The 137,190-nt window shown below is 54.5% G+C and overlaps 7 protein-coding genes and 1 pseudogene across 32 annotated transcripts in view; 3 read left to right on the top strand and 5 right to left on the bottom strand.

The window, feature by feature from the left end:
* Nucleotides 1–21,694: 21,694 nt before the first annotated feature.
* On the bottom strand, nt 21,695–50,468 carry CDC42 (cell division cycle 42). 2 transcript variants are annotated; one of them, XM_054222238.1, is made up of 6 exons: nt 50,386–50,468; nt 36,972–37,113; nt 32,035–32,107; nt 29,343–29,452; nt 29,037–29,234; nt 21,695–23,131 (listed from the first exon to the last, which is right to left on the bottom strand). In XM_054222238.1, the coding sequence occupies exons 2-6, from the start codon at nt 37,074–37,076 to the stop codon at nt 23,042–23,044; spliced, it is 576 nt and encodes a 191-aa protein (XP_054078213.1). In that variant the 5' UTR covers nt 37,077–37,113; nt 50,386–50,468; the 3' UTR covers nt 21,695–23,041. The 2 variants fall into 2 exon arrangements, with proteins under 2 accessions (XP_054078213.1, XP_054078212.1); XM_054222237.1 differs by lacking the exon at nt 50,386–50,468 and adding an exon at nt 38,271–38,292.
* Nucleotides 50,469–55,345: 4,877 nt separating this feature from the next.
* On the bottom strand, nt 55,346–59,081 carry C16H1orf50 (chromosome 16 C1orf50 homolog). Its single transcript, XM_054222728.1, has 4 exons — nt 58,939–59,081; nt 57,799–57,885; nt 56,573–56,704; nt 55,346–55,858 (listed from the first exon to the last, which is right to left on the bottom strand). Exons 1-4 carry the CDS (start codon nt 59,071–59,073, stop codon nt 55,676–55,678), a joined length of 537 nt encoding a protein of 178 aa, XP_054078703.1. The 5' UTR covers nt 59,074–59,081; the 3' UTR covers nt 55,346–55,675.
* Nucleotides 59,082–59,242: 161 nt separating this feature from the next.
* Nucleotides 59,243–67,078, top strand: P3H1 (prolyl 3-hydroxylase 1). The gene is made up of 15 exons (XM_054222669.1): nt 59,243–59,764; nt 60,248–60,400; nt 60,627–60,816; nt 61,302–61,433; nt 62,966–63,105; nt 63,810–63,899; nt 64,014–64,066; nt 64,418–64,539; nt 64,706–64,833; nt 64,940–65,035; nt 65,169–65,319; nt 65,827–65,944; nt 66,137–66,212; nt 66,378–66,518; nt 66,606–67,078. Exons 1-15 carry the CDS (start codon nt 59,279–59,281, stop codon nt 66,723–66,725), a joined length of 2,196 nt encoding a protein of 731 aa, XP_054078644.1. The 5' UTR covers nt 59,243–59,278; the 3' UTR covers nt 66,726–67,078.
* Nucleotides 67,079–69,463: 2,385 nt separating this feature from the next.
* CLDN19 (claudin 19) lies at nt 69,464–73,930 on the top strand. The gene is made up of 5 exons (XM_054222460.1): nt 69,464–69,686; nt 71,150–71,314; nt 71,544–71,631; nt 72,110–72,256; nt 73,767–73,930. The coding sequence occupies exons 1-5, from the start codon at nt 69,464–69,466 to the stop codon at nt 73,816–73,818; spliced, it is 675 nt and encodes a 224-aa protein (XP_054078435.1). The 3' UTR covers nt 73,819–73,930.
* Nucleotides 73,931–80,425: 6,495 nt separating this feature from the next.
* Nucleotides 80,426–83,332, top strand: LOC128918329 (claudin-16-like; annotated as a pseudogene).
* Nucleotides 83,333–85,498: 2,166 nt separating this feature from the next.
* YBX1 (Y-box binding protein 1) lies at nt 85,499–96,176 on the bottom strand. 3 transcript variants are annotated; one of them, XM_054222472.1, is made up of 8 exons: nt 95,856–96,176; nt 95,452–95,515; nt 91,364–91,397; nt 88,987–89,076; nt 88,462–88,764; nt 87,973–88,055; nt 87,601–87,878; nt 85,499–85,873 (listed from the first exon to the last, which is right to left on the bottom strand). In XM_054222472.1, the coding sequence occupies exons 1-7, from the start codon at nt 96,010–96,012 to the stop codon at nt 87,632–87,634; spliced, it is 978 nt and encodes a 325-aa protein (XP_054078447.1). In that variant the 5' UTR covers nt 96,013–96,176; the 3' UTR covers nt 85,499–85,873; nt 87,601–87,631. The 3 variants fall into 3 exon arrangements, with proteins under 3 accessions (XP_054078447.1, XP_054078446.1, XP_054078448.1); XM_054222471.1 differs by having other exon boundaries at nt 85,499–85,878; nt 95,856–96,175; XM_054222473.1 differs by having other exon boundaries at nt 85,499–85,878; nt 87,601–87,866; nt 95,856–96,173.
* Nucleotides 96,177–98,298: 2,122 nt separating this feature from the next.
* On the bottom strand, nt 98,299–111,873 carry PPIH (peptidylprolyl isomerase H). Of its 7 annotated transcripts, none has more exons than XM_054222494.1 (10): nt 111,749–111,873; nt 110,227–110,291; nt 109,606–109,629; nt 109,055–109,099; nt 108,545–108,587; nt 106,410–106,502; nt 104,795–104,882; nt 103,604–103,644; nt 102,228–102,314; nt 98,299–99,383 (listed from the first exon to the last, which is right to left on the bottom strand). In XM_054222494.1, the coding sequence occupies exons 1-9, from the start codon at nt 111,812–111,814 to the stop codon at nt 102,246–102,248; spliced, it is 534 nt and encodes a 177-aa protein (XP_054078469.1). In that variant the 5' UTR covers nt 111,815–111,873; the 3' UTR covers nt 98,299–99,383; nt 102,228–102,245. The 7 variants fall into 7 exon arrangements, 4 of the variants coding, with proteins under 4 accessions (XP_054078469.1, XP_054078466.1, XP_054078467.1 ...); XM_054222491.1 differs by lacking the exon at nt 98,299–99,383 and adding an exon at nt 100,395–100,590 and having other exon boundaries at nt 111,749–111,872; XM_054222492.1 differs by lacking the exon at nt 98,299–99,383 and adding an exon at nt 100,597–101,399.
* Nucleotides 111,874–122,326: 10,453 nt separating this feature from the next.
* The window catches only part of CCDC30 (coiled-coil domain containing 30), a 47,060-nt gene continuing 32,196 nt past the window's right edge, over nt 122,327–137,190 (bottom strand). For 14 of the 17 annotated variants that reach the window (XM_054222782.1, XM_054222784.1, XM_054222790.1 and 11 more), the window contains 12 exons: nt 136,181–136,338; nt 134,912–135,158; nt 132,541–132,714; nt 131,159–131,368; nt 130,337–130,494; nt 128,547–128,694; nt 126,882–127,003; nt 125,628–125,769; nt 124,969–125,105; nt 124,560–124,674; nt 123,578–123,645; nt 122,327–122,866 (listed from right to left, as the gene is read on the bottom strand). In XM_054222782.1, coding sequence (XP_054078757.1) covers nt 122,653–122,866; nt 123,578–123,645; nt 124,560–124,674; nt 124,969–125,105; nt 125,628–125,769; nt 126,882–127,003; nt 128,547–128,694; nt 130,337–130,494; nt 131,159–131,368; nt 132,541–132,714; nt 134,912–135,158; nt 136,181–136,338 — 1,893 coding nt within the window. In that variant the 3' untranslated portion in view covers nt 122,327–122,652. Of the gene's footprint in view, nt 122,867–123,577; nt 123,646–124,559; nt 124,675–124,968; nt 125,503–125,627; nt 125,770–126,881; nt 127,004–128,546; nt 128,695–130,336; nt 130,495–131,125; nt 131,369–132,540; nt 132,715–134,911; nt 135,159–136,180; nt 136,339–137,190 lie in introns of those variants that run through there. The other 3 variants (XM_054222786.1, XM_054222788.1, XM_054222801.1) reach the window with 3 other exon arrangements.

Here is a 137,190-nt window from a genome sequence, read left to right as displayed (position 1 = left end):
TGGGCTCCCCGGTTCCAGAAGGACGGGGAACTGCTGGAGAGGGGACAGCAAAGGGCTGCCAAGGTGCTGAGGGGACTGGAACCCCTCTCTGATGAAGAAAGGCTGAGGGATTTGGGTCTCTCCGGTCTGGAAAAAAGACGGCTGAGGGGGGACCTTATCAACGCTGATAAATACTGAAAGGGGGGTGTCAGGAGGATGGGGCCAGGCTCTTCTCAGTGGTGCCCGGCGACAGGACAAGGGGTAACGGGCACAAACGTGACCATGGGAAGTTCCACCTAAACATGAGGAGGAACTTCTTTGCTGTGAGGGTGGCAGAGCCCTGGCACAGGCTGCCCAGAGAGGTGGGGGAGTCTCCGTCTCTGGAGACATCCCAACTCCGCCTGGACGTGTTCCTGTGCCACCTGCTCTGGGTGACCCTGCTCTGGCAGGGGGCTGGACTGAGTGATCTCCAGAGGTCCCTTCCAACCCTACCATTCTGTGATTCCGTGAAGGCTCAGGGCAGAGCAGCGGTGGAGGTGCTGTGACTTCCCCAAGCCTTCTCTGTGTTTCTCAGCCAGTATGAGCTGGAAACTTCCCAGAACTGGGCAAACAGCCCAGGAGAAGCCGAGCTCTGGACTAGTGAGGATGGTGCCTGGAGAGCAGCTGAAGCCGAGGTCGTAAAAGCCAGCTAAGAGTGAGGGCAGTGGGACCAATCTACCTGAAATCTTCCTGCACGGCTGTGCCACAGATTTAAGAGCCGCCCTTTGGAGGTGCCCAAGCCCCCTTAGCACAGCAGTTTCCCAGCTGCATCCTTGCATCTTCCCATGGTGCCAAGACCCACCTGCCTGTGTGCTTCCCCATGAAGAAGGCACCTCAACGCTACGGAGGAAGAGCGGGAGAAGGTTCTCGGTTGGGCAGGCGGAGAACAGTTGTTTTGTCGCGGCCATAGAAAGCGCTCGGCCCATCGGAGATTTGGGGGAACCCAATTCTGCCGTGGGGCTGAGCACCCGCAGCCCAGCGTGCCCAAGGAGGAAGGGAAGGATCCCAGCCCTGGGTCAGGGATGGCACTGGGTGTTTCGCAGGTCATCCGAGCACAAGGGCCATTTCCAGGGGTGTTCCCGGGCACAGTAACAGACTCTGCACGTGTTTGTCCAGCCAAACCCAGCTCGGGAGGGTCCGTTCCGCGTCCCAACAGAGCAGAGGCCCTGAGCTTAATTCCGAAAGTCCAATAAAAATCCCCTCTAATAAACAAATTCACAATGCTTTTCATAATGCCAACCCCTTTTTTCCCCTCTATAGCAACCAATGGGGAGGCCACCTCAAGCTGTTTTTTCCCCATCCTATTTCTGTCTCCATCTCCCATTTCTTTCTATCCAATATTACCTTCCAAATTCCAGCTCTGATCCTGGGATAATTCGAACATATTGCATTGCTTTACAAACTGTGTTATTTTATCCCTTTCACCTGCCACTTTTCTTTTAGATAAACACTCGTAACTCCCAACGTATCACTTTAACTCTTTGACTGTCACTGGAAATTGAACGAGCCAAGGCTTTCACAGGGGCAATTCCTTCCTCTCCTTTTCTTCTCTCTTTTGTGCGGTAAGCCAAGCAAAATCTCACCTGCCTTAGCACTGTCTTCAGATCATTCGACTTAAGCTCTACCTAATAATTTCACCAACTTCTAGGGTTATTGTACCTGGCCAGGCCGGACTTGGGGTGTAAAGCTGTCTTAACCACAGCTCCTTGTTCAGGGCTACTTATTTCCTGCCCCAGCCGTCACCTCTCAGGGTCTGAAGACCCCGAGCTGGGCAGAGGATACCAGATTTAGATACAAACATGATGCCCCCAACCAAGCTGGGAGCTGAGACGTCTCACACCCATTTCCCACCCCAAGGCCATGGACGTGGACATGAGCAGGAGCCGAGCAAAACGCTCCCGAATGAGGATTATTTTCCTGGTGCTCCTTCCGTATCACCGCCACCACGCAAAGTCCAGCCCTGCCTCGTCCTTGCTGAGCTCAGAGTTGCTCCAGCATCACCTCTTGTACGTCAGCAGCCTCCTGGCGAGCCAGAAACAAGCCACGGTGGAGCTGGGGGGACAACAAAAACATAGGGCAGAGGGGAAAAGTTGCAAGCTAGAAAACTCTTTTTCCCCCTACGAGCAAAAATCAGGAGCACTTCACTCATCACTCGCATCCCGCAGCTCCTCGGGCTTAGCTGTGCCTGCCCTCCTCAGGACGCAGATCCTCCTGTAATCATGGCATCGGCTAAATCTCCATCCCTCCAAACGTCTGAGCCCCTCAACCTTCCCAACTTTAACTGCCTTAAAATCTGTTGGCCTTCCCCAAACTTCCTCCTTCAGGACACTGGACCAAAGCGGGTTTTGGGGGGAGTTTGGGAAGGCAGAGCTTTCGCAGGGCAGCCACCGTGCCCACGGTCTCGGCACAGGTCAGAGCCCACGGCAGCCGCCCAGGTGTGCTAGGAAGGAGACCAGCACCGAACATCTCCCTCTTCGCCTGCGACAGATGGACCCACGCTGAGTCCTGCTGAAAATCCCAGCTTGGCCAAGTGCTCCCCACCGCTGGGCCACGGTGGCCGGCAGCCTCTTTGGCCTCCCGTGTGCCTCGCCACCACCGCGTCCTCAGTTTGGGTGTCACCCCAGTCCAGAAGCTACTTGGGGCACAACTTTCTTGCTCCTACACGAAAGCATCTCCTGGTATTCACCAGTGGATGCAGCTCTTACTGTCACCTCCAGGCCTCCTCCAGGGCCACCTTCACCATCCTTCAGACATCGTTTTGGGGGAAAACAGCCAAAACACAAGGGTCTTCGGGGGTCCCTCGCTAATGCAGACTGACCTCCTGGCCTCAGTGCTCCACCGGGGAGCCGACACATTGCATCCCCTTCCCCCCAGCACCACGCAAAACCAGAACTCAGGAGCCACCAGATGGACTACAGCTCTGATGTTGGAAACACCTCACAGTTCAGGGGGGATCCCGCAGCCCTCCGAAAACTGCTGCTGCCTCCCCTTGCCACGAGCCTCAGAAGGCTGCTGGGAGGTGCCTGGGTTAACAGGGCTGCTCCACAGAGATCCACCCGCTCAGCCCGGGGTCACAGCTGATCTGTGTCGAAATGTGCCTCTGAGTCATCCCAGGGTTTCCTCCCAGTCGCTGAAAATGGCCTCAAAGTTTGCACAGATGGTGCTTAATCCCGGTTTGGACAATGGGCGCTTGGGCTTTTACAGGACAATTACTAAATGAAAGCAGGGGGGAGGGAGGGGAGGCGCGAGGGGTGGGAGAGGGCACAGGCAGGGCCGCAGGATGGAGGCCAGCGGTGCGGCGAGTGGGGCAGTGCTCAGCATCCAGCGGGGATGCAGGCGCTGGACGGGCGGCCTGGTTTTAGCCCGCGGAGGCTCAGAGCAACAGTCAGTGCTAAATCTCAGAGGGACGAGGAGTGGGGGACCATGTCCCCTCGGTAAGGACCAGTGGACCATGTCCACCCCGGGGACCTTAGCCTGCCTGGGGCTGTCTGTCCTTGACCCGGCCTAGAGCCCCCTCCCTGCACATCGTCCTGGGGGTGCCATGGGTCAACAGCATGGTCATGGCTGCATGACAGACGGTGGTAGGGTTGGCGGCCTCTTCCCAAGGCCAGGACAGCATCTGGCAGCCTCTCCTCCTGCCCTAGATCCCACCCAGCTCTGGGAAGGGACATCTCCCCATCCCACCACGGATGGACAGCTGACGCCACAGGGAACAGGGGAGAGTTTAACCAACTCGGAGGGGAACGATGCTGAATGATGCTGCAAAGGGAAAGGCTCAGCACCCCATCACCTGCACCCAGGGTTTCGGCGCTGGCATGGCTGGAGGTCCCAGAAACGCTCTGTACAACACACAGGGTGGTGCTTTCAAGGCCTCTCCTCACCTGCCTGCCCGCGGCTGGACTCTCATCGAGGTGAGGGAACTGGACCTTTGCACCAGCACCCCCAGCCCCAAAGCTACGGCCGGACCAGGTACAGCGAAGGGACAGGGATGGAGGGGGTCGGCCCATGCTTCAGCCAGGGGGAAGCCCTTCTGTAGGGCAAAATCCTCCTTTCCAGCCACCCGTCCCACCAACCGGGCTGGAGACAGGGCAGGGAGAGCCAGCAGGGCTCAGCACGGGGATTCGGGGCAGGGAAAGACTCTTCCCTACCAATGTCCCCTTCTCCAGCCCAGGAGAGACGACGTGGGGCAGGGAAGAGGGTTGCTCTTTCTCCGCTAAAAGCAGAGCGTCGCATCTCAGTCCCAGGGCTCCCGAGCAACTGGGTCGCAGCCGAAAATCCTCCGCTCCCCGCAGGTTAAATGGGCCTGATACAGCCAGGAGAGGGGAGACAGCGAGGTCTCCAGAGCCTTGGGAGTAGCACGGGGCCGGTTTTTCCTCCCCGGCTGTGCTCGCCGTCCCCGTCACGCGTTCGCGTCCGTTTGACAGAGCCCCGCACTTCAGAAGCAATTAGCAGCCGAGTTGAACTAATTCCCCGCGTGGCGGGTCCAACACAAACAGGGCGCGCTGGCCCGCGCCCCACACCTCCGCGCGCATTCACCTCCGTTTCGGAGGGCCAGGGCGTCCCTGCCAAGAGCAACACAAATAACCCGCCGCTTCTCCAGGTTAAGAGGCGGCCCTGGAGGGCTGGAGCTTGGTGGCCGGGGCTGTGCGCGCTGCCGCCGGCTCCGCAGCCGGCAGAAAAGCGGCCTCTGTTAACAGCTCGGGTCAGGACGGAGGCAGGCAACAAGGATTCGTGTATGTGGAGCTTGTCCCAGGGGGAACGGGGACGGGGCAGGGGGAGAGGTGCGAGGTCTGGGGGTGGGCGGCGAGGGAGTCCCGAGCCGGGGGTTTTTCGGGGAGAAGGTACTTGCAAACAGCACCTGCGGGGTGTTTGTCAGCCCCGCCGAGGCTCCAGCAGCTGAAATAACAACTTGGGGAAGGGGCAGGGGGGGGGAAAATGCTGCCGGGCCCCCTCGCCCCAGCACCGGTCCCTGCTGCTCAGCTCGGGCACCGCTGGGATGCAGGTCACCGCAGGGATCGCTCAGTCCCTTCTGGAGCCAGGGATGTTCCCGGGCTTAGTGACAGCCCCCTGGCAGCGTTTTGGGACTCACCTAAGGACTCCTGCTCCCGTTCGAACTCCACGATGCTGCAGCGCAAGCAGGGTTGCCAAGGCTTTTCTGAGGGGTGCTGTGATTTTGGGCGCAACGGGTTTGCGGAGTTAAAAATCAGGCCCCATCTCTCCAAGGAGAGAATGCAGGACACGTTTCGTGACAACGAAGGGACCCCGGCTGCTCTCCAGGAGACAAACCCACTGTCGGCGGAAGACAGGAGGGGACATGGCAGCAAATCCTGCCCCTGGGCGCGCCAGCTTTGCTCAGAGCCCTTTGGCACAGGGCACCAGGCTGCCGTTGCCAGGCCAGGATGCCACCCACGCAGCCCCGAGCAGGTCAGGGCTGCCCGCCTTGTGCAAGCACGCCGAGACAGCCCCGGGGCAGCAGCCGAGCAGCCGTGGGAGCCAGCACGCAGGGAAACGTGTCGGGAGTGGTGTGGGAGAGCAGCCGGCGGGGTTACGGCAGCGCTGAGCACCGTGTCTCGCCTGGGATCAGCATGTACCGGCGATGCCAGGTGGCATCAGAGGCTGTGACCCCGGTGTGGCAGCTCCTCCTCAACGTTCACCGCTCCTGTAGTTGGGGCTGTATTTACCCCACCCATCATCCCTGCCAGGACACGGCCGGGATCATGCTGGGGGACACCTGCGAGAGGAGACGAGAGCTGCCTCACCAAGCTTCAGCCCCACATCCATCCCACACCCCACAGGACAAGCCCTGCCTCCGCGGGGTCCCTTCCAGTACACTCGGACAGGCAGGGGCTTGGTTGCCCACCCTGCCCGTACTCCCCAGCCAGCCCCGTGACCCAGCGCATCCCCCTGCGGGAGTCAGGCTGGCATGGGGGGACCCCCATCTCCGAGAGCCACGGGGCGCACACCAGCCTTTGCCCCGCGGGTGCCGGGTTCTCTGCTGCGAGCAGACATTTGTCCAGCCCCTGGTGCGTCCAGCCCCCCGCGCAACGCGTGGCCGGAGATCCACCCCGGCGGAGCCATGCCTGGCTCTGGACACGTTCCCACACGCGCTGCAAAATCACAGCCGCTGCCCCAAGCGGGCGATGGAGAGGTCCCGGGGTCAAGCTATTAAGCCTCCTATCTGTTTAAACCCTTAAGCTGTCCTGTGATCTCGGCCAGGCATCCTGGGGCCGGAGCCCACGGCAGGGCGGGAGAGGGGCGTTCAGCGAGCGATGCCTCGTGCAAGCGCCCCAAGGAAGCCAAGGGCCTGGGGGCTGCCAGGAGTCGGGGGGGGAGCGGCAGGAGGCGGAGGGCCTGGGGGGCTGCCAGCGGGCCGGGGAGGCCCCGCGGCACAAAGCAGCCCCTTTTCCACCTCTGCCCAGCCCTTGGGCTCCTTTCCACCACGCCTGCGTGTGCCTAGCAGCTTCCAGTCCCTGAATGGATCCGCAAAGCCCGAGGAGAGGAAAACGCGAGGGGGCCGGGGCGGAGGCTGGCGGATGGATGGGGTGGAGGGACGCGCGTTTTGGCAGGGCGGCAGAGCAGCCGGCGGTACCTGCCAGGGCCAGGCTGTTCTTGGGCGCTTACCCCAAGGCAGTAGGGCTTGGCCCGCTGCTCCGCGTCTCCGCAGCGTATCCCACTGCTCCGGTGTACCCAGCGGCTGGGCTGCTGCCACGTCCCCAGGGTTTCATCCCCAGAGCGGGCAGGGAGGAGGAAAGAAGCCACGAAACGTGAAGCATGCCCTGAGACAGGCTATACGGACGCCACGTCGGTGCCGTCTCAGTTCGGGAATGTCGTGGAGGCAGGAAAACTCCTAGGACATCTACCCACCAGATCTCCACTCTACCTACGCAAGGTCTGCAGGGACAAGAGCCAGGGCCACGGGGGAACCAACCTCCAAAAGCCAGGAATGAAGAGGCTGCCCCACAAACTCCAGCCCAGCGGCGCCGCCGCGCAGACAGCCGCCACAGCCGCACGGAGGACACACGACACGTATTGCCACCCCCTGACGTCCCTTGAAACCAGGGACCCGCTGCAACCACTGCCAAGGCTCAGGAGAGCTTGGATAAACCAATGCTTCCATTTTGTCTTGGCTCCCCAGCTGCCAGCAGCTCCCCAAACCAGGAGACCTTCCCATCCAGCCCTTCCGAGATGCCGATGCGCAGCCATCCAGCCGACGCGCAGCCAGGTCTCACCCTCTGGTCTTGGCTGCGGCGTGGGTCTCTGGTCCTTCAAGCTCCGACAGCACCCGGGATGACCAAAATGATCCTTTTTGTCACCGCAGAGCCATCACAACAGATGTCAGTGCTCCTTCTGCCCATGTCTGTGCCTTCCAACCACCCTCCGGGAGGGAAGCGGGCAAGGAGCCAGAGCTGGCAAGCAAAGCTAGCAGGTTCAGGGGCTTTTTGGACGGGACAGTGTCAAAAGACTGACAGACCCAGCTGCATATCAGAGCCCTGGTTCTCTGAGCTGCTCCCAGAAACGAAAATATAGTGACGCAGACCTTCCTAAAGCAGGGGCCCGCTCCCCAGAGGCTCCCATGGGTCAAGAGAACCAGCAGAAGCTCCTCCAGCGTGGTTTGTTTCCGTGTTCCCCCTTTACTCATCCTTATTCTCCAAGACTCCAGGTCCCAGTGTTGGTCTTTGGATACAGACACCACCCATGGAAAGCTGTGGGATTGCTCGGGTACCCAGGAAGGAGCCTTGGTCCCCCCAAGCTTTCCTGGGGTGCTCTGGGGGTAAGGCACTCGGAGAGAAGAGGGTCTGGCGAGGAACACGCAGCAGATGGAGCCTCCCCTACAACTCCAGCCCCGACAGGACCCACAGGGTGCACTCTGCTCCCTCCGGCCTGACATTCTGCTAACTCCACCCAAGGCAGTAATAAAACGCATCTGGCGCAGACGGGGAATAACACGGCTGCAGCTCTTGGGCTTCGTTATCTGCACGCGATTAGATCTCACCCCTCGAAGGCAGGGGGCAGGCGAGGAAGGGAAACCTGGCTTCGCTCACGCCGCCTGCGCGGAGCAAGCCCGGAGCAAGTCTTGGGCTGCAATTCCTGCTGGGCAAGGCAAGGCGGGAGCCAGGCTCACCTGCGCCTCCAACGGGCCTGGGTACCGCAGGATTTCAGCCGCTCGGAGCACCGCCACGGCGGCAACACGCCTCCACGCTTCCACGGTGGGGAAGGACGCACAAGCCCTTCCCCAGACGGAGAGCTGGGAACGGGTGCCGAGCATCACCTCCGGCCACCGCCATGGCATCGCTGGGGGGCTCAAAAGCGATTTCAGAGACCGCCGTCGCCTTGGAGCTCCCCGGGGCAGAGATGGAGGGTGCTCCATCCCCCCTCCCATCCCACCACCGTCTTTGAGGTGGTGCCCGAGGCTCCGCGCCTTAGCAAGGGTGGCCAAAGCCCAAGCTAAGCCGCCAGCAGCCCAGCCACACGGCGAGGATGTCCATCGCCACGTCCCCTGCTCCCTCTAGGCAGGCCAGGAGCAGCAGGTGGAGCGAGCAGCACGCTCATTTCGCAGTGCGCCGTGCTAATTTTTAAACACCACGACAGTCAATTGAACCTTTTGCCGAGCTGGAGCCTACCACGTCAACTCAGTTATCTTTAGCAACCAAAACCTGCAATCTCCCCAGAGAATGAAATCAGGTCTGTTAGACCAGGACTATTGTTTTCCAACCCAAATTGCCCGTCGGGTGGCAGGAGGAGAGAGGAGGCAGAGATCTGAGATTGCTCATTGTCTGGGTGGGTTTGTTAAAAACAGTTTTGACAGATTAACCCACGCCGGAGCCAGGCCAGAGCCGAGCCAGAATGAAAGCAGAAGGGAGCAGAGCAAGGGGCAGACACTTAAAATGCGGGAAGCGGAGTCAGGAATCAGACTCCGGTTGCTTCTCCCTGACCAGGCAAATCCTGCACCACGCACCGGGGCCGGGACCCCGCCGCAGGGGTCCGAGGAAGGAGCAGAGCAAAAAGCAGATGCCCACAGCACCACACTACAGGTTCTCCTGCATTCACAGCCAAGTTCAGCGCCGAAGGGCAATGCAGGCACACCGGGCAGGTCCCGCTGTGGGCACATCGCAGGGCCCAGCCCCTTCCCCGTTCCTCCCAGGGTTAGGAGTGCAGCTGAACGCCCACCTCGGGCAGACCAGGCAGCCCCAGGGCGAATCATCCCACGGTGTCTCCAGACAGGGCTGGGGAACGGGACTGGCTTGATCGGGGCACGGGGCCAAAGCTCACATTTCCAAAAGCCCCCTCGAGCAACACAGTCCCGTCTTCAAAAGCGATCCTGCTTTCTAGGCACCGCGGCCGAGCTCTGGCCAGACGCCATGGCCAGATTTTCAAAGGTGTTTCAGCCCCTCACGACACAGGTGAAAGTCTGGAGGGATTTTCAGAGGCAGCTCTTTGGGCACCCCCGTACCTGCATGCATCGAGCGCCTGAATTCCTCGGGCATCTCGAAAAAGCCTCCTGCTCTGCTGCAAGGGCAGCCACGTCCCCAGTTCCCTGGGCAACATTTGGAGCTGGTAGAAGCTCTTCCATGAGACACGGGACGCGTCAGCCCGGCAGATTCCAGTTTCCTCGCTCTCAAGAGACAGAAGATGCTCCCACTGTTTCGCCGAACCCTCAAAAGCAAAGCCCCAGCCCGCAAACCTGAGGAGCATTTTCCCGTTATGACAGAACATGAAAAGCTCCAGAAGCCAAAGCTGGGGAGAGGCATCAGTCTGGTGGCAGTGTCCTCCCTGGGACAGGTTCGTCCCATCCACCTTTGCAATGTCGTTCACCAAAGAGGCCAAACCACCCCAGGTCCACCAGGGCTGAGACACCAGGGGACAGAAGGGACATCTGCAAAGAGGGATGGGGCAGCGTTGCAGCTGGTAGAGGCTCCTACAAGCCCAGATCAGGGTACGCGCAAGGGGCTCAGCGCTTTGTGCGCTGAGAGGAGAGTCCTGTCCCCACGCAGAAACTCCCCCACAGGGACACAGCTCCGGATGAGCTCGCTCCAAAGCCAGGGAGACGGCAGGGCAACCCAGGCTGCTGAGCACAGCCCGGCAGTGGAAACAAACTCCCCCACGAAACCCCCTCGGCCTCTCTCCTCTTCCTCCTGATCCTCTCTAAACCAGGGCCGGGTTCATCCGGAGGAAGCCAAAACCAACAGAGCCTGGGCTGCTCTCCGCAGTCCGGCAGCCGTCGGAGCCCAGCTGGACGCTGCGAATTCGGCCGCGCTCTGTTGATGGCGGAGCCCCGGCGCAGCTGTAAACAGCTCAGCAGTTTGTACACTCTCCAGTATTGATGTTATACAAAGGAGCTGGAAATGTAAATGATTGCACTAGACCTACAGCCGGTGGCTGCTGGTGCAGACGGCCCCCGGCGAAAAGAGAAAAAAAATAAAAAAATAATAATAATAATAATATCTCCATCCCACTCCTTGGCACTGCAAACAGGGCCTGACTCCGGCCAGGAGCGGAGCAGCAAAGCTTTTACGTGTTTGCCATCTAGTGGGCTTGGGAAAGCCTGCAGGGAGCTGCTGCCCCGCAGCGCAAAGCCCTGCCAGGTCCCAGGACAGGGACAAAATCTGGGTGATTTGGGCAAAAAAGGGCCGGCTGGTAAGCGTCCGTCCCGCCCGCTGCTGCTCTGCAATGGAGTCAAGGCAGGAGGGTGGACCGGGACCTTGCAAAGCATCCTGCTGATGAGTCCCCAGCTCCGGACGCAACATCCATCAGGGACAACACCCATCGGGGACAAGACAACACCCATCGGGGCACGGGTCTGTTCCTACACGGTAGGAGCCAGAATATCCACCCCAGGACGGCTAAGGTGGCCACCTCTCAGGAAAGCGAGGATGCCGCCTGCGTTACATCTGCTTCGCCCGTTCGCAGAAGCGGCTAACCAGTATTTTTAGGAATAATATTTTCGTTTTTTAAAATCAGCGGTTTCAAGGGAAAGGGGCTTAACATTTCCACCGTGCTCCCAGCCAACTTGGCTGCTAGCTCAATTAAAAATCTTTTGGGCTGCACGGACCCACGTAGTCCTGCTGCCCCATAGCCCACTGGAGCGTCTTTAGGATCATAAAGAAAAGGGGACATAAAACAGAAAGAAAGAAAAACACATGATCCTATGTAATGGCACTAACAAGTAAACTGTTTTAATTTTCACCCGAATAATAAATCCTAAGGAGGAAAAACAAAGTTTGTTCAGCTGTAGTTAAGGTTGAGCAAACATAACGCTAATCACTTTTGCTTCGCCTCTTGGAAAAGGCTCTACGAGAGTGTCGCGTTTTGTAAAAACCCACACAACAGGCCCAGCTCTTGGCCCCCCGGAAAGCTCTGAAGAGCTGGTGCCGCTTCCCCCCCACCAAAAGCGGGATTTCCAAGCCTCGCCGTACGGCAGAGACAGCAGCTGCCTCTCCCCACGCTGCCCGGGAGCTGCAGCGAGCCCAGCCCAGCTTCGGCAGCACGTTTCCACCCTCCCGACGGCTTCAACGATGCGTGACACCCCCCCAAGGAACCAAGTACCCAACTGCTGGCATCCCATGGCACGCCGAGATGCCCTCGAGGAGGCTTGAGCCCACGGGATCTGCTGCCCGGCCCATCTCCTGACGTGACCTGCCAGCATCTCTCCAGGCTGCTCCATAAACAGGTTCCCCCTCGGGGGACGCGGGGACCGAAGGAGAGGCAGCTTCAAAGGACAGAAGGCAAAATGGGGGGCGTGGGGGAGAAGAGAGAAGGAAGGTGCGGAGGGAGGGAGAGATGCAAAGGGAGCAATTGCAGAGGATATGAGACAGGTGGAAGGGGTTAGAGGCACAACCGAGAAGAGGAACAGGGTCAGAGGATACTGAGAAGACACGCGGGGAGCAAGGCATGGGAGACTGCCAGCGGGAGAAGGAAAGGCAGAGGCAAATCAGCAGAAGCTTTCCAGCTTTCCCTCCTCTCCTCCAGCCCCCAGCGCAGGGCTCACTTGGGATTAACTGGAGCAGTGACACCCGCTTTGGAAACACCGGGCTGCTCCTAAACTGCTCCTTTCAGGTCCCCGAAGGTTTGCCAACCAAGGAGCAGGCGATAAGCACCCAACAGAGGAGAAGGGGGGACCTCGTCCACCCCTGCAGCCCCGTAACGAACCCAGATACAACACCCCCGGGGTCTATCCCCGCAGGATCCACTCGTGCCAGAGGCCAGGCCTGTACCACCTCCCTCGACTCCGCTGCCCCGAGTCCCCTCCAGCTTCACCCACAGCTCCGGCGACAGCGCCGCAGCCGCCCTGCACGCGACAGGAACACCAGCAAGCGGGAAAACGGAGAACCTCCATCCCAGACGCTGGATTTGATCCCAGGGAAGGCCACCAGGAACACAGCAGAAGGGGACAGCGCGGTGGTTGATGGGGACACCCCGGCGAGGTCAGCCGCTCGGGCCGTAACGACCCACGCGCCGAGCAGCAGTGAGAAATTCCAGATTATTTCTTGCAGCCGACTCCGTCCCTGTGCGCTCCCCCACTGCACGTAGGTGACAAATCACCGTCTTTGTTATTCGAGCACATACCAAATCAGGGTGATCAGTATTTGTCAAGTAAGGGAAGAAAAATATATTGCGCAAAACATTTCAAAGTTTATTTTAACAGGGCTTTAAAGATCAGTCAGTGCCAGGTTCATAAGCACCTCTTGGGACAGCTGGCCCTGGTTTGTCATAAGAGACTTATTTTTCTCCGTTTTTTCCCCCCCCCCCCCCTTTTTCTTTTCATGAATTCAAAGGAAATAAAAAAAAAAAACCACCCCATACCCTGCTGCTTCCAGGGGCAGCAATAAGGATGCCCATCTGTCAGGGGACAAACGCGTGAGCCCGACAAGGGGGCAAAGGCTGGATCCCTGCCCGCGCAGGGAAGGCAACGCTTCCCAGTCCCCAGGCAACAACAGGCCTGGCCTTGCCTCACCCCGCGCCGGCGGGGCAGAGCTCCCAAGAGGCGTCAGTTTGCCCCATAGATGCTCTCTGTGCCCAGCAAAAGCCACGCGCTGCTGGGAAATCTCACCCCCCATCTCCCACCAGCGTCAGGAACGCTCACAGCTTTCACCGAGCTTGGGTACCACCGGCAGAGCCAGCGCAGCAGCCCGGCTTTACCCGCCCAACATAAACGTGCAGCTGGCCATCCTCAGAAGAGGCTGGTGGGCTCATTTCTTTGCCCTCAGGTCAAAAATCACCATGGGTGCCCCCCAGCCCTTGTAAAGACCTCGTCTGCAGCAAATGATCCCTGCCTGGTTTACCCCGGAGCCCCGCTCCTGACACGGAAAACGAGCGGAGAAAGGCAGCGTCACAGAAAAGGCTTTTTCCTGTGCTTCAGAGCCTGACCTTTGGGTGCTGGAAAGCTGCGGTTGCTGCTACGTGCTCTGGTGAGTTAGACTGCATGGAGGCAACGCAACACAGGACAAGCTTCAGAGCTACCCACAGCCAAATCCCACCAGCGAGCAGAGCCTGCAACGCCCCGTGGGTTATGCCCACGGTATCGCCGATTTACTGCAACGTCCCATGGGTTATGCCCACGGTATCGCCGATTCACTGCGACGTCCCATGGGTTATGCCCACGGTATCGCTGATTTACTCTACGGGAGCCACCGAGTGTCCGGCCCACGTGGCAGAGCGATGCAGGTGCACTGGAGAGCTGGGCAGAGGCCGTCCTCCACCAGGATCGGACCCAAGGCCAGGACAAATTCCTACCGGGATCAATACTCGTTAGCTCACCCCTCGCGGGCACAGCTGCCTCCAGCTCCCAAGCAGGGCTGAACGCCTCCAGGGATATGCCACAGCCACCTCCTGGGCGCTGCCAAGTATCCCCTGCTGCCGGTGGCAACCTCAACAGCCCCCTGCGCACTGCCACCGCTTGGGAAGACGATGGGGTGGGCCAGCCAACACCTCTTAAAACCAAACTTTGGATAAAAAACACAGAGCAGTAACCACGCAGGTGTACGGCAGCCCCCCCTCCCGTCTGCCAGCCCTTCCGCCTCCTCCCGCTTCTGCTTTTCAGAAAGCGGAGCGGCTTTTCTGCTGCAGCCGCGCTGCTTGGACCCCGCCGGATCTTCCCCTCCCGCGCAGAAGCGCACCGGAGAGCCGGCCCTTGCGTCTCGGCCCTCCCATCTCCTCCCAGGAAACCAGCAACAGCCTCTTGGCTGCCGGGACGATGCATCAGCAGTTTCTAAAAACGGTGCCCAAGTCAGACGCAGGAGGAAAAAAGAAGCCAGAGCGTATTTACAGGGTAAGGCTCCCACACGCTGCCGGCTCCCACGTACGTTCAAGCATCCCCTCTACGCCCAGCACCGCCGCTGCACGCGCAGAGCCCACGCAGGGCAGGCTGATGGAAGGATGAAACGCTCCTCGAGGAGCAAAGCAGTCACTTACCTCGCTTGGAAGACATCGCTTCTCAACTCATGCACGAAGGCGCTCATTGCGAGCTTCGCTTCCAACCACCATTTGGTGCTCCTGGTTTTGCCGGCGTTAGTCCTGCTTTGGGCCCCTGCTTGCATCTAGAAGGAATTGCTTCTCGCCCTACACCAACCCCTGGATGTAAGGAAGGTAACAGCCCAGAATTGGGAGAGGCAAGTGAAAGACAGCTAGGAAAACAGCTCGGAAACCATCAAGAAGCAGCAGACCAGCCTGCCGAGAGCTCCGGGAAGCACGCAGCACCGTGCTGGCACCTCAGCTTCCCCTTGGATGCCAAATTGTGAGAGATGGGAGGGAGGAGATTTGCGAAACGAATGACCCAAACCAGAACCAGCCGCGGAGCAGGGGCGCAGGACTTTTTGAAGGCTCCCACTTGATGGGAAGGGGAAGAGAAACTCCTTCAAACCAGCAGAGCACCATGAAGGAAGAGGGGCAAGATACCTACCTGCTCCACTGCTGCTACAGCTCTTGGCAAGGGAACCTCCTCGCCTATCCGATGGTCCCAAATCATTCAGGAGAGGCGAAGAGCTGAGTTTCCCCTGGGTAAGCTCCCTCTGCATAACCACGTCACTGGGAGCACAGGGAGGTCGCATCCACGCGAGGGAGAGCACCCTAGGCCCTACAGCCCATGCTAAATTCGAGGAAGACACAAGCAGCGCTCTGCTTACTATCCATCCGCCTTTCCAGGGCTGCGTGTCGGATAACACAACCCTTCCCTCTGTGCGAGCGGGAAGAATCCTCTCCCCTGCCCATGCAATCGCAGGCACGCTTTGGTGAGCATCAGCACCCCCAAAGTAAGAGACGATGATGTCCTCTCTCATGTTGAGCGCTGGCAGGTCATCGGCGTGCCGGACTCGTGCAGAAACCACGTTTACTCAGGGAAGAGAGGAGCTGGACTTCTCAGCAGCAGCGTTTGCCGAGACGTCAGCAGGGTACCTGCAGGTGGCCTGAGTTTTCATACAGCTCACTGCCGCCAGGGAAATACGAGCCCATCAAACACCAGGCAGACGTATCTGGGGTCAGCCCGGCAAGAATGAGCCACACAAACCTGCACCGACTCCCAGCGGTGGCCCCAGTGACTGTACAGAGGGGACCAGAATGGCCCTTGTGCTGTGGGGTTTAGGCTTTTTGCTCGCACACAACCGCATCTTTCACACAGACACTTCTCTGGCCTGAGAAGCGCCGTTAAGTAGAGGCGCGGGAGGAACAAGCACATCCCGCATGTGCTACGCACCCCTCAGCAGGGTCCCGATTTCTTCAAAACCAAGGCAAAGCGGGAAATTTGAAGCTAACAGAAGGAAGTATTTTCACACATGCATAAAGCCTAAAAGTCAGGACCTTGAGACATAAAACGAACTAGATATTTACTGTTCATACAGTTTATCCCAGCACAAATACCAATGGCAAGGGATTAAAGGTGATTGTAAACCTGTGCTTCAGAGCTCGAGCCCATCTTTCATCAGAGAGCCTGTGAAGAAGCTGCTGTAATGCCTTTAGCTGGCGTTCTCCTGCTTCAGACACCCGAAACCTCAGCCTGAAGCATCCAGTCACCTCCCATGCGATACCAAGCTGCGTGACCCTCACAGCCGATTCATTTAGTGCCTCCTCAGGCTTTATTAGCAGCAGACACGACCCAGGCACCGCCGCAGGCCATCCAGGAGGCCCGGAGAGCTGCTGGAGTCCAGCCCCCGTGTCCCACCCTGCCGGCTCCCGCCCCAAGCGTTGCCCAGCTCCGGAAGCTCCTGGGGTGTGGTGGGGAGAGCACTCGGTCCAATTTGCTGTGGAGGCTCTTACGAGCAGCTGACGTCAATAACGCAGATGGATTTTTCATCTCAGTCCTTCTGTGTGAAACCACCAGAGGGCAGCTTGAAACGTAACCATTTATGGGCTTGGCCACGTTAAATATTCCATTTCCGAGCACCGAGACCTGCTTGCCCGGCTACCGCCCCACAGTAACTCAGGAGACACCCCACCACAAACTCTCTGCTCTTCTAGATGGGCTTCAGGTGTGACGAGATGAGCGTTAATGACTCAGAGAATCCCTCTTCCTGTGGCAAAGCAGTCCCAGGGGTGCCAGCACACATCACAGAGGGTCTGTGCTGACTCAGGCCTCAGTAGTGACGCTGACTTTGACAATTCAGGCCCAAGAGATCCTTGGGGTAAGGAAAATACTTTGCTAGCTTCCAGGGACCACTAGATCAGGGGGTGATCGAGTACACCACCTTTGTTACTCGCTCTCAACCTCCAACAAAGTGAGAGGCAGACAGAGGGCAGCAGCATCCGGCTCCGTCTAAAAAAAAAAAAAAAATATAAAATCTATACCCAAGAGAGTCCTCAAAAGCAGAGAGGAGCCCTGCTGCAGCATCGGGAGTTTCATTCCCTTGCCCCTCATTCAGGCCTCTCTGCCTGGGCTAAAGCCAATGTCTTTTTTTATCCAGGCTTTTCATCCTGGTCTAAGCCCACGATAAATGATATTTTTTCACCTCACTATAGAGGAGTTGGGCGGTTGGCACCAGCTTACGAGGGAAGAAGAGGGAGGAGGTCCTGGACTTGCCTGTGCGTTTCTGACGGGGCAGCAGCATCTCCAGCCGAGATAACCTCGCGCTCAGCTCAAGCCCGTGCCCGGCTGCTGGTCTCTTGCACAATCCTGGACAAGACCTTTAGGGCAGAAGTTCACAGGAGAGTCCCAGCCAACCAACAGCTCCCTGCTCCTGGTTTCTTTTTTCCGAGGCTGGGTTTCAGGAACTGATTCAGCTCGTGAAAGGAACAGATCACCACTGGGACTAAGGTAACAAAACCAGCAGAAACACACTGCCAGGAGCGGGGGCCTAGAATTAATTTATTCTTAGCGATTACTTTAGGATTCTTCTTTACAGTTTTGAAGCAGTACTTTCCACTTTCACGTGTGATCTTCTCCATTTGTCTTACTGCTCACTAGCAGGAAGGTCTCCAGGCAGCCAAACGGTGACTCGCAGTCCTTGGACAGGAGACCAGGGCTTGAGGAGAGCAACTGCGAGGAACGTTTCTCAGAGGAAGCAGAGGATGGGCAGGCAGGGGAAGCCAAGCAGCAGCACCTCCCCAGCACAGGACCCCAGAAGCACCCCACATAAAAATGGCTGCGCAGGGAGAGCAGTTGGTGTAAGTTAAGGCAACAGGAAGGCCGGGTCGGGGACAGTGCTGACACAACAGCTCTCGCAAATCCCCCTCCAAGTCTGTTTTTAAAAGGAGGCAGCTGCTACCAGCTGCAAAATAAGACCTAGATGGTGGCCAAGTAACAGAGGACACTGCTGCCTCTTGGGGAAAGGCCAAAATCATCAGTCCGTTTTTAGCTGTGTCTACTGCAGCAAACGGCAGAGACGGCAGGAGCAGACCTGCCAAGTGAAACCATACCCAACAGCAACACAGCCCGCTTGCCAGGGGCCCTGCAAGCTCACTCCAGCCGGGTCCCAGAGACCCCAGCTGCTCGCAGGACAATATCCCATTTAAGTTTTACCTAATACAAATCCAGCTAGCACGCTCCAAAACCACTCTGGGCTGCGGAATGGAGCACGTCGAGTACAGGTAACGTGGAGAGTTGCCCATCAGTCTGACCTAACAAGAAAGTAGCTGCACCTCGGCAAATCGCCCTTCTGGGAGCCCCCTAAGAAAGGAAGAGCAGACAGACATAACCCAAGCAGAGGCAGCAGAGAATGGAGAGGACCATCCCGGGTCGGATGAGACAGCGCGCTGCTCCAAAAGCCTTTCGGGCAAGGGGCAGCGTCTGCCCGGTGGCGTACCACAGTTTGGGCAATACCGCGGAACAAACGGCGAAGGAGCCTGGGTGACTCGGTGGTGCTGGTGAAGATGCAGTTGCTCGAAAAAGCTCTTCTCTCAGAGGCCTTATCAGATGTGCTCATCTTTCCTTACAAGATACCCTACCCTCGTTTTAATAAGGGCCACACCTACACAAGCATGATGCGCAGCGCTGACGGCAAGAACTAGCCCATTACTGGGAAGGAGAGGGGTAAAGAATACGGCTGAGCAAACGCACTCCCTCCTGGGCAAGCTGCAGAGCTCAGCCTGTCTCGCTCAGCAACCAAGTGCTTAGGAAAAGACGACCGTGTTGTTCAGCAGCACCATTTCTCCCGACACAGGGAAGCAGGCAAGGGAGAGCAAGGAAAAGCTCACGTCCTCCAAGGTGCTCCTGATGGCACAGCACAGAGAAGCTCGAGGAGAAAAAAAACAGCCACCGGGTTAACATAACCTCAGCACCAGTCTGAGTTACAGCGGCCACGCGGAGACCATGCCTGCACCAGGAGCTACACGAACAGCAGCGTTACTCAGGTCAGTTTATACACAGGGGGAAGTTTCCACCTCTTAAATAAACCAGTAAAGGAGGGACCGAGCACAAGGGTGTGGGAAAGCAACTGCTGCCCTGGAGCGCTCTTCCCACCAGTTATCAACCCTGGAGTCCAACCTCTGGTTTTGCATTTCTGATGCAAGTATGGCCCTTCCAAGGAAGGCAGCGCTTTTCTCCACATTAAGTACTTGCCTATTTAGCTGATAGTCCTCCATTTCCATATTTCAACTCTGTTGACAACAAGCACAGTGGGAAAACAAACTGATTCATGCTATTTGTCACCACGGCATGCAGGCATTTACCCAATACAGCCGAACTGGTCAGACTGTGTGCATGCTCCCACCTCCTCCCTAACCCTCTACACCAGATCTGCTCTCCTACCTCCTCCCTTACAGTCATTTTGGCATCGGCTTGACCACGAAAAACAGGCAGCAGAGTCCACTAGTTCAGCAGGAAAGTATCCTGCAAGATGTTACACTTCCGTGCAATTAGTGAATGTAATCGTCTCCTTGTGTAGCTTAACGGAGCTAATGCGAAAGATGGCGTGGGAACACGCAGCTGAGGCAGGGAAAGGGGACGGTCACTGCTTCGGAGACATCAAGAAGGTGATAAAGACACAGAGGCACTTGTTTGGAGTAGCCAAGAGAAGCAAGAGCTCCACTCACTACCTACCTTTAAGCAAAACCGACTTAGTACTAGGAACCAGAGGTTCACATGAGACCCAACTGAAAACCAGACGTCACTAACCTAGCGCTCGTGCAGAAGTTTGACAGAAGAGTTACGTGAATAACCAAAAGATCTCATTGAGAGTCCTGTGTGTCCCAGCTACTAAAACAGGAAACTGTTCTTCGGTGTCCATGCAGCCTTCGGTCCTTGGAGCAATTTTACTAGGATTCTCAGATGCCTTCCCACCAGAGATTGCTGGCCCTTTACAAGAGACATGACGAGCACACGTAGCACAGTTGGTCGAGCAGCCAGCCCAGACCTCACGCACTGTTTGCGATAGTGAGCTGCTACACCTCAAGAATCCTCGCAGGTGAGAAGGAAGACAACACCGAGCTGCTGGGGCACCTTCAGAAAGGCGAGTAAAAAATTGTAAAAACGGTAACATGAAGCAATCCCAGCTCAGTGTTCTGGAGACATTCCAAACCCGCCTGGACGCGTTCCTGCGTAACCTGCTCTGGGTGACCCTGCTCTGGCAGGGGGTTGGACGGGGTGATCTCCAGAGGGCCCTTCCAACCCTATGATTCTATGATTCATGCGGCATACTACCTTGCCACACTAGTGCCAAGGGAAGTGCCAAGTATTCCCACCTGCCTCCAAGACCTTCGCTTTCAAACCTGCTAGCTGAAAGCCGCAGTCCCAGAAGGCGAAGAAAGAGCTGGGTTTGCCTGCTTTTGCCCCTTTCTGCCATGCCTTAGCACAGGGAGGGAAGAGAGTCACCAAGGGGCTCTTACGAGACGCTCGTATAACCTGGCAGCGCAGAGCACATCTCACACAGGCAGCTCGAGAGAGACGCCGCTGCTGAGCTCCAGAGGAAAAAAGGCAAGGCCTGAAAAAGCCCCTGAGCTCAGCTGTTTGAGCTTGTTCAACCAACTCCAGCATCTCGTCCCCTCTCTGGACTGGGACAGCTATGTCCTAGCAGAGTCACGCAGCGATCAGATGGACTTTCGCAAAGCAACACAGAGAGGAAGGAAGCGGCGCTGCTCTCTGAAAAGGATGTTTTTCCATCATCCAGCTCCTGCGGGATCCCCTCCGGAGCCAAATTTAACTTCATGGCATCAATGTAACAGAACAGACTTTATTGCCTAGCCAAACGGACCTGCATAAAAGGACTGGCAGAGGTCACTGCCAGAAAACGTACGCAGAGGGACCAGATAGCTATAGGTAACCCCCATGTAAGGATGCATCCAGGACAGAAAAAGCTCGACTGGGTAACCCTGCTACGTGAAGCACAAGCTCTAAGGGCTTCTCCCTCCACTTCCGAGGCCGTTTCCTGCCTGATTTCACACACACAATCCCTTGGTCACCAGTCTTGCTGCTAGCTTTGGACACAGGAATTGGCTTTAGCTATTAGGAGGTGCAGAAGCCCGTGTCAGTCCGCCGTACGCGCACAGAGTGGCCACCAATGCCCAGCTGGCACCCAGCACCAGGCATACCAGCCATACTTGCAACCGGGAGCCTCAGACCTACAGCCCAGCCTCCCCACAGAAGACGGCAATGAAAAACTGAACCGCAAAGTTGAGCGGCAGCACTGATCGCTACGAAAACACGCACATTCTCTACCAGGCTTTTGGATTACAGCACCCCCAAGTCAGCTTCTGGAAATAAAAGTGACCTTTAATGAGGCTCTTGAAGTGTGCTTTAATAATTAATACAAATTATGCATCCACAGTGTAAGACTTCACGGCTTCTTTGGAGAATTAACAAAAAGGTGTAGTACGTCCTGTGCGTTTTGGGGAGGGAGATAGGTACGATGTCATTTGTCCCCTCCGAGTTTTTGCTATCTGCCCACGAACAGGGAACAACAGGAGACTTCCCCAAAGACAGAAGAGGTGCAAGAGTCCAATAAGCCCCAAAAGCCAACTGTTAACGTTCGGGAACATGCACAACCAGCAGTATTGCCTTCGTTAAGGACCACCGCGCCCTCTCTTCAGAGCTGGGTATGACAGCAAAGACTCTGCATCAAAGATGGGAGCAGCCTTGACAGAGCCGAGGCCAGCAGCAGAGATGAGGGAAGACACGAACTGACAGGATTAAGCGTTAAGGAAAGACCCGAACTAACTTGCAAGGAGGAGAGCGGGGCTCGCAAGGGATAAAAGCTGTGTTTTACAAGTTCTTCACGCTCAAGAGAAAGGCAAGAGAAATAACTACCCTCAGGCAGGCTTGTGAAGATACTTTATGTTTAATACATCTGAAAAGAATGCATATACAAAGAACTTAGACATGAAAAAGCATCCGTTCAACACTAATGAGTCTACAAGAAATTGGAATTTTGGAAGATGGAGAAGATTCCCTAAGTCTTAAAAAAAAAAAATCCACTTTGAATTTGCAAGCCAAAATATATTTTTGGTAAAAACCCTCCAACGCTGCAGTCAGTCCATGTAAAGACCCTGCACACAATCCTCAGCATGCTGGAGCCCATCTTACGGTTCAAGATTACTTACGGCAAAATGCAGAAAAAGGGGATTCCCTCGACTGGTCCCTACATGGTGCCAAACTAAACGCTAGAACCCCCTCCCTGCAGTTCCTTCCTACTGACACAGGTCTGTCTTTCCGCCCCTCCCTGACGGATGCCAAGCCAGCCAGGAAGAGATGCACCACCAGGGCCAGCTCCAAAACTCGTCTTAACATAGGCCAGGTCCTTTCAGAGCGTCCAAACAGCAGCGTGCGCGCTGGTCATCCTAAGTGTTTCTCTAATAATTAAGGATTGGCAGAAGATGGATTTGTTAAAAGCCAACTGAATCAGCTGGGCATGCTTTAAAAGGTGCAGTTATTTCTTCATCACGTGACAAAAGCTTATCATGTCAAATATTAAGGACGAGACCGGCAAGCTAGTTTCAAGTCTGATGGTGCATCCAGAGGGGATTCTCCTATTCCTAAGGCTTCATAACTTAGAGGACGGGGTAGAAAATTATGACCTGCACAGTGGAAAGCCAGGGGAAGAGATACAAGGCAACTTCAGAGGAGATGCAGATACATTTTCTACACTCCTCCTTAGAGGAGCACCAGCTTGGGACATTTTACTTTCCTGTATTTGTCTTTAGAACTAAAGTCTGCTCACACCCAGGCTGCTGGCTGGCTGCAGAACAGCCCCAGAAGTTCTCGAAACCAGAACCAAGTCTCGCCAGACTGGCGTAAGGGACAAGGCTTCAGTAAAACAGCCTAGAATTAGTCTGTTACAGAAAAAGTCATCACAAGCATGCCTGGATTTTAAACAACAAAAAAAAAATTAGAAATAGTAAACAAAATAAAAAACTAGTACTGATCAGTGTTTTCTGATAATACATAATTACTCAAAATTAACTAGTTTAACTGAATTGAGGGGGCACTGGGGAATAAACACTAACATTCTCATCTCACACAGGGATCGTGTGGGGGAGATGGGAGTGCAGGGCATTTGTCATTATTGCGAAAACAAATTTTAAAATTTGTATCTTTAGTTTGATTTAAACATTGCTTTTTAGTATGACATCAAACACCAGCTTTGCAGAAGGGGCTCTGGAGGGACGTTCATAGCAGCACACACCTGCGAGTCTTCTTCGGCTCCGGAGGCTCCAGGGCAGCCAATATCGCTTCGTCAAATACATTCTTTAGGCCTTTCTGAAAAGGGGCAAAGAGAGAAAGGGGCAGTCTCATTTTTGAGTTTTCACACAAACAAAACCACAGAAAGCCACGTGGCAGACAAACCCCTCTAACGACGAACGGAGGTTTGTCTCTACGACTCCCAGAGTCTCCTTTTGCTCAGGTCCAAGCTGCGGTGCCGCGGTTCGCAGTTCCTTAGCACAGCATCGGATTTTCTGAACAGGAACGCGAATCCTTTGAGACTAGACCAGTATACTTCACAAGAAGCAACACGCACGTACCAAAGTCGTTTCCTTAAGGCAATTTTTACGATTAGTTGGCTACTCACACGGTTCACATGCTAATGACAAAGCAGAAAGTGCCGCATTCAAATGGAAGAGCTCGATCTGGAGCGCGCAGTGCAGACACCCGTGTGGCAGGAGGAGGGGAGACAAGCCAAGCATGCAACGATACACGGGTCCGGTACACACTCTGGTCAGGCTGCCGGCCCCGACCACCCGAGGGTTAGAAGCAGCCAGGTAGAGCCCAGAAGCTGTGCATGGGAGCAGAGAAGTCAAGATGGGAGGAGTACGAAGCGGGGACTGTACGTTGCGTTAAGTGTTAAACTGAAGCCAGGAGGTGCAAATCGGAATAAAGCTTCATCAGTCATTTATACAAACAACCGCAATTTTTAATTCCAAAATTTAAAGACAAGCTACAATTGATGTTTTCTCCTTAAAACAATGAAAATCAGAAGCATGAGAGTAAGAAGCAGCTTTACATCTTACAGTAACAGGCTTTAAGGATCTATTATTGAAATGAAGAGGTCTACCACGTTAGTGAAAGCAAGAATTTTAACAGTTCATAGAGCAGTAGCAAGTACATTGATATTTCCTTCCCCCCAAGGACCGACGAATACTCCACTACAGCACAGACAGCCAAAGCAACGGCAACAGAAAAACATCTCACTGCACAAAGGAGAACCAGAAAACCCTTCACATTACAGCGTAACTTGCAGATCACCGTTTCATGTACTTTTGTCATGCAAATACAGTTAACAAGAGTCACAAGGAGAAATTGGAAAAAAAAAAAACACAAAACACCACGTATCATTTCTTCCAGTTGGATTCAGGAAGATCAAACATCACATCTCATTCTTTTGATCTTTCTTTAAATAATGATGTAGCCAAATCCTTTCCCCCAACGGCCTGAATTATAAAGCTACCCACATCTGGCAACCCAAGCAGCAGAGAGTTAAGCGAGTCCAGTTCATGTTCCACGGTCACAACGTTTTACTAAAGACCTTAAGTATCGTTTTCAGTCCAAGAGCTAATACAGAGGTTGCTCTGAGATGGTAAGCAGACGCAACAGCTTTCAATCAAGGTGGTTTTATTCGGTTTTGTTTGTTTTGTTTTGTTTTTTAACCAGGTTTCTACAGTAGTGGGACAGAGGAAGCAGCAGCAAGAGGGGAAGGAGAAAGTTTAGAATATACAGCACTTCCTTTTGGGCTGAGTTTCCGGAGGCTCGAGGGCAGCTAGGATAGCCTCATCAAACACATTCTTCAGACCTCTCTACAAGACAGAGGGGAGGAGAAAAAACAGCAGCCAGGTTAGAGGATTAGAGAAAAACAAGCAGATACAAAGAGCATTCAGGATAGACCAGGCTGAATTCACAGAGGCAGTAAACAGATTTACTTTGCAAAAAAAACAAAGTAGATCCCAGGAGGAAATCTCTTTCAGATGACCCGGAAGTCAATGCCACAGACAGACAGAACGTGGGACAGACCAAGTTAGACAAAATGAACGCCCAGAAGGGCGGCGGCACACACAGAGCGGCAAGTGGCAGGAACGTGGGGGTTGGAGCGGCCACACAAAAGATGGTGGTTTCTGAATATACACTTAGGGAGTTTACAGGGGAATAAACACAGCAGAGAGCAGCTTGCCCCACCACAGGGATGCCAAAGGGCAGGTAAACCTTTTTTAGTCACCCACTGTGGATTGGCAAGCACGTCGGGTGCACGGACTCACTGCTCCCAGCTAGCCCGGCGGCAGCCAGTGCAGAGCAAAGGCTTCAAACCACTCCTCCGCTTCGTGAATTCAGCCCCTGAATAACTGAACATCTCCAGACGGCGGGGAAAACAGCTCTGGGATGGAAGCAGGACCTCCCTGATAAGCCACCGTCATCTTCAGACATCAGCTATCGGTCTTTTAAGAAGCGATGCAATACCTTACCAGTGCTGCTATTTGCACATCGAGAGCCAGCACGGAAACGGTGATTTCAGTTATTCAGTTCAGTTCCCAAAGCAAGTATAACCACTCACGTCACGGGAGGACAGAAACAGCGCTAGGATTGGAATAACTGCGATCCAACACCGGAGGAGCAGTCAGGGAGCTGCAAGGAGCCTGCGGGGGTGAGAGCAGGGCAGGAAGCATGCGCTGCGCTGGCTGCGGGCACGGCAGGACACTGAGGGTGTCACCACTCCCGCGCCAGGCGGCCGAGCTCCACAGGGCCACCAGCGCTGAAACCTGGCTCGGTTTGTGCTAACTGGACTCGCCTAAATCTACTGTCGTGAGCATGACCTTCAGAAATTCAGAACTGCTTTATCCCAGCCACAGACAGAGGAAGAAAAAAAGCTTAAATTACTTCCTGTAAACAATTAGTAGTCCTTGCAAAATTAAGGTTTTTATTTTTATTTTTAAATCATTCAAATGTAACTCGTTTCGCCCTCACGGGTCAGACTGGATATATCCCCTTTAGAAGGTCTTTAATCTTTGTTTTACCGAAGCACACACGTGAGAGAACTCGAAGGCAATTCCATCTGGAAGCATTTAAGTCCATCATGTTACATGCAAGATTATACTCGAAAGCACAGAAGTTAAGGAAATTACCATGTAAAAATCATTCTGTACATTTATTATTTTTTTTTTTTTTGTAATGAGTTGCAACCCAGGCTGACAAAAGAGCTACAGGCTTCAGATAAATAATGCCTATGCGAAGTCTGAGCACTAATTAGGTTTTCTTTCTCTGCAAGAACAAGACTGTAGTGTAAACTCAATTACGTACTGTTAGATAGATTAAGAACCCAGGCAGGGCAAGAGTCAAGAAAACACGCTTCCTTAATTCTCCTGCTCCGGGACTCCTCTTTTGTTTTCCCATTGCACAGGAGAAATTAATTTAAGAGAACAGAATTTGAGATTCTTTTTGAAGGACTTAGCAAAAAAGAAAATTGGGATAAGGGAAGAGGGGAAAAAAAAAATGGACAGGGACAAAATTGTTGTGAAAATGGCACTGGGGTTAAGAGCCTGGATGGTACAAGAGTAACCACAGGAAGGGAACGGTGTTCGATGCCACCTCCACGCTCCGGTTAAAGTAACGTGGCTCCTGTGCTGCACTGGGGAGCGGGTTGAGCTCAGGCTCCCTTTACCCCCTCCATTCACGGACACTTTAAGACACTTCATAAATCAGTGTCAAAACTGTCAACCCAATATCAGAGGGAGAGGAACAGAATTCCAAGTTCCCCCCGGGTCGGGTACTAGCACTGAGCTTCAGAAAAGCTGCTCAGACATTTAACTCCTAAATGTAGAAGAAGCAACAACCACTTTAGTTGTAATCTGTTTGTCCGTCACCTTTTCCCAACAGAAAAGTGTCACCTACTTTTTTTACAGTGCTATTAGGTACTATTTCGAAGAGAAAAGTTGAAGAGAGACATCAAAAGTGCCTTCATCACACAAACAGATTCCACAACCTGAAGAACGGGGGGATGGAACCGACTCCTCAGTCCTGCAGAGCCATCCCAACTCGGGGAGAAGGAGATATTCTGGCTTTGCAGAAAAGATTCAGAAACTCAGCCTCTTACGGCTCACCCGAGTACTTTCAGAACATCGATTCTTCCACACAGACAAGCAAATTCTTCCTCCCAAGACAAAAAAAAAAAAAAAAAAAAAAAAACACAACATACTCTGGCTCCATGATTTTATGATTACTTGCTACTGTGGTGCCAAAGTCATTTGTAAATTAGTTGGGAAGGGAAAAAAAAACCCAGGCTGGACTGCTGAAGTGAACTGCGCAGACCGAAGCCAAGGTAAAGAGAGCCTGAACTACCCCAGCTGCGTCTAGCTTCAGTTGAAACCAGCTAGTACAACACCGCCTTGCGGGCAGGAAAACCACCCTCCTGGCCAGGAAAGGCAGCCGACCTCCGCGTTTAGCAGCCAGATCACTGCTGGGAGCTTCACACAACCCTTCAGAGAGATCTACACTTCTGCTTGGCAGCTGTTACTGACTGAGGAAGAGGTGTTTTGTGGGTCCGACAATAAATGAAGAACAGAGCAGATGCAAACCGACTAGTCTTCCAGGCGAGGAGGCTTCTGAACCTTCCTCCCACGTTTACTCTTGATTCCTGACACCATCAACGGGTGCAACAAGCACTAATGCTCTGCAAGAAATTCAGGCTGAGCCTCCAAGTGCATAAAGCTGTTCTCTGCAACAGACACAGTTTAGTCTATCTGGAAATAAAAAGAATGGATAAACACTAGAATTTTTTAATCATATCAACTCTTACCCTGGTAATTCTAAGTGCTTCCATGCAATTTGAGCAGACTAAGCAAGGCGAGTTTAAAGCTACAGAGGAAAGGGTCTCGGTGAGCAATACAGGACAAAAAGTCCCGGTATGTATTTATCCAGCTAGCAGGTTCTACAGCTCAGGTAGCAGCAGAATTCAGGATGGGCCAGACACCATCGTAAGTGGTATTTCAGGACTGAATGGATCTAAGAATTAGCTCAAGCACAAATAACCCTGAGCTTGCACGTGGGCAGTAAGGAAGCACAGCCAAGAGCACCTTTTGATCAGGGATTCCCAGGCTGAACTGCCGTGTGCCTCGCCACCACACCACTGGCGCCCGGCACAGTTTCAAAAGCTTCTTCCTTCTCAGCAAACACTCAGGCAAAGCTTTGTTACAAAAAAAAAAAAAAAAAAAAGTCTCAGGATCCCAAATGGAAGAGTCAACATGCAATCTGGGCAAAAGGTGCAAGTAAGCAGAACGTCAGGCTTCGTGAAGTTTAGCAATAAAGTTTTGTGCTCAAGACAGAGATGAATGCGCAACAAAACTGAAGAGAGCGAGGGACTTGATACTGTGCACCCCTCGTTCCATGCACATCAGACAGGGACAAATTCTTTAGAGTAGCATTAAGGAAATTGCTGAAGAGTTGTAGTGAATTCTGCAAGAGCAGGCACGCAAAATTACGTTCCCAGGGCATACAAAGTCAAGGCAACAAGCCAGCTAGCCAGCCGATGGCTCCCATCCACCCCACCCTAGCATTCCTAATTTAAAGGGAAAGGATAATCAGGTTTGCTGACCTCAAATCAGCTATTTGAGTTGGCTTTTAACTCCTGTTCGCAAGTTAAGTCGCACAACATCACCACGTTTATGTCTTAACAACTCCACTGTTATTTTCTGTTTCAACAGAACTTCCATCTCAAGGCGGACACAGGAAACGTAGCTCACCACCGACGGCACAGGAAGAGAAAGCAGCTCTCCAAGTATGAAGGCTCCTAGTCTTACAAGTACCAGAACTGATTTTTTCCAAGCAATTTTTTTTTTTTCTTTGCCTGCTCTCTTCAGTAGTGAGCTGCATGCTGCGTCCTAACCCGTTTACTGCCCGTAACACACCTTTCAGTCTTCAGTAGCTGTTTTCCTCCAGCACAAAAGCAAACACAGCGAGCGCATCCTCCTCCATCACCCCTCTACACTACGCCTAATCTTCACAGGCTGATTTTCTTTGTACCACTGCCAACTCCTTGCACTTTAGAACAACAGGACGAAGCCGCTGGGGCAACAGCAGAAACAGAACTTAAACCCTTTCACATCCATACGGAGCTGGTTTTCCCCATAACTGGAAAAAAGTCTGGAATATAAGCAAGCAAAAATGGTCAAAGACCAACTCTCACCTGCGTAAGCGCAGAGCATTCCACATATTTGACAGCCTTCAGGTCCCGGGCCAGTTTTTCAGCCGTCTCTGGAGTTATGGGCTTCTGCTTGTTCTTGGCAAGTTTCTCAATTGTTGAGGGATCATCTCTTAGATCAATCTGGGTCCCAACAAGCAGGAAAGGAGTCTTTGGACAGTGGTGAGTAATTTCAGGTACCCACTGAAGACAGAGAAGACACAATATTTGTTACTTAACCAGCCAAGATAATTCCTGACCTATTTCCAAAATCACTGCGGCAGCCCCCTTTTCAAGCAGAGTTCGACCAACCTTTTCTTTCACATTTTCAAATGAAGAAGGAGACACCACTGAAAAACAGACCAGAAATACATCTGTCTGTGGATAGCTGAGGGGTCGTAATCTATCATAGTCTTCCTGACCTAGAAGAGGAGCAAATTAACGCAGTATTAGAACCAGATAATGAAACACCGCCCTTCACAGGGAGTTCGAATGCATGCTCCAGCACAACAGCATGATTGTGATTAATCCTAACTCCTCAGCAAATACACGTGCCCTGAACCCAAACATTTGAAGTTTGAAACTTCATTTGACATTTGAAACCCAAACAATTTGAAGTTGCAGACCACAGATCTGGTTATAGAGGAGATCTTCTGCACCTAGTCCATTCATTACAAGTATTATGCCATCAAATTTCTTTACTCTGCAAAAACACTGCAGTTTGGAGAGAAAAAAAACCAGAACGGTTTTGTTCACTAGACCGTTCTGACCTGTGCTTGCAAACACTTGGTGAAGCGTCCTCCAAGCAGCGAGAGGAGAAGGCTGCCGGTACAGGTCAATGTGTTGAGGCCTTCCAGCAACATTCCCCTAAAAACGCACCAAAGCCCCGGCACGGGCCGTGCTTCAGAGGAAGCAAGGCTCTTCCCTTTGGGTCCGCAGGAGAACAGGCAGTCCCTGCAGGCCACCATCAGCACTGACCCCCCAGCCCCACACTCTGCCTCAGCTCATTCTTGAGCCTCCTCCTGCTCCATTCAGTTGCGCTCGGTTTTTAGAAAGCAAACCTGGCACTAGAGGAGCTGCTGTACTTGCTGGCAACCAGAGCAGGAACACTTGTTCCAAATGCCTCGGATTTCAACTGATGCTCTCTCGCCATTCATACAGGACACAGACCTTTGAGATCTTGAAGGCGATGACTCAACACCTGGGAGATCTTAGTAGAAGAACATCTGTTTGAAGACGGAGGTCTAAACAGCTTGTTACAGCCATCATGCTTGGCTGGACACAGAGGAGCTAAGCACTGACCACAATACCTTGTGACTGTAACAGACCTACTCTAAAAAGCTTTATCTTCATAGTACAAGTTCAAAACAAAGACTTTTTTTTTAATTTTACTGTAATATGTGTTTTATCCATCGTTAAGTTCTGCAGCTTGTGCTGGCTCCTTAAATCGTAATGCGCTCAACGCAAAAACGCACCGCTCAACGCAAAAACGCACCGCTCAACGCAAAAACGCACCGCTCAACGCAAAAACGCACCGCTCAACGCAAAAACGCACCGCTCAACGCAAAAACGCACCGCTCAACGCAAAAACGCACCGCTCAACGCAAAAACGCACCGCTCAACGCAAAAACGCACCGCTCAACGCAAAAACGCAGGTGACCTTTAAAGAAGAAAAGCCTCCCACTTCAGCAGCCCAGCTCTGAAAGGAAAGTCTTTATATCCACAAGTGCGTAAAGTCACCACCGTGCAATAAAGCCGCTTGGTAAGTTTTCAGAATTCCTGGCTGGATTAGCGCACTCCTGTTGACAGACAGTACGTGGATGCGCGGATCTAGAGGTGCAACAGTTCACGGAGGCCTGAACCCAAAGGAAACCGGGCAGAGAAGGACCTCACACAGTTTCTGCCCGTGCGGGGCCCAGGAGGCTACAGCTGACACCCAGCTAAGCACCGGTCCCACAGCAGCCTACGCAACCCTCGGGAAGGGGCCTCTTTGCCCAGCTCCTTACCCATGAACTAGGGAGTCTGCAATAACTAACACCCAAATCACACTGAGGTGAAGAATGGGAAGAGCTAATTGAAGCTACAGGGTTTAATTGGAAGTGCAAGATCATTTCATTAATCAAGTAAGCCGCTAATGACGCATCTGTAAGAATACATCTGGAAACAGTCAGATTAAGTTCCAGCAAGACAATTTTAGGCAACAGCTCACCACCTAAGCTCTCTGGAAGGACTCTCCTGAAGGAGAGTTCACCACACCTGGTGCTGCCGCACCACTTTGGCACTAGCACAAGTTGGGGACTGGGTAACGAGCAGTTGAACCAGCTTCTACCCTTTCTTGCTAAATATTCGCGTGTGCAAAGCCATGTGTGTAGCTGTTTAATCACTGTACATTTCTCCAGCCAGAACCTGAGATAACACTCTAATAACCTTAAACAAAAGAAGCCCGCAGATATATTTTTTTATTTAAAAAAAAACACAGGTGTGGAGTTTCATAAACTCTCTCAAACATCCTGATTTCAGCCACGTTAAGAACAAGGCACATGCCACACGCACATCTCAGATGTTCTAATGTTAGTCATTCTGTCTTGAGGTTTGGTCAAAAAATAGGCTATTTACTAAACAAAAACCACACACAATCCACATATTTTATTCAACACAATTTTCTCCTTTAATTTTGCTTAAAAACACAGAACCCCCTTATCTTTCAGGTATCCCCTAGACTAGAGGTGAAAGTGTGAAACTTGTCATCTGGTGTCACAAAATAAAAGAGCTCTAAAGGAAGTGTAAGGTTTTCTTGGTTTGGTTTGGTTTTGGGGTGGGTTTGTTTTTAAATAAACTCCATTTAGTGACCCAAAGGTCAGGAAAGAAGAAAGAAGGGTCAAGAAAGCTTTTTCTCTTTCATAAAAGAGAAAAAAAAAAAAGAACCAACTGCATGTCTTCGTGTTCAATATCACCCCAACTAAATCTCGGGCGGTTACGATGACACAAGCACTTGATTTCTCACCTGCAGTATCAAAGAGGCCTAGGGTGTAAGGCTCTCCTCCAATCATCACCGTTACAGCATAGTTATCAAAAACCTGGTAAAGAAAAAAAAAAAAGAAAAAAAGAGAAGCACATTTAAGAGGATGTGAATAAGCCATCTTTAAATCATGTCCGACTCACCTTGCCAGACCACCCCTGATGATTTGTACCAGAGTCATCCGCACAGGATAAGAGAAGCCATTAGGCTTACAATGCTATTACCGTTAAGGCTGTTAACGGGACAATTCAATTTGGAACAGGGATGCAAGAGCTGTTTCCATGAGGTCTCTCAAGCACAGGCACACCGGGTACACTGCTGCACAGAAGAGGGTAAAAGCCACTGAGCAAAACACCTGCAACAGCTCTTGCCTGTAACTGCAGAGGTTTCCCCCATCGCCACAGAAATGTCAACCTTCACACTTGGCCTGACACAGTAAACACGGTCCCACAAAGAGAGAACTGATAAACTTTGGCCCTGCCCTTCGAGGCACAGAACTACGGGGCTTCTTCTCCCAGGACCAAGTTCGCTGAAGTTCATCTTTCTGATCACCTACGGAATTCAATCCAGAGTCCATCCCTTCAACAGGAACTTTTCCTCCACCTTTGGAGGAAGCAATAGAGTTCGTCGAAATCACTCTGCCAAATTCACTCGCAATCTCAATGGAAAACCCAGCCCCAGAAGACCCAAGTTATATTGCCTCTGAACAGCACCTGGCACAACAGTCCTGGCCTCAAGGGCAGACCTGCCACATGGCGCAGCCAACACTACCAAAAACGCTTCCCCCACTAACTTGTTTACAACACAGCTGAGCCCGAGGACCTACCCAAAGCCTCCTCCTTCAACACCCACACACTCAGCATTAAGGAATATACTGTCTGAGGTCAGTATCCTTAATTTCAATAACCACTTTATCTTCAGAACCGCAACAGGCAGTATTTCAGAAAGTGCCTTTGGCAAAGAATCCCTTCCACTGAAAAAAGCCCAACAACCTGTCCCTGCACCCTGTGCTGCAGGGTTACTCGGAGACGGTCGAGGTCTCGCCTAGGAATAGGGATGCTTCAACACAAAACTGAAGTCTGAGCAGCTCCCACAGCTGAAGTAAACCACAGCATTAAGGAGGCCAGCAGTCATCTCAAAAGCTTTCCGTGGAGGTGAGGAGGGAGGGACATGGAGAAATAAGCAGTCACATGCATCTGTTAACAGGGTTTTAGTAAGAGCTTAGGTCCTTGAGAAAATCCCACTAAAAACTGAGATAAGGTTGGGTAGGTTTAGGCTGGACATTAGGAAAAAAATTCTTCCCAGAAAGAGTGGTCAGACACTGGAACAGGCTGCCCAGGGAGGTGGTGGAGTCACCATCCCTGAATGTGTTTACGAGTCGTTTAGATGTGGCATTGGGGGATATGGTGTAGGGGAGAACTTTGCAGAGTGGAGTTGATGGTTGAACTCGATGAGCCCAAGGGTCTTTTCCAACCTAAATGACTCTACGATAAGACCAGCACAACAGCACCTCAAAGCTGAACTCCCAAGAGTTCAGCTCCTTCTCCTTTCCACCCAACTGCCCTGGTTAAAGCAATACCTGACACCACACTAACTTTTTCCACTTTTCACAACTCAACAGTGACTGAGAAAGCAGCTATGGTCACAGCATGCTGCACAGCCCCAGAAATATCAGCTAGAAGAAGTCACCCCTCATGCTATTTTGGATTAGCATTCAAGATTTTGAAGTACTGCAAGAGATTTCAACACTCATCTCCATTACCTGCAGCCCAGTCCTTTACACACTGCACTCGGTTTGCCTTACCGACCACCTCAGAAAGCAGCCAGCCACAAACGAGAGCTTCAGGCTGGAGAAGGACGGAAAGCATTTCACAGAGCATGTTCCAATATGCCACAGCTTCAAGACTCCAAAGGACCGGTCAGGATGAAAACTCATCTGGTTGCTAGGTACAGAACGAGACACTGCAAAGCTCTACGCTGAAGGTCAGAGCATTTGCTCCTTCAGATGTCAGAAGATGGTTGGCAGCTTAATCCCCCAAAGACACCCCCTCCTTTTTGCCCAACGAACAGCAAGTCAATAATACTACTTGTGGCTGCCCTTTAGGGGGAGATTAGCAACCATTTTCCCTCACTGTTTTTTTTTTTTGTGGGCTTAAGCTCTGTATCTGCAAAATGGGGTCTTTACTTTTTTTTTTTTTTTTACAGCCACTATCGAAAAAGTCCTGGGTTCAGCTCTAAGGAGCCTTCAGGCAAACCTGGCAACTACTGTCTCATAGCATAATCCACAGACGATGACATCCTCAGTTGTGCCAAACAGGCTAAAACCAGAGCAACAGTTAGCCCAACCAGAAGTTTCAATTCCTGCCAGTGCCGCACAGCCCATCACCGCGGCCTGATGAGCTCCTGATCTGCCGCTCCAGATGCTGCCAGCGCCTCCTCCACGGACAGGCCCCTCGCCGCCTTTTTTGAGAATGGCAATGACATCAAAAACACACAGGTGACAAACCAGGTGCAATACCAGGATGATCCTCTCACTATGGACCAGCAGGGAAGAAGTAGCTTTTGAAACTGAGTTTTACCCTTCTCAAGTTTGAGAGCGGTGTTAAGCGTCCCGGTGCGATGCTCCGCGGTAGCTGCTGCAGCTGGATTCTTGGTGTTTGTCACTACACTGGCCTGGAGCTAACACCAGGATCTACCCGGTTCTCATATGTCAGAAAGTCATCTCCAGGTTGTTTTTTTTCCTGCTTAAACATTTTTATTAAGCAGTTTGAGCCCTACCCACCTTACCTTAGGGTCCTTAGTCAGACACAAACACTCTGGGAACATTAAAGCTTGTCGACTCTCAAGACAGGCTGCTTTCATTTTGGGAACGGTGCCCTCTATTATATTTCTTTGCCCATTTATTACTCGAAGCATTAGCCGAAATATCAGGGGTTACTTACCAGTTTGCAGAGTATGAAATATGCCTCCAGGCCATCCACAGAACTAGGAATAGGCCTGTGATATCCCCAGAACAGCGAGTTCCTCCAGCCATGAGGTTCAGAGGTAAATACTATTCCAGAAACACGGGACAGTTTTAAAAGGCACTATAAATAAGCCTCAGCACACCTTAAGCACACTTCACTGGCAAGTAACTTGTTTCTTTGAGTAGTTTTTCCCCACATTGCTTGTTAGCAGGGATTTATAGACAGTACTACCATCTGCAGGACAGCAGACAAACCTGCAAGCTTTCCAAATAAACATTTTCAGATTATAACCTCTTTCAACATAATTAAGGGTCATTTCACTAGGGATAAGTATAGAAGCGCTCGCTGCCTGAACTCCCCGACCTCTCTCATTTCCTCTTGACCATAAAGAATAGCTTAAATAGGGCAAGCAGGCTCGCACAGATCCACCACGGGATGTGGTTGTCCTACAAGCATCCCGGCAGGATACTTAACACCACTCTCAAAAACTCGAGAGTGGCAAACGCCGTTTCAAACGCTGCTTCTTCCCTCACAGTCCATAATGAGAGGATGTCCGCGAGATGAACTTAGGTCTCCACGTCTCCAGCACAACCCTCAGGTTCCTAACAGCGGTCACTGCATCCACCCTGAATGCTCTCAGGTTTGGGAATTCCCTTCATCTTTAGTTACAGATCTATAACTAAACACAAACATTTTTGTCCTGTGGGAGTCTGTCCTACTCTTAACAAACCCCAAATTTGGTAAGCTGAAGATCTTTGGATAGCGTACAAAACCAATACCTCAAAAAGAGGCAATGAAGTTCACTGCAACTTCTTTTTCACAAAGAGCGGACGTTTTTGTAAAAAAGTAACTGTTCTGAAACAGGCAGGAGCTACCCTGCATCTCAGAGGAGCCGGCTCTTCTTATAACTCGCTTCATCATAACAGAAAAGATCATTGACCCTTCCACCACAGGCATTCAACCTCTTGGCAATGCATTTCCAGATTCAAATTTGCTTGGGGTATCTGGCTAAACTCTTCCATTTCTACCTGTGTAGATGGCCTTTTGAGGTCCACAACAGAGAAAACTGATCAAAAGAGCATCCAGATGTCAAAGGCTCTTGCAGCAACCTCCCTAAAAAACCGAACCACCTCAGTGTCAGCAAACTCATCTTCATATGCAACATTAACAAGAAAAAAAAAAACTTTTCTATTAAAAAGATAACGCGCATGTGGCTTGTAGGCAAACTGCTCCCCACTTGATCTTTAGATAAGCCAAGGGATTCAGTATCTCAGAAAACTGAGCCTGTAAGACTCCAACAGGTTACTTAGAAGTAATCAAGGACTACACACAAAGGTGGCAAGTGTTTGGAAGTACAAATGAACGAGACTGGGCAGTCTAGATTCAAAGACGGCTTCAGCTAAGCACGCGAGAAATAACTAGCCACACTCCATAGTTCACCGCACAACCTCGGGGTGCTTCAGAGCTGCAAAGCAGAAAGGAGCATCAGAAAGCGTTCGGTGTAGTCACTGACTGCTCTAGCAACATAAAATACTGCTTTCCCTAAAAATGAAGACGTGGCAAGAACTGAGAGCACAAGCTGGAAAGCGGGTCTTCCTGCTCCTTGCTCTCCACTTCGCAATCCTAACAACTGCAAATAATCTTGTTCACAGAATTCTGCCGGTGGCCATCAGCAACCAGAAGCTTAGATTCTGCAAAGCAGTCAAGCAGCGGGAACTGCCCCGAGACAGGAAAGGCACCCCAGCGCCACCAGGTAACGTGAGAGACGGGTAGCAGTAGTGTCCCGAACACACCGATCATTCCTTTTCTGGGCTGTACTAGTTAGTCTCCAACAGGAAAGCAGGCTGGAAGAACAAGTATTAAGGCGTGCACTCCACAAAGGTTAGTTAGGAAGGAAACTCATGCTGCCCTACCCCACCATGCCCAAAGGACAACTGGAGCCCTTCTCGCACTTACCGTTGGTACATATTCCGATGGGAATTTATTTGTTGTGTAAGAAATTAGGAGACAGGTTTTACCAACAGCACCATCACCCACAACTACACACTTGATCGTCTGCATAGCTGAAGTCTACTAGGATATCAACTCCAACGAGAACCTAGAAGAAAAAAAAAAAAAAAGAGAGATACATATTTTTAGATGTTTCTCATTCTCACTAGATAGCAGTCCATGTCACTGATGAGCTTCGACTGGAGCCCAAACCACTAACAGCACATATGGGATCTGGAAATAGACATTCCTAGATCAGGCGGTGGATCCATTCTCTCCATCACACCCACAAAATAGGAAGCTGCTTATTTTCATAAATGCAAATACCTCCTCCCTACAGCCAGGCCCCTCCTCCCACCGCATACAACTGCCAACACCACCTACGACATGGTCACTTTTCTATATTTTTTTTCCTAGTAACCTAGAAGTGAGAAATAAAAAAAGGTCTTAAGGTCTTCCCAGGTTGTTTTTAATGCAAGGACACATCCAGCCTTAGAAAGCCAAAAGCATAAGCTTGGGTCTTGCTGACTGCTAAGTAACATACGTGCCTCCCAAGAGATCCTCTCCCTCTGGAGAGACTTCACTAAAGGCAGCTCAGCAGGAAACACAGCAGCACGAGCTTTGAAACTAGTTTACGGGATACGAGTTAGCCAGTACAGACAGAAGCAAACATGATTAATTCCTTCTCCCCGCCATTTTTTTTTGTTCTGTTGTGGGGTTTTTTTGGTTTTGGTTGTTTTTTTTTTTTTTAAAGCCCAAGTACAGTTCTACAGTCTTTCGGTTAAAGTCACTACTTAACGTGCACCTTTATCCCCACATTGAAGGCTGACAGCAGGGAGCAGCTCAACGGGGCATCGGGTTCCCAAGGAATCGTATTACTCTCCGGGCATTACAAAACCACGATGCACCCAGCTACTTCAACGCCATCCCAGCACAGACTTTAGCACACAAACTAAATCAATATTTGCCATCAATACCTCTTCCAAACATTATTTAGCTACCTCCAGTGCCAGACACAGATGCCCTTCATTAATATATTACTTTAATTAGAAAAGTACCAGGCCTCTGGCCATTCATTCACATACAGGTGTGAAATCCTGACACCAGCAAGCCCAGCAGCAGAGCTCCCACTGACTTCCACCATTTCCATGTTATTGGAAGTACTTTTATTTATAGCGACAAAGACTCGCAAACCGAGTTACCCCCTGCCGGGGGGGCGGGCAGGGAGCAGAGCACAAGGAGAGACATCCACGGCAGCAAATTTACCCTCAGAACGGTGGCAATGCTTTAGCCAAGCAAGGATGTTGCCAGGGCTCTCAGTTCTGGGTAACTGCATTAAAAAAAAAAAAATTTGAATTGATCCCTACTGAACCATGCATTTGAGCGCCTCCTGGGGATTTCACTTCTCAGAGCCATCTGGAAGAAATACGACGCAGTTCCAGGTTTTTGAGTGTTCTGGTCACAGCTAACAACACGATTTGATACTGCACATCCCATTGTTACGCTTGCAAGGAAAGCTACTTGCTAGGAACTCAAAACAAGCCTTACACCACTGTCTCTTCTTCGGATGCTGCAGGAACGCTCAACTATTTAGACGGAGCCAGTTAACTTCATAACAAACACCCTCAAAAGGTCCTAAAACCGGTACTTGTCGGGGAATACTAATCGCCACCATTCCCGCAAGCCACAGAGAGACCCACAGCAGGCAATTTTAGGAAACGGCAGCAAAGCCTCAGAGCAGGACATCAGCCGGCATCTGGTGCGTCAGGCACTCACAACACTGCTACCTGTACATCTGCGTTCAACATACGCAGGATTCGCATAGGCATCAGGCGTTATCACCAGGCCTCTACTTGGTGCCATGTTTCAACATCAAAATAGTAAAAGTCTGTTGATTTGTGCAGCACGCTTCAGTTTCAGACAGGATGATCAGCAGCATCCACAGCGAAGCCGTACCAACAGGCCCTTCATTAATACCATAAAAAGTTCTGAAACTTGGCCCTGAAGCAAATGCACATTTACTCAGAAGGACGAAGCAATCGTTTGCATTTCAAAAGACATTTTCTGTGTTCAGATCAGCTCATCCGTTTGTTGAGATATTGTGTCAACTGCTAAAGGTGCTCACGTAGTTCTGCCCTGCCATGCTGGTGGCACTGATCAGAGAAAAAAAAGCCGCATTTTAGAATAAAAAAAAAAAGTCACCAGAAAGAAAGCAGTCAATGGAACTGAGCAGCTCAGTCCCAAATTAAGAAAGCCTTCATGTTTACAACAAAGGTGGAAAGGGATGAGTCCCTTGTTAAGTAGATTCTAAGAGGAAAACACATCAAAACAGGTATCAGACCTGGCTCACCAACTCAGGCACACCCCAACTAAAACCAGCCTAACTTTCCAGCACGCCTCGCTAGCGTGCCAGCCTCCTCCACGCCATAAGGCACCATCACCAGCCTTTTGGTTTGGGATTTCCCCAAACACAGCCACCCAGCTGTGTGCCTGCACAGCACAGGTAGCAGCCTTCACGAATTCCTTTCAGAGTTCATCGATTTCGTACAAAACATTGGGCTTCCGAGCTTTTTCAATGGCAGGCGGAATTCAGGAGATCTCTGCTACAGCTGCCCTTGCTCACCCCACGCGGTATCACAAGAGGAGGAGCACACCCACCTCCAGCTCCACAGCACTGGGGCCACCCCTTTGAGAAACCCAGTCTCCCTTCCACCCTGCCCTCCCCCTGCCGCCCACCTCCTCCTCCTCCATTCTCTGTTCCTCCTCTCCCTTCCTGCTCTACCTCCTCTTCTACCCTCTTGCCCCAATTATTCGTATTTCCTTGTTTACTCATAATTTGCAGGTTACATATCTGCTTCAAGACAGCCTTTCCAGAACCCAGAAAGCACAGGAGAGGAAAAATCCAGGCTCTGAAGTGCTTCCTATGCTTTTTTGCAGCATACCAATCCATGATCAACTATAAACCTTAAAATTCTGTATATTCACTCGTACAAGAAAAGCTCGCATATGCCTTTAAAAAAAAAAAAGGAGACGTGTTTAGTGTTACTCTTCAAAACTCATTACTCCAGCGAGCATCAAGCAAGCAACAAAAGGAAAGCCCAGTACGAGAAAGCCCATCCGTGCAGTACGCGAGTCACTGCAAACCTCCGCTTCTTCCCCGTCCTCAGACCCAGCCGAGCCCCGCACGAGCTCTGGGACGGGCTCAGAGACAGAGCACAGGCTGGCCACACACGCCTCGCACGCAGGCAGCGTTACTGCCACAACACTCACTTCTGAGTCTCGCGGTGCACAGCGGAGAACACCAGCAGTTCAAGTTAAGAGTATTTCCCATAAAAGCACTGCTTACTCTCAGCCTGCACCTCAAATTCACTTGAATTCCCAGGGCTGGTATGGTCCACATCACCGATCCAAACGCGCACCACCCTACGCTGGATGGGGGCGGGAGGGAAAGGCTCTGAACTCACCCCACACACCGCCTTTTCCCACCGGCTGACCCGAGCCTTCAAGCTTTCGGGCAAGCGGAATAAAACAGAGTGCAAATAACCCGACGCCTCACTCTGAAGCATAAAGCAGAACCTGAACGGCACAACAGGTGACCTGGAAAAGCCTGAGCAGGGCTGGGTGTTGGTTAGGAAAAAAAAAAAAAAAACAAAACCAAAAGGAAGACATTAACAAAATATACCATGGAAAACACTGAACTGGCCCCCCCAGACATTGTCTATGTACCAAGTGACTACCATTTCTCTCACACAGTTGTTTAACTGCCACCCCCCAGCCCATGAGACGCTTCGGGATTACATCTTCACAGGACCAAACTGCATTCCAGCACATTTTTAGGTAAAGGGATCCCCTCACCATTTTTTTTTTCCCCTTAATGGATATGTAACTTTATCTTTAAATACTGACATAAGAAAGCCTAAGTTTTAAACAGATTTAGAGTCTTAAGCATAGGTCTCAAAAGTCTTACCAGTGGGAAAGTGTTGGTGAATAAATTATTTTACTTGGATTATCGGGCTTTCTAGATTAGCAGGATGAGCTACCTTCTGGTTTCCATTTCTAAGAAGTCCAGAGAACACAGCGGAAAACAAGCTCATTTTTAGGGAGCTCCCATGCACCATCCTGGGACCTACTCTTCCGTAGGGAAAGCTTTAAAGACAGATACCTTATTGACTCATGGTTTCAAAGTGATCTAGTCCAATAGGAGATACAGCTAGGGAATAACTCATCCCTACTGCACAGCGCCAAAGGAGGGAGAAGCAAAGAAGTTACAAGGGGTTTGGGGCTGCTCCCCAAAAAAAGTAGCCTAATAAAAGGAAGCCTACACACACACCACCCAGCAGGACTAGGAAACACTCTGAGTAGTTTTAAATATCTGAGGGAATTAAAACAGACTGGAAAGCGCTGAAGTCATCCCAGTTTGAGTGCAGTGAGTGAGTTTTGAGGCATGTAATCGTGAGCCACCCGGCCAAGCCCAGACAGGGGAGCTGATAAAGACTAGGAATGTAATGCAAGTCACTTCTGTTCAACAAGATCTAAAGACATCTTAAAAAAAAAAAACCAACAACACTGAATTGATTTAATTTCTCAAACCTCTCTGTATTGTAACAAAAAACTCCAGTGCTTCAGCAAAGTACATGTTAAACTGATCATATTTCTAATATTTGTTGGATTTTAACCTGTTCAGCATGTGATCACACCCGCAGGCTTTCACAGAGCTCAACATTATCCTGGCAACTGTGGATTACAAAGCCTCGTAAACTTTGTCAAATTCATCAGACAACCCTATTCCAGACTCAACAGGTCCATTTTACAGAATCTTCCTTTAAAGCCCAGTTACATTTTTATGACAGACAGCTGATCTGCATTGAGGATTAATCCCAAAAAAGTGGTAACAGAGATGCAAGTGCTGCAATGAAAAGTTAAATTAAAGTCTCCAGCGGGACGCTGTGTAGATAGGTTAATCCTCCCTAGTGCAAAGGCAAGTTTGGAATTAGGCACTTTCTTCGTACAGGCCTGTGCATGCTCCAAAAGACCCTGAGAGATCACAAAAGGCCAAAGAAATCCACGGTGCCTATGGCAAGTTCCCCCTTACATAGCACAAGTTGCAAGAAACGCTGTCCCAAACGCACCCTGACACTGCGGCCCCTCTTGTACAAGCCTACTTTTCCCAGTTTAATGGCAAGCACATGAAACGTGGTGTTACTATGGGAGCCCCTTAGTTTTAATGCACAGTAGTTGCAATATATTCTAGCAGCAACGGGAACTACGGACTGTGAAGAATTAAGTGAAATTTTGTGGCTCTTTGTACACAATCAGCGTTCTCTCCTAAACCAAGAGGTAAGAATGTGCATGATCTTGCCTTCAGTCTCCACAAGCAATTCGATGCAGAAACCACAAGCCTCCAAGCTTGCTAAGATTCCTTTTATTTTTAAGCTGCTGAAGTCTGTTTTCAGGTCAGAACGCGTACGTTCTCCTCGCCAAAGGAAACCGAGCTGTCAAATCTGTCCACACATCCTGCACCGGTTTCCTGCCGAGCCTCAGCAGCACCGCGGCTTCCTCTTTCAGGCAGGACTGAAACTGCTGCCATTTCATCACAGGTACCGGCTGGAGGCAGCTCCCTGCGAGCAGCCGCCGCCTGATGACCAAGAACCATTTCATGATGCTCTTTAGCGCACACACCATTAACTCACCAGTCGCAGCTTAACCAGCTCCTCGCAGCTCCCAGATCCTGTTTGGAAGCCTGCTACATGTTACAAGAAAACAGAGCTATTTCTGAAGACTAAGACCATTAATTATTTTTTTTTCCCCTCCCGAACAATGCAATTGTACAGTAAAAAGGTTATTCATCTAACTCCTGTGAGCTCAAAGCACTCGGGAGTCCACAATGAAAGGAAGACACTTAGGCATGCTGATGTCTGTTAACCACTTTTACCCTTCCACACTACTTCCATTTTTTACCTTATAAAAAACCCCACGTTTCTAAATAAAGTATTTGTTTGTATTTGATAATTTGTTCCTAGACTAATCACAGTCATTTCAAGGCACCCTCGCCCTACCGTTTCAAGGTACTTGCCCTCTGCCACGTCCTCCAGCCCTACTATAAACTAACACTTTTGCTTTTCAAATTGGCAAGTCTCCCAAACCAGGGGCACCAGAGAGAGACAATCAGCTACTACAACCCAAGCCACCCTGTTTCCCCACCAGATGCCTACCAGTATTATATGGGGAAAGCACTAATTGAACACTTGCGGTACAGACCTGGCACGGCGAACCCTTCATCGCAAAGATCACTGCGCGCAACGCACCGGTTCTCTGTGAAGATCACAAACCACTAACAAAGAGACCGCACGGGTTCAGCTGTCAACAGCAGAGCTAAAAGACCTTGGACCTCTTGCTACACTGGTGTTGTCGCAGACCTGTGATGCAAACCACCAACAGGAGCTGCTCTCTGATTAAGAGCTGAACCCCAGGAAGACTCCCTGGCACAGAGGGCAAAACTGGTTTCAAGAGCGGCGTTACCGCGGCCAGTGTTCTCCTCTGCAGGTGTACAGCAGCCATTTACGGATGTTACCTAAATCCCCCAGCCCAAAACCCCCCTTTCAGCCTGCTAGGAATCTTCCTCGGGGAGATCTCACCCCAGAACTACACACGTGCCACTTCTATACTAGTAACGCAGTAAAAGAAATTCAAAGTACGTATCACGCTCTAAACCACCTGGTGCCCAAGCTCACCTGCCTGCCCTGCCCGCAGCTCAGACTGCTGCGGGCACACAAGCGAGAAACAGAAATGCATGTGCTCCCGAAGCTTCCAAACTGAGCTTAAGGCCCAGGTATTTAACTTCTTAAACAGAGCTTAAAAAAAAAAAAAAAGCTGTCAAGCTATAAACCAGCACAGGCGTTGCACTCCCTCAGAAGAAGGGAAATCATGAAGTCCAAGGCAAAGCTTGCAAAAAGCAGAAGAAACCGCTGAAGAAACAGTCTTGTATCGTAATCAGTTCAGGGTCTTGAAAAAGATATCCTTCTTTTTAAGCACTGGTTGTTTGGGGGTTTGGGGTTTGTGTTGGGGTTTTTTTTTTGGTTTTTTTTTAACTTCTGCTAACAAGTCAGGCAACCCTTTAAATCCCATCTCAGAATTTGCACTCCACAAGGGAGAACTATCTCCAAAAAACAGCATTGCTATTTGGTTTATATGGAAGGCGTCTAATTAGCAGACATATGGCCAAAAAAAAAAAAAAACAACCCTCAGTTACGCTACAAGTTGGTGTCAAGAGGAACACAAGAATTCCGGGTACAGATCCAGATCTGCGGCAGGTCTCAATGTGAAGCTGAAGAGACCCACAACAGCAGAGCACACTCCGGCTCGTACGCCTGCCCGCACCCACAGTCTCACCCTGGTACTGGACACAAGAATGGGCAACATTTAGGCCCACAAAAGCCAGATACAGGATCACCATCACCGACGGAGCTGGACCAGCACCATGACAGACCTAACTGAGCTCTCAGGCTGATGTTGTTCTTGAAACCCACTGAATTTGCTACCGTTATGGGAACGCCTGTTTGAGGTAAGTATGCGTCTGGGGTCTTGGAGCATCCCGAGGTCTGCCCCGCAGCACAGCTTGCGTATCCCAATGCCTCTGTGGTTTTGAAGCACCCGTTTCTAGCCAAGTTACTAGGAATTACCAAGGAAGAACCAAGAGATCTCTTCTCAAAACGCAGTTTTCTGAGATCAACTGGTATTTTCTACACTTAACATAACTTTCTTTTTCTGATGATGTAAGTAAGGATTGACAGCCACTTTGTACATCTTCGTAAAGGCTCCTCACAACAAACTGGTGAAGCAGAGACATGCACAAGATAGGAAGTGAAGGCACTGGGTGGGGGAATTTTAAAAGCCTGAACCTAAACTACCAATGTGCTTCAAGTTCTGTAACTTCAAAAAAAAGAAGGGGAAAGCCATGTCATCCCATTTTAGTCTGAAGTTCAAAACAAGAAAGCTGCCCATGCAGCCTGCCCAGACAGAGAGTGACCCAGTGGGCTCTCTGCTGCCACGCCAGCTCCAGCGTGGTGCAGCCGTGCCTACATGTGCCCACCCGCCGTAGCACTGGCACTGACCATCTCGGCAATGGCATGGCTCAAAACTGCCACCTTAACTTCACCAAACTCGACAGGAAAGAGCAAAAGCGTCGTTTTCTCTGTTATCACTCTGGTTAAGATTACACTGTCAAAACCAGCCCTCAGCACCGGGAAAACCTGCCTCAGATCAAACACTGGGAAGTATGTGGGCTTACATTAAGTCCTTTTTGGTCAAAGGCATTTTAATCTTACATTATTACTCTTCACTTTCATATTCTACAGGAAGCTGGTTTACCCTACCGTGTAACAAAATCCTGTTCAGTATTTTAATACCACATTAAAAAAAAAATCTTTATTAGCTTAGTTTCATACTGTTAATATGTAAAAATACGAGCTGTACCTATACTCCTGTTCTTGCACACTAACAAATCATGGTGCGCACTAGCCTCGCTGTTTCTCTCCCCATACCAACGGCCAGCTACGTTCTAAAACAGGCACTGGCAGAAGTTCCTCTATTTTGAGGCACATTTTTGCATAATGGGAAGCACCCTGCACGCGCATCAGTTGCGGCAGATCTCTCCTCATTCCTGTTACGCGCAGGGAAGGGGACAGTTGCGGGTGCTCCGTGCACACAGCCTTGAGGATGCAGCGTGTTCGGGGGACATAGCTCAGGCCGAGCAGCAACATGCCGTCTGAGGACTAAAGAGATAAAGCTTTGTTAAAAAAAAAAAAAAAAAAAAAAACATTGCAAGAGCAACTTTCAACTTTTCCAAGCCACTGAGCCACCTTGCCATTTCTTTTAAAACTAAGGAAGTAGCTGGGAAGTTCAGAAAATAACTGAAGTGGGAGAGGTGGCCCCACACTCACCTAAGCGGAGGAAGCGACCAGAGCAGCTGGAGCCCCCCTCCCTCGCGCGGCAGAGGACAGGCCACCCGCAACACCTGGGCCGAGGCAGCAGGACCCAGTGCCTGTTGGGCAACTGGCAGTTTCTCAGCAGTAGGTAAATGCAGAAGATGCTCAAGAAAAAGTAACAGCCCCCACCGCAGGACATGGAAGAGGAGGATCCTTCTGAGCGGAACCAAGCCTTTAGCTCGGCAACACAAGCACTAAAAACAAAAATAAGTCACTAAACTCAAGTTAACTGTTCAAACGCATCGAGGTGAACCACAACCAGAGCATGGCCACCGTCACATCCAAGCCCAGGACACAGCCTTCCCACAACAAGCCCTTTGGCATTCAGCTGTTTGCCAGCCACAGCTGGCCCAAGGCAAACAGCTACACCAGTTGATGGAGGGGCAGATGCCCTCTTTCCTTACACCCAAAGCTGCAGGAACATTTTTGTCATTCCCCCCCACTCCTCCCCCAAACAGAACACTCATCATTGGCCAAAAACACAGCACAGCATCTTTCAACTTGAGAAGAGCTGAGCAATTCAAAACAGCTTGTTACAAACCAAGACAATTCTGGCAGCCGTAGCTATGGCTGTGAGTCTGGCACCGCCAGTGACAGCAATCCTGTCCCGCTGTAGTCTGCCTCCGGGCCTCGACTAGTCCCCACTCCTCTGCTCAGCCTAAGGTTTGCTCCGACACTGTATTCACTTGGTAAAAACCTTCACCCTGACATAGTTTGGTCTACGCTTCGAAAATACACACTGATACCACACCATCGGACCACAGGCACGGAAGTCTGAGCGCAGATGAGGGCGGTATCTGCACAGCACCGCCAGGCAGAAAGGCTCAGAGGAAGCCCCTCCATTGCTGTATTCAAAAAGGTTTTGTTTCGGTTTTTCAAGAGACAAGAGAACAGCGCATGGAACAACTCTCCTGCTGGGAATTATGCCGTAACATTCAAAAGTAATGGGGTGAATTAGCAGCGCAAGAGCTTAAAATAGAACTACGGTTTTTAAAAGCTTTTGCAAAACTAACCCTTTGTTTTCTCTTTGTAAAATGTCCCTTGTTTAGAAGAAAAGTCGATACATCAAGAAAAGGACAACTCCTTCACCGATGAGAAAATAGGCCAAACAGTATTTTGAAGTTTTAAAACTCTTTTAAAACAGAAGTCACTAACTGAAACTCAAAGGGAAGACTGCAAAGATCAATTTCATGCCAGCAGCATTGAAACTCTGCTTCTCATATTCATTATTTTCAGTTTACTGCACACACAGGACTGGATAAACAAAGCCAGTTCTTCCACCCAACAACAATCCACCCCCAGAAGCTGGGAATATCTCGCCTTAATGCCATTTTTGTCGTTTATCTCAGGCATTTACCTGCAGACCACCATAAAGACGCAGCAGGGGCTGCAAGAGGCAGCTAACCACTGCATATGGAAGGCCATACGGAGAATTTTGTGCCCGAGGAGACACTCTGGTGAAAGGGTTTTACCTGCCACTTCCAGGGGTAATCCTTTCCGATGGATACCCTTATGGTATGCATGTGTATGCAGTACGGTGTAAGCTATTTTAAATAGGGCTTGAAGGAAGCCACGTAACTAAGTGATGATAGGCTCCAGAAACGTAAAGATGCTTCAAATTTCTTTAAAGCTTCAGCATAAAAACTTAGCTAGTCACTACGTTGCTTTATTTGTCACGTATTAACTACTAAAATTAGTGGGCTTTTTCAGCTGCATTCAGCATAATGGGGTGACAGGAGCCAAGGCAGAACTCTGCAACACACTAAGTGTAAGTGGTTAAAGGGACCTTCTTGTGCTACTCAGAGTACCAGAAACCGATTTCACTTCCATTCAATTTGACAGCACCTTCACCTTCTATGAAAAAAAAGGTGGTGTTCTTTCCTCGGGAACTGGAGCCTCAAGAGTGAGGATAATGACATCCCCCTACAATTCCTCCTTACAGACTATTACTCTAGAACTCAGATCACTGAAATTCATACGATCGAGGCTAATGACAGCATGAAAGCTCATCTGACCACAAAAAGGCAGGCAGAGGAAGGAGAGGGCTAAAATGCACAAGCCCATAGATGATTTTTAAAAGCTGTGAGCACTCACATTAGCGTAAAGCAGATTACATACACCTCAGCTGCAATGATGCACATTCATATATTCTACAAGTTCTCGAGTTGGAAGCCAGCTGTATCAATATGCTGTATTGACTGTGAAGCTCACAGGGCAACAGATAGCTGTTGAAAAGATTTTAATTAAGATGTCCAGCTGTCTGTGCTCATACGACTTGGAAATTTATTTCAGTACCAAAGCAGCATTTTAACCAGAAGGAACTTTTACATCAGGATTAGCAGTCAACTTCAGGCTGCTCTTCACATCAGCCCTTCACAGGCTTTGCAGGAAAGCAAGGAAAGCACAGCTGCACACTCATCAGGGAAATCCCTTGGAGTTTCAGATGTTTCTGTTTACTATTGTTCTTTTAGTAGAAGCTCTACGGATTCCATTTTAGATACTCCAGACACTCCAGGACTTCCAGAACATTTCTATTTAACAATGAAAACCCAATAAGCTTCACAAAACAGGCATCAGTTCCAGGCAAACAAATAACCCCAAGCAGGACATGTAATGAGCTGCGAGCACCAGTTGCAGGTCATGAATAACCAAGTTCAAAGTATGCAAATCTAATGATTAAAATTTCTGCCTAGAACACGTTACCAAACTGCAAACATGTTTTATCTTGCATCACAGTAGTTTTTATTCCTTGCCAAGATTTAAAAATGCTTTTCCTCATTGTTACCGAGGCATACGAGTGAACAGTTTAAACACAGAATCATTTCTACAGTTAGCAATATACTGATGCCAGCCTTACGTGTGCCCTAAGACCTGTTTCAGAAATACATTTGCCTATACCGCCTTCCCCATAATCCTACACTAACAAGAAGGAACAGTTCCCAAAGCAGAACAACGGATTCTCCACGTATAGCTAGCTGAATACAAAGGCTTTCTATCTAAAGTTGGTTTTGCATAAGACCCTTTTGCTAACTGAAAGGGAAAGCTTGAAGAGCTTTACTGAGTTATTGCAATTAGCAGTATGAGGAGCTTGATCCAGGTTTTAAATACCCCAAAAAAAAAAAAAAAAAAAGGATGTTTGGGGCACTTTGAATAAAGACAGCTAGCACCTCCCTTCCTAGAAGAAACACAGATGAACACGAGACAAAGACAATCACAGATGGCCAGACCGAACTACTTCTGCCTGCTCAGTTGTCATCTAACATGGCCTCCTTGCTAAGGCCCTGTCAGAGGAGGGTAGCGAAGCCGCTCTGGCTCCACCGGTTGCAGTACCCATACCGACAGGGCAGCAGGAATTCTGACCATTTTGCAATTCTTCATTAAGCACAGGTTTCACAATGCCAGTTGTTATGCTCGCAGCTACCCGGCCATACGAGCGTCTCCTATTGTCGCCATCAGCTGCAAGCTCTACCCGCTTATAGGAAAAAACACTAATGAAGTCCAGACCACTAAAACAAACCTTTAAAACACAGCTAGGCGACACGCTGCTGCAGTATATGCACCCTGATAAAGTTTAAAAGGAGAAACATATGTCAACACCAAGCCTCGAGGTAGCCCTGGCTCCTACCCCAGCCAAAACCAGCGCTGTCGTTGGCACTGGTAAGGACGGCCTTCGAGGGAGCAGAGACCTGCACCTTGGCAGGCGAAGCCAAGCCGCACCCCCCAACCCCTTCTCGTGTGGGAGATGGCTTCTTGCAGCGCATACAGCTCCGGCCAAGCCTTCCACAGCGCCCGCGGCGGCGCAGAGCGGCCACGGTGCCCCGGCCGGGCAGCGACAGCGAGCCCAGCCCGCAGCCCCCCACACACCCCTCACCCCGCCGCGGGTGACCGCCCGCCGCCCCCCAGCGCAGCCAGGCCGCTCCGCGGGGCGGGGAGCCAGGTCAGGCCCAGCCAGCCCCGGCGGGGAGCGAGGCCCGGGCCCCCGCCGCGGCCGACGCCCCCAGCCCGGCAGCGGAGCGCTTCCTGCCGCCGCTCCGAGGGTCCGGCCCCCGCCCGCCGCGCCAGGAAGCGGGGGAGGGGAGGAGGCGGCGGCCCGGCACCGCCGCCCCCGGCAGACCCGTCCCCGCGAAGGCCGAGCCCCCCCCTCCCCCAACAACTGGCAGCGGGGAGGGGGCTCCGCGCCAGTCCGCACCCCCCACCCCCGCGCCCCGCAGCGCCGGGAAGGGCCCCGCCGCACCCCGCCGGCGGCCGCCCGGGGAGGCCCCGCACACGCACCGCGGGCCCCGGGAGAGCGGCTGCGGCGCGGCAAGGCCGGTGGGGGGGGGGGCGGCGGCGTGCGGGGAGAAGGGCGCGGGTGGTCGCGGCGGCGGTTCCGTGCCCGCCCCGGCGCGGCCGCTCACCTCAGAGTCTCCGCCGGGCGTTGGCAGCGGCTGCGGGGTCTCCTCGGCTCGGGCACAGGGGCACGCCGCCGCTGACGTCACCGCGCAGCGGACGCTGGGCGGGGCGGTGCCGAGGGGCGGGGCGGGGCGGGGCCGGCAGGGGGCGCGCGCCACCGCCTGCAGGGCGGAGCCCGGCACCGGGAGCGGGGGGTGGAACACCGAGGGAGGGGGCGAAGCCCCGGGAGCCCCGAGCGGCCGGGGGGAGCCCCGGGGCCGTGCCCGCCGCAGCCCCCGTGACAAGCGGGCACCGCACCCGGCGGCGGGACCCCGCACCGGCACCGCCCTGCCTGCACCGGGGGAGGCGGGCCCCCGCACTGGCACACCCTTGCCTGGAGCGGGGGCGGCAGAACCCCCACCCCGCACTTACACCCCGTGGGGTGCGGGACCCTCTACCCTTTACCGACACCGCCCTACCTGCACCGGGGGCGGCAGGACCCCGCACCGGCACCGCCCTGCCTGCGCCCCGCGGGCTGCGGGACCCCCACCCCGCACCGCCCTGCCTGCGCCGGGGGCGGTGAGACCCCCCCCACCCCGGGGGATGCGGGACCCTGCACCCCCCTGCCTGCACCCCGGGGGCTGCAGGGGCACGGGGGGGGGCACAACGTCTCCCCCCCCAGGGTGCGCATATATCCCTGCGTCGCTGTTTCCAAATTCCCTCCGTTTTTTCCTTTTTTATTTCTTTCTTTTTTCCTCCCTGCCTGCAGCTGAAATATAAGGGGCCAAAGAGCCGTGGCTGCTCTTGTTGGGAGATTCCTGGCTGGGAGACCCCCCCGCGGGGGGGGGCTACACCCAAACCCCCCAAATAAAATCAAAACTGCCCTTCGGGAAAAAGAGCAGAGGCGGAAAATCTCCCGGGCGCTGCCAGTTTGAAAAGCAGGAGCCAAAATCTGGCCTGGAAGAGAAAACTTGTTTAGAGTTAATTCGATTTTTAAAAGGCAGGGAGACCCACCGGCCCCCGGGCCAGCAGCCCCAGCAGTGGGCAAACATCAGCCCTGGGAGCACCCGGAGCGGGTCAGACGTTGAGAGCATCTTTCTGCCGGCCCTTTGGAACAAGCCCCGGGTTATCTGCACGTCCAAAGAGGGAGCAAGAACCACTCTGCCCAACACCGCTGGCCTCAGAACCACAGCTCTGTCTTCTCCTGCAAATATTGGGGGGGGATTTTGGAGCGAGCCGTTACCATCAGACCAGATTCACTGCCGCCCTGAGCGCTCACAAAAGGGAGAGGAGTATTCTCAAAAACAGGATGCCCATGAGCCAGCGATGGGCCCTTGTGGCCAAGAAGGCCAATGGCATCCTGGGGGGCATCAAGAAGAGCGTGGCCAGCAGGTGGAGGGAGGTCATCCTCCCCCTCTGCTCTGCCCTGGGGAGGCCACAGCTGGGGCGCTGGGTCCAGTTCTGGGCTCCCCGGTTCCAGAAGGACGGGGAACTGCTGGAGAGGGGACAGCAAAGGTCTACCAAGGTGCTGAGGGGACTGGAACCCCTCTCTGATGAAGAAAGGCCGAGGGATTTGGGTCTCTTCAGTCTGGAAAAAAGATGGCTGAGGGGGGACCTTATCAACGCTGATAAATACTGAAAGGGGGGGTGTCAGGAGGATGGGGCCAGGCTCTTCTCAGTGGTGCCCGGGGACAGGACAAGGGGTAACGGGCACAAACGTGACCATGGGAAGTTCCACCTAAACATGAGGAGGAACTTCTTTGCTGTGAGGGTGGCAGAGCCCTGGCACAGGCTGCCCAGAGAGGTGGGGGAGTCTCCGTCTCTGGAGACATCCCAACCCCGCCTGGAGGCGTTCCTGTGCCACCTGCTCTGGGTGACCCTGCTCTGGCAGGGGGTGGGACGGGGTGATCTCCAGAGGTCCCTTCCCACCCTGCCAGTCTGGGATTCTGTGAATGGAAACGAAGTCTTGCAGGAGACGGCTCATTTTTATTCAGGAAACGCGTTACCTACCGCACCTGGAGCAGTATGTAATTCTGCCTCCTTCCCTCCGTGGTAGTTCCTCTAAGCAAAGCAGAGGAAACCTAAAGGAAAGGCTTGGAAAAGATGTAGGAGCGAGACATGGTCCATACCTCATCTGCGGACAACCTCTGCCCTCCAGCACCGCGTCCTGCTGGCTCTTCCCAGCTGATTTTTGGATGATGGCTCAGTAGAGGCTGAGCTGAGCGGATGAGATCATGACCCTCAAGGGACTCGGGGAATCCTCCACCAAGCCCCATCTCCTCTGTTCTCCAGAAACTCATCCCAGCTGCAAGCGCAGCAGGAGGCTCCAGCTCGTCTTCCTCCCACCGGCTCCATCCTTGCCCGTTTCCCACGGGATGAGTTGCTCGGCTCCGCAGCAGCACCTTCCAGTATTTCTGACGTCACCTCAGCTCTTTGAGTTTAATTAGATCCAAAACCAGCTGAGACGGCAACGCTGGGCAAGCTGGTCTGGGGGAACGGTACCCCCTTCCCAGCACCACCTCCCCGCACATCCCCGCTTCCTGCAGCACAGAGAGCAGCGAGCGTGAGCCCGCCATCTCCATGTCTTGCCTCTTGGTACCTTCTGTGGATTTTCGTACAAAGTTAGGGCCGTAGTGGTTTTGCTTTTTTGTGGCGAATCCAAGAAAAAGACGGGCCAGCCCCCAGAGGAACGCAAGGACACTGGGGAGTTACAGGGTACAGAGGGTCAGGGTGGAGACGTAGGAAAGCTCGTCTGAAACCCCACCAAAGGCCAGCGCATGAAATCACAAGCTTCAAAGCCCTACGGACGTCACCCCGATCCCCTCCGCGTGTCGTTGTACTGATTTTAATGATGGGAAACAGAGATAAAACTGGGGCAGGAATCCCCTCTTCCCAGAGGAGGATAAATCAACGCATGTGAAGATTGCTGATGTCTCTGTAATTAGCACCATGGCAAAGCCCATGCAGTAATTAACTTTCTCCCTTCGAAGTTAAGATTTAATAACAGGCAGTAAAATAAGACCTGGGGCGATGAAACAAGCAGGGGAAAAAAACCATCAAATTAGACACTTGTGACTCGATAAGGAATTAATTATACCCTGGTCTAATAATAATAATAATAATAATACATTGCTTTTAATCTGCCCTTGTGCTCCAAGTGAGGGAGCTGGGAAAAGGTGCTTGGAATGTCCCACGTTGACTCCAAGGATGGGGCTTCTGCCAACCAGAGGCTCAACCATGCCGGGACGGGGCTGAGCTGGGAGAAGAAAATCCAGGACAAAACGACCCTGGGCTGCTGGGGAGCTGCCTCAAACCTCCCACCCCTCTGCGATCCTAGCAGGGAACGGCTCTTCCCACGGGGAATCGGTGCCGCCAGCAGCCCCGAGCACCTCTCAAGGCAACTCCCAGGGTTGTGCTGGGTGTGTGGGGACCAGAAGACTGGGGACAGGAGGCTGGAGGAGACGCCGTGCCCTGCCAAAGGGGGAATAAACTGCAGCGATGGCCAGCCCCAGTGGTGGCGCTGGTCCCCACGGGTCTCTTGGGGGTGCAAAGAGGTTGTCCCTCCCCTTGGCAGAGTCACTGCAGCACCTCACCTGAAGCAGCAGGTTCAGACATCGAGATGGAGATGCATAAGTCAAGGGTGACGTGGGAGAGCACAGTGCTGCAGCATCCTCCTTTACAGGACACTGGTGGGGCATCCAAACCCCTCCAGCTTCAGGGGGGGACCGGGAGGAGCAGGACACTCTGGGCACTCGGTGTAAGATGAACAAATCAATGCTAGAAAGGGAACAAGGAAATTTAGAGGAGGTAAAGAGATTATTTTGGGAGCGTATGCATGAACCGATGCAAGCCTGATGCATAGACTTAGCCCCAAATTGAGTTGGGCATCACCCAGCGGAGCTGAAGGCAGCGGTGTCTTCCTCAGCAGTGGTTAAGGAGAGATGGGGCAACGCCTGGGAAGGTCACTTGGTGCCAAGGACACCACTCTTGCACCACCACCACCTCAGAAGTGAGGAGAACCCAACTGCAATGTGGGTGGAGCTGGTGCTTCTCGGCAGAGCGCAACCGCAAGTGCACCTGGGGTTGGGGCTCCACCAAGAAGCACCAGCTCCAGCCTTGGGGGGCCCAGACCCCAGGGTCAGAATGCCCCTTCCACAAATGGTCCCCAACCTTCACACGCCGCCAGCGAAGGAGGAAGAGGAGACTGAGGCCAGCGTGGACGTGCAACGCCGTGAGCAGCACATAAAGTCACTACCTCATCATCCTGGGGGGGTGAACAAGTCATGGGAGGATCCAATCAGATCTAACGTTACATGCCGGGATCCAACCTGGACATCTCCTTCTCCAGCAGTACATTCCCACCTCAGCTCCTGGCAGAGCAGGCGAGCTCCTGGAGGAGCCCTGGGCGGCTGGGCAGAGGGAGGACAACTCCTCAGCAGTTCTGATCTTTGCCTTTCCCCAGCTCTTGGTGGAAAAAGAGAGGCTGGAGATGTCCTACCAGTCCCACACGCCACCCAGTCTCCCTGGTAAAGCCAAAGGGATCCTTGCCATGCAGACAGGACACAGGGCCTGTCTCGGAGGTGCATTTGAGACCAAGATTGATTTATTTTCTCCACTGCCCCGGCACAGAAGCATTCAGCATCCCTGCATGTTCCTGTCTCACCCCAGCAGCTCAACCCACTTGAAGCCACGGGGAACACACGAGGACTGTGAAACACCCAACCTTTTGAAGAGCACCTGAAGCCTGCATGGCACTGCTGAGGATGCTCCTCACAGAGAAGAGAGCTCCGGGTCACCCCGTGTGACAGATTCATGGGTTCAGACCAGTGGGGACAGAGACTCCGGTCACAAAAGACCCTTCTGCGCGGGGTTTCCACCACTCCTCCCAGGCCACAGAGCTTCCTAAACACGGGCATTTTAACGAGCAGCAAAATCCAGCCCTGAAATCATCACCTGCTGCAGGTAGTCACAATGAGGTACACCAGAGCCGGACAGGTAGGACATGTTTTATAGCATTATCACATCTGCCCCAAGCATTTTTGCTTTTTGCCCCAAGCTCTCTTGGAATTGATTCCACCTGGTATTATCTGCCCCTCGCTACAGCTTGGCATAAGTCAAAGAAATAAATTACTCAATTACTAGAAAATCCAGTAAGACTGAATGGAGAATTAGTCTCATTAAAGCACAGAGCAAGTACTGGCGGCATCAGCATTTTTAGGTTTTGGTCTCTTTCCTTGCCCTGCCCTTTGGCAACACGCAGGCACTGTGTGTCCTCATGCAGGACTCTGCGCAGGGGGTCCCGTCCGGTCACTCGTGTCACTTGGTCAGGCCCTGGAAGTTGGGCTCGGTACACGGTGGCAGCGCTGCCTGCCGGCTCAGCAGCTTATCCAGGATGTTTATTTCAGCATCTCGTCTCTCAATGTCCTCAAACGGAGTCCAGGACATGTCGTGCTGGAGCTTATAGGCACCAAGAAATTCGTGGGGACAGGTCCCCCATTCCTGGAGGAGAAAGGAGAGAATCCTATCACCGCTCCGTTTCCCTCGGAGCTGGGCTGTGCTGTCCCCCAGCCCAACCTCTGTCCATCCTGGATGACTGACCACCTTTGAAGGAGTCCCAGCTACGTGACCATCCCATTTTCTAACCTAAAAATAGGCTCAACTACCCCAAGTCTAAGACCAGGTCAAGCTACGGTGGTGCTGACACAGGGAGGTTTGGGGATTTAAGCTCTCCCGGACCCGCACAGAGCTCCTCTACCTGCTGGATGTTTTGCTCTGAAGCCCTCACCCTGCACGTAAGAAAATGGGTGGCCTGGAAGGAGGAGCCTCCAAGGCCACCCCTACCAAGCTGCAGACAATCTCACTCCCCGGACTGAAGCCCCTGAGAAGACCGTACTGCCAGACAGCCACACCGCACAGGGAAGGCCCAGGGCATGTTTGCAGTTCCAGAGAAAGAACTGCAGGGACCAAAAGGCAGAATTCAGGTCCATGCGCCGAAGGTCTTCTTGTCCACCACCCACCAAGGTCCAAGAGAACTTCATAATTTGTCTCTTACACCAGCAGGGTAACCCCGACCAAGGACAAACGCCAATTGAGCAAGGGCCTACAAATGTCCCCATCAAGGTGGTACTTTTCTCTGAGGTCTAGAAGTGCCCAAGCACCAGAAACTTGGATTTTTTTTCCCTCCCTGCTTCTTCAGGGGCCGTCACCACCCACCTTAGGAGAGAGGATAGAGAAGTATCGCTGTCCGCTCTCCCGCCTATACATGTAGTAAATGTTTCCTGGCTTCTTCACAAGGTTGCAGGCCACGTGGTGCAGATCAGCATCTCTGTTAGCTTCATCCAAGACCTGAAAATCAAATTTAAAATATCCACGCTTGAAATAAAATGACAGCACGGTCTTGCCTCTCAGCCAGAGGCCAAGATACCTGGACACATCGCTCGCGAGGCCTCATCCCCCTCAGGCTTCACGTGGCAGTCCTTTACTTGCCCAGGAAGGAGATGTTTTCCAAGGAGATAAAGTTTTTTCCAAGTTTCCCCTGTTAGATGGACCTCAGAGCTCCTGCACCCCTCCACGGAGCTGGAGATACCTCCAAGAATCTAGGACCTCTTCACCACAGCCCCAGGTTCCCCTCTGTTCCTGACCCCACCACACGCTGGACTCGTTCCTTGCCTCCATACACAGATGTTGAACCCTGGGGGCTTCCCTGCTGCAGTCCCTCGGGGAAGGGACAGCAGACAAAGGGGAATTCATCACCCTGGCTCCACCAGCTGACTGCTCCACAGCTCCGGCTCCACCAGTTAACGATTATGTGACGTAGTGGTCTTGATGGCAGCGGGCCAGTCGCAGTGACTGGCAGATCCTTTCCCACTCCGGCTCTGAGATTTCACCCCCAAGGGTGAAGTCTGAATTGAAGAGGACAGCTGAGTCCCACTGGGCTTGCTGCTGGGGCCACCTGCTCTAGCAAATGAACTGGGACAAACTGGAAAGCCAAGCCCGTCGTTAGGTAACAGCTCATCTTCTCCCAGGGGCTCAGATCCACGTCATCACCCCACTGCACCGAGCCCTCCCGGGAGCACAATGCACACGCTACGACGACAGGAGTTGTCTGTCCCAAAACCAGAGTCATCTCTCTGTCCTTCCTGACACCCAAGCTGGTTTTGACTGGCCGCCCTCGCTCCTCTGCCTTAACAGAAGTCCTCCCTGGTGTGCAGAGGACTGAAAGCACTGAAAGCATTCCCCCACCCCCGTCCCCAGCTGATACCAGACAATAAACCCTCGTTATCTTCCCACTGAATCTTCTCTACTTGGCGCCTGGCCATGATTCACATCCAGGCCACAGCTCTTCCCCATCGTCTGGCAGTTAAGACAGACCCCGATCTCCCTCCCCTCGCAAGCGCAAGGCAACCAGCCTCCTGCCCAGCCCGCGGACGTGGCCTCACCTTCCGAGCCTGCTCCTGCAAGTACCGGATCTGCTCAGCGATGACGGTCAATTTATTGCAGGCATTCGCTCGGATGAAGTCGTCCGCCTGCGAGGAAGAACGGGGTTTGGTCAGGACGGGGACGAGCCGCAGCCCTTTGGACCTTGCCGTGTTGCTCGTGGCCTCGCTCGAGGCTTCAGCAGGGCTGTGGGTGGTGCAGGAGCTGCCCCATGTGCGGCTGGAGGGCAACCATGCCACCCCCGGCAATGGGATGACAGCTGTGGAGCAGGGACCTGGCACTGGCGGCTGCCTGGCCATGCTGGGTGGCAGTGGAAGGGAGCAGTAGGATATACTGGGAGGCACTGGGGGGGACTGAGAGGTAGGGGGATGCACTGGGAGGAGGCAGTAGGACTTACAGGGAGACACTTAGGTGGACTGAGAAGCTCTGGGGGACATACTGGGCTAGGACTTAGCACTGGAAGGTAGTAGGAGGCACCGGGGGGGATAGCTGAATATTGGGGGAGGCAGTGGGGTGGGCTGAGAGTGACTGGGATGGGCAGTAGGACATATCGGGAGGAACTGGGGTCATCTGAGAGGGACTGGGATGGACTGCGATTCACTGAAGGGGCAAACAGGACATATCGGGAGGTGCTGGGATGGACTGGGAAAGGGGGTGGCAGGACACACCTGGACACACGGGGGTGGACTAAAGGCGGTGGGACATACTGGGAGGTAGTAGGGCATACTGCGATGAATTGGGAGTTTGGTGGGATGTTCTGGGAGTCACTGGGGGGCAGCAAGGCACAGCGGGTAGCACCGAGGTGCAATGGGAGGTACTGGAGGCACAGTGTGGCCCACTGGGGAACACGGAAAGGTACTGGAAAGCCCTGGGAAGCACACGGGCATACTGGAGAATACTTTGGCATACTGGGAGGGGGCAGTGGGGTATGGTGGGAGGCAGCGCGGTCCACGGAGCACACTGGGAAGCCGCCGGGGACACCGGAAAGCAGCGGGACGTGCCGGGAAGCACCAGGGCGGCCGCCGGCTGAGGAGGCCCTGGAGGCGGCCGGGAGGCAGCGGGAACTGGGTACCCGCAGGGCCCTGGGCCTGGCTCCGCTCGGCCTGGCCTCCGCGGTCCCGCCGCCGGGGCCCGGCCCTCACCTGCTGCACCTGCCGGGCCAGGGCCACCAGGTCCCCGGGGTCCCCGACGCGGGCGGCGCGGCCTACACTGCCCTCCACCAGGGCCAGGTCCGCGCCACCGCCGCCGCCAGGCTCCGCGCCACCCGCCGCCGCCATCACCGCCCCGCCGCGCCCCGCCCCTTCCGCCCACGGGGCGGAGCTTCCGCCGAAGGAGGAGCGCGGCGGCTGGCGCTGATTGGCCGGCGGGGCGGGGCGAGGCGGAAGGGGCGGGGCGAGGCGGAAGGGGGCGGGGCGTGATGAGCCCCGGTGCCCGGTTGGGGGCGGGGCCTCGGCGGGGCGCGCGCGGCCCCGGGGCTCGGCCATGGCGCTGCCCGCGCTGCTGCCGCTGCTGCTGCTGGCGGCCACGGCACCGGGACCGGGAATGGGAACGGGAATGGCACCGGAACCGGGGCCGGAACCGGGGCCGGTACCGGCCGACCCCCCGCTGCCGGCCCAGCCCCCGGACGCTCTGTTCGCCGCCGGCGCCGAGGCGTACTCGCGGGGCGACTGGCCCGCCGTGGTGCTGCAGATGGAGCGGGCGCTACGGGCCCGGGCGGCCGTGCGTTCCCGGTTGGTGCGGTGCCGCCTGCGCTGCGCCAACGCCACGGCGGGACCAGCGGAAGGCACCGAGCCCCAGACCGAACCGGTGCTCCGCGACCTGCTCTTTTTCCGGGGGCTCCTCCGCCGCGCCGCCTGCCTGCGCGGCTGCGGGCCCGCCGCGCCCTCCCGGTACCGGCTGGGCGACGAGCTGGACCGCGAGTTCAGCAAGCGCAGCCCCTACAACTACCTCCAGGTCGCCTATTTCAAGGTGCGGGACCGGCGGCGGGACCGGCGGGAGGTGGGGGGGGGGGGAGTGGGGGTGTCCGGGGCCGGCGGGACCGGCAGCGACCCCGGGAAGGGACGGGGGATGTCCCGGTGCCGGGGGGATGCGGGATGCCCGGAGGGATCCCGGGAGCTGAGTGTGGGACGGGACCGAGAGAACCGGGCGGGGGCGATCCCGGAGCGGGGGGGGGGGGGGTGTCCCGGGACCGGGGAGGGGCCCGGCTGCCCGCCCCGGCGGGGTGGGGGGTGCCGGCCGGCGGCCCCGGGCCCTGCCCGTCCCTCCCTGCCCCCCCCCAGCAGTGCCACGTCGGAGCCGGCCGGGGCCGCCCCCGTCACCGCCCTCCGTCCCGGCTGCGGGACCCCCCGGTCACCCTGATGTCCCGGGGACCAGGGTCCCCTCCGCGCCCCCGGGGGGAGTCCGCGCCGCGGGGCGGGCGCTGTCTCACCCCGTCCCTCCCGTCCCGCTCAGATGAACCGGCCGGCGCAGGCGGCGGCGGCAGCGCACACCTTCTTCGTGGCCAACCCCGGGCACCAGGAGATGAGGCAGAACCTGGAGTACTACCAAGCCATGGCGGGCGTCCGCGAGGACGACTTCACCGACCTGGAGGCCAAACCCCACCTGGTGAGACCCCCCCCACCCCTACCCCGCCTTGGGCAGCCCCTCCCAAAACATCCCCCCCGCTGGGAGGTGACACCACGGCTGTTGGCTCGGCAAGCTCATGAGATGCCACCTTGGTGCTGGAGATCCATCTCCATCCCGTGGGGATCCATCCCCCTGTGGGGACAAGGCGCCCCGGGTGCTCTGTCACAGCGACAGACCCCCCCCATCATTTCTCATCCCTCTATAGACCGAGTTCCGTCTCGGTGTCCGGTTTTACTCGGAGGAGCAGCCGGCCGCCGCCATCCTGCACCTGGAGAAGGCGCTGGAGGAGTATTTTGTGGCGGATGCCGAGTGCCGCGCGCTCTGCGAGGGACCCTACGACTATGAGGGCTACAACTACCTGGAGTACAATGCGGACCTTTTCCAGGCCATCACAGGTGGGAGCCACGTGTGCTGCGTCCCGTCTCAAGAGCTGGGGACAATCCTGGGGGGGTGGTGGTCCCCAAAGAGGTCCCCAAAGAGCCGGGGGGTGGTGGGTTCCCAAAGAGGGCAAACCTTATCCTAAGTTTCGCTAGGAGAAGTGTGGCCAGTAAGTGGCAGGAGGTGTTTGCCCGTGCTTAGCACTGGGGGTGATGCCCAGGAATCCCCCAAATTCCAGAGGGATGTGGAGAAACAGGAGAGGGACCATCAGAGGGGCACCAGGACGCAAGGGTGGGACGCTAAGGGTGGCCATCCTGAGTGTGGCAACAGCCCCACCACCAATCATGCAGAGGTGGGCGACCACCATCCTTGAGGGTTTCCACCACTGAAAAGCTGTCAACAGCCCTTCTGCGAGCGGGAGGTCGGAGTGGAGACCCCTGAAGGTCCTGTCCGCCACCCCTTGGCTGACCGTGTGCGGTGACACGGGGTTTTTCTCCACCAGATCACTACATGCAGGTGCTGAGCTGCAAGCAGGGCTGCGTTACGGAGCTGGCCTCGCAGCCTGGCCGGGAGAAGCCCGTGGAGGATTTCCTGCCCTCGCACTTCAACTACCTGCAGTTTGCCTACTACAACAGTGAGTAGCTCAATGCCTTGTCCTCCATTGGCCAGCGGCGCTGGACATGGCGCTCTTCGTGGGTAGAAATCGTAGACTCACAGAATAGGTTGGGTTGGGAAGGGACCTTCAAAGACCAGCTAGTCCAACCCAAGACGCAGGGACATCTTGCACAAGATGAGGTCGCTCAAAGCCCGGTCCAACCTGACCTTGAACGCTTCCGATGATGGGGCATCCACAGCTTCTTTAGGTCACCTGTTCCAGTGTCTCACCACCCTCATCAGAAAAAATTTCCTCCTTACGGACAACCTAAACCTCCCCTCTTTCAGTTTAAAACTGTTGCCCCTTGTCCTGTCACTACGAGCCTTGGTAAAAAAGTTGTTCCCGTCTTTCTTATAACCCCCTTTACGTATGGAAAGGCTGCAAGAAGTTCTCCCTGGGGCCTTCTTGTCTCCAGGCTCAACAACCCCAACTCTTTCAGCCCTGCTTCATAGAGGTGTTCCATCCCTCTGACCATTTTTGTGGCCTCTTCTGGACCCGCTCTAACAGGTCCACGTTCTTCTTGTGCTGTGGACCCCAGAGCTGGCCGCAGTGCTCCGGGTGGGATCCTATGAGAGAAGAGGAAGCACCACCTCCATCGGCCTGCCGGCCACGCTTCTTGCAATGCAGCCCAGGATACTCTTGGCTTGCTAGGCTGCGAGCGCACGTTGCCTGCTCACGTCCAGTTTTTCATCCACCAGTATCTCCAAGTCCTTCTGCCCAGGGATGCTCTAAACCCACCCGTTCCCCAGTCTTTACTGATACTGGTGGAGGACATTCCACTTGATCTTCATGAAGTTCACGCAGCCCGGCTCCTCCAGCCTGAAATGCAGAACAGAAGAGCTGGGTCTCGCTGTGCCGGGTTGCAAGAGCCCATCATGTCACTTTAGATGCTCAGTTCCCGGGCAGCTTCCCTTTCCAAGTGAAATAACGGCCTCGAGAAGCATTGTTTTTGTCTCTGGCCACGTGGCCACCTCTTGCTCCAAACCACAGAGGCACCCTCCCCCTCCAGAACAGTTAGTTACAACCCAGGCAAATCAACCCCATTTTATTTAGTTTTTTATTCACCTCCTTAGAAAAATCTAAACTGTTTCTATGCAAATCTCTCCAAAAGGAGGGGGGGAAAAAAAACCAGACCGAAGTCCAAGAAGACTGAAAGGCTGCAAACCCGTAGATGAAAGTGGGTCAGGGTGCTTCAGAAAATTGTAGGTCAGCCTGGAAATGGTTGGGTCCTGCTGTCTGGAAATAGGCTTTGAGATGTTTTCCAAGCGAGAAAACTACCCGAGCAACGGCCCGGATTTCTGGGGAGATGATTTCTGGAGGCAGGAGAGCGCCTCGGACTCTTAATTTTGCCTTTGTGGCAGGAGCAATCTTTGCTCCAGGGTATCTGCCCTACTTGGGAGACCCTTTGGAGAACAACAATGACTTTCTCTCTTGTTCCTCCTCCACACCGGTGTTTGCTCTGTCTCTGATGCTCTCGGACGTGCCGGTAGCAGCCCCGTTTCTCTTTGCAGATGGGAATTACGAAAAAGCCATCGAATGCACCAAAACCTATTTGCTCTTCTTCCCAAACGATGAGGTGATGAACCAGAATTTGGCCTATTACACCGCCGTCCTGGGGGAAAACCTGGCAGGACCCATCCAACCCCGAGAGGTGAGCAGAGACGTCTTCTCCCCTCCTTGGGGACCTTTGCAGAGGTTTTGAGGTCTGCTCTGGATGGGTCTGCTCTGGTCCAGCCACCCTTTGGTGGCAAGGTGGAGAGGAGTGGATGGATGCGAGACCCAACAAGCTGGAAAATAGCTGAGAGAGTGAAAACCATCGCTGGGAAAATATCTTTGGCCAAGTGAGGGCTTGATGGCTTGCACAAATGGCCCGGCTCTTGTGGGAGAGGTCTGCGAGAGGCAGATGGACAGACTTTTTGGTAGGACCTGAGCCCGCCTCTGCCACGCAGTTCCACAACCGAAGCGCAATTGCTTTAAAAGGAGAGAATTTGGCTTGAAAAGAGCTGGATCCAGATGCTCGGGAGGTGGTGGGCAGGGCTGGATGTCTCTGCCCCACATCAGCTGGAGCAGGGAAAGGAATCTGCTCTGAAAGAGCTTCCTGCAGGAGGGACACGCGTGTGCCTCTGTCTCCCCTGTCCTCTCCCCAGGCCTCGTCCACATGGGACAGGGAAGTTCATGCAGGATGGGGAAAGCCACTTGCTTCCCGGCTGCCAGAGGGACCGGGAAACCAGGGCTGTGGGTCTGGAGCAAGGACTGCAGGAATGATGTAAAGCCTGCACCCTCCTGCCCTCGCTCAGTGTCTTCCCAGAGCCGTCGTGCCATGCCCTCACCCCGTCCCTCTGCCCCTCGCCACAGGAGATCCAGGCGTACCGCCAGCGAAGCCTGATGGAGAAGGAGCTGCTCTTCTTCAGCTACGACGTCTTCGGCATCCCCTTCGTGGATCCGGTGAGTGGTGCTGGACCAGGCTGGACATGGTGGCCAGATGGAAAGGGGATGTGGGGTCTGCATCCCGGACAGATCGTCATCCAGCTCCTGATGTTGTTGTTCTTCTGGCTGCAGGACACATGGACACCCGAAGAGGTGATACCAAAAAGACTGCGAGAGAAACAAAAGTGAGTTCTCTCCCAGGCTGATGGCCAAGCCTACCCACCGGGGGGGACCAACGGGACGTACCCCTCTTCCTCCATGAGGTTTGGGCCAAAGGCCATGGCCATGGAGGTGCTGTCAGGGAGGGTTTTAGTGTTGAGGCTGGAAGAGCCTGCTGGAGGGCAGCTGCTTGGGGTGATGGGGATGGGTTGGTCATCTTGAGCAGCTCGGGGTGAGGGCTGCGTTGAGGTGACTGTCTCCAGTCTTGGCTTTGTCACTGGCCCCTGGAGGCAACATGTCCTGCCCTTGTCCTGGTGCCCCTTGTTCCCGACACGGGGACAGCGGGGCGGTGGAGCTGATGGCTGCCACGCGCCCAGGGTGGAGCGGGAGACAGCAGCACGCATCTCAGAGGAGATCGGCAACCTCATGAAGGAGATCGAGACGCTGGTGGAGGAGAAGGCTAAGGAGTCTGCCGATATGAGCAAGTTCATCCGAGAAGGTGCGGAGGGCCGGGAGGGGAGGTGGGATGGGGACCTCCATGTCCCCCGCTGCCAGCTCACAATCCCTCCGTGTGGATGGTGGCAGGACCACAGCTTCCCCCAGCCCTGTCCCCCAGGGTCGGTGGCACCCACCCCTGTGTCCTCCTGAGCCCGTTTGTGCCACAGGTGGCCCCTTGGTGTACGAAGGAGCCAGTGTCACCATGAACTCCAAGGCTCTGAATGGCTCCCAGCGCGTCGTGGTGGATGGGGTCCTTTCCGCCGAGGAGTGCCGGGAGCTGCAGAGACTGACCAACGTGAGCGCGGGGACGGGAGGAGCGGGCAGGGACGGGGCAGGGGATGCTGAAGGGTCCCGTCCTGCGGCTCAGGAGTCAGGCTGGTAACGCCAGTTGTGTTTTGCAGGCGGCTGCCTCAGCCGGGGATGGCTATCGTGGGAAGACATCTCCTCACACCCCCAGCGAGACCTTCTACGGCGTGACCGTCCTCAAGGCCCTCAAGGTTAGGGTGGCTGCGGGGAGGGGGGAGAAACAGGCTGTGGAGACCAGGGAGGGGGACAGTTTGAAGGCAGGCAGCTGCCTGTGCTTGCCCAACCTGCCCAGGGCTGAGCCCGTGTCCCATCCGTCCCCCACAGCTGGGCCAGGAGGGCAAGGTGCCCCTGCAGAGCGCCTACCTCTACTACAACGTGACGGAGAAGGTGCGGCACATGATGGAGTCGTACTTCCGCCTGGAGGTCCCGCTCCACTTCTCCTACTCCCACCTGGTGTGCCGCACAGCCATCGATGGTGAGCATGGCCTCGGAGGAGCACAACCCGAGCAGAAGCGAGTCTCCTTCAGCCTCTTGTCCTGTCTGGGTCCTCTCCAACAGCTGGGGTGGTCTGGTCTTGGACCTTTCCTTTGAGACCTTCTTGCTGCTCCCTAACCTCCTCCTTTTCCCAAAGGGAAGGTGTGGGGAGCTTGTCCCTCAGCCCGATTTGGGAAGATGAGCAGCTCTGTTCGTTGCCTCCAATGGGGCAGGTGGCTTCATGCCATAACGGATTTCAGCACCCGGAGGGATTTGGGATTGGGTGCTGGGAGAGGCTGTGTCTGGAGGACCATGGAGGTGCAATGGGACCAGTCAACGGAGGCTTTTGCCATCCAAATGGCCTCTCATGGTCCACACTCCAGCGAGTGGAAGGGCTTTAGGCTACAGGTGACTTTCTTGTCACCTCCAAGCACATGGTGCTTGGGGACAGACACCGGTCCTGCAGGGATGAAAGGGTCATGACATGCCAGGTCTTTCTCCACCCTAGAGAAGCAAGAAGGCCGGAGTGATAACAGCCATGAGGTGCATGTGGACAACTGCATCCTCAATGCGGAGGCTCTCGTGTGCGTGAAGGAACCTCCAGCCTACACCTTCCGGGATTACAGGTACCAGTGGTGTCTTATCAGCCAGAGCTTCCCCACCTGAGGGCACCATGGCTTGGTGCAGGGTAGGAGGACAAACCCAGCCTGGGCTCTCCTGCCTCTGGCTCCTGCCATGGTGTTGGGGGAGCTCCCAGTTGCTGGAGCTGTGGCCTGGGGTGATGGTCATCACCTCCACTTGTCCCATGCTTCCTTTAGTGCCATCCTCTACCTTAACGGAGACTTCGAAGGAGGAGCGTTCTACTTCACTGAGCTGGATGCCAAGACCGAGACCGTAAGTAGCTCAGCTCCTTGAGGATCCATGCGCAGCACCAAACCCAGCTCCTGCCGCTGGCCCCATCCCCTGTCCCACCACAAGGAATGGGCTTGGGTTGGGAGGGACCAACTAACCCTGTCACCCACCAAGCGCATCCTGACTGGGGTCTGCCGTCCCTCGCAGGCGGAGGTTCAGCCGCAGTGTGGTCGTGCCGTGGGCTTCTCCTCCGGCTCGGAGAACCCCCACGGGGTGAAAGCCGTGACCAAGGGCCAGCGCTGCGCCATCGCCCTCTGGTTCACCCTGGACCCTCGACACAGCGAGCGGGTGAGCTCCCTCCCCAGCAGCGGGTGGGTATTTTGGCGGGGGGAGAGGGACAATGGCCACGCTTATCCCCGTGGGTCTGCCCCACAGGAGCGTGTGCAGGCGGATGATCTGGTGAAGATGCTTTTTGGCACGGAAGAGGGGGATTTGCTGCGGGAGATGGAGCAGGAGCCACCAGCTGCCGTCGCGGTGGGGAAGGACGAGCTCTGATGTGCCATGGGGATCAGGACGTCCCTGCTGGGACCAGTGACACCGACGTTGTGGCTTCAGCTGTGGGGCTGCCGGAGGGGACCCCCCCTCTGCCCCCAGCCGACGTGAGATGGGGGATTGGGGGATGTTCTGCACCACCCCTGCGGCACCCCGCACCCCCCTGCAGAGCTGACCTGGGGGTATCACAGAGACTCTTGGGAGGGTGACACAGGGGACAAGGGAGGGATGCTCTGTGAGGGGCGAGGACCCCGTGCCACGGGAGCAGCCACGTGCCTTTCCGCTCGGCTGAACCCGCGGCTATTTAAGTGCCTTCTGCAGAAAATGGGTGAATAAATGTGGGGGTTTTTTTCTAAGCTGTCGCTTGCCGAGTGGGGGTTGGAGGCTGCCGTCTGTGTCCCCCCCCGCCGCCGCCTTGGCTGTTGTCCAGCGTTGGGACACTTCCCTCCCTCCTTGCAGCCATGCCACCCCCATTTTTGGGGGGACAAGGGGGACTTCTGGGGTGGAGGGAGGTGCCACGGGCGCTGGAGGATTTTTGGCAGGGGCGATGCAACTCCCGCCTCGGCTCCGGAGCATCCCCTGGACCCCACTCCTGCAGCGTGGGCAGGGACCACGATTTTGGGGAGGAGGGAACCGTCCTTGAACAAGAAGGACATTGAGCACCGTGGCAGACCCGAACAGGACATCAAATTGTTCCCGCGGGTGTCCAGCCCCGGCCATTTCCATAACCATCCGGGGAATGTGAGTAAATAAATCCTGCCCCCCGCCACCGGAGCCGGGCACCCCCATAATATTTGGAGGGGGCGTAGGGCAGGTCCCGTTCCGCATCGGGGTGGGAGCGGGGGGTCCCAGGGGATGGTTTCTCCGGGAGGAATGGATGGTCCCACTGGTGGTTGCCCACCATCCCAGCATCCGACCCCGGCCGGCCGCGCGCGTGAGCAGACTGCTGATGAGGCCGGGGCGGTTAACGATTGCCAGGTCCCGGGGCTGCCACTTTCTTGGTGTCACCAGGGCGGTGGCACGCGTCCCCTCCCACACACCCTGCGGGGTGGGGGGGGACGCTGCCGTCAATGGTGGTTCTTGTTGGTGCCGCGGCGGCGTGCCTGGATTGCCCCGCGGGGAGGCGAGGGTCAGGCCTGGCGGCGGCGGCGGGGGGGGGGCCACGACCCCGTTCCCCGCACCCATGCCGAATTCCTGGAGCCACCCCCGGGACCTCTGCGGCTGGAGACGGGGGGGAGGTCCTGGCCCCCGGCAGGGGTGCAAGGGGTCACGGATGGGGTGGGGGCTCACCTCCCCCAGTCCTGCCTCTCTTGGGGACCCCCATTTTCCCCATCTCCCTCCACTCTTGGGGGTTCTCCATCTCCCCCAAGACCCGGATACCCCCTAGTGCCCCAAAGCTCCCCCCACCAAGACCCAAATCTCTCTCCCTCCGGCCCAAATCCCCCTCTTTCCCTCCCCTGACCCAAGTCTCCCTCCCAGATCCTAAATCTATCCCCAAGACCCAAATCTCCCCCCCGGGCCCCAAATCTCCACTGCCCTCCAACACAAATCTCCCCCAAGGCCTCAAATCTCCCCCCCCCGCCCCGATGCAGCCCTCCTCCTCAGGCCCCAAATCCCCCCACCCCAGGATCCCAATTTCCACACCCAGTATCCAAATTCCCCCCCCCCAAACCCCAACCAAATCTTCCACTTGGGACCCAAATCTCCCCCCCACCTCCCCCCAGAATCCCAATCCCCCTCCCTCTGGCCCCAAATTCCCCCCCTCCCCGGCCCAAAATCTCCCACTCAGGACCCCAATCATCCTCCCTCCAGCCCCAAATCTCCCCTCCTGGCCCCAAATCCATGCCCACGGTCCCAAATCTCCCACTCAGGACTCCAATCCCCTCCCTCCAGCCCAAAATCGCCCCCTCCTGGCCCAAATTTCCCCCACCCCCGGGCCCAAATCTCCCACTCAGGACCCCAGTCCCCTCCCTCCGGCCCCATAGCCCCCCTCCCCTCGCCCCAAATCTCCCACTCAGGACCCCAATCCCCTCCCTCTGGCCCCATATCCCCCCCTCCCCTCGCCCCAGATCTCCCACTCGGGACCCCAATCCCCTCCCTCCCTCCAGCCCCATATCCCCCCCTCCCCTAGCCCCATATCTCCCACTCAGGACTCCAATCCCCCCCCCTCCCCAAATCTCCCACTCAGGACCCCAATCCCCTCCCTCCAGCCCCATATCCCCCCCCTCCCCTCGCCCCAAATCTCCCACTCGGGACCCCAATCCCCCCCCCCCCGGCCTCAAATCCCCCCCCCCAGATCTCCCACTCGGGACCCCAATCCCCTCCCTCCAGCCCCATATCCCCCCTCCCCTCACCCCAAATCTCCCACTCGGGACCCCAATCCCCCCCCCCGGCCTCAAATCCCCCCCCCCAGATCTTCCACTCAGGACCCCAATCCCCCCCCCCCGGCCTCAAATCCCCCACTCGGGACCCCAATCCCCTCCCTCTGGCCCCATATCCCCCCCTCCCCTCGCCCCAAATCTTCCCCCACCCCAGGACCCTCACACCCCCCTCCGCATCCCCCACAGCCCCCTCCCCGTTCCCCCTCAGGACCCCCCCCCCCCCCCCCCATGGCCTTTTCCCTCCTCCCAGAGCACCCCCCCCACCCAAGGGGCGGGGCGGGGCCGGGGCGGGGCCGGGGCGGGGCCGGTCGGGGGCGCGGCGGGGGCGGGTGTGGCCGGTTCGGCGGCGGCGGCGCGGCGATGGGCGGCGGGGCTCGGGAGCTGGCCGGGTACCTGGCGGCCTTGGGCGGGTGGGTGGCGGCGCTGGCGGCCGCCGTGCTGCCGCAGTGGAGGCAGAGCTCGTACGCCGGGGACGCCATCATCACGGCCGTGGGGCTCCACGAAGGGCTGTGGATGAGCTGCGCCGCCCAGAGCACCGGGCAGGTCCAGTGCCGCCTCCACGACTCGCTCCTCTCCCTCGACGGTGGGTACCGGGGGTTGTGGGGGGGGGAGTCCGGCTTCCTTCCCTGGGATGGAGCCCCCTCTCCGTGGGGCTGAGCTCCCCCTGGGCTGCTCTTGCCGCCTTCCCCCCCCGCAGGTCTGAGCCCCTCTGTTGGTTTGACCCCTCCATGTGGGTCTCACTCTTCCGTGTGGGTCCAAGCCCCTTTAGGGGTTTGACACCCTCCGCCCCACCGTCTGAGCCCCTTTGTGGGTTTTAACCCCCCCATATGGGTCTGAGCCCCTCTGTGGGTTTGACCCCTCCATGTGGGTCCAAGCCCCTTTAGGGGTTTGACACCCTCCTCCCCCCCCCCGTATGAATCTGAGCCCCGCTGTGGGTTTCACCCCCCCCCAATATGGGTCTGAGCCCCTCTTTGGATTTCACCCCACTCCATATGGGTCTGAGCCCCTCTGTGGGTTTGACCCCCCCCATATGGGTCTGAGCCCCTCTGTGGGTTTGACCCCTCCGTGTGGGTCCAAGCCCCTTTAGGGGTTTGACACCCTCCTCCCCCCCCGGTATGAATCTGGGCCCCTCCGTGGGTTTCATCCCCCCCCATATGGGTCTGAGCCCCTTGGTGGATTTTAACCCCCCCGTATGGGTCTGAGCCCCTTTAGGGGGTTAACAACCCCCCCTCCCCCATATGAATCTGAGCCCCGCCATGGGTTTCACCCCCCCCCCCCCCATATGGGTCTGAGTCCCTTTGTGGGTTTCACCCCCCCCCCCAATATGGGTCTGAGCCCCTCTGTGGATTTCACCCCACTCCTTATGGGTCTGAGCCCCTCTGTGGGCTTGACCCCCCCCCATATGGGTCTGAGCCCCTCTGTGGGTTTGACCCCCGCAAGCTGAGCCCCTCTAATGCTCCTGAGTCCCCCTCGAAAGGCTCTGAGCCCTCTTTGTCCCCCCACTGGTCTGAGCCACCCTGTGGGTCTAACACACCCCTCCCTTCCTCCCCCCCCCCGAGTCTGGCCCCATCTTGTCCTCATGGGCTCGAGCCTGTTTGTGGGTCTGAGACCCCCCTCCCAGGACCCCGGGGGTTTGATGTCCAGGGAGGAGATGTCCCCGTGGTCCCCCATCACGTTTGGGGACCGACAGTGCCCCATGGGGACATCGCAACCCCCGGGGCTGTGAATCGCCCCCCCTGGGGCACCTGGGGACTGCGGTGCTGCCGTGGGCGAGGCGTTTCCCAGCCCAGGAAATCACGGCGAGGATGAGTGTGGCAGGGAGGAAGGTCGGGGAAGGCACGGGGAGCGGTGCCCGGAGTTGAGTTGACATCACCCCCCCCGGGCCGTGCAGGGGAGGGGGGGGGACATGGGGCCACGCAGCGAGGGCAGGGTTAAGGGACAGGTTCATCCCCAGCGTGGGCCGGGGTGACCTTGCTCTCCCAGCGACCGACCGGCTCTGGCCGAAAGCACGCGCTGGCGAGCGGCTCTCCTTCCCCCGCCTTGCAGTTCACATCCAGACCTCCCGGGCTCTCATGGTCATTTCTCTCCTCCTGGGCTTTTTCGGCATCATCGTGAGCGTGGTGGGCATGAAATGCACCAAAGTCGGTGAAGAGGATCCCGTGACCAAGAGCCGCATCGCTGTTGCCGGTGGTGTCCTCTTCATCCTCTCCGGTAAGGCAGCTCCAGCCCTCGCACCTCTCTCATGTAGGCGACCTCGAACACCTTTTAAAAGCTGTTTGATGGAAGAAGGGGTGAGGAGCTGGTGTGGTGAGGGCCTGGGTGTTGCCGATGTTCAACCATTGGTGTCTAGTTGAAGCTATCCCCGCTCATAGCGGGAGGGTTGGACCAGATGACCTAAAGGTCCCTTCCAACCCCAACCATTCTATGATTCCGCGCCCAGGTCTGTGCACGTTGGCCGCCGTGTCCTTGTACGCAACGCAGGTGACCTACGAGTTCTTCAGAGAGAGCACCGTCCCCGTCAACGCCAGGTAAGAGCCCGCCTCAGGGGATGCTCTTCATCCGAATCCCAGCTTGTCCCTGCACTTCCCACAGAACCTTCCCTGGCCGGTTTTGGCAACGCGTGGGGCCGTAGGCAGATGGGCCGTCCCACAGGGGATGGGACCTGGGCCACCCCGCAGCCGCCCAGTTGCAGAAGGTCGCCCCGATGCTGAAGTTTTAGCCGGTGCCACCGCTGACTTTGTGCTGGGACAGAGTGAGAGCTCTCCTGGAGTTCCAGCCCAAGGCGGGATTAAAGCACAGGGAAAATTCGTAGCTGGGTCTGGCCGACGTGAAAGAGGGGGATTCCCAAAGAGGAGAAGAACCAACATCTGCCTCGACGTTGCCCGTCGCCTCGTCGGGGCTTCGAGCCTCCTTGTGCCCTTGGGGTGCTCACCTCGGGGTGCGCCTCCGCCCTCTCTGCCCCCCCCTTCCCTGATGCTCCCCCCCCCACCCTGTCTGTCACTGCAGGTACGAATTCGGCTCGGCTCTCTTCATCGGCTGGGGGGCCGCCAGCCTCACCGTGCTGGGGGGATCCCTCCTGTGCTGCTCCTGCCCCCCCAAGGAGCGGCGAGGACAGCAGTACTACCGGCAGTCGCAGCCTTCCACGGCTCGGGAGTACGTCTGACCCCTATCCCTGCCCTCCCGCCGCCCAGCGCCGCCCCCCCACCCCCAAAAAACCGGGTGAGACCCCGGCGCTCCCACCCCGCCTGGTCCCTGGATGCCCCGTGAGATCTTTCTCCTCGTCATCTTCCAGGTTTCAGCGCCATTTGCAGCACCGTCCTCTAAAATAACGGGGTTTTTTGGGGTCATAGCTCCCTTACCCATCACTGCCAGCTCTCCCCCCCTGGCCAGGCACGTTGGCCCCCCCCTGGGGTGGCCGGGGCCGTGGGTGGCCGGACCATCACGCGGATGCTGCGGAGCGACGGGGCGATGCCAGTGCCGCGGGGGTGTGCTGCACAGAGGCGCTTTGTGCTGTGACCCCCCCCGTCCGTGCCCCCCCTCCTGGCCTCTGCATCCCGCATCCCGGTGCTCGGGAGCGAAGGCAGAGCTCGATTTCCCGGGATGAAGCCGGGAGAGCCAGGAAAAACCTCCGGCAGAGCCAAGGCTGGAGCATCCCTGCGCCCGGCTTTGGGCAGAGGGACGCTTTCGGGGTGCGGGCATCCCCCCCCCGCCTCATTGCTACCCAAAAGCACCATTTATTTTTAATTTTTTTTTTTTTTTTTTTAATTATTATTCGTTCTCCATTGGAGCCCGGCTGCTGGTGCTCCAGCTGAGCTCCGCCAGCTCAAATCCGCCCTTGGCCTTATTACCCACCAGGCGCAAGTATGCGGCCTCGTTAAGCCGAAGAATAAATGGCGTTGGGCAAATCAAACCGGGCAAAAAGGGGGTTTGGAACACAAAGCCCGGGTTTGTTTTGGTTTCTGGGGCCCAGCGCAGCTATTTCGGGGAGCCAGTGGACAGACCCGTGAATTTTGGTGCCGCCCCGCTGTGTCCAAATCCCTCTCCCCCCTCCGCCGCCCCCCCCCCCAACAGCATCCCCCCCGCAGCGGGCGGTGAAGCCTTCGACCGCCGACGCTCTAATTGCCTCCACCGCCTCGAACCTCGGCCCGGCCGCCACTAACCACTCCGCAAACGCCGCAGCGCCCATTTCACCCGTAAATCCCCCCCAAAACCCACCCCCTACCTCCGTCCGTCCGTCCGTCCGTCTCGCGTGTGCTGTGCCAGCTAACCTGCAGGAAACGATCCAAAGAGCTTGGTTATGTATGTTTTTATTAATCATTTTCATTTTTGTTTTTAATCCCGATTAGCTGAAGTAGCTGATTTCTTTTTTAAATTTTATTTTGCTCTATTTTGGTTTTTTTTTTACTCTATTTTTTTTCCCCTCTCTTTTATTTCATTTCCCTCGATCTTATTTCATTTCCCTCGGTCTTACTTCATTCCCCTCTACTTTCTTTCATTTCCTTCCATTTTATTTTATTTTACGCCCCCGCGCCGCTTTGGGCCCTGGTCGGTGCTGGAGGGGGAAGCAAAGCGATTTTTTTGCCCTGGCGTTGGGGGTGGCGGGGGGGGTCGATTTCTCTCCCTCAGGCGGGACTAACAGCCCTCTTTCTCTTTTAAATCGCAGACCCCCTGTAAAAATGTCTTCTTCACCCGCCAGGGGAGAGCAGCGCTTATAGGCTGTCTTCACCCGTCGGGTGCTCGGTTGGCCGAACCCCAACTTTACGGGGGTCCCCCCTCCAAAAACACACTCCAAAAGCTACTGCAGTGAGGAGGGGAAAGGAAAACTCCCGCTTTATTAAAAAAAAAAAAAAAAAAAAAAAAAAGAAAAAAAAATCAATCAAAAAGGCGGTTTTTTTTATATCAAGAGCACAGCGCGGCGTAGAAGAACGTTTTTATTCTTTTAATATAAAACCGCATTAACTTTTCTGTGGGGGGTGGGCGGCACAGCCGGGGGAGCGGGGCCGGTCGGGGTTTTTAAGTGCCTTTTTTTCGGCCGGTTGTTTGTACTAAAAATTGCGGCTCGGTGGTATTAAAACATGGCCCATCGCGGGCATCTTTCTGAAATCGTCTCTTTGTTCTCTCCCCCTCCCCTTACCCCCCCTTCCCCCCCCCCCCCCCCCCAAATCTGGGCAATTCTCCCGCGAGTGCCCCCTTTGCTGCCTCCCAGCACCTTCTGCAGCGGGCGCCAGGTGACGTTCCCCCAGGCCGAGTGGGTCTCGCCCTCCTGGGCAGCGCTAAACACCTCGCGGCTGTCGCCACGTGTTGCTCTCGAAGGAAGGGAGGTGGCCTTCAATATCGCTTCCTTTAAGGCTGACCCCATGGAAGACCCCAGATGTCCCGTGCAGGGACTGCACCCAGCACTTCCCGTTTGCAGCCGCCCTTGGTCCCTCTGCAGGGCCCTTCCCGAGGCTGAAATGCCACCAGCGTCACAGAATCACAGAATCAGACTGGCCGGGGTGGGAAGGGACCTCTGGAGATCACCCCGTCCCACCCCCTGCCAGAGCAGGGTCACCCACAGCAGGTGGCACAGGAATGCCTCCAGGCGGGGTTGGGATGTCTCCAGAGACGGAGACTCCCCCACCTCTCTGGGCAGCCTGTGCCAGGGCTCTGCCACCCTCACAGCAAAGAAGTTCCTCCTCGTGTTGAGATGGAACTTCCCATGGTCACGTTTGTGCCCGTTACCCCTTGTCCTGTCCCCGGGCACCACTGAGAAGAGCCTGGCCCCATCCTCCTGACACCCCCCCTTTCAGTATTTATCAGCGTTGATAAGGTCCCCCCTCAGCCGTCTTTTTTCCAGACTGAAGAGACCCAAATCCCTCAGCCTTTCTCCATCAGAGAGGGGTTCCAGTCCCCTCAGCACCTTGGTGGCCCTTTGCTGTCCCCTCTCCAGCAGTTCCCCGTCCTTCTGGAACCGGGGAGCCCAGAACTGGGCTCCAGCGCTCCAGCTGTGGCCTCCCCAGGGCAGAGCAGAGGGGGAGGATGACCTCCCTCCACCTGCTGGCCACGCTCTTCTTGATGCCCCCCAGGATGCCATTGGCCTTCTTGGCCACAAGGGCCCATCGCTGGCTCATGGGCATCCTGTTGTCCCCCAGGACTCCCAGGTCTCTTCCCACAGAGCTGCTCTCCAGCAGGTCACCCCCAACCTGTCCTGGTGTGGGGGGTTATTCCTCCCCGGGTGCACCACCCTGCACTTGCCCTGGTTGAACTTCATGAGGTTCCTCACCGCCCAACTCTCCAGCCTGTCCAGGTCTCTCTGGATGGCGGCACGACCCGCAAAGCTGGGCTCTCCCTTATTTTCTCCTGTTTCCCGTGAATTCAGAGCTGGCTTGTGCCTAATTTGGCGCTTTGCTAATTTAAACTGATTTTTTGCAGAGGGGAAGGACGTCCCGCCCTGTGGTGCTGTGCCTGGTTTTCCTTGGGGGGTGATGCTCTCCATCCAGGTTTTTCCACGGCCGGCGTCTCATCTCAGCATCCTTGTCCTGCCGGCAGCACCTGATCCGCAAACACCCCCCCCCATCCCACCTCCAAAAAAACGGGATTCAGGGTCCTCGGTGGCTCCCGTGACATCTCCACGGGTCACCCGAGGGCTCCCTGGGGACAGACGTCCAGGCTGGAAGCACATCAAAGCCGGGGTGGGGGGGGGGCATGTGTGGGGTGGGAAAATAGCTGAGCGGCGATAACACGTTTGGGGGTATAAAGGTCCCCACTGTCCTCTGGACAATCCCTCGTGTGTTTTGCACAGGGCAAAGCGGGATAAAATACGGGAATGGGACGCCGGGCTCCCTGCGGTACGTGGGATTTGCCTCCGTCCCCATCGCATCCAGGCCAGAACATGGGGTTCCCCCCCCACCCCCCCCTCCAAGACACGTCTTTTATTTAATAAAAATCAGGATGATGGACAATATTTAGGTTTCTGGTTGTTCCTGTCGCATCCAAAACCCTGTGAAAGAATATTCATTTTTAAGCAGGCGGAAACGAAGGGAGAAAAGGGAAAACGAGCCCCCAGCCCCCCCCCCCCCCCCCCCCCCCAACCCCCAGACGCCGCCGAGATGGCAGCAAATCGCACCAAATCGCCGCGGCGCCGAAATCCCGTGGGAATAAGAGGGTAGGGAAAAAAAATTCACCTTTTTCCTTAAAAAAAAAAGAAAAAAAGAAAAAAAGAAATTACAAAATCCGTTTCAGCCCCCCCCCCCCCCTTGGTATATTTTAGGCCGAAGATGTTTCCGCGGCAGCGCTGCCCTCGGCCGGGCCCCGCAGCCGGTCGGAGCACGGAGCCGCTTCCCTCACGCCTCGGAGCGCTGGTTATTTTTATTTGATGGCGGTTTTAGTCATTTTTAGTCATTTAATCATTTTTAGTCGTTTTTAGTCACTTCATCATCTTTAGACATTTATAGTCATTCGTTGGCCTGCCCCAACAGCATCCACAGAGTCCCCTCCACCTCTGCGAGATGGTCCCATCGAAGAAACGTCTTTATTTATTTTATTTATATATTTTATTTTTCCTTCCAGCTGTAGCCGGTTTCCCCTGCACCGACCTGCGCTAAAACACGAAGGTTTGGGTCTCCCGTCAGCGTCCTTTTTTTTTTAACACGGGTTTTTACAGACCCGGTGAGACACAAGAGCCGATTTCCACCTTCGTTTACTACGAAAAATGATCTTAATTATTCAACGACCGGTAGATCTGCCCCTCTGCCTGGATCTTTTCAACCCTCCAGAAGGTTTCGGCTGAGAATCGACAAGGCGGGTTAGTTCGATGTGTAATAAACTGACCGTTTAGATGAGCAGAAAATAAAAATAAACCTATTTTATCGGCGTCCCAGGGCACGCAGCTGCAGGTTTGTATTGCCTGGGGCCGCGCCGGAATTTTACCTGTATCGTGGATGTCTAAGTGCCACAAATTGCTGAGCTGCGGATGTGGGAAAAGGAAGGAACACGCAAACCCTCCTGGATGTTTCCAGCATTAATTCACCGCTCCCTGCCCAAGCGTTGGGCTTGCCACGGGCCAAAACGCCGGGAAAACAGGATAATCTGCAATAAAGCCCTGGCAATCGCACACGTCGGGCGACCGGGTGCCTCGCGGGGCCGAAGCTCGAGGATTTGCCGAGACGCCGGTGCGTTGCCAAAATCCCCACAGGTCAGCGCTCCCGAGGAGTGTCTGGAGGGGGGAAAAAAAAAAAAAGCCCCCACCCCAACCACCAGAACCAAAGGAAACCTAAAAAAACCCAAGTGCGTCTCCTGACCCGTGAAACCCATAAAATGGCACAGGGGTCCCTTCCTAACCCGTACAACCCAGATGAAACATGAAAATGGGTTATTTCATAACCCAGGAAATGGCACCGGGGGGCTGAGGGGACACGTCACCCGAGCCATCGCCGCTGCGGCGGTTGTCACTTGTTTTCCATTTAATGGGGGAGGGGGGGATTAAAAAAAAAAAAAAAAAAAAAAAAAGGGGGTCTTAATTATTGGCTGCGGGCCTGGCCAAAGGGATTTAATTATCATCCTCGCGTTCCAGCTCCTTTCTCCGGCCACCTCCACCCCTCTGCTTCTCCTGCACCAGTCCCGGGGACCCAACGTGTCTCAGGCCACTCACCCCTGGGCAGCAATTAAAAGGTCTAATTAAAAAATGGACATTCGCCCGGGACACAGAGTCCCCCACCTGGGGAGCATTCCCAGCGGGTTCCCACAGGTTTCCCCACGTGGTGTTTTTTGGGGAGGTTCCGTTTCCAACCTATGACCGTTCTAACCGCAGGGATGCTCATCACGCCGGGGAGCACAAAGGCCCCCCCGACGCCCCTTGAAAAACCCTTAAATAGCCCGGCAGAGGCTCCGGCAGGTGCTGCATTTCCCGACTCCATCAGGTGGGTCAGGATCACGTCCCGGCCGCCCTCAAGACCCACGTCCCCAGCCCCAGCCATCGGCGACAAAGAGCTTTTGCCGTTGTCCCACCCCAGCAAGGATGAGCCTGCGGTGAAGGTAACGCTCCCCCGAGCCCCTTTTTATTGCTAACAGGGTCCAGAGCTGGATTTTTTTCTTGATTTCTCCCTTCCCTTCCCTCTTCCCTTCCCTTCCCTTCCCTTCCCTCTTCCCTTCCCTTCTCTCTTCCATTCCCTTCCCTTCCCTCTTCCCTTCCCTTCTCTCTTCCATTCCCTTCCATTCCCTTCCCTTCCCTTCCCTTCCCTTCCCTCTTCCCTTCTCTCTTCCCTTCCCTTCCCTTCCCTTCCCTCTTCCCTTCCCTTCCCTCTTCCCTTCCCTTCCTTTCCCTCCCCTTCCCTCTTCCCTTCCCTCTTCCCTTCCCTTCCCTCTTCCCTTCCCTTCTCTCTTCCATTCCCTTCCCTTTTCCCTTCCCTTCCCTTCCGTCCCCTCTTCCCTTCCATCTTCCCTTCCCTTACCTCTTCCCTTCCCTTCCCTCTTCCCTTCCCTTCTCTCTTCCATTCCCTTCCATTCCCTTCCCTTTTCCCTTCCCTTCCCTCTTCCCTTCCCTTCCCTTCTCTCTTCCCTTCCCTTCCCTTCCCTTCCCTTCCCTCTTCCCTTCCCTTCCCTTCCCTCTTCCCTTCCCTTCTCTCTTCCATTCCCTTCCCTTTTCCCTTCCCTTCCCTTCCCTCTTCCCTTCTCTCTTCCCTTCCCTTCCCTTCCCTTCCCTTCCCTTCCCTTCCCTTCCCTTCCCTTCCCTTCCCTTCCCTTCCCTTCCGTCCCCTCTTCCCTTCCCTCTTCCCTTCCCTTCTCTCTTCCCTTCCCTTCCCTTCCCTCTTCCCTTCCCTTCTCTCTTCCATTCCCTTCCCTTTTCCCTTCCCTTCCCTTCCCTTCCCTCTTCCCTTCTCTCTTCCCTTCCCTTCCCTTCCCTTCCCTTCCCTTCCCTTCCCTTCCCTTCCCTTCCCTTCCGTCCCCTCTTCCCTTCCCTCTTCCCTTCCCTTCCCTTCCCTTCTCTCTTCCCTTCCCTCTTCCCTTCCCTTCCCTCTTCCCTTCCCTCTTCCCTTCCCTTCCCTCTTCCCTTCCCTTCCCTTCCCTTCCCTCGTTTTTCCTTGCTCATGTAACTCAAATGGCTGAACAGATTTTCTTCAAAGGCTCCAAAACAGCCAGGGTCTTGTGGAAAAACATTAAGGTTATGGAGATTTAGCTCAGAAGGGAGCCTGGGAAACTAAAAAAACCCCAGCATTGTGAATCGGGGGCTGAGAGGCTGCCCGTGGACGGCCCGCGCTCCCGGAGTGCAGCTGGTGGAACTGCCGGAGGAGCCGGGGGGAGTGGGGGGAGCGGTACCTCTGCTCCCAGCAACTTGCCAGGCGGGACGTGGTGGGAGATGTCGCGCGTTGGCCGTGGGGACTGCGACCCTCCCGCCCACCTCTGCCCCGCGGGGAGGCCTGTGGACGCCAGGCTGGGCAGCGTCTGGCTGCAGGTCACAAACTCTGCCGCGGTGAAGAGCCGTCGTCCCGTGATAATTAACCCACCCAGTCTCGTTAATTAACCCACTCATGGGGACCCCTCTGCCCAAAGGGCCGTCGCGGCGGTTTCAACTTCAGGCACTAAAATATTTACCATCTTGGGTTGCAAAACACAGCAAAGCGGGATTCGTGTCCAGGCTGTGGAGATACGATGTTCTCTGCTCCGTACACCTTGGGCACAGCTCCCCTCTCTGCAAAGTCCCGCCATCTCTGGCGAGGATGGAAAACAGACGGTCCCATCCCCTCTGGCCTTCGGAAAGCCTCGGGAGCACCCAAGGGGACCCACATCAAGCCCCAGCAGCCACCATCCACCTCCGAAATGGGAGATGCTTTCTCTGGACTTGCCACTTGAGATTAGGACATCTCCACGGGACACTTGCTCGTGCTCCTCCTCCAGCCTGGATGTTTCGACGCTTCATTGCTTTTCTTCCAAAAAAAAAAAGAAAAAAAAAGAAAGAAAAGGCAGGTGACCTTCCCACCGGAATCGTATGGATGCGGGGATGAAGGCATCAAGAAAACCTCGGGCTATCAGGAGACACATGCTCAGATCACAGGCTTTGACAACAGCAGTTGTTTGACAACGGTTTCCACGTGCTCTTGATCCCCAAAGGGCAAGTACTGACGGTTGCCGACTTCAGATGGTCTACTTGGAAGAGCGGACATCTAGGGAGCAACCCGCTACGGCCATGTCGCCACTGCAAAGTCAATATATCTCTGAAGGCCATGGCCACGTGCCAACCTGGTAGCCCAACCTTGGCTAAAGGTATTAGAACATCTTGGCAGCACCGAGGACCATGAGACGGGCCCCAGATGACTCATGGGGATCCAGAGGACCCCCTCTGCCCAGGCGGCGCTTTGCCCTCGGTGGATCAGGGACCTGGGAAGCGGGCAGAGCAGAGGTGGCGGATGTCTCTGTGCCCTTGCAGGTGACCCCATGAGCGCAGCCCTGCAGATGACGGCGTTCGGTCTTGCTCTTCTCTCAACCCTCTTCCTGCTCCTTGCCACGTGCACCGACTGCTGGATGGTGAACGCCGATGACAGCTTGGAGGTGAGCGGAGCAACCAGCTTCAGGGTTAGCAGCTGGGCGCAAGGTGGGTGCCCTGACATCCGTGGGGTTCCACCATGTCTCCGCGAGCTCGGAAAGGGGACATGGTGGTACAAACCCACCGCTTTCTGCATGAGTTGGAGCACTGAAGAGTAGAGAGATAAGGAAATGCTGGAGCAGAAGGAGGAGACAGAACAGGATACGGGTAGGGAGTCACCGGGAAGTGTCCAGCTGTGGTGGTGAGAGCCTGAAGCTCTGCTTTGCTGGGTCGGGATGTCCCTGGGGAGCTTTTTGGTGCTTTTTGGTCCTTTTTGCTTGAATGTGCTTCTCCTGCTTCCAGGTAAGTCACAAATGCCGGGGGCTTTGGAGGGAGTGTGTCACCAACATGCAGGATGGGGTCAGGACCTGTGACCAGTATGACTCCATTTTGGCTGACCACCCAGGTAAGCTGCCATGGCCTGGAGGCATTTTTTAAGTTCACGGCTAAGAGTTTCCCCCTCTTCCCTTTTCGAGAAGATGATCCTCTTTGCAAGGGCTGACCTTCACCAGTCAGCGACGCAGGCCCACGGCTGCTCTCGGTCTCCTGCCGCATCAGCACGGCCTGCGCAACCACCCACGGTTCAGCCAGCTCTGCCACGGGGCCACCAAGCAGGAGAAAGGCCACGAAGATGTGCCACCTCGCAAGGAAGGTGTTTTGGCACACAGAGCCCCAGGCACAGCTCCTGCCCCCCCATTGCATGGTGGGATTTGCAACCCCACTGGTGTCGTGTGCAGGGGTGAGGACCATCTCCCACCGGCCAAGGACTTGTGTCCTCAGCTCATGGATAATCGTAACGTGGTATGGAGACTTCTCCGGGACTGCAGAGGGCAGATCAGGCCTTGCACAGGAGAACCCTTGTGTGGGGTACTTGACGTGGGACAACACAGATTCGGGCAGGGGGGAAGGGAACAAGAAGTCAGCGTGGACCACGCGGGGCTGTCGTGCGGTTCTGGGGAAAAAGCTTTGCAGGGAGAAGTCCCAGTGCACGCAGCTGGTGACGCGAACCCTGCCAGCTCCCCTATTTCTCACTGGTACGTCGGCATTTGCCGTTCGAAACACCAGCTACGCAACTTGGAGGAAAAAACCAGACAGTCTGGACAGTAGCATCTTCTGTCCAAGCCTGTGCAAGAAGGTCTTGAGTAGGTGCCCACATCCCTGTTGGTGCACCTCAAGTTGTTTGGGTTCTTGAGCTGGTCCAGTCAGTCCTGTTGCAAGGTTTCAGATGAGCCTGGTGAGCACCCTGCCGAGGTACGGCACGTCAGGCAGGGAGTCGGTGGGTCCCAATGTAGACATCTCCTATGGACGTGCCAACTGATGAGCTGGATGGTTCCAGCAGGGACACAGGCAGAAATCTGGAGTAGTGACACCAGTTCCTCTCACCATTCCTGTGTCCCGTTTTTCCGCCCCCCCCCCCCCCCCCCTTCCCTGCCCAGTGAAGATCGTGGTGACCCGGACCCTGCTGATCACCGCAGACCTCCTGGCTGGCCTGGCCTTGGCTACGTTGCTGCTTGGACTCGACTGCATCAAGTTCCTCAAAGAAGAGCCTCGTGTCAAACTGAAGATGTGCTACGGGGCTGGCGTCATCCTTGGCGTGGGGAGTGCGTGTCTGGGAGAGCTCGGGGGCAGATGGAGCTCGTGTCCCCTGGGGAGAGGGGTGGGATGTCGGGAGCTAGGGACACCCCCTCAGAGGGGTCTTTGGCGGGGGGTGTATGGTTCTTTCTTAACCAGCCCCCTTCCTCCTAGGCATCCTGGGACTTGTGGGCTCCGTGTGGTACGCGGTGGACGTCTACATGGAGAGGGCCATGCTGGTGTCGCACAACATATTCCTGGGAGTCCACTACGACTTCGGGTGGTCGTGCTGGCTGGGGATGGCTGGCTCGATGGGCTGCCTCGTGGCATCCGTCCTGCTGACCTGCTGCCTCTACGTCTGCACGGGTCAGTCTGTCCCATCCCACCTCCAGTAGCTTTTTGCCCTGCAGGGACGTACGTGGGGTGAAGGAGCAGCTCAGAGGGTGCAGGACCTCCTGGCAGGGTCCAGCCAAACTGAGGGAACCCCTTGGTGTCTGGCCTGCGCCCCGCGAGGGCACGGAGGGGGGGGTCACCCCAGGCAGGACTGGGCTGAGTGAGGACCCCATAACCCCTGCGAGGGCATGGAGGGGGCGGGGGGCAGAGATGCTTCATCCACACCTGTGGGACCTCAGGGTCCTGGCGAAGGTGTGTTGGTGTCTACCCGAAGCAGTGGCCGTGCCGGATCGCTGCGACCAGCCAAAGCCTGAGCCGGTGGCCACAAGGACGTGCCGGTGGAAACCTGGCCGTCCCACCACCAGGGCAGGCGATGCCTCACCAGCATCATCTCCAGCCCTTACGCCTGGTGCCACCAGGTGGAAGTCGACCCCACAGCGCTGGCTGTCCGGGTCCATTTCTCCCGCCGTGCCCCCCAAGCTGTGGCACCCCCCAGGCCCCCTGATTTGCCAGCCGTGACCCCACCCCAACTCTTTCCTGGCAGACACCAGCAGCCATTGGCAACCCCAGAGGCTTTCCCAGCCCCGGGGCCGAACGGCCACCAGCAAGATGTACGCCATGGACTCCCGCGTGTGACGGGCAGCAAGAACCTCCTGTACCAGGCCCCACCGTGGGACACTCTTCTCCCCCCCCCAATTAAAGCACCATCACCTACCCCGGGGGCGTCTCTGCGATTGCTTTACGGCTCTGACTGCAGGGTCCACGCGAGCTGCGGCATCGGCTGCTGCAAAAGGGTGCTGCAGAAGTCACCCACAGAGGGGTGTTTTTTCCCCCCACTTCCAGTCAGTTTTCACAAAAACAGACCCCAGAAAAGTGTCGCTTTAAGAAAAGGTGCCCCCCAAGTCCCCTGGGGAAGCTGTTGGGACGCTGTGGGCAAAGGAGCTCCTCCACATCTGGTGCTTCGGAGGAGTTCAGTGGAGAGCCTTTTCCGCACGGAGCAACACTGACTCCTCGTGGCTGGTGGCCCTGGTCACTCCGGCACCTGCTGCTGGAAACCGCCCTGCGCTTAGAAATGTGGCAGCGCGGGGTTTGCATTTAAAAAAACTGGGGTAAAGCTGGTGGCCTGGAGCATTTCTTGTTATCACGCCAGGAACCGGGAGGTGAGTCAGTCTGAAGCCTACTGGAGGTGCTGCACCTGCAAAGTTCATAGAATCACAGAACGGTTTGGGCTGGAAGGGACCTTAAAAATCACCCAGTGCCACCCCCTGCCCTGGGCAGGGACACCTCCCGCCAGCCCAGGTTGCTCCAAGCCCCATCCAACCTGGCCTTGAACCCCTCCAGGGATGGGGCAAGTCGGGTTTTTCAGTCCACACGAAAAGGGGATTCTGTTTTCCAAGTGAATTATTATCCTCCTTCCCTTGCAAACCGTTACAAAAACGAACCAGACCCCCAAAGGGCCACCGACTCCCCCTCTGAAGGCTGAGTCCTGGTTTTGTCCTTATCCCCTCGCTTCCCACCCAAAGGTCAGTGCGGGGACGTTGGGCAGAGCTCCCTGATCCGGGCTCTGCGATCCCGACAGGCAGCAGCGCGAGCCCCGAGCCAGAGCAGATGCTGCCGCGGGGCTCCAAATCCCCGCAAGCGAACGGTGTGAGGAGACGGGCAGCGGCGCTGGGCAACCCAGGCGGGCTGCCAGCACCCCCGCCCCCACCCCAGAGGGGCTGCGAGGGGCCCCCCCAGCCCCCCAGCCCCAGGGAGGCCGGGGACACGATTTCTCATCTCGCAGGAAGGCGAAAAGCAGCAAACCTGGGGCTTTATCGCAGCTTCGGGTGCAACGCAGAACCACCACCATCCAACTGCCGCGTCCTGCAGCACGGGCACCACTCCGCCGGTATTATTAGCATAGACTAATTTATTGAATTACTAAAAAATGTATTTTTTAGAGGCTATTAATTTTACCCCAGGGACCTGAAAAAAAGAAAAAGAAAGGAGAAATCCAGTCACTAAAGCTGTGTGGCAGAAATGAAGGGCAGGACTGAGCGTTTGCCGTCGGACACAGGGTGTCCGTGCTCCGAGGGACAGCAGCCCACGCATCCAGAGCGGGGGCAGCCGGAATCCCGGCCCCGCGCATTTAAGGGCTGGCACTTGAGCACGCAGGAAAACAATTAAAGAGAGCAAGAATTTGTACGACACAGACATAGAGCTCGTTAGCGCTGAGAAGGGAGAGCTCTCCGAAGCTGCCACCGCACAACCCGGCGGTCGCACTCGTTAGCGGTAATTTATAACGGGTGTTATTAGAGCACGGCACCGCGAGCTGCGGGGCTGGGTGAGGCTGAGCTGCCCCAGCACCCGCCCGGCTCTCGCCGCTGCAGCTCCCCCACCCCGGCGTGACAGCGGGCTGCGCGTCCCATCACCGCGGGGACAGCAGCAGCCTGTCACCACCTGAGCAGTGGCCTGGGCGCCCCAGGGGCAGAGCGGTCACAGCCCAGCCCAGCCCGGCCGCTGCTGCTGCTGCTGCTGGAGCCTCTGGATCCCAAAACCCAGCCAGGAGCCAGCATTTTCCCTGGTTTTCCCCCCAGTTCCCCTTCCCACGCAGCAGCGACTGGGCCGCGGACATCACACCTGGGCTGTGAGAAGTCAAGAGTGCCCCAGGCTGACACCAAGCACCTCCCGCCTCCCCCCGCCCCGACAACCTGCAGTGGGACTCGGGCGCTTTCTAATCTCTTTTTTACTTCCATGTTTTTTTTGCATTTTACCCCAACAGCCTGTATGCGGAAGAAATAAACCGGTCATTTCCCCTCCAAAAAACATTTTAGGAAGACTGAACTCAAACCCTTTCATCCCAAAATGGGTTTAAAGCAACCAAGCACACAAGGTAATTCTTTAAGACCTTTATTAACAGATGCTTGCAGTTTGACTTGAAAAAATCAGGTGTATATTTCATACAAATTAAAAATGAGGTTCTTAAAAATCTCAACTTGACCAGATATGAAACAATTTAAAAACCTTTAAAGGTATATTGAGAAAAAACAGGCTTTTAAAAAACGTGTTTATCGTTTCCAAAAGGAGACTTCTTTAGGTAAAAATAATAAAAACCCCATGCTGCATAGATAATGCAGATAGTTCTAGTAATCTGGTCAACAGCAAAAAGCAAGCACTTAAGGTCTTCAGTTCCAATTCTTTTGTTCATTTCTTATTGCTGGAATTTCATTTTCTTTTCTTCTTCATTTCTTAAGTCTTTTCTTTGATGACTAAACTGAAAAAGAGAGAAAAAAAAAAAAGGCATGATCAGGCAGGTGTTGGAGGGTTACACGGGTGTTTGGTCCACCGAGACTCCGGCAACTCACAAATTCTCACTGAGGTAACGTTCACACACAGAGAAAAAAACCTTTCCAACTACAGCTCTTCCATCAGCCCACTTCCAGTGACCAAACCCACCATCTTCCAGACAATACGAACGCAAAGTGCTCCAGAAAGAGGAATTTAAACCCCAAAGGAACCCCATCTACGCCTCTCCCCGCGCTGGCCTCCGTTTTGTGCCAGGCTCCCGGCAGAGCTGCTGGGTCGGGCTCCGCAAAACGCAGCGGGCAAACCCCAAGCTGCGCCCTGGAAGGCATGAGGACAACTCGAGATCTTCAGGAGGTGGCTGAAGAGCAGATCTCTACCTGTGCCTGACAGAGCAGCGTGGCTTCAGTAAGCCACTGCCCAGACCACAGGAACCACAATTTACATTCACCAGTACTATCGACAGACAGAAAAAGCAACCAAGTGTCATCCTGGTGTTTCTCCGAAGCCCACAATATTAAGAATTCAGCCAGCTTGTGTAAACTGTTAAGATGAACACCAGGATAAAACAAAGGTTTGCACCAAGCACACAGACGGCACTGCAGCAAGGCGTGAAGAGATTTAAGTAATTCACCCGCACGACAAATCCAGCAGCGTCCCAACCCTCAGGGAACGAGTCCCTGAGCTCTCACAGCCGGGTGAGGTCTGCGGCTGCTGCCCACAGCGAGCAACTCTCCATGCCCAGCTCCTGCATTCCCTGTTCAGCCCATTCCTCTGACCGTTCCCCACCGCTCCCGCCAGAGCCTGAGAGTCTTTCCGTTTGCCTGTCCTCCAGGCAAGGAGCGATGAGTGAGACACAATAGGAATGGGATACGAATGCTGGTGAGAGGGGAAATACAGAGAAGGAGAGAGGAAGAACAGAGAGGGAAGGTGCCAAAAAAAGCAGAACAAGTAGTATGAGTCCTAGCAGTGAAAATATTCCCAAATTAGCAAAACTGCCCATCAGGAGACAGTGCCAAATCCCAGCCAGTTGTACCCTGCAACAAAAACAACACTTTAACACCGACCTTTCCACAACGCTGCCCAGCGGCGAGCCCCACCTGCGCCTTCAGCCACAGGCACCCTGGGTGCTCCATGAAAAGGACCGTCTCTACCAGCTTTTACAGCGCTTTTTTGTTTAGATAAAAAGCTGCTACCAAGATTCTTCTGCATATTCTGCACCAACTTTCTAGAAATTGATGCCCAGAGGTCTTAATGTCCCTTCAGGACCAAGCGACAAAAGCTCAGTCACTCACAGCACTGAGTAAGTCCCAGTACCGCTTTCTTCCAGCTACTTTCAAGTCACTATAGCAGCACCGCTGGAACTATTTCTGGGTGGACAAAGATGCCGTAAGCCTGGGCTACTGGGCACAGCCAAGATTAAGAGTTACAGCATTCCAGACCCTGACTCCATCAATGAAAATTAAGGCCCCGTCACTGAGCCCTCCCAATTAATCAGCACTTGCACAGCGAAGCCTCACAGTTGGGTTCTGCAGACATTAGCGACCACGCTCACAAGTGCGGCCTGTTTGGTTACAACACGCATGAGCAAGAATGGTCCAAAAACCTTTTAAGGCAGAAATTAAAGGAAAGCATCAAAAGAAAATAAAAGCCAGTCATCAAATCATATCCCCGAGCACCCCCGGACACGCACCCGGATGATGGTAGAGATGGTAAGCCGGTATTTACTCAGCCCCGCCCTGCTCGGCCTCGGGAGCGGACGTGTTCTCAGCTGGTGGTTCGGCTGTCTTCGTCTCTTTGCCATCTTGTGGTTTAGGGTTCTCTGGGCGTCTGCGTCGGTAGTTGAAGTTACGACGGTACCGACGTTGAGGTGGCTGCTGACCTTGGGTCTCATCCCCTTGGTTCTCTTTATCTTCTTCGTTCCCATCCTCTCTAGGCTGTCTTTGACGAGGAGGACCCCTGAAAGTCAAGCTAGGCTTTAACAATGCAGCATCTGACCATCGCCATGTTCTGTCTCTGTTGCTAAAAGGCAACGTTAAAAAAACCAAGTTGATCTGCAGCATACCTGCGAAATCGTGGTCTATAACCTCGATACATGTTCTGCCTGACTGGTCTGCCTTGATCTCCTGCACCCTGGCTGTCAGCACCCTGCAAGACATTAGGCAACAAACCACCTTAGCCACATGAAAAAGCTTATTAACACCCAACTCGTCACGCCACGAGGAAGACGGCTGAACGGGGGCTGTCAGGTTAAGTCTGAGGCGTACAACAAGGTGGGCAGCGCTCCTGGGGCACAAGAATACATGCTATTAGAATTTGTGGTTCTACCAGTTAATCATATAGGAACTTAACACAAATCCAAACACACTTTGTTTTTTAAAAGCTGTAATGGAAGACCTTCAGCTTATCAACACTGTCTCCAATATTGCACCTTACTGCCAAACCTTACCAAAAACATCTTAGATATCTACAAAAAGCAGAAAAAAGCTGCACCCCATCACCCTGCTCCAAAGCAATCAAGCCAGTTTACCATCACGCTTTAAGCAAACGTTACCTCCACTATCTCTCCCTGCACGGGAGGGTTGGAATATTGTGGTCGACGCCCGTAGGGCCTACGCATATAGTAAGGTGGGTACCGCCGCCTGCGATAGGGACGGCGTTGCTGGGCTTGACCTTCTGGGATGTTCTCTGCTCCTTCGTTCTTTTCCCCACTCTCACTATTCTGGTAGTTTTGCTGGTAGTTGCGTGGAGGACCCCTACGACGTGGATATCGTCTGTAATGGTTACGGTCTGCTGCGTATTTACTGCCTTGCACTGGAACGCCACCAGGACCTGTAACATTAGCTGCCTCCGCACCCTAAAGAGTGGGGATAGCGTTAGGTAAACAGTCAACATCAAATCAGTTATAACATAACATAATTTAGTACCAAGCAACGATTTACATCCACATTGTAAAGCAATGAAAACCCATTAATCGCCTTGGATGTCATCAGGCATTGACTCAAACCACAGGCACCACACCAAAGCCTGCAGACCAAGTTTTCCCTGCATACTCTTAACACCCGAGAGACGTGTTTACCTTTTCTCCTTCAACCACATCAAACTCCACGGTCTCTCCATCTCCTACGCTGCGGAGGTACTTCCTGGGGTTATTCTTCTTTATGGCAGTCTAACAACACAACATCACAGAATTACATTTACAGGCACAGCATGAGAATACTACTTAGCATACTACTAAAGACTTTTTTTTTTTTTAAAAAGAAACATTAAGGAATTTGAGTATTTAATATCTTAGGAGGAACACTTGTACTCCCCAAAAAAGCAATTAAAACACTGAAAATCCAGGAAGCCATAAAATTTACCTGTATTACTGTACTTCTGGCCTATTGAAAATGTGCAACGGCTCTACCATTGACTGGAACCGTCTGTCAATGTGCTGCCTGCTAGTTGAAAAAGCAGTTTGAAAACAAACAACCCCCTCCCTCCCACACCAATACACACTGGCCATAGTACACTTAACCAGGGAACGAACCAGCATTAAACACACCCATAGTATTTATATACATTCCTCTGAAGCACATAAACCAATATATAAGCCTTTCCAATCACACACACAGATTTCCAGCCCTCTACCATTCCCCACACCACCGCAGCCATGCAGTAGCCTGCAGGTCCCAAGCTACGTAAACACATCAATGGCCAGAAACGAAGAGATTTCCTTCTCTGAGGCTTACAATACCATCGCTCCAGCCACAGCATTTACCAATTAATCACAAATCTACTCTGTGTATTATACACCAAGCAGTAGCCCTTCCAAGGTGCCAGCACCAGACAAGCCTTTCTATCCGTATCTGCATGTTACATGACATTACCAGAAAACACTGAATTTTCCGTGCTATTCAGCAGTGGATTAGATTTCTGACAGATGAGTTAATACGCGCCGTTCTCAGCCACATTCTGCTTATCAAACACTAACTGAACAGTAATGCAAGTGTAACAAATTCATAAAAAGTACCGGCAACAAAATTTGACTGGATTTTTCACCCAAAATGGAACAAAATCTTTGGAAAAACATGCCCACAAGTCTCAGCCTATAAAGCAGTGACTTTAGGGAAAGACAGAAAGCCTTATTACAACAGTAGCTGAGTCTAACAGCTCTTTAGGAGAGCCAAGCTTGATAACAGGGATGGGGAAAAGCACACACAGCTACAACTCATAAAACAAGATGGTTTCTTTCAAATTAGACCCCTAAAACTGTTTTGTGATGAAAATTATTACACTAAAACAAATCGCTGCCAAACTGTGCTTTAAGAAACACAGACAGTAGTTACACTACAAGTCCTGAAATCTGACATTAAGTCAAGGTCACTTACAGGTTACCCTACTTGCAAACCGAGTAATGAAGTCGGAAAGCTTTCCTTCAGGGTATATATTCCTGTCTTGGTACACCGAAACACAGTGGAGTCACTTGGCCTTTCTCCACTGCCCATTGCAGAGTAACTTGTATAAATAAATGCCTCTACATTTTAATAGCAGGCAATTCAGACATAGCTCACGCAAGAAGCTGAAAGCTAGCAAATCAAACTTAAGTCAAAACTCTTTCCAGGGGTTACTTTTTCCTCCCTTTGTTTACAACTTCAGCAGTATATCCCCAACTCAAAACAAAAGAACAATCCACGGACTCCTAAATGTCAGAAGTAAACCATGCTCCATTACGAACTCTCTGGGGGCTGCTTCACAACAAGAGATCCTATGACAGACAGGGTAAAAAACCAGAGAGCTGATCACAGAGAGTCACGAGTCAGACACAAAGGACTAAGTTAAGGCCAACCTGCTCCACGAAATAAGGCACAGATGTGGTGTGCAGTCTCACTCTGGTCTAGTTTCCAGAGGTTTACATGCTCCCCACAAATTATATTTAAGTGCACCATCTCTGTTTAATTGAAAAAGTACCTATTAAAACGTTTTCAGGTTTTCATTGAAAGCCTGGAGCAATAAATACTACAAAAGTTTTGCCTAGAAAGAAATTCTTCACTGGCATTTCACCCCTATTACAGCCCAATTAATTTCTCTCCCTGCTGCAAGGTTTTCATTTAACCCTATTTCCATATACTCACTAACGACTATATGAATCCACAAGGCAACTCAACTGGGCTTCAAACAGTTATCCCCAAGTCAACGGAGCGTACTTGCAGACAGCGCAATTTTCACCACTGTACAGTACCAGCCTGCTCAACCCCACGTATCTCATGTCCTCACAACGGATAGATGGGGATACGCAAAGCCCCCAGCTACAAGCAGGCTCTACTTGCAATCCAGTAGCAAGAAACAGTTGTTTGTGTTCAAGTAACAGTTCTTGGAAAATGTGAGGCTCTTTCACAGCTTCAACCTTACTTACATAGGTCATGCATAGCAAGTTTCAGAGGTAGCCTGTTCCAGTTTCAAGGAAGTCTTACCTGATGGACAAACACATCTTCCTTGGTGTCATTCCTGCAAGACAACAGGAAATGGAAATTAATGTATGAAACACACACTAAATTAGCCCAGTTCAAGACAACTAACTAGCTTCCAGCATCAGCCTTGCTCCTCAACCTGCTCTCAACTAGTCCCCTACTAGCTTCCTGCTTGCTGTGAAGAGGCTGTCAGGTGGCCTATGCAAGGTTCAGAGCCCAGTAAGTCACATGTGAAAGCCTTCTTCCTCCCTCCTGCTCTCCCCTCTATCCTTCACATCCCACCAAGGGAGATGTTCGAAGCAGAAAAAACACCTGATAGTGACCAGTCCATCATTTCTGGCAGTGCTCTGTGCAGGAGATCAGCTATCACAATCCTTGAAGTGATGATATCACCACTCAGGCCTTGCGAGATCTCTCCAGAGTTACACATCCTCTCAGCCTCGATGCTTCCTTCACTTAAGGAGTAACAACACTAGCTGTCTACTGAAGGCAGTATGGTTAGTCAAGCTGAATTTGTGAGCACAGAGAGGGAAGAGCTGGGGTTTCTCTCCTCACAAGAAACAGAGAACAACTCAGGTCTGTACCAACAAGGAGCCAAAAGCATCCTTCAGCGTGACCATGATACAGTTTCCACAGTTATCACACTGAGGCTGGACAACCACAACGTGGTACCGAGCCAGAAAAGTTTCTGTTCTGCAATTAAGAGGCACAGCCGAAACAGGTTCCGCGCTGGTTTGAGCACTCTCCATACCACTTCCACCACTCATAACAAACTTACAGCCATACATTCAAGCTCGCATCGTACCAACTGAACCTCGCTGCGGTATTAGTTTCATTAGTCTGTGGAACGGTTTGAATCAATAGCAAAGCAGCTTTTATTTCCTAGAATGACTGGTTAAAGACATTGTAAAGCAAGCTTGTGTTAAAATGCGCTCAAAATTGGAGAGCTTACAGCTACAGTAGACAGAATCCAGAATTTGTTGGGGTTTTTATTTTTTTTTAAGATAAAGCCAGGTGTTCCCCACCACTGCCTTTAAAACAGGAGGATGACAATTAAGACTTTTTCAAAAACTCAATCCAAGCTATGGCTATTTTGTCAGCACCAGTAAAAATAAGTCACTTGTTCCCTCATGGAATTGATGCCTACAAGCCTCAAAGGTTACTGGAAAAAGGTAGTCAAAAGGCAACAAAGCAGAGCCAGTCTCATCACCATGAGGCAGCTTATCTCCAAGGCCCCAGGATGCAGCATCCAGAAGCCCTTGCAAAGCCTGAGCCTAAATACTTTCATCTTCGCAATGCAAGATCTCTTACCTGATGCTCCAAAAGCTGAAAACCTTCAGGAGAGACCAGTAACAGGTTTTCAGTTAAAAAAAAAAAAAAAATTAAAAAACACGTATCACATTCCTTCACTCTCAACTGAAAAATGGTGGTAGGAAGTGCTCATCATCTGTGCTCTGCCAAGTGCATTGCTCCTGCCCAAGTCTGATTTTGGACAACCATACCAGGATGCTTGTTTTTAAAGTCCTTTTGAAAATGCAACTTCCACTTAAGAGGACTTTGGAGTTTTAGATCAAGGAATGGCTCAGTTACGCAGATACAGTTCAAGGCATATACATGGTTAGTTAAAAAAAAATCTGCTGGTCAATTTTGAAGCCCAGTGCCTGCCCTGTGATTCCTGATGGTGTTTTCCAGCAAGCGCACTGCCACTTGGATGGTGTAATAGTCATAGCCGTCACTTTCTCAAAGCACACTTGAAATGGTACAAGAGAAACCCCCATTCTGAAGGCCTAACAAGCCCCTTAGCTTATTTTTGCACCAGATGATTCTCCCCTCAACACCTTTAACACCTAGAATAAAAAAAGGCATCAGACAAGCATGCAGATTAAGAAAAAGCCACTGTTAAATCTGGCGGAGCACTAAACACAAAGCCAGATATTGATGTGCAGCTCCAATTATGGTAAAAGGACCAAGTCAGTGGCCTGCACATTCATTTACTATTTTGACAACTGTGAGAAATTGACAGATCCTCAGAATTCAAGCTAGTATTTCAGAACAGAAATGCACTTTTAACATTAAAAGAACACACGGAATACCTGAAGTTAACATGCACCTACATCAAAGCTACATTTTAGTTCCAAAGCTAATTTTAGCTGCAAGCAGACGTGGCTGAAGCAAAGACAAGCAAGGGCAGCAGCTCCCGCAAAGTTCCCCTTGCAACAAGCCAGATAGATTCCAGAGTTGAGGAAATGTCCTCCAGTCCCGTTCTCAGGCTGCGGCTCTAATCTCTTGATAACACAAGATCACGCTGGGTTTCTCATTAAAAATGGCAACCTCAGGGATTAAACAGCTGCCAAATTAATGACTGGGGAAGCCATTCCGATGTCTTAACTAGCTGCTGTTGCTTCCTTGCTTGACTCACATCACTGAGCATTTCCACTACTGAGGGAAACAGGAAAAAAGCCTTCCCTAGAGGTAGAGTTTGTGGCCTATGAGTTTATACGCGTTTACAAAAGCCAAAGACGCTAAAGCTTACACCACTGACAACTATACGACATTTCACATTAAAACCTACATGAAGAATGCAAACTGGGCAGACTCAGAGTCAAGTTTTTACAGTCGCAGGCACAAAACCAATTAAGGAGCTTGGCAGACAATAACAACTGGGTCATAAGGTAACAGACAGTTTAAAAAAAATGCAATATTTAAAACAAACCTAAATAAAAGACCCAATAAAAGCATCACTATCTAGGCTTGCTTCCCTGAAGAAGAGTTCCCAAGTCTTCTGTCAAATTCTGGAACTGTGGGTTTGAGGTACACGGTGTTTAAGGGGAACAGTTCTTTGGAATATGGTCTCTGCAAAATAACCCACAGGGAGACCCCCCCGAACTGATGAACCATTTTTCCAGAACTGGTTTGCCGAGCAATTCGAGGACTCCTCCACTACCAGATAACGTGCCTGATATGCCTATTTTAAGTATTTACACAACTCTTAAGTGTTCGAATTTTTCTTTAAAATCGATTAGTCATAAAAAGAATCTTCTAGGCACTTGTTTCTTGAGACCCCTTTAAACATGTCAGTCTTGCAATATAAAAGAAATCTGAATTTTGATCATTTCCCTGTACATTCAGGGCTTCCTCAAGAGAGCATACTTTTAACTACCAAGTGCTCAAAGCCATCTCTGCTTGCATTGACATGACTGAACCTCATGCAGGGGTTTAAACAAATATTTTGTGTGTGCTAACACACAGCAGACTTTTATACCCTTAACAGGAAAAAGAAAGCCAAAAATCTAAACAATCATTAAAAAAATAATCTTAATGTAATTAGTATCACCATGAAAATAAATTCACTGAGAGCAAGGCCAAAATTCATAGAATGGTTTGGGTTAGAAGGGACCTTAAAGCCCACCCAGTGCCACCCCCTGCCCTGGGCAGGGACACCTCCCACCAGCCCAGGTTGCTCCAAGCCCCGGCCAACCTGGCCTTGAACCCCTCCAGGGATGGGGCAGCCACAGCTCCTCTGGGCAACCTGGGCCACGGGCTCACCACCCTCAAGCAAAGAATTCCTTCCTCGTATCTCATGTAAATCTCCCCTCTTGCAGTTTAAAACCATTCCCCCTCGTCCCATGGCTCCCCTCCCTGCTCCAGAGTCCCTCCCCACCTTTCCTGGAGCACCTTTAGGGACTGGAAGGGGCTCCAAGGTCTCCCCGGAGCCTTCTCTTCTCCAGGCTGAACCCCCCCAGCTCTCTCAGCCTGTCCCCACAGCAGAGGGGCTCCAGCCCTCTCAGCATCTCCTGGGCCTCCTCTGGCCCCACTCCAACAGGTCCACGGCCTCTGTTGCGGGCCCCAAGCGCAAAAAGCCAACCCGACAAAACCCGAGGGGGCAGGAGATGCTGGCGGGGACAGGACGCATCTTGGCAGGCTGACCAAGCAGGGTGACAGAGGTGGCGAAGGCAGACGCGCCCCCCCCCCCCCTCCCCCAGCCCCGCTCCGGGCAGCACGCGTGGCCTAGGAGCGCACTTGAACTCGGGTCCAACGTCTGCGCGGCCCGACACCCCCCCCACCTCCCCCCCTCTGCGCCGCCCCCTCACCTGTTGATGAAGCCGTAACCGTTCCTCACGTTGAACCATTTCACTGTTCCCAAAACCTTCGTTGCTGGGGGGTGGGGGGGCGAAGAGGAGGTGGAGGGGGGGGGAGAAGAGAGAGGCGCGGGCGTCAGGCGGCACGTGGCGGGGCGGCGCACACAAAGGCCCCCGCGTGGCGGACATTTTGAGCCGCCCCGCCCCCACCCGCCGACACGCGGGGCCCGGCGGCGCGCGCGGGAGGGAGGGGAGGGGGGGGGAGCGCCCAACGGCCGCGCGCGCGCCGCCCCTCACTGAGGGGGGGCTCGCGCCGCCCCTCAGCCATGGCGCGGGGGGAAGCGGGGGGGGGGGGGGGGGGAATCGCGCCGCCGGGGCTTCCCAACCGCCGCCGAACCCCCCCCCCGTTCCCTCACCGATGACCTTCTTGTCCCCGCCGGCGGGAGGCGCCGCCGAGGCCAGGCCGCTGCCCCCGTTCCCGGTCCCGCCGTTAGGCTTAGAGTCGGCGGGGGCGGCGGGGGCCGCCGCGGGGACGGGGGCGGCGGGCGGCTGGGTCTCGGCCTCGCTGCTCATGGCGGCGGCTGTTCGGTGCGGACGGTGGTGGTGACTGGCTGTTTGCGCCGCCTCCCGCGGTGTGATGGTGACTGAGGCCGGCCGTGGGGGGGCTGCTCCCTGCTCCGGGCTCGCTGAGCTCCGCTCTCCGCTCCCGATACCGATCGAACTGGCCACAATGGCGGCCCGTACCGGCTAGCCACCCCGCGCGCCCCGCCCGCGCGCGACGCTATTAGCGGTTCGGGCCGTCCGTTAAGCGGCCAGCGAGCCCATTGGTTCTTCCCCTCCCGGCCACCTCCCCTCGCCGAACGCCTATTGGCGGTGGCACCTGCTTTTCCCCAGGAACGCGCGCCCATTGGCTGCTCCGCCCGCGGCTGCCAGGCTCGCTTTTCTTACCGGCCTACCCGGAATCCCCGCCCCCGCGCTCTGATTGGCCGCTGGCGCCGCTCCCGCCTCCAACGGGCCCCACCGGCGAAGTGCGCGCGACCATGTGGCGGCGGTGGCGGCGGCGCCCGGTGCCTCCCGCCCCGGCAGCCCCCGATACCCCCCCGGTCCCTCCCGTCCCCCTCCGCCCCGATAGCTCCCGATAGCCCCCGCCCGGTCCCTCCCGTCCCCTTCACCCTGGCCGAGCGGCCGCCCCCGACCCGCTATTACCGGGACCCGGCCCAACGGCTGCGCTGGCAGCGTTTCCCCTCGGTTTAAGGACACGGGGCAGAGCCACGCTGCGGGCGGGCGGGCCCCGGTAGACGTGTTCCCGTTAAGAAAAACCATCATCAGAAAGGAGGAGCCTGTGAGCGTTAATTAACGGCGGGAAATGCGGGACCGGGAGACATGGCGGAGCTACTTAAAACGATTAATTACATGCCGTGTAATCACCCCCAGGAGAAGGGGCAGCCGGGCCCGGCCGAGGCCCCAGCCCCGTGTCCCCCAGGCGAGGAGGGGACGGGGACGGGCCATGGTGGGCGGCCCGCTCCCGTCCCACCGCCCGCGCCGGTGCCGCTCCGCTGATTGCACCCGCCGCCTCGTTGGGCCCCGGGTCAGAGGGCTCTGAACGGGCCGGTCTCTAATTAGGCTTTTCCTCAGCATCCCGCCCTTCCCGGTGGAGCCGGGGGGGCCGCGGGGCAACGCCCGTACCCTTCTCGCCCAGGCAGGCGGGAAGCCGTCACCGCTGGGTTCTTCATCCCCTACGTCTTCACCTGCGGCGCCTCGGAGAGACCCAAGAAGATCTCGGCTGGATTCCCCCGAGGGAAGGTGCAGGGGAAACCCAGCATCCTCCTCCACCAACTTATTTTCCTTGGGCACTTGGAAAACGTGGTTGTTGGCCACAGAGTCACCGCCCTGCCCTTGGCTGTGCGGTACCTACCGGGGAAAGAGGAGGGAAAAGTCACCAGCAACCACCCAGAAGGTCACTGGGAGCTGACCTATCGCTCCACCATCTTTGCAACCAACACGTATCCCCCTTGGGATCAGCCCTTCCAGCATCCCCCACAAATTACCGCCATTTCCCCCATCCCAGCGTGAAGAACGGAAGCCAGGGACCCAGTTCCCCACATTACACCACGGCCAGGTCAGGGGCTAGATGGGGCTGAGGTGAACCCACCACCACTACCAACAGAGGCTGTGTAAAGCTATCTTGGTATCACAGAATGGTTGGGGTTGGAAGGGACCTTTAAAGCCCTCCCAGCGCCACCCCCTGCCCTGGGCAGGGACACCTCCCACCAGCCCAGGTTGCTCCAAGCCCCGTCCAACCTGGCCTTGAACCCCTCCAGGGATGGGGCAGCCACAGCTCCTCTGGGCAACCTGGGCCACGGGCTCACCACCCTCAGAATGAAAAAATTCTTCCCGATATCTCATCTAAATCTCCCCTCTTGCAATTTAAAACCCTTCCCCCTCATCCCATGGCTCCCCTCCCTGCTCCAGAGTCCCTCCCCACCTTTCCTGGAGCACCTTTAGGGACTGGAAGGGGCTCCAAGGTCTCCCCGGAGCCTTCTCTTCTCCAGGCTGAACCCCCCCAGCTCTCTCAGCCTGTCCCCACAGCAGAGGGGCTCCAGCCCTCCCAGCATCTCCGGGACCTCCTCTGGACCCCCTCCAACAGCTCCGTGTCCTTCTGCTGTTGGGAGCTCCAGGTGAGGTCTCACCAGAGCAGAGCAGAAGGGGAAATATCTCTTCCATGAGATCTCCAACTCAGCTAATGAAGGAAAGGACTTTAGAACAATAATACAATCCCGCAAGGGATCTGCATCAGGATTATGACCTTGATAAAGAAACTAGAATGATCTCGAAACTGGATGATGCTCAGTGAGTCCATTGAAAAAATAAACCTTAAAATATAATGTCAAATAGGGAATCCACTGTGTGAGAGACCCTAGAGGGAGAAAACTGGGCAGAAAACTTCACGTTTCAGTCATGAAGCCTGTGAGGACGTCAGGTCTATGCACCTACAGAAGAAAACATGGTCCACGTGATGGAACAGACCATAGTCCATGACACGGCAGTCTTTTTTTTTTGGGGGGGGGGGGGGTAACACTGCAGGGCCCAGAGGCTAATCTGATCCTCAGATGAATACAGAGGCAATCAGAAACGCCATCTCCAGTTGCAGTATCCACAGCTGGATGAAGACGCTGGAGCTCAGAGAGAGAAGATCCATCACCTGCCCCACAGGAAGAGCTTTCAGGACTGGCTGCAATCAACGTAACTCAAGGGGGACTTCATCCCAGGGGAATTAAACCCAAAACCACGGTCTCTGAGAAAACTTTCAGCCAGCAGATAAGGAACAGCAAGATACATAAGATGGAAAGCTGAAACTCTGCACATTCAGTGTCGAATAGGGACCTGTAATGGGATATAATTAGGCATTCGAACAACTTTCAAAGGGGTTGTAATGGATTTGCCGCCGTTAATTAATTTGGAGAAGCTCCGTGACCCCCGCTACGTGGGCAGCGAGACTAGCTGATCGCAGTGACACCAATACATCAGGCTGAGAAAGCGTTGCTGAGCCTGGACCCGGAGATAAGCTGGTTTCCCTGGCGAAAAAGTACAGGGAATTTGGGTAGCTGGAGCCGGAACCGCAAAGCTCAGCACTGCGGCTGGCAGGCACAGCTCCCCCGGGCCGCCCGGAGCCGAGCTCCTGCCGAAACCCCATAGGGAAGGAGTATCTGGACGCATTTCCTGAGCAGGACAGCAGCTGAGTTTGTTCCTTTTTGGTCATCTCCGTCTCGCAGCTGTCATCCGGGTCCAGTTTTCCTCTCCCTACTGGGAATCTTCAACCCTCATCTCACAGGAGAGAGCCCTCTGCAAAGTCTTTTTGGGGCTGGAGAGGACAGGGATGGGGTGCCTTGGGTTTCTTTCATCATCCCATGTTCCGCAGGTCCGAGACGATGAGATGCCTCAGGCTGGAGAGAAATGAGCATGAGCGTCCTCAGCAGCTGTGCGATCCCAGGAACGGGGACCTGGAAATCCTGACAGCCAGAGCCTGCTTCAAGAACTTTAAACGGCCACGAGATAAAAGAGCAGACCAAAGCCAGAGCCTGCAGGATCCGTCCTCCAGGCCGTCAGCGCTCGCTCTCTAGCGCTGGGTAACACACCAGCTGCACCTCCCCCAGCCAGCCCCACACAACCCGCTCCTGCTGCCCGGGGAGCGACGGGACGCACCCGGATGGGGTGAAGCGCCTGCACACGACACAACAGACTTTGTCCCAATTCTTTTACGTTTAATCTACCGCATGAGAAGCCTCACCCTGCACAGCCCAGCCCCCCCGAGGGGTAGTTTATTGCCCCCCAGCAGGCAGGTGAGCTTGCAGCCCTAGGCTGGGAGAAGAAAGTCAGTTTTTCCACCAACCTGCAGCCTCACCTGTGCTCTCTGTGACCATGCAGGATAAGGAGCCCTGATCTCTATTTCTGCAGCTTAATCATTCTCTGCCTCCCAGCCCAAAGCCCTGCTCCAACGCCCTTGCAGCACCCGCGGCACGCTGACAGCCCCACGGCCCAGCGCCGCGATGTGCCAGGGGAGGTTTTACAAACGCTCCTTTACAACGTAACTCGCCTCAGAGCCCAGCAAACTCACGTTACTGGAATTCCGCGCCGTGCCGATTTCTTGTGCTTCAACAAGGCTGCGCGTAGAAAGGTTCTGGAGATTCCCAAGATGCCAAGAACCTCTCTCCAGGCAGCCGTATTTACCTGCCGAGTAAGGAGCTGGTGGAGCACGGCACTGCCATGCTCCTTTCCGCCCTTCTTTCCCATTTTGCAAACGCCCAGCAGCAACGCCCCCCAGTACCAGGCACAGGACCACAGAATCGTTCCCTGCTGAACCAGTCAGGGATAACGCGCGCTGCTGAAGATGCTATAGCCCTTCTCACCTGAAGAAGAATCTGTCCCCAGGCACGTTAACTGATGTGCACTGCACGCATATTTAACAAAATCCTTTATTTACATTCCAAAACGTTAAAAAAAGAAAAAAAGATAGGCGCCAATTATTAAATAATTTCAGGAGAATGTCGAGAGCATGGATCTGGCCTGCAGAGAGGACTGGGGCAGTGGGACAACTGGCTGGAGCTGGAACTGCGTGGAGCCAGCACAGGCCTAACCACTGGTGAAGGAGCACTGAAAGGAAGAAGAAAGAGGTCCGCAATGCCGGACAGCCATTCCCGACTCACCCTACACCAAGCAGGACTGTGCAGTGACACTGGGTGCTGCTACAGCAATTTTCAAGTGAGCGCTACTTGCTGCACGCGCTACCTCACGCCAAGCCTGAGCTAGAGAACTCGGGAGTCCTGCTGGGTCTCCACACCTGGCATCTGCCCCTACCTCTGGGCTTAAACCCAACAGCGCCCATTTCTCCTGGCTGATGTTAAAGGATCTGGACAAGTAACGGATTTAGCTGTCTGAAGTCGGGCGAGACAAATGCCGTTCTTGTCTACAGGCAGCTGAGAGGCAGCAGGGTGCAGAAAGGCAGTTCCTAAGACCTTGGCTGGGAAATAAACAAGGTGGCACCAGCCTCGTACCTAGAAATGAAAAGCTTCCAGTCTCCAGTTGGGTATTGGCCGGAGATCATCTGCTCCAAAAAAGAAACGATCAGCAAGTCTGGGCCTGAGGACAACCCTAAAGGGGACCTGACCCATCAGCGCGGCTCTGCCCTCCTGCAAGAAAGCCTGGTAACAAGGTTGTCTCTACCTTCAAAAGCCCAGAAATGCCACCAGAAGTACCAGGGAAATGAGAGAACCATCACATTCCCTCTTGTCACTTCATCAAATAGGAGGAGCTCCCAAGAGCCTGAAGCGCTGCAGATCTGAAAGACTTTATTACGGAAGCGGGGACGCGTCTTCGTGGGCAATTCCAGATGTCTTTGGATATCGTTTAATGGAAGGTCACCAACTGGGGGGATTTGCTTTTTGTCAGTGCCTGCCCGCCTGCTGAAATTTGAAGAAATCAGCAACCAAAAGGCTAATACAGCAGATTTTTGACAAGCTGCAGCCTGACACATTGAAATCCAGACAGATTTGTTTAAATGCTTGTGGTTTTTTTTTTTTTTTACGGTGAAGTGGGCGGACAAATGGAAACAGAATACTGTACGTTAGCCTGAGCTCTGTCTTGAGCCTATTGGTTTAACCAAAACGAAGCCTGAAATAAGAGTAAATGCTGGAAAAAGCAGCAGTATTTTTCTGAGTTAAGGTAAGACTATGTAACATGATAATTCCTCGGCCCTTCAGTGGTGGCAGTCCTACGGCTGTACTGAGCGAGGAGGCTCAAGTCCTCTCTTCCTCCTCTTCTCTTCTTGATCCCTGCCTGCCCCCCACAGGGATGCTCTGTTTTCCGTAGGGACAGGAGAGTTCACCAACCTGCAGGTCAAAGTGAAGCCCCCCACGCCCCCAGATGGATATTCCAGCTGGATTCCTGCTGCAGTTCCCTTTCATCCACTGGTTTCTAAAGCCGAGGTCTCAAGGCAGCCGAACCCCATCCCCGGCACAGCTCCCACATCCCCTCTCCCCCTTGACTGCAGCTGCAAAATCTTATCCCTCAAGCGCCGCCATTGGTGCTCGTGTAGCTCAGAGGGAAGCCAGTTCAAAGAGTTAAGCTGGCAAAAAACCTAACGCTGTTAGAGAAGCATTTTCTGGCGTTTCACTGAGCTGAGTCAGCGCTCTGCAGCCTCCAGTGAATGGGAAAATAAGGCAAGAGAAAAGCAAGGAGCAGAGCAGCCCTGAGTTCAACTGCAATGGGTGCCCGGGAAGACCGAGACTTACCGCGTTTCTTTCATTGCTTTACATTTCCCCACACTGAGAGATCACAACTGGCAGCTTGGGTTTGTTATTCGGACCCGTAGGCACATTCTGGGGACAAACAAACACAGAACATTAAACGTTACAAAAGTGCAGCAAATCCAGGGAGCGATGGGCACTTGAAGACTGGCTAAGAGGTGTCCATGCAACATCAGGCACCAGGAAATCCAGACACAGCTCCCAGTAACAGAGAAGTGTTTTGGCAACGGAGCCGGCCGTTAAGCGGGTGAACTCTCTCTGCGCGCAGAGGTTTGGGATACAGACCAGACCCCGATCCTTCAAACGGGAGGGAAGGAACAGAGCAAGAACTGGAGAGCTCCTCATGAGATACAGCAGGCGTCATGTCACTTGAGGCTGCTCTGGCTTAAATCTTTTAATGTTACTAATTGCAGCCGACACAGGCAAAGCAAACTTGCATTTGTGCAGAAGGGGAATCCGAATAAGAGATAGTCGCAAAGCAACCCTCCTTCTGAACGTCTCGTTCTGCTGGACTCGGCTGCTCTTTCATGAGTCTCTTAATTATTTCATTTCCCCTCACCGCCGCGCTGCACAAAGCGGGCACAGCACAACCCTTCCACCGGTGCTTCTGGCAAAGAGGGCTACCAACACCCGGATCGCATCATGCTGTACCGTTCATTACACGCGACCTTTTCTCAGTTGAAACAGTTGTCAGCTCTATGTTTGTCCCACTTTATGGGCTCTCTGGCGGCAGAGGCCCTTGCGCACGTTATCCTACGCGCGTGCCACGAAGTAGCGTTGGCTCTCTCAAAGAACACGCCACCATTTGTTAAATCTACTCGTTATCCTGCCATGACACCCAGTCACAACGTCGGTAGCAACCACCACCCCTGGGCTTATTTATCTCCAGCTCCTGGAACCCCCTCAGAAGGTCCGTTTAATTTTTCTCGTTGAACTTGCTGATCATGGATCAGCAGAACTGATGATGTAGCACCCGCTGAATAATCCCAGGCAGTGGCACAGAAGTGATCTGCTTTACGCTCTTGTCTGAGTTGCTGATGGAAGAGCTTTTCAATTCAGCTTCCTGAACAAATGCAAAGCATTGCAAATAAAGCCACAAGAACACAATCCCCGCTCAAAGACCAACCAGCAGCCACGAGAGCACAGCATTTCTAAAGTCAATCTACATGACAGCCTTTGCCTCAACAGATTTCCTGTTATTTTATAACAATGACATCCGATAATGCGAGTTATCAACCCTGATATTCCCCTGTTATCCTGTAAACAGACAGCAGGAGAGAACAGAACAACCCTTGTTAATCCTCTACGTGACTTTCCAACGTGGACATAGGCAAATAGGGAAATAGGCAAATTCAACTTACTTCAATTTTTCTCATGACCAACAGCCCATCGACAATTTTACCTAGAATGAGAAAATGTACCCACTTCAATGCGGCTGGTTTTCACCTTTGCTCCCCCCCCATCACAGGTATGTGCATTTTTGTTCCTTCTGAAAGGTCTTGTGCAGCGTACAGCTATTGGGCACTTCAGGTCTTTATTACTGATCTTTAACCTGATATAGGAAACAATCCCCCTTTAAACATTTTCCACATTCTGAACAGATTAAGTGCATTTTCCCATCGCAGGGGTGGCGTGTGTAGAAGTGCAGGTTTTGAGACCTGCCTCCACTAGCTGCGCTAAAAGACAGCATGAACTACCCACCAACACACCCTCTGTAATGATGCAGAACCAGCAATTAACAATATCAGCGTTACTTAAGAATCAGAGGAAGTATTCAGCAGGAGATCAGCTCAAAGGCCAGCCTTGAAATCCTACAGCTCAAGCGGCAGGTGGGAAAAGTTCGCGGATGGGGTTTCATAGAATTACTATCATAGAATCACAGAATGGTTTGGGTTGGAAGGGACCTTAAAGCCCACCCAGTGCCACCCCCTGCCCTGGGCAGGGACACCTCCCACCAGCCCAGGCTGCTCCAAGCCCCGTCCAACCTGGCCTTGAACCCCTCCAGGGATGGGGCAGCCACAACTTCTCTGGGCAACCTGGGCCAGGGGCTCACTGCCCTCACAGCAAAGAATTTCTTCCTGAGATCTCATCTAAATCTCCCCTCTTTCAGTTTAAAACCATTCTCCCTCGTCCTATCGCTACACTCCCTGATCAAAAGTCCCTCCCCATCTCTCCTGTAAGCCCCCATCAGTTACTGGGAGGCCATTATAAGGTCTCCCCGTAGTATCTAAAGTAGCTAAAAACTCCGCTGAAAGCTCAGTCCTCTCCGAGACTGCAGAAGAAAGGCATCCCGTCACCCATCTGTCCCTTCTGCACTGGCACAAGGATTTATGTAGTAGCGTGATCAAAAGCTAACCTGCAAAAAGACCTGGTTCACTTCAACAGCCATCCACCTCAGGTGCTGGCTGCGCAGATCCCTCGCCTAGCACAGGCCAGGGGGGAAGAAGCAGCAGTCCACGGCTATTTTAGCAGCAGTCCACGGCTATTTTAGCAGCTGCGCCACCGGGAGTGTCCGTGAGCTGGTAAGCCGGGCCCCCGCTGCAGGTACTCACCAAACACAACGTGTTTTCCATCCAACCAGTCACATTTGGAGCACGTAATGAAAAACTGGCAGCCGTTGGTACTCGGACCGCTGTTTGCCTGGGGGTTGAAAATATAGAAAGCGTATCATGAAAGACTTCCCCAAACTGAAGGCAGGCGCGTCTCATCACAGGGAAGAGCTGTCGCTCTAGACGCAGCCCAGCTTATTATTACCTTATCGCTACACAAACCAAAGGAAGCAAAATATACACCTGCAGGAGAGCGTCCCCGGGCTGGGACGTGGCACACCGCCAGGTCTGGTCATGCCAGCGAGCTCAAGACCCACGTCACCAACTTTTCGTTATACGAAAGCACGTTCAGCACAAGACTGTGCTGAAATCCGGGCTCAGGAGCATGCTCCTGAAAAAAAGGCAAAAATCTTTGGCCATGAGTGCTTACTGCTGCAGCATTGTCCCAGGGAAAACTGAAAGCCAGGAACCCAGGGCCGAAAAAAAAGCAGCCGATTTCTGCTATTTGGAAGGTTTCCTCAGAATATAAAAAATGTCTGTTCTGATGATCAGGATGAGAAAGGCAACGATCGTACTGGCACGGGGTTCACAGGTATGGCGTCACAAAGATGTGAAATTTAATTCACGCCCAAGCGCAACACCCAGAGCATTTGCGCTCTGCTAAGAAAACATCTCTAATGCTGAAGTCCATTTCAATTTTTCAAAGCTCTTCTGACAACGAGGAGGTACTAAAGCATATTTCTGCGCTGAGAAATGAACTGCGCAAGTTTTGCAGCTGTCACATTGGATCCTTTACTCATTGCTAGCCAGCTTTGGAAGGATCCAGCTGGGATGGACCACAGTTTGGCCCAGCAGAACGACTCCAGAGCCAGGCCACTTTAACACGAGGCTGGCAATGCCAGCGTGGGATCCCTTCTCCCTCACTATGGTACACTGGGTGCCTAGCTGTGTCATGACACCTCTTTTTGGGCCACGTTTTGAGCTGGATGAATAACTAATCCAAATGGCGAACGCCCAAAGCAAGTGGTTTTAAGGGCAGGGCAGCTGGAAGAGCTGGGGAAGCAGCAGCTGTGGATGGGAACGCTGAAGCGCTGGCTTTCTATTGCAAAAGTCGGTGTATTGTTCCCACCAGGCAAGGTGCAAAAGTTGCAGTTTTTCCTACAACGTCAAACAGGAAGCATATGTTATAAGAGATACCATGGTAACGCCGCTACGGCTTTGGAACTCCCAAATCTCTTTGTTTCATCCTGGTTGAGGTCAGTGTCTGACCAGGGAAGGGAAAAAAAAAAAAACAAAACACCAAAAAACAAACAACCCACCACTTGCCACCGTATGAAAACTGTAAGAATCGAGCTACCCTGAGAGCTGGTCAAAGAAAGCCTGCCCAGCACTCCAGCAGGTAAAAGAGAAAGGATGCTGCAGGATCAGGACTCCCGTGTTACTCAGCGCATTAACACGAGTAGCCTTCTGACTAGCCGTTACGAAGCCAGTCTTTCAGACCTTGGGTGCAATGGTGGAGATTTCTGTTGCTTGGCAAAAACCATATACGCTTAGGAAAAGGGCACAGAGAAAGTACTAAAAGCTTTTTAGTCTCATAATGTCGTTATTTTATACTCACCATAGAGAGCAGCCCAGGAGCAGAGTGTTTCAGCTTGAAGTTTTCATCCGCAAAAGGACCCCTATATATACTGGCCACTCCAGTGCCGTCTCCCTGCACGAGAGAGGTGCCCAGTCAGCCACAGCATTTGCTCTGTAGCAATTCCTACACAACGATTCCGTTTAAAAATTACATTTAAAATCCCCAAGCAAAAGGACAGGGTTAAGCTCAGCCTAGAACGAACGCTGTACTGCCATTTATACACACCAGCAGCGAGCGCATTCCATGCTTTGTTTCCGAAGAGAGACAGTGACTGGTTTCTAACTACACAGAACGTCGTTTGCCGTCCATATGTTGGCAGAAACCCAGGGAGATGGTAAGGACTAAGCCCAAGCCTCCCAGAGAGAGATGGAGACAAGATTCCTTGGTATGGACCCACCTGGACTTGGCAGGAAAAGGGAGAGGGATGTAGAAGTATGGGCTGGTGTGACAAGGAAAGCAGAAGCGGTTGTGTGGGAAGTCGGCTGATGGTAACGCTTACTTATTTCACCTTATTTTCCGTGACTACTGGAAACAGGGAAGTGATCTCTCTGTTCAGCAAGGACGGTTTCTAAAATACAAGGCTTCTGGGTTTTGCTGTACTTTCTATACCAAGTCGAGACATCTGGTACTTACTACAAGCCTTACCACTCAGATCTCAAGACACTTCTGCATTAAAGCAGCGCGGCCCATAACCGCTGCAGACTGCAAGCTTTGACTGCTCAGCAGTTTATAACTTCGCAGAAGCCTGACACGTGCTTCGCGTAAGACACACAACCCGCGGGGCTGCTGAAGGGCCACCCTGCCCTTTGGTTCAGCGTTGCAGGGACACTCCTGTACAGTCCCAAGAGGACTGAGCAGGGACCTTTCAAAAGAACGGCCTCAAAGACGCTGCAGTGAGGAAGGCTGCAGGGAAAGCTGCAGAAGCAACGCAAACGGGTACCTCTGGCGCGGTCAGTTAATTTTACTATCCTGCCAGTAATTTCCCTTTCTGTGTTGATTTTCTCTGTGTCACTTTAGCCCCATTTCTTCTGCCTTGCTGCAACCTGTCTCCCTCCCTTGCCTTCCTACTTAACATGTACTTTATTTATTAGGCCAAACTTAACAGGGAAATAAGATGCCAGTAATAAACCGTGTGTAGTGCCACATCTGTTGCTCTGCTTGCCTCGCCCTTGCTTCTTTTCCTCCTACTCTCTGCGGTTTACTTCAACTGTCGGCTCTGAGGCAGGAACATATACCCTCCCTTAGCGGTCAGCGCGACTGTTCTTGCTCCCCAAGTGGCTTTGTAATAAACGTAATTTATAAATGACAAATACCGCTGCAATCTGCAGTGCTTGTTGAGCGTCAGTGGCAGTCATAAAGCCCACCGGGACATCTGAGCAGCATCACAGTTGGCGACTACCTAAAAGTCTGGTGCGGCTGAGCCACCCCCTGCGCAGTCAGTTCTCTCGGTGACTTTCATACAACCAAGTTTTAGAAATTTTGGATTAAAAAAAAAGCTTTATCACCCCCCTCATCTTTTGAAATACTTCCAGAAATGAAATAGTTTTACTGGGTCCTAGGACAGCAAAGAGACCCTGTGGTCCTCCAGCCGTCCCCACGTACTCTGCTTATCCCCAAGTCAGCGCATGACCACCACTGCGGGCACCGAGTCTTTTCTATTTTGAGACAATTCACGAACAAAAAATTAATTTTGATTTAAACTACCTCTTGCTCTAGATGCTTGGTTCTGTACTTAGGGTCTCCCTGCGCAAAGCTGATAGGAATTCGCAGGGTTTCTTGTTTTGGGGGGGGACAGGAGAGGGAGGAAGGACAACAGGGTGAAAAAAAAAATAAATCTTTGCAAGTTTGAAAAGCCTCTAGCTGTGCTGCCATGCTTTTTTAGAGAGGAAATATTTTGGGAAGGAGAAGGTACGTTCACCCAAGACTCCAGCTTTGTTTTCAAGTACATTACAGTTTGTTGCAGTAAGATGGCAGCAACGCTGCGAGGAAACCTCCGGTTACTACTCGGTACCTCAAGAGAGCCAACAGATCCCCATAAACCAGCACGAACCCTTGGAAATAGTTGCATATTATACCAGGTAGGAAAAGTACAAAAGGAATATAAAAGTACGTACGTTTACAAAGTCACCTCCTTGGATCATGAAATCCTTTATTACCCTAAAGAAGTAAAACAATACTTAGTTCTCAGTAGAAAAATGCTTAAAGAAGTTCAATACGCAATAAAAAGAAGTTCTGCCTCGCAGCACGACAAAAGTTATCAGGTTCTATGAATGCTACAGTCTAAAATCTAGAATAAATATTAAATATTAATAATAAATATTTATAATAATAAATATTAACGACTGGTTGCTATCAGGTAATTTGGGACCCGTTGCTGTTTTCCAGGGATAGAGATTAGGTGACAGATGCCAGGGGATGATCTCTGACCTGGCACAGCAGGAACGGGGGATCCCTCCCAGCGACCCCAGCGTACACATCGGGCAGCACCCCCAAACCCACAGAGGGACACTATCGGCCATGACCCACAAATGCCTCCCAGACAATTAATGCCTTTGAGGCAGGTCTCAAAACCACACCGAGCTCAGACTGCGATTCAAATGCCTAAACAAACGCGGAAGAATTACCTGTGGAAAGTGCTTCCTTTATAACCTATAGGGACACCATCTTTCCTGGAAGGAAATAAAAAGGAAAATCATTGCAGCTTACTGGATATCCCCACACAAAGCTCTCCCAGGAGTCCAGAGTCCCCCAAGGTTGCCTTATACATTAGTAGCTGCCTTGATACACAACCATCCAACTCACCCGGCTCCCAGCTGGTGCTATCAGAGGCCAAGGCAAACCTCGAGTGGGCTCTGCGCATTAAATGACACGGTTCCCTACAACCCCCATCCCATCATCTTAATGGATCCTGCTGCAATTTGCAGCATGAGCAGGTGGGATTTCCAGGCAGGGCTTTTTAGAGCAGCCTGAGCATGAACAAAATCATGCCGAAAAAGGAAAAGTCCGCCATCTCCATGACTGACTGAGCCTGTCACGATGTCTTCAGAGCTGACTTCTGTAACTCTTTCATTTTGTATTGGTATAGTAAGAAAAACATCCAAGTGAGCCTTCTTCCTACTCACCCAGCCTTGTTTCTCTGAGTAGGCTACTTAAAAGGACACTATAAGCCACTTACCTGAATTCGCCCGTACAAAACTGCCTGGAAAACAAAAAAGAGCAGAGTGTGAGGCACACCTGAACTCCGAGGACACGGAGGGCTGCATTCAGCAAATATGCACCGAGTGCTGTGCAGGGCTTTCTTCCCTGCATCGGGGCTACGCCCAGTGGAACGGGAACCAGCAATAACTCCCCCCCACTCCCATTTGAAAATGTTCTGCAGTTGAGGAGGTCGGACGTTTAACACCGAGGTTCTAAAAGACTGGATGTGGGGCAGGCACCGCGTTTCACAGAGAACAAGATACACCCGTTTCTCCCATGGAAGTGGGATGTCCAAGTGGTACATCCTTCAGCCAGCGGCAGAGAACTCTACCATGACATTAAGGTACTGCCTTTGATAAAGGCACCGAGCGTATCAGAAGCTCCACAGAGGGACTGGAGTCCTTCAGCTTCCAGCCAGACGGGCTGCCCCAGTGGACTGGGGCAGAGTCACATCTTCCTCGGAACGGCGAGTGGAGCAAAGCAGGTGCAGCGGTTCTGGGGGGCAGGCAGTCACTCTGCCATCAGAGACATTCCTGCATTGTAAAGCCTTCACAGCCCTGGTCCAGGCCGCGTTGCAGGACCACTGCCTGCTCCTTACCTGAAGTTCTCCGCCGTTTTGGGTACAACATCGGCAAACAGCTCAATCTTCATGCGGCCGACCTCCTGGGGGAGACAGCACCCACATCAACCCTCCGGGCCCAGAACACACACACGCCAGCCTCCCCTCCCAGGCAACTCCCACCCAAATTCGTCCTCCTGCAACCACCCCCAGCCCTGCTAAACCCCTCCCTGAGTACCCCTGCAAACCTCCCCTCCCCCAGCTCCGTACACCCCTGGGTGCTCCCCTACGCCCCACCACCCCCAGCTCACTCCCACACAAACTCAACCTCCTGCAAAGCCCCCCCATCCCTGCAAAACCCCTCCTGGAGCACCACTGCAAGACCCCCCCTTCCCCAGCTCCATGCACCCCTAGGTACTCCCCTACCACCACCCCCCTTCAGTGCTCCCCTGCAAGTACCCCCGGTGCTCCCTGCCTCAACCCCCTTCAGTGCTCCTCCGCAGGTCCCTCCCAGTGTTCCCCCCCCCCAGCCCTTCAGTGCTTCCCTGCAAGCACCCCCCGATGTTGCCCTACCCCACACCACCCCCTGGTGCTCCCCTACCACCCCCCCCCCTTCTTCAGTGCTCTGCCGCAGGCCCCTCCCGGTGTTCCCCCCCCAACCCTTCAGTGCTTCCCTGCAAGCTCCCCCCAGTGCTCTCCCACTCCCCCGTGCTCCCCCCCTACCCCTTCTCCTTCAGTGCTCCACCACAGGCCCCACACAGTGTTTCCCCCCGTTCAGTGCTCCTCTGCAAGCCCCCCACCCCCAGTGCTCTCCCAACCCCTTTCAGTGCTCTGCTGAACCTCCCTCCCGGTGTTGCCCCCCACACACGCCCTTCGGCGCTCCCCTGCAAGTCCCCCGGGTGCTCCCCCCCACACACCCTTCAGTGCTCTGCCGCAGCCCCCTCCTGATGTTCCCCCTCTTCAGTGCTCCCCTGCAAGCCCCCCCCCCGGTGCTCTCCCATCCCACACCCCACCTCGGTGCTCCCCTACCAGCCCCCCTTCTTCAGTGCTCCGCCGCAGGGCCCTCCCGCTGGTCCCCCCCCCAACTCTTCAGCGCTTCCCTGCAAGCCCCACCCCGGTGCTCTCCCACCCCCCATTTCTCCCTACCCGGCGATTCCCTCCCCCAACACCTCCCCTTTCAGTGCTCCCCCCGCCTTCAGTGCTTCCCTGCAAGCCCCCCCGCAGTGTTCCCCTACCCCATACCCCCCCGTCCCCGGCCCGGGGCTCCTCTACAAACCCCCCTCATTGCTCCCCCCCCCACTCCCCCCTCCTTCAGACCTTCCCCACAGGTCCCCCCCGGGCTCCCCTACCACCACCCTAGTCCCCTGTGCTCCGCCGCAGGCTCCTCCCGGTGTTTCCCCCCCCACACACTTCAGTGCTCCCCTACAAGCCCCCCCTCAGTGCCCCCCCACAGGCCCCTCCCGCTGCTCCCCCGCAGCCGCCGTCCCCGACACCGCCCCCGGCCCCTGCCGGGGCCGGGGGCGGTGTCGGGGACGGGGGCTGCGGTAGCGCTTTGTCCCACCTGCCCCCCAATGGTGACATCGAAGAAGACCACGGGGTTGTTGGGGTTGGCCGCCAGCACCGCCATTGCAGCCGCCTCTGCCGGAAGCGGAAGGAAGTGGCAGCGGAAGTGGCGGCGGAAGCGGAAGTGGCTGCGGGAGGCGGAACTCAAGGCTTTCCCTTAGCGGCCCTGTGAGGATTTGGGGTTATTTTCCGTGTCCGGGGGTATCCGTTATCGCTCCAGGGATGTCTTTATGCTTCCCAGAGGCAATCCCCTTATTTCCAGGGCCGGGATGCTGCCATCCCTCCCTGCCGGCTCCCTCCATTTCACCCATTATTTATACACAAAATATTCTCATCATTCTGCCTGCCTAATCCATCACTCCACCTAGACTTACGTACTCATTAGGATGACCGAATAGCCTTTTTGCACACATGCGGATCAAATTCTGGTGCGTTGGCCAAACGCTTCCGCGCAAGCGTGAGTGTCTCAGTGGTCGTTTGGGTAAGGAGACCCTTCCTGACGTTATCCTTTTAACGTATTGAGTCATCTCAGGACAGTAAACGTTTGCTGTAAGTTTACCGACGTTCCTCGAAGTAGCCCCAGCTCTGTCCTAACTGGTATAGGAGTCCATACTTGACACATAAAAGAACCTTGAAGTGATTACTTCTCGTTATCCCCTCCTTGGTGAGTAGCTACTTCTGGCTGTCTCCTTATTATCACTGTCTGTCATCAGCTCAGTGACTATTTTCTCACGCAGTAAGAAGGTTAGTAATTAGCTATTTTCTCACACAGTAAGAAGGTTAGTCAGAAACAGACACCATTTTAGTTAGCATATGGTTATAAACAAAGCAGAGGCCTGTCTTTGGTAACAAAGGTGACCATGAAAGTCATCGTGTGGGCTTTGACCAACGGCAGGGATGTTGCTTCAAGAACTTTTGGCACCCTGGTGTGCCTGAGGTAGGAGAGCGGTCATGAGGTTCTTCAAAGACCTGCTCTGAGACGTGGATGAGACAGTGATCCTGGCTAATGCTTTTCTCCATGTATGTTTGGCACGATTTCAGCGCTCCCTCTAATTCCTTTGCAGCCGGGTCAAAGCCGTCGCCTTGGGGAGGTTTCCCACGGTGCTTGTGGCTGGGCCTGCCCTCCTGCTTCCCGAAAGCCGTGTCTCGGGGATGAGCTTGTCAGGGGTATCAGGAAAGGCACATGGCCACCGGCAGGAGAGGGGCAGGTGGGGACAGGGCTGGGTTCTTCCGGGCTTTGGCTCTGCCCTTCCACCCCACAGAGACTGTCCCTCCTCTGCCCGGGCGTCCACCCCCAGACACCTCTCCCGCTCCCAGGTCTCAGCCCCGCGCTGAGGGGCCTGGAACCCGCGGGGTGTCTCAGGGACCACAGGAGACTCCAGGACCTGACCTGGTGGGCAGGAGGTCTCTACCCTCCTCTCGGGAATCACGCAGTTCCCTCAGGACTCCGGGATGCATTTCGTCAGGTCCTGTAGACTTCAGTATGTTCAGATTCTTCAGGTGGTCACAAACCTGAATTCCTCTTAAGGTAGGAGGGACTTTGCTCCCCCCGTCCAGGTGTTGCGGTCCATCTGTTTGAGGAGGTGTGGGGGAGAGATTGCCAGTAAAGACTGAGGCAAAAAAGTTGTCGAGTACCTCAGCTTTCTCCTTGTCCGTTTTTAGCAGTTTGCCAGTCGTGTTCCTCGGGGGGTACCCCACACCCTTGCCGTGCCTCATTGCGTGCCCAGACCCCCGGGTTTGCCTTTTTGTGATCCCCAGAGCCCCGAGTGGGCCTTTTGGGGCAGCCAAAGCCCCAGCTGTGCCTTTCAGTGTCTCCCAGTGTGATCTGCGTGCACCCCATGAGTGCCCAGATCCTTCGCCTTTCCCCGCCAGCGTTCAGAAAGCCTCGGTTCCCCCCCGAGGGCACAGCCGTGCACTTCATTCCCTCGGGGAGCTCTCAGAGCCCCTCCATTCCCCACGGTCTCCGTTCATGTCTCCTCTGTGACCCCGGCTGCGGGCTCCGAGCGTCCGTGTTCCCCTTACTTGATGTTCACAGCCCCTTCAGTCCCATCCACGGCATTCGGGTGCCCTCTCTTCCCCTCCGGGGAGGCCCAGAGTCCCTTCCGTCCCTCCCGGCACGCTCAGATCCCCTCTGCAGTTCCCATCCCCGTGGGCGCAGATGCGCTTGGTCCACCTGGCTGGGCACCGCCCTCCCCTCCTCTCCCCTTCCTGCTGCCCCACATCTCCTCTCCTCCCCTCCGAGCTGCTCGGCCCCCACCGTGGGCAGGAGCGGGCTGAGGGAGCGCGCAGGGTCCCCCCAGGGGTGCTGGTGACGCGCAACACTGTGCACACAGGTTGCTTTGGTGCCAGCACGGGCCAGTGCACGGGATGGGGAACTGCCCGTCCTTTCCAAAGCCCTGCCACGGGGTCGTGGTTCAGCCTCAGACGGCAGCAAAGAACCACGCGGCCGCTCTCTCGACCCCCCCACCGCCGTGGGCAGAATCGGCAGAAAAATGCAAAACTCGTGGGTTGAGACAAGGGCAGTTTAACAGAACAGCAAAGGGAACCAGAAAACACCACCACGGGCAGAGGAGTGTACAAACACAGTTACGGTACCACCACCCACCAACCGGACCCAGGATGCCCCAGCCCGATCCCAAGCCAACTTCCAACCCCTCTCCCGGCCGGCTATGGACTGGGCGTGGCTCACCTGGGACGGAACACCTGTGTCCCTGCCACAGCCTGGGGAAAATTAATCCGATCCCTGCTGGAACCAGGACACACAGAACATGTCTTCATAGGAGAGGTGCTGCAGCCCTCTGAGCATCTTCATGGCCCTCCGCTGGCCCCGCTCCAACCAGTCCATGTCCTTCTTGTGCTGAGGGCTCCACAGCTGGACGCAGTGCTCCAGGGGGGGTCTCACCAGAGCGGAGCAGAGGGGCAGAATCCCCCCCCTTGCCCTGCTGGCCACGCTTCTTTTGACGCAGCCCAGGATGTGGTTGGCTTTCTGGGCTGCCAGCGCACATTGCCAGCTCATGTTGAGCTTCTCGTCCACCAGCACCCCCGAGTCCTTCTCCTCAGGGCTGCTCTCAGGCCATTCTCCACCCAGCCTGTATTTGTGCTTGGGACCTTGCACTCGGCCTGGTTGAACTTCATGAGGTTCGCACAGACCCCCCCCCACCTCCAGCCTGTCCAGGTCCCTCTGGATGGCATCCCTTCCCTCCAGCATGTCAACCGTGCCACACAGCTTGGTGTCATCGGCAAGTGTGCTGAGGGTGCACTCAATCCCACTGTCCATGTCTCCAACAACGATGTTAAACAGCACTGGTCCCAGTACTGACCCCTGAGGAACGCCACTCATCACTGGTTTCCGTGTGGACATCGAGCTGTTGACCTCAACCCTTTGAGTGCGGCCATCCAGCCAGTTCCTTATCCACCGAGTGGTCCATCCATCAAATCCGTGTCTCTCCAGCATAAGCCCAGGTCAACAACACATTGCTCTCCCCTTATCCACCAACACTGTAACACTGTTGTAGAAGGCCACCAAATTTTTCAGGCACGATTTGCCTTTGGTGAAGCCATGTTGGCTGTCACCAATCACCTCCTTATTTTCCATGTGCCTCAGCAGAGATTCCAGGAGGATCTGCTCCATGATCTTGCCAGGCACAGAGGTGAGACTGACCAGCCTGTAGTTCCCTGGGTCTTTGGTTTTTCCCCTTTTTGAAAATGGGGGTTGTGTTTCCCGTTTTCCAGTCAGGGGGAACTTCACCAGACTGCCACGGCTTTTCAAATATAATGGAAAGCGGCTTAGCACCTTCATCTGGCAGCTGCCTCAGGACCCATGGATGGATTTCATCAAGTCCCATGGACTTATGTACCTTCAGGTTCCTCAGATGGTCTCAAACCTGATCTTCTCCTACAGTGGGCGGTTCTTCATTCTCATAGCTGGGGATGGGCAGCACTGTGCATGCAGGTTGCTTTGGCACCAGCACGGACCAGTGCACGGGATGGGGAACTCTCCAAAGCCCTTTCCAAAGCCCTGCTATGGAACATCCTGCCAGGCATGGGTGGGTGACCGCGGCTGGGAGCAGGCCCCCGTCATCTTTATTTGGCATCTCGGGAGGAGCACAGCCTTTGGAAAGGCCCCACTCCGCTCAGGGCGCTGCTGCCGCAGAGGAGGCAGCAAGAGCGGGAGCTCCGGCACCAACACGCCTTCGCTCGGCCCCGACGCCTCCGACCCCAGGGGCTTCACTGGACCCCTCGGTCTTCGCTCCTCAGTGCCGGGGTGTAGGTCTGCGTGGCGCCACCTGGCCAGAGTGTGCACTCATCCCACGTCCTGCTGCGCCAGCCTCTGGCTTTTTTCTGGGGTCGTGGACCTCCATCTTCTTCGCAACGCTAAGGGAGAGCACCAAAAGCTGTTGAGCTGGAGGTGCAGAGAGGAGGGCAGAGAGCTCCCACCCACCAGGCCAGGTCCTGGAGTCTCCTGTGGTCCCTGAGACACCCCGCGGGTTCCAGGCCTCTCAGCGCGGGGCTGAGACCTGGGAGCGGGCGAGGTGTCTGGGGGTGGACGCCCGGGCAGAGGAGGGACAGTCTCTGTGGGGTGGAAGGGCAGAGCCAAAGCCCGGAGGAACCCAGCCCTGTCCCCACCTGCCCCTCTCCTGCCGGTGGGCATCTCCCTGGGGCTGGAAGGCCGCTCTGACTCGGGGGTGCAGCCTCAGGACACTCGCTCTCCTGCCACCCGGCTGTCGGGACAGACAGGGAGAAAAATACCTCCCGTGCTCGGAGATATTTACCAGAGGAACTGCTTCGGGGCCATTGCCCGCAGCCTGTTGAGCTCCGCGTTTCTCCTCCACTGCTCCTGGCGGGATCTGTAGAGCTCCAGGTTCGTCAGGACCTGCCTTCCTCGCGGTGGCCGGATGCTGCAAGGGTAGGGACAGATGCCCTCTCGCAGCCTGCCTTGGCCCCTGCGCCCGGGCTGGGGCTGCCAAGACACCGGCCATCGGGGCTGAGCCCGGGCACGCCTGTCTCAGGGGAAATCGCGTCCCTGAGCCCGCAGATCGGCCGTCTTACTCCAGTTGTGGTGTCTCCAGCCAAGGGGATGGTGTTTTGCCCTTCTCTGCCCGGGAACGGCGGCGAGACATCTCCTCCCCATCTCCCTTGCCCCAGGAGATGGCTTCCTTCTGCCCTGGCTGTCCTTTGGCGCTCTCCTGCCTGGTGCTTTGGAGCGGGGGGAAGTGCAGCGACGATGCGGAGCGACGCAACTGGGCTACGTGGGACTGCCACCTCACCTGGGTGGGAAGAAGAGGACCGTTTGAGCCCAGGTCTCCCCCCTCTCTCCTGGGAGGGAGCACTAGAGCAGCCAGCGCTTCTCTGCGGTCCCCCAGCCCACGTGGGAAACCTGCCGGGAGGAGAAGTGTCCCCGGCAGAGACCCTGGGGCAGGAGCTGGGAAACCAGGAGGGTCCACCTGGAAGCCAAGTGTAGTGTGAACAGATGGAGTCACTGCCCAGAGGGAAAGGAAGAGCCAGGAGGAGTGATGGCGTGGCCACCTCCGGCGTGTAGGGGGTGCCTTTGAGGATACCCTCTCCATAGAGCCATGTCTTCCTTCACGGGACACCATCACTACGTCCACCTGTACCACCTACCGCTTCTGCTCCCATCGGAACGTCCAGAGCGGGGAGCTTGACTTCAGGACGCTCCGTCTCTTCCGCTTCCCTGCGTTTCTCTGCCTGGCTCTCCTCCACTGCTGGCAGCTCGCTGCAAACACACCGCACCAGGAGCTTGCGTGAGAACAGGAGGAGCCTGTTCTTCAGCGGGTGCCCACGGGCCAGCCCCGCGCGGGCAGCACGAGGCAGTTCTGCACCAGGGCTGTGTCTGGGCTGGGAAATGCCCTCAAGCCAAACCCAGGAGGAGACGGCCGTGAGCTCAGGTGCGGCCCAAGGGTCTCGCTCACCTCATGGCACCTGCTGCGGTCCCTCTCATTGTCCTCGCTTCTCCCGTGACGCCAAGGCCACTCATCCAGGCGGGAGAAAGACGGCCTTGGGAGAGCAGGCGCTGGATACGAGCCGCTGGAAGCACAAGACCAAGAAGCTCTTCGCGGCTGCCCCTCTGGGACACGTCCTGCCAGCCAGGCATGCCGTCTGCGCAGGCGTGTGCTACCCGTGCCTGGCTTGGACTCCTCATCCCATGCAGTCAGGCTTCCTGGGACGGTCTCAGCCCTTTCCGACCACCACGATCTCCCAGCCCTCCCTTTTGACAGGATCACGCCGCTCCCTGAGGGGTTCCTGTCCCATTGCTTCCTTGCCTGGGTCCCCATTTGGAAAAGGGGGCGAGCTGGGACATGGAAGTCACGAGAAGGCTTTGCACCAGGGCGTCCTCCCATCCACGCCGGGAAGGTGTCTGCGAGTTCCCCGCCATCCCTCTGGCAGCACTTACACTTTGTGAAATCCGCCAGGTATGCAGAGAGCTCATGGAGGAAGGCAGAGTACTCCATGATGGCAGCTCCTCCTGCCCGACCTCCTCCTGCAGACAGCTCACCGAGGAATTCGGAGTACTCCGCGGCTGCAGCTCCTCCCGGCCCACCTCCTTCCCTGCTCCTCTCCACCTGGCCAAAAGCAGCCCAGCGCTGTCGCACCGCCTGCCTCCGCCTTCTCCTTGGGTCTGCGAAGCAGCTGCCAGGAGCCGAGCGGTGGCGAGAGCAGCCCCCCACGCCTGGGCTCGTCCCCGACGCAGGGAAATGTGGGATGGGGAGCCGTGGGGAGACAGGAGGTGTCCCGCTGACCAGGGTGTCCCACCTCCAGCAGCAGTGCCAGCAGCACCAGCCCCACCAGCACCTCCACCAGTACCACCAGCAACAGCGGTAGCACCAGCACCAACTGGCACCAGCTCCACCAGCACCACCAAGTACGGTGGGTAGGGCCTGCGCCAGCGCCCCAGGCTTAGTGCACGCGAGTGCTGATGTCATGAATGGCTCAGTGACATCATATGGCGCTGGCTGGGGCTGGGGGCAGAAGCCGGCGGGGCGCAGGGGCCCGGGTGCTCAGAACCTCTCTGCGTGCACGGGCTTTAGCTCGTCGCCTAAGCTGGTTCCTGGCCATGGGACAGTTTCCCTGTGTTCCTCCCCGGCTACCCGTCCTTGCTTCCTCCCTCCGTGGGCCTCCTTTTTGCTTTTGAGCTTGTCCAGGCGCTCCTTGTTCATCCACGCCGGCCTCCTGGCATTTTTGCCCGACTTCTTCTTTGTTGGGATGCATCACTCCTGAGCTCGGAGGAGGTGACCCTCGAATACTCTCCAGCTTCCTTGGGCCCCTCTTCCCTCCAGGGCTTTAGCCCATGGAACCCTACCCAGCGGATCCCTCTTCAGGGAAAAGTCTGCTCTCCTGAAGCCCAGGGCTGTGAGTTTGCTGCACACCCTCCTCGCTGCCCTATGGATCCTAAACTCTACCATCTCACGGTCACTGCAGCCAAGGCTGCCCTTGAGCTTCACATTCCCCACCAGCCCCTCCTTGTTGGTAAGGTCAAGGTCCAGCATAGTTCCTCTCCTTGTTGGCTCCTCTACCATTTGAAGAAGAAAGTGGTCATCGACGCATTCCAAGAACTTCCTGGATTTCTTGTGCCCCGCTGCATTGTCATTCCAACAGATATTGGGGTGGTTGAAGTCCCCCATGAGGGTCTGTGAACGTGATGCTGCTCCTACCTGTCTATGGAGGGCCTCATCCGCTCCGTCATTCTGGGCGGGTGGCCTGTAGCAGACCCCCACTGTAACATCACCTGCCCCTGCGTTCCCTTTAATCTTGACCCATAAGCTGTCCGTTGGCTCTTCATCCATCCCCAGGTGGAGTTCCATGCACTCCAGCTGGTCATTGACATAGAGGGCAACATCCCCTCCTTGTCTCCCCTGCCTGTCCTTCCTGAAGAGCCTGTATCCCTCCATTCCAACGCTCCAGTCATAGGAGCCATCCCACCACATCTCCATGATGCCAATGAGATCATAGTCCTGGAGGCCTGCGCACGTCTCTAACTGCTCTTGCTTGTTCCCCACGCTACGTGTGTTTGCATAGAGGCACCTCGGCTGGGCCCCGATGAAGCTGTCTCACCGGCCGGAGCGGCTGAATTTCCTACCTGCTGCTCTTCAGGTGGTCTTCCTTCGAGGTGTTTCAGCTGTGACTCCCCGGTTCCTATTGCCTCAGGAGCCCCTGGCTTGTCTCCATCAGACTCTGAGTGTGCTGCAGCGCACCCAGCACGTCCCAGAGCAACAGGTCGAGGGCCTTCGCTAGCGACCCATCCCTCAGATCTTGGAGTGTCATCCATTGGCTTGTCACGAGCAAGCCTGATAATATCCCCCTCCCCCGACAAGCCTAGTTCAAAGCTCGGTCAATGAGCCCCCCCCAGCGCAGGAGCAAACACCCTCTTCCCCCTTGCAGAAAGAACCCCATCCGATGCCAACAAGCCCGGTGCCGTGTAGGCCATCCCGTTGTCAAAAAATCCAAAATTGTGGCAGTGACACCAGCCACGGAGCCACGTGTTGACGGACTGAGCATGTCTGCTTCTTTCAGAGTCACTGCCTATAGCTGGGGAGAGAGAAGAAAAGATCGCCTGCCCCCCAAATTCCCTTATTGACCTTCCGAAGGCCCCAAAGTCTCTTTTGATTACCCTTGGGCTGCGTGTTGCCACCTCATCGCCACCCACATGGAAGAGCAACCGCAGGTAACAGTCCGAGGGCCGAACCAGTACCCTCTGGAGAAACAAGATTAGGAGACTTGAAGGGTGAAAAAGAGTCAAGTTGAAAATAAAAAAATCCCAAAGATAATTTAAGTTTCAGGAGCGTAGGACAAGCGGAGAACCTGTAGCTGCAGGGGACCGTGTGCCTTGGGAAAAGGGCATTTGTAATTGTTTTGAGACGAGTATAAGCAGTAACCTGAATGGAGATCAAGAAGACAAATTGCAGGCAAATATCTTTAACACTGTATCTCCGCACGGCTACAGAAGAGCGTGGCAGATTTAAGAAGAAAAAAAAACCCCACACTTGTTTTGGAATCGCGGTTGGAGCCAAGTAGGTTTTGAATAAACCTCAACTGACGGATGGCTGTAAACTCCTCAGAAGGGACAGGCCAGGAAGGAGAGGCGGCAGAGCGGCCCTGCGCGTTCGGGAGTGTTTTGGTTGTCCTGAGCTTGACGATGGTGATGGCAGGGCCGAGCATTTATGGGCAAGAACCAGGGGGAAGGCCAGCCAGGCTGACAGGATGGTGGGAGTCTGTTATAGACCACCCAACCAGGATCAAGAGGCAGACAAAATACTCTATGAGCAGCTGGGAGAAGCCTCACAATCGCAACCGCTTGTTCTCCTGGGGGACTTCAACTTCCCAGATGCCCACTGGAAATACAACACAGCGTGGCCAGCAGCAGTGGGGCAGTGACCGTCCCCCTCTACCCGGCACTGGCGAGGCCCCACCGCGAGGGCTGTGTCCACTTTTGGGCCCCTCACCACAAAAGAGACACTGAGGTGCTGGAGCGTGTCCAGAGAAGGGCGATGGAGCTGGTGAGGGGTCTGGAGCACAAGTCTCATGAGGAGCGGCTGAGGGAGCTGGGGGTGTTCAGCCTGGAGAAGAGGAGGCTGAGGGGAGACCTTCTCACTCTCTGCATCTCCCTGAAAGGAGGGGGTAGCCAGGGGGCGGTCGGGCTCTTCTCCCAAGGAACAGGCGAGGGGACAAGAGGAAGCGGCCTCAAGTTGCGCCAGGGGAGGTTTAGGATGGATATTGGGAACAATTTCTTCACTGAAAGGGTCGTCAAGCATCGGAACAGGCTGCCCGGGGCAGTGGTGGAGTCGCCATCCCTGGAGGGATTTAGAAGCCGGGCAGATGCGGTGCTGAGGGACACGGGGTAGCGGTGACTTGGCACTGCTGGGTTAACGGTTGGACTTGACCTTAAAGGTCTCTTCCAACCAACACAAGTCTATGATTCTACGTGTGCTCACATCCTCTTCCTTCTCCTCAGAGACAGATCCTCTGTTCCCTCCCTTGGGAGATCTGCTCTCTGCCCCTTGGGGACTGCCCTTATCCCCACCATGGCCCTCTGCGCCCGTTCACATCCCCTCCATCCCCCTCCTGGCGCACTCAGAGACCCTCGAGGCTGATTCATTCTTTTTGAGGACCTCTCCCCTTCCTTCTCCGAGCACTCAGAGTTCCTTGGTTCCTCTGACGCCAACTCCGATTCCTGTTCATCCCACGTCCTCCCGAGGGGGCACAGCTCTCTTCCATCCCCACTCACATGTGTTCAGATCCCTTCTCTTCCCCACAGCTCACACTGATCCTTCCTGCTTCCATCTTGGCATACACAGATGCCCTCCTACGCCCCCGTTACGCAGGATCCCATCCCTTCCACTCCCACCCAGGCACCCTCACAGACCATCACTGGCAGGAAGCATTCGAGATCTGCTCTCTTTCCTCCTCTGGATCTTCAGGTCCCCTCCTTTCTTCTCCACGCATGTTCCTATAACGCTGCCCTCGTCCGCTCCATCTCCCTTCACGTGCACAGACCGAGTGGAATGGAGAAAAGCGGGCACATGGCAGGGAGGGGTCGGGATCAGGAAGCACGGAAGGGAACTTCTTTCAGTTTTATTTACAAAACTTCTAGTTTTTGACCGGACAATGAATTAGGGTTCAGGTGAAGACACACTTCACCCCACCCCTCTTCCACTTTACTGGGTTTATCTACAAATTGCGGCCCCCAGGTGGATCTGGGATGACACAAACACTCGTTTACAGTTGAGTAAGTTGAAAAAAAAGTTGCTGAATAATTTAGCGGAAACATACCACAGAAATCACCAGTCAACGTGGCAGTTCTTCCCCTGCAGTCCTTGTCATCCCATGGCAACAGGAGCCCAAAACCTTGCAGTCCAGCTAATATTTTTCACAAATATTTTTCCCCGTTTAGAAGTTCTCAGAGCTGATGCTCCGACTCTCCTCCTGCAGCTGCGACGCTGTGGTGTCTCCAGGCGAAGCTACATTTAAGTACCCAATCTCTGAAGGCTGAGAGGGCGACAAGCAAAAGGATGAGTCTTGGCTTTCAGCTTCTCCTTCAGGCTTCGTGTCTTGCGTGGCCTTCAGGGTGCTGAGAGAGTCTGGTTGTTCTCGGGACGGGAAGCTGAAAACAAATTTTGTCTCTTAAGTCATTCTGCAAACTCTGTCTGAGCCTCCGCCACCTGCGCAGCCCCAGCGCTCCTCCCAACGTCTCGGTGAGGCAGCGCAGGGCCATGGTCAACGCCTTTCACTTGGAATAAGGCTCCGATACTCTTCCTCCAGCCAAGCAGCGGATGGCCCTCATCTACCCCAGAACCTGCTCAGACTCTCCGTCACCTTCGACAGCACCCGAGGCTGTAACCAAACCCGCCGTGCTGCGTCTCCGCCAAGCAGAGACCAGAGCTGCAGAGTCTCTCTGCCTTCCCCTTGCCCGTTTTGGCACACGCCGTGGCGCTCCTGGCTTACACTGGTGGAGAAGTAGCTCAGGCCCCCTCCTGCCCCACGGCCTGGGAGGTGGGTCACGCAGCGGTCCTCCGAGCCTCCTAACCTCTCGTGTAAAGACACTCCTCCAGAACCACGGGGCACCGAGCTCATTTCCAAATCCCCCAGTTCTAAATCCCTGCAACGTATCTTGAAAATTTTACTTCTCCACCCCATTAGTTACACAGAGTCTTTTTAATCCCATTTTCCACATAATTTGACAAAAAAAAAAGCCACACTAAAAAAAAAAGACACTTGGAGGTGAAAGCACATGGTGGAGCAGCCAAAATGCTCAACTTCTCCCTCACCACACGCAGAGAGGCATTCCCTGCCTCCTCCTTTTACCCCACGGTACCTGGCACGGGGAGATGGCAACACCTTACTCTGTAGTTGGCGTTCGGAGAAGTTAACGCTCTTCGTGTCCTGGAAGGAGGAACAGAGACTTTCAGAGGAGGAGGCGCAGGTCAGACCCCGAATTTCAACGTACAGTCCTGGCCTTCAAAGAGCCCCCGGCTCCACCGACAGTTTCCCCCAAGAACTCCGGCCCCACGGAGGTACTAATCATAGATTTGTCCTTCGGGTCTGAATTTAAACAAAAAAACCCCAAATCCTAACTAGCCCGGGTGAAATCAAGAGAAAGAAATTAAACGTGGCGGAACATGCGACCAGCTCTTCCTGCCAGGCCCCAGACAGCGCTTTCATCCTTAACAGCCCATTTCCACCCAAACTGGGAGGCCTCCAAACTTCAAAGTGTACCGATAAACTTCCAAATCCACCTGTTTTATTTGAAGAGTCGTTGAAACACAATCTTTCTTTGATTTTCTTTGATTTTTCTCCCTTTCTCTCCCCAAAGTTCTCCACTAACTCGGTCAATCCGAAACGGAGTTTTTAGGGAAGGCGCATTCAGCTCAACGCAGCCGATATTATCCGTCAGCTCACTCTGAAGATTTTTGGCTCACTGCAGTAACATTCCCAACCCCACTCCGCTGGGTTATTTCTCCTAAATTTTAAAGCTAACTTTAAAACAAAGGTCTTTTAACAACTCTACATCGGCAAAAGAGCCAAAGTGAAACTTCTCTCCTTGTGCAAAAGGATCTCATCACGCAGCAGCTGGGGGATGGAGCTGGTTACGGAAGCGTATCGAGCTTCCAGCTCCCCGAAGTCCCTCCTCACCGACAAAGCCGTGTGTGTTCGGTGCCCCTTTCCATCCCAACCGAAGGATCCGTTCGGCTCTTCTCCGGCACCCTGGGCTGCAGCTACAAACACCAACCCGCCCTCGCAGGAGACATCGGCTCCTGCAGCCTCTCTGCTGAGACCGAGCCCTCGCCGAGTCTCACCTCCGTGTTGGGAGCCTGGACGCTCCTGGGCGCGCGCTGCGAGGCGGGCGCGTGGCCGCAGTGCTGGAGTTTGCTCTCGTGCAGCCGCACGTTCTCCTCGTCCGGCATCTTCCCTCTGAGCACGTCACACATACAAGGCACGGGTTATTTTCCTTCTGGCCACGCTACGTTTTCAAAAAGGCATTTTCAACTTCAGAGCCTTTGGGCTCCACGGCCTTCAGCTGGATGCCGAGGGCTTTGACGGGGAAAGGGGCTAATTACATCCCACCGCGATTAAAAGCCACAGCGCTAGTGACTGGGGCACAGCTCAGGCTTTCCTCTGGAATTCTTAAGAGAAACAGGCATAAAACCAGAGAAAGGCTGGGAAGCGGCGGGCTCCCAGAGGTGCGGGGATCGTTTAAGTGCCTACCTGCTCTGCAGGGTGGCCATCGTGGAGCGGTTGCTCCAAGGGGTCTCCTCTTGGTCCGTTATCTTCTGGAGGAGCCGTCGTCTTTCCTGGAGTAATTTCTCATTCTCGGCAGTGATCTGCGCGATCAGCACCTTGCCCTGCGCAGCGTCGCAGAAGGAAATAACGGCCAGGGGTTCACGCTTCGCTCTTCCCCCTCCCCGTAAACCTCAGAGCGCTTGACCAAAGGGGCGGCCGCCCAACGCGCTCACTCCTAGAAGCAACGCGCTATTTGATGCAACGTACAAAAGAGGCTTTTTGAGTCACTTCCCAGCAGTAATATTTGTGAGGCAAAAGAAGATGGAGCTCAGGCAGTTTCTGAGGGGGATTCGAGGACACGGGCTGCCCCGAGGGCAAACCTGAGCCGGGAATTTCCTTTCGGCTTTTTGTTCCTACGAGGACGGGGGCTGGTGGCCCTTAGCACTGCCAGCGGTTTCCCGGGGCAGCGTCGGCAGAGCTCTCCGTGCTCCGACGGTCTGGTCGTGCCATCCCCATCGCCTGCAAAACCAGCTCTTCCTAAACCTCACGTCCTTTTTTCCTAAACCGCCTTTCTTTTTGGAAGAAGGGACGCTCCGGCGACGCCGTACCCTGCTCCCCTGCCTTCCCTCGATGTGTTCTCTCACCTTTTCCACTTGGAGCTTTGACTCGCTGAGCTCGTTTTCAAGCTGCTTGATCCTGCTGTCCCGTTGCTTCACCTCGTGGATGAAGGTCTCCTTGGCTCTGCGGATCTTGTCCTTGTGGCGGAGCTGCGTTTCGTTGTATTTCCTGGGGAGGCAGAGAGACAAACACCGGGCTGTGAAATGCTTCCGTCTTCTGGGTCAAGAGCAAGGCAGGAGACCTCCTGTATTTATTCAGGATCTTCGAAGCCTGAACTGGGAGCCCCGGCCATCTCCAGCTCCCCAGCTCCTTTTCGGAAGCGCAGCCAAAGGCGGAATGAGCACCTGGACTTTCCTGATCAATTTGGGGCTGGGGGGGGGGGGGCGGTTATTGCAGAGGTTACAGTGTTAAGCGTCAACCGAATGGAAAGCGATTGAGGGAAAAGGACCCAAAACATTCCCAAAACCGCCCCCGGCTTTACAACTCCTGGTGCTCGGCCCTCTCGGCTCTTTATACCAGAGTTATAAAGTCACCAAAACTGGAAGGAACAGGGAAAGGGGAAGATGTGTATTTGGGTGGGGATGTGGGTGGTTAAAGGGAGGTACTTGTGTATGGGGGGGGGGAAAAGGCAGACAAAGGCGAATCCTGAACAGCAAGGGGCGGGCAAAGAGGCTGCAGAAAAAGCTACTTCAGCAGGCGCTTCCTAGAGCTGCGACACTGGGGTTAAATATTTGTCACTACTGAGGCTTATCATCGCTCTTCCCCTCAGTCTTGTCCCACGCGGGCAGCGTTCTTGCTTATTTTTATCCAGTTGGGATAGAAGGGGAAATAATATTAAAAAAAAAAAAAAAAAGAGAAATCTCCACCACGATATTTGCCCACATTTGCTTAAAAGTCACGTCAAAAAGGCTCTACCTATGCTTCAAATGAAATCAAAAGCGCTGCAGGGAGAACCAAGCAGCTCCGGGGAGCGTCTCTGCCCACGCCGGAGCCCGGGGCCGGCGGCACTCGCGGCCCTCCCTCGGCACAACTTGGTTTTCCGCGCTGCCTTCAAGCTGCGCCGAGGAGAGCAGGCCAGCAGACGGGCCACGCACAACGCAATCGCACGCCGGGGTGGGGGGGTCGGGGTAAGGCAGATCTCTCCGTGCGAAACGCCTCGGACAGGAGAGACGAGAAAGGCTACAGAACGGTCAAATCCGGCGTCGCTGCCGGGCACGTGAACGGCAGCTCCCGGGTAGGATTTTCTGTGTCCGCGCATCCCCTGCTGCTGCATTCGTTACCTGACGTACAGATCCTTCTGGTTCAGGAGACGAATTCCTTCCTCGTAAAGGGCTTTGTTTTCCTCCTTCAGCAGTGAAAGTTGCTCTGAAAGCTTCTGGTTCTCCTTCTGACACTGGAGGTGCTGGAAAACATCTCTTTTTTATTTGTGTGTGTGCGTGTGTCCCCTCAGCTGTAGGGGTCCCTCTGCCTCCTTTCCGTCTGGTATCCAGAGCTCCTCCGCCATAAATTCCGGCGGTTCCCACTACAGATAATATCCATCCGTTCCGCCTCCCCTTAAAGAAGGGGGAGCGTGGGTTTCTGTGCTGCTGGGGGAGCCGTAGGCTTCTACGGGGCAGGCAAAGGTAACGCGTCCTCCCAGACAGCGGGCTCTGCCAAAGTTTTCCTGCAAAAAGCTCCATGCTCTGCAGGAAAAGGGGAAGGGGGAGGAGAAGAAGCCACCAAGTCCTCCCCCGGTGCCCTCAGAGCTGCATCCCCAGGAAACCTACGCAAGGTGGGATGGTGCTTTTTCTCCAGCTCCTCTACAAATGGTGGGATCTGCAAGGGCTCAGCACCTGGCTGGATGTGACCCCCCTTTCAGCAGTTCCCAGGCACACATCTCACACCGGGATGGCCCCAGTTTCCCCTAGAGCTCAGTGGTCGGCTCTGGAGTCAGTCACCAGCCCAGTAGCACCTTGGGTGAGGAGGACCCAGTTTTGGGGCCGGTTTTGTTTAATATCTTTATCAGTGATGTGGATGAGGGGATTGAGTGCACCCTCAGTAAGTTTGCAGATGACACCAAGCTGGGTGGGAGAGTTGTAGGGTTGAGGGTAGGAAGGCTCTCCAGAGGGCCCTGGACAGGCTGGATCGATGGGCCAAGGCCAACTGTAGGACGTTCAATAAGGCCAAGTGCCGGGTCCTGCATTTCGGTCACAACAACCCCAAGCAACGCTACAGGCTTGGGGCAGAGTGGCTGGAAAGCTGCCCGGCAGAGAAGGACCTGGGGGTGCTGGTGGAGCCAGCTGAACATGAGCCAGCAGTGTGCCCAGGTGGCCGAGAAGGCCAACAGCATCCTGGCTTGTGCCAGGAATAGCGTGGCCAGCAGGAGCAGGGAAGTGACGGTGCCTCTGTACTCGGCACTGGTGAGGCCTCACCTCGAGTGCTGCGTTCAGTTCTGGGCCCCTCTGTACAAGAGGGACGTTGAGGTGCTGGAGCGTGTCCAGAGGAGAGCTACCAGGCTGGTGAGGGGTCTGGAGACCAGGGCATATGAGGAGAGGCTGAGGGAGCTGGGCATGGTTAGCTTGGAGAAGAGGAGGCTGAGGGGAGACCTCATTGCCCTCTACAGCTCCCTGGAAGGAGGGTGGAGAGAGGTGGGTGTTGGCCTCTTCTCCCAGGGGAATAATGACAGGACCAGAGGAAATGGTCTGAAGCTGCGGCAGGGGAGGTTTAGGTTAGATATCAGGAAGAATGACTTTACTGCAAGAGTGGTCAGGCACTGGAACAGCCTGCCCAGGGAGGGGGTTGAGTCACCATCCCTAGAGGTGTTTAAGAAACGTCTAGATTTGGCACTTCAGGGCATGCTCTAGTGGCAGAGATTGTAGGTTGTTTGGTTGGACTCAATGATCTCAAAGGTCCTTTCCAACCATGAAGATTCTATAACTCTATGACCCATCCGCGCTGCAGCTCACCTCGCTCGAGTCAGTTTTCCTCTCGTCTTCGAGGACGTGCAGGGTCTTGGCCTGCAGCTCCACGTGCATCTTGGCCAGCGACGCCTCCGTCTCCCGCGAATGCCGGAGCTGCTGCCGCAGCTCCTCCACCTGCTGCTCCAGGAGCTTCCTAAAAGCACGTCGGTGTGACAGTGAGATGCTGACGTGGAGGCCAGCCCGGGATGTGCCACGGTGACTTCAAGGCTGGCTTGTGATCCAAAACCAACATCACACTGCTCTGCACCTGCCCCGGGCAACACTAAGGGTGGGAAGAAATCAGTACATCCCGGTTGTCCCCGTGTCCCAGGGGAAAGGGAGCTTTGTATCTGGGACCACCAATGCCAGCTGCGCAAGAAAGGGGACTGCTGGCATCTACGGGGTAAATCAAATCACTGGGCTTGGCAGGAGGGGCCGTGCTCCTTCTGAGGCAGCTGAAGTCTCCAAAAAATCTTTTAAATCTCAAAGAGGGGATCCTGTGGAGCTCCGCCAGGGACACTGGCAGGTGAAAAGGAGAGGTAGGAGGTGAAACCAGTGGAGCAGTGAGTCCTGGAGCGCAGCCAGGGCCAGGCACGGAGCTGCAGGGGTTACAGCAGGCTGGCACAGGAGCATTTCACAGAATCAGACTGGCCGGGGCTGGAAGGGACCTCTGGAGATCACCCTGTCCCACCCCCTGCCAGAGCAGGGTCACTCAGAGCAGGTGGCACAGGAACGCCTCCAGGCGGGGTTGGGATGTCTCCAGAGACGGAGACTCCCCCACCTCTCTGGGCAGCCTGTGCCAGGGCTCTGCCACCCTCACAGCAAAGAAGTTCCTCCTCGTGTTGAGATGGAACTTCCCATGGTCACGTTTGTGCCCGTTACCCCTTGTCCTGTCGCCGGGCACCACTGAGAAGAGCCTGGCCCCATCCTCCTGACACCCCCCCTTTCAGTATTTATCAGCGTTGATAAGGTCCCCCCTCAGCTGTCTTTTTTCCAGACTGAAGAGACCCAAATCCCTCAGCCTTTCTTCATCAGAGAGGGGTTCCAGTCCCCTCAGCACCTTGGTAGCCCTTTGCTGTCCCCTCTCCAGCAGTTCCCCGTCCTTCTGGAACCGGGGAGCCCAGAACTGGACCCAGTGCTCCAGCTGTGGCCTCCCCAGGGCAGAGCAGAGGGGGAGGATGACCTCCCTCCACCTGCTGCCCACGCTCTTCTTGATGTCCCCCAGGATGCCATTGGCCTTCTTGGCCACAAGGGCCCATTGCTGGCTCATGGTCATCCTGTTGTCCCCCAGGACTCCCGGGTCTCTTCCCACAGAGCTGCTCTCCAGCAGGTCACCCCCAACCTGTCCTGGTGCGGGGGGTTATTCCTCCCCAGGTGCCGCACCCTGCACTTGGCCTTGTTGAATTCCATAAGGTTCCTCACCGCCCAACTCTCCAGCCTGTCCAGGTCTCTCTGGATGGCGGCACGGCCTCCTGCTGTGTCAGCCACCCCCCCCAGCTTTGTGCCACCAGCAAACTTGCCAAGGGTGCGCTCTGTCCCCTCATCCCGGCCGTTGATGGATATATTGAAGAGGACTGGACCCAGCACTGACCCCTGGGGAACACCACTCGTCACTGGCCTCCAACCAGCCTCCGTGCCCCTGATCACCACCCTCTGAGCTGTCTTTCAACCAGTTTTCAATCCACCCCACTGTCTGTTCATCCAACCCCCACTTCCTAAGCTTCCCCATGAGGATGATTTGCTGGCACACGCGTCCCCCCCCGCACGCAGCACAGGCCTCACCCGGCTCCAGGTACCTTTTCAGCTGCTCCTCGTGAAGTTCTTGCTGGACACGAGCTTCATTTTCTCGTGCCTCCTTCAATTCCTCCTCCAGGAGTTTCTTGTCCGAAACACGGGCCTCCGCCAGCAGGAGTTGGTGTTGGGAATCTTTTAGCTTTTGCTGGAGTTTTGAAATCTCGGATTAAAATTGGACACAGATTAAACTTTATGAATTTATAGGCCGGCATCTGAATCCAAGGGATTCAGATCCCTTCAATCCTTCGGTATCTGAGTCATGGGAATGAAAGATTTGCTTCCTTCTACTCAAAAGTACTTCTGCGTGTCTTTGTGGCAAAGTCCATTAAAAGTAAAACCTTTCCAACGACTACCAGATTCTGGATCAGACACTACGTCACGAACTAGCAACAATCCTTTTCTGCACCTAATTTCATCCTGCAGACTTCAGAAGCGAATCCAACGGTCAGCGCAGGGACACGGCAGAAGCGATGCCGTGGAAAACACCCCCTTTTGCCACTCACCAGACTGCAAACACCAGCAAACCTCCTCGGCGAGAAGATGATCCGGGCTCCCTGCGCCTGCCGGCCCTACTACCAGTGTTCCTGGAGATACTGGGCGTTAGAGACAGGAGCTGAGCCGTCGGATTTGGCTTCTATCGTCTTGACTACGCTCCCACTAATAACAGACATTTCTCCTAAAATATTTAGCCGAGTGGCCTCAGAACGGCCTAGCAAAACGGACTTCAGGGAAGCGATTCGTGAGCCGCTTTTTTTCTGAACTCTAGGTGCATGCAACCGCTAAGGACATACCTCCTGCTAACTTAGCTCGCGCTGACGAGTTACCTTCTTTTGGGCTTCGCATACTTTGGATTTCTCCTGCGCAAGCTTCTCTTGCAGACTGCTCTGCAGTTTATCAGCCTGGGAGCACTTCGAGAGCTCTTGTTCCAGTTCCTTGACCTTCTGCTGGCTTTTCTCCCACTGGGCTGAGAGGGAGGAGCATGTTTCGGTCGTGTCCGTGAGTTTTGCCCTGGCTTGCTTCAGCTCGGCTTTGACCTGAGTTTCAGAAGAAGAAGAAAACAAGTTTGCACTTCGACATATATCATCTGAAAGGTCTCGATGAGGAAAGGGGCAGCAGGATTAGCAGAGAGCGAACAGAATAAGAGAGAAATACACGGAGCGAGTACAGCACACACAAAGCTTTGTTTGGAGGCAGCGTAATTTCCATGAAGCCGAGGCAGAGTTTGAGAGCCCCAGGGACTGTGCAGCCAGATGTAAACAAGGTCCAGTCTGTTGAAGCGTCCAGTTGGAGGCCAGTGACGAGTGGTGTTCCCCAGGGGTCAGTGCTGGGTCCAGTCCTCGTCAATATATTCATCAACGACCAGGATGAGGGGACAGAGTGCACCCTCGGCAAGTTTGCTGGTGGCACAAAGCCGGGGGGGGTGGCTGACACAGCAGGAGGCCGTGCCGCCATCCAGAGAGACCTGGACAGGCTGGAGAGTTGGGCGGTGAGGAACCTCATGAAGTTCAACCAGGGCAAGTGCAGGGTGCGGCACCTGGGGAGGAATAACCCCCCGCACCAGGACAGGTTGGGGGTGACCTGCTGGAGAGCAGCTCTGTGGAAAGAGACCTGGGAGTCCTGGGGGACAACGGGATGCCCATGAGCCAGCAATGGGCCCTTGTGGCCAAGAAGGCCAATGGCATCCTGGGGGGCATCAAGAAGAGCGTGGCCAGCAGGTGGAGGGAGGTCATCCTCCCCCTCTGCTCCGCCCTGGGGAGGCCACAGCTGGAGCGCTGGGTCCAGTTCTGGGCTCCCCGGTTCCAGAAGGACGGGGAACTACCAGCCTCCAGCAGAGGCTACAAAGATGCTGAGGAGCCTGGAGCACCTCTCTGACGAGGAAAGGCTGAGAGCCCTGGGGCCGTTCAGCTGGAGAAGAGCAGACTGAGAGGGGATCTCATCAATGCTCAGCAATATCTAAAGGGCAGATGGAAAGAAGATGGGGCCAGACTCTTCCCAGTGGTGCCCAGAGACAGGACGAGGTGCAACAGGCACAAACTGGATGCGTTCCTGTCCAACCTGCTTTGGCAGGGGGTTGGACGAGATTATCTCTGAAGGTCTCTTCCAACCCCGACCATTCTGTGACTCTAAAATCAGCACCTCAGACCTCCCATGGCTTGCAGAATGACGTGATGCTGCCTTCAAACAGTTCTCTCTGCTCTGTTCCTACCTTGGTGCATTCCTGCTGGAGCAAGAGGTTTTGCTTTTGTAAGTCGACGTTCTTCTCCCTTTCGTATCTCAGCTCCCTCTCGGCCGAGCTGCACAAGTTCTGAACGCGACGCAAGTCCTGCCGCAGTTGCTGCATTTTTTCCTCCTGCTGCTGGAATCTCTCATCGGACGGACTCTGCAGGAACAGCAAAACAGCACAGGTTACACGGAAATTAACTTCAAGGAAAGCCAAAGACCGGCAATTAAGAAAGGTACGGGTATGCCCGTAGGATTTAAGGGCATTTAAGTAGGAAGACAGGTAAAGCCAGGCAAGCATTTCTTCTATGTCTTCCTCCCTACCCTGTCCATCCCTTCAGAGAATCGGATACAACTCTTGAGGTCGAGGGGGAAGACACAATAACGTGGATGAGGGAAACAAATCCCTGTGAAATCTAACCTGGCGAACAAAAGCAAAACCACCCAGGTTGCTCTTAACTCCTGTGCCAGAGTCTCCCTACGGCAGCTAAGCGAGGAGCGGCCCATCCAGCCACAGCTCCCAGCGGCAGCGGGAACAAGGGCGAGTCCTGGCAGCGGTACAGGAGCAGACACGCCGGCACAACGCGACAGCAGCCTGGACACCATGAAGTGGTCACCGACGGTCTGTGATGGCGTTCAAGAAGATAATTGAGCTCTTTGGTTCACCCATCTTTTTGCAAATGTCTTGTACACGGACTAAAAGCTCTTCCCGGGTTTGGCGTACCAAACCCCTCCTTCCCAGCATCGCTTTCAGCCGTCTGTCGATCCGCGTTCCTGCTTTGCATCTTCACCCTCCGTTCCTGGGATCAGATGAAATCCACTGCAGGTCAAGCTTCCCTTCGCAGCTAAATCCTCAGATAAAGTCCCAAGCTGGGAAGTCGGGATCCAGCACTGTGGGATCTGGCAATGGTATTTGTCCTCCAGATCAGTTTGGTTTTGGGTTTTTCCCCCCCCCCCCCCACTTGCTTCTATCGGGATCCTTTCCAGCATCCCCTCTATACCTTGTACCTTGCTTTGGCCCGCTCTAACTGTACAGATTTGCTGATTTTTGGTATCAGCGTGACTCTGATCCTCTCCACTCCAGCCTACAGGCCACCCCCTCCTCTCTTCCAAACTCCTGCATATAGTCCTTGCTCCTCCTCAGACTCCCCATCCTGGGGACCTTCATCATTTCGTCCCCCTTTTGGCAGGGCTAGCTGCTCTTCCTTTTCTTTTTTAGATCACACGGGAAGAAAGGTGATTCTCCCCCTCTACTCCGCTCTGGTGAGACCCCAACCTGGAGCACTGCGTCCAGCTCTGGAGTCTTCAGCACAAGAAGGACACGGAGCTGTTGGAGTGGGGCCAGAGGAGGCCACGGAGATGATCAGAGGGCTGGAGCCCCTCTGCTGTGGGGACGGGCTGAGAGAGTTGGGGGGGTTCAGCCTGGGGAAGAGAAGGCTCCGGGGAGACCTTCCAGCCCCTTCCAGTCCCTAAAGGGGCTCCAGGAAAGCTGGGGAGGGACTCTGGAGCAGGGAGGGGAGCCATGGGACGAGGGGGAATGGTTTTAAACTGCAAGAGGGGAGATTTAGATGAGATCTCAGGAAGAAATTCTTTGCTGTGAGGGTGGTGAGCCCCTGGCCCGGGTTGCCCAGAGAAGCTGTGGCTGCCCCATCCCTGGAGGGGTTCAAGGCCAGGTTGGACGGGGCTTGGAGCAACCTGGGCTGGTGGGAGGTGTCCCTGCCCAGGGCAGGGGGTGGCACTGGATGAGCTTTAAGATCCCTTCTAACCCAAACCGTTCTGTGATTCTATAAATTGCATTTAAACCACAGCTAAACACAGTGCTAAACACGGGTCTTGCCTGCCAGCTGGCAGAGCAATTGCAGAGCAGGAACTGAGACAGGGGCACGGGGCGGCAGCAAAACCCAGCCGCTGGTGAGCGACCGCCGCGGGGCAGCAGTGGTGGGACGAGGTCAAGCGCGGGAGTGGAAGAGGAGAAAATCGCAAGGAGGAGCAGGAAAGCGGAACAGCTTCTGCCTACAGCAAGCCTGCTGTGGGAATGGCAAGCCAGCTGTCGCTCGCCGTCCAAAAAGGAGTTGAGGAAGAGCTCCAAAAAGGTTTAAAACATCCTGGAAGGACCGTCTCACTCGTTTCTTTCATGCGCTCTAAAAGGATTATTCAGTTTATCCAAGTTCCCACTACGTGCAAAAACCCAACAGAAGGAAATGGTGACATTCATAATTTCCAAACATTTTCCCCAAGGAAATCAGCCAGCCTCCTCTCCCCCCTGCACGCTAACGCTACAGGACTGGCTTCGGGTCCGCTTTAATTAAGTTTTGCCACTAAATCAGTGGGAAAAAAAAGTACAAAGCTGCCCATACCTGTTTAACGCTCCCATCTAAACTGCCTGCAGAGCTCTGCGCCTCGAGAAACCTGCTCTCGCTCTGCGCCATGCCTTGATTCATCCTCAAAGTGTCGTCAAGCGCGCGCTCACCCCGCTCCCGGGCAGTCAGGATATCTTGTTTTAGCTGGGCAATTTCTTCCAGTAACAACCGTTTCTCTTCATCGCTCTCTTTTAGCTGCTTTTCCAGCTCCTCCCTCTTCTTGTTGCTTTCTAGTAATTCAGAACTTGAAGGAGAAACAGGAAAGGAGAGAGATAACTACACACATCCAGGGGAAACCACGCTCTGAAGGGGAAAAACTTGGGATACGAGAGTCCAGAGAAACACTCGAGGCAACGCTCAAGTATCTCAGGAGGCTCCAAAGGGGATTTAATCCTGGGTCTAGACGTTCTGGGCAAGGGTCAGTCTCTCCTGGACGCTGACCCACAGAAAAATGCGTGTCCAAAGGGCCAGCTCTCAGCCGTTCGTGAGTAGTTAACTGCTGGCCGGCGAAACGCTCGCGCGGGGGCCACGCGAGCTGGTCCGCGCTCACAAGCGGCGCTCGCGCCGTGCTTTGCTGCACGGAAGCTCAGCTCTCCCGGTCAAGCTGTCTGAGTTATCTTATCCTTACAAGCTAACCTACCTGTCTCATCCTGGTTTTTCTTCGTCTCAGTACCTAGTTATCCAGGTAACTGAGCTGACTGGAACTACACTGGATTTAATCCAAGCTTTTACTATTAGTGAGAGGCTGGGCACGGATGCTCCAGCTCCAAGTTTGTCTTGCTCTAAGGAAAAAGGGGAGTCAGGGGAGCTGTAAGAGCTTTACTTCCAAGCCCGATGCCCGCTGACACCTGCCTTCCAAGGACAACTGGAATCCACGGCAGGACGCGTGGCATCAGCTGCCGGCAGCCGTTCGCCCCCGGGAGCCCCAGCCCACGGTGGGAGCTCTTTGGGACCATGGATTCCAAGGGAAGCAGCCCCCTCCCTAAGGGCAGCTCTCACCTATGCCGGTCAGAATCTGGAATAGCTACAGAAAATCAAAAAGGTTTACTCCTGACTGACCGTGACGTCACTAAGGGAAACGCGTATTCACCAAAATCTCTACAGAGCGCCCGTTACACAGCGAGGAAGACACAAAGCTGCTGCGCCCGTTTTTTTTGCCACAAGCAGCACTACGGAGGTTTTTAAAAAGACTAAAAAAAAAAAAAAAAAAAAATCAGTCCGCAAAGATAAGGAGCAGAAAATACCACGGGTCTTGTTAAGGTTTACCAGAGCAGTTCTTGTTCATCTCTCAAGTTTTTGATCTGTTCTTCCAAAAGTACTACTTTAGCCATCTGTTCTTCGTACGTCTTTTCATCTGTACATAGATCTTCATGTTCCTGCTCAAGTTTGTAAATCTGTTCTCTTTCCTGTAGATGTTCAGAGACCTGTAAGGTCAGAAAACACCACGACTCTCATTTTCTTTGGTCTCATGGAAACCTTTTGAGCGGTGTAAGACAATCTGGGGATTCCATCAAGACATGGCTTGTGATTCTGTAGCTAAATTATTGTAGTTCTTCACCCTTGAAGATACACCCGCGAGTCCTTTTTTCTGCACGGGAAGTAGCTGCGTGTAAACTACCATCCAACCACGTTTCTTTATTTGATTCCATCCCCCTGTTGCCCATCTGTAGTTCTCAGGGCTTTATATCATGTGCCATATTTCTTTACAAAACTAGAATTTCTTGGAAAAACAGGACGAGTACAAGGTATGTATTCAGCTGTCTCCCACAGAGAGCATCCTCCATCCCAGTCAACCCAGACCAGCTTTCTACGGATGGCTGCTCTCCACTTGCAACGTCACCTAATGCCTTACACACCAGCAATGGTCAGACCCAAAGCCTGAGGCGCGAAGAGACGATGCCAAGGAAATAAAAGGGGCGAGAAGCGAAGGCAGGAGGAGTGCACGTGGGGACTCCCAGACGGGAGAAGTGGTGAAACCAAATCCTGCAAAGAAAACTGCTGTTAAATCCACTAAATGCCAGCAATGACTTTGATTCCTAAAGCTTCTTCATCCATAGCCCTTCCTGAGCGTACGCTAGCACTAATATTTCAATTCCAGGTCGTCTTATCTACACCGAGACAAATTTATTTATATTTGAGCAATACACACTAGCAGCTTCTGTCCGGCATCAGACGCCAGAACAACGGATATTTCTTTACATTTCTCACCTCTGTATCTAACAAAGCATTATCTTTTTGTAGCTTCTCATGGGATACATTAATCACCGTTAACATCA

Source organism: Rissa tridactyla, chromosome 16, assembly GCF_028500815.1.
Source record: "Rissa tridactyla isolate bRisTri1 chromosome 16, bRisTri1.patW.cur.20221130, whole genome shotgun sequence".
In the NCBI taxonomy this organism is placed as follows: domain Eukaryota; kingdom Metazoa; phylum Chordata; class Aves; order Charadriiformes; family Laridae; genus Rissa; species Rissa tridactyla.
Note: the sequence above shows the minus strand (reverse complement) of the source record. Positions and strands in the feature narration are given on the sequence as shown.

Bases quoted from the DNA above. Each gene is read 5' to 3' on its own strand.
- PPIH (XM_054222494.1), bottom strand. From the start codon at position 111,814: ATGGCGGTGCTGGCGGCCAACCCCAACAACCCCGTGGTCTTCTTCGAT. The intron at 104,883-106,409 runs GTGAGTATAAAA...TTCAACCCCCAG, and splicing joins CTCCTGGGCTGCTCTCTATG to GCAAACAGCGGTCCGAGTAC. The intron at 102,315-103,603 runs GTAAGTTGAATT...GTTTGTCCCCAG, and splicing joins TGGTCATGAGAAAAATTGAA to AATGTGCCTACGGGTCCGAA.
- CDC42 (XM_054222238.1), bottom strand. From the start codon at position 37,076: ATGCAGACGATCAAGTGTGTAGTTGTGGGTGATGGTGCTGTTGGTAAA. The intron at 32,108-36,971 runs GTAAGTGCGAGA...TTTCTTTACCAG, and splicing joins CATCGGAATATGTACCAACG to GTTTTTGATAACTATGCTGT. The intron at 29,453-32,034 runs GTGAGAAATCAA...CTCCTCTTCTAG, and splicing joins AGGCCTCTTTGATACTGCAG to GTCAGGAAGACTATGATAGA.
- C16H1orf50 (XM_054222728.1), bottom strand. From the start codon at position 59,073: ATGGCGGCGGCGGGTGGCGCGGAGCCTGGCGGCGGCGGTGGCGCGGAC. The intron at 56,705-57,798 runs GTGAGGCCACGT...TTTGATTTTCAG, and splicing joins TGCAGGAGCAGGCTCGGAAG to GTCTTGGATGAAGCTAACAG. The intron at 55,859-56,572 runs GTGGGTGGTGAC...TTTCTCCTCCAG, and splicing joins TCTCTATCCTCTCTCCTAAG to GAATGGGGGACCTGTCCCCA.
- CLDN19 (XM_054222460.1), top strand. From the start codon at position 69,464: ATGGGCGGCGGGGCTCGGGAGCTGGCCGGGTACCTGGCGGCCTTGGGC. The intron at 69,687-71,149 runs GTGGGTACCGGG...CCCGCCTTGCAG, and splicing joins CTCGCTCCTCTCCCTCGACG to TTCACATCCAGACCTCCCGG. The intron at 71,632-72,109 runs GTAAGAGCCCGC...CTGTCACTGCAG, and splicing joins ACCGTCCCCGTCAACGCCAG to GTACGAATTCGGCTCGGCTC.
- P3H1 (XM_054222669.1), top strand. From the start codon at position 59,279: ATGGCGCTGCCCGCGCTGCTGCCGCTGCTGCTGCTGGCGGCCACGGCA. The intron at 65,036-65,168 runs GTTAGGGTGGCT...CGTCCCCCACAG, and splicing joins CCGTCCTCAAGGCCCTCAAG to CTGGGCCAGGAGGGCAAGGT. The intron at 65,945-66,136 runs GTACCAGTGGTG...TGCTTCCTTTAG, and splicing joins TACACCTTCCGGGATTACAG to TGCCATCCTCTACCTTAACG.
- YBX1 (XM_054222472.1), bottom strand. From the start codon at position 96,012: ATGAGCAGCGAGGCCGAGACCCAGCCGCCCGCCGCCCCCGTCCCCGCG. The intron at 89,077-91,363 runs GTAAGACTTCCT...TTGTGTTGTTAG, and splicing joins AAGATGTGTTTGTCCATCAG to ACTGCCATAAAGAAGAATAA. The intron at 88,056-88,461 runs GTAACGTTTGCT...AATGTCTTGCAG, and splicing joins TGCAGGGAGAGATAGTGGAG to GGTGCTGACAGCCAGGGTGC.